A 132,885-nucleotide genomic window follows, 5' to 3' on the forward strand; every position below is an offset into this window, starting at 1 on the left:
AAGAGCGTGTTAAGCATTAAATTACTTATTGCTAGCGCGGATAAATACAAATCCCTCAGTGGCATTTACTATAAAGGAAAGAGAGGGAAATGTACTGTTAAACGACTACATCCATACATCAGCACATAGAAAGGTTGAAAAGAACCACGCTCAACTTTTACATATATATACAAGATCATTACCTTGCCAATTCTTCCATTAAGGACAGTAGAGCGAGAGAGAGAAAGAGAGAGAGAGAGAGAAAGAGAGAGAGAGAGAGAGAGAGAGAGAGAGAGAGAGAGAGAGAGAGAGAGAGAGAGAGAGAGAGAGAGAGAGAGAGAGAGAGAGAGAGAGAGAGAGAGAGAGAGAGAGAGAGAGAGAGAGAGAGAGAGAGAGAGAGAGAGACTTCATAAGAGCCTAATGGGAAAACAGCACTGTTTCCTAACAATATCCATTTAGCTTACTGGAAAAGCAGTTTATTTTTTTTGAATATCTAGCATGCAATTATTTGTTGTTTTTTCATGATGGAGATAAAGATATGCATAAAGCGTGCATAGATTTATATTTATGTATATATATTTGAAGATCTTCTATGCTGACCCAAGCGTTGCTGTATTTGTGTTCTAAATACAAACTGTCAACATTATACCCTAAAACCTGCACAGGTTAAATATCCAGGTTGTAAAAAAGGGCACTGAGCCTCGTCTTAACAAAAGTCTGCTGTCTAGAGGAGGCAACTCTTGATGACTGAGATGTTTTTCATCGTGCCGTCCTTTCGTTTTCAGTGGCAACTTTCAAACCCAACAGTAAGAGATTTTCAATTGACCGAAAAAGTCAGAAATTGTCTGAACATTCCGAATGAATGATGCCTTTTAAAAAGCTTTTATAAAGAGCCTCTACATTTCATAAGAAATGAATGAAGCACTTGTTTTACAATCAATAAACTAATAAAGCAGGAAGGAGACTGATGGCCAGCCTGCTGTACTGAATTTTATACTGGTTTAATGCTACAGTACTGTATTTAGTAGTGTGTTGTTCTAACTAACAAGAGTAAAAGTCACAAGTGAAGAGATTCTGTCTTGATTTTTACCACGTTTGGATGTATTACTCTATGCGTGCAGCTTTGATTTGTCCGGATCTCTCAAGTCACGGACAATAAATGGAACCTTCTATCCCACGATGCATAGAGTCGAGGCAGGTCACAGATTCTGATAGGGATCTGTGTAATGTCCTTTTTTTTTTTTGATTAAGGGCTCAGATGAAAATTCAGTGTGATATTTTTTCCAACATGTCCACCGGGCAACACGCTGTAACTCTTGAAGGATAACTGCTGGTCGAAAGAAAGAACAAAACCATGCTGTCAGTTTGAGAAAATGAGCTCAAATGATCTCTGAGGAGAAGATAGACAACTGTAATGATGTAATGGTCCCGCTACTTTTCAGGGCCATTTTTCAAAGCGAGGGAGACGAGACTGATATAGAAAGGGAGGGATGGAGGGAGGGAGGTTAGAGAGAGGGAAAATAAAAAAAAATCAGTATTGTTCAGTCTCATCGCTCGATTCGAGTCCAGATTAAAAGTGTTGCAGGCTGGTTTAGGCTGGATCAAACTGGATCAGGCCGAACTGGCTGGCTCATATGGCCTGGGTGGGGTTGGTATGGATTGGTGGTTCAGGGGTGTAGTCATGTCATTTGTGAAACAGGATTGGTTTAGACAGGCCGGCGAGGATCTTTGGCACCTGGACCGAGATTATTTCTGCAATCATTTCGGGAAAGCTGACCTTTGTGGGCAGGGACCGGGCTTGAACAAAGAGGTCAAAGGTGAACTGGTGCAACTTCTGAACAATCTGAGTGAGAGAGAGATACAGAGAGAGAGAGAGCAAAAGAGAGACAAAAATAAGCAAAATTACAACATATCTCATATATTTATTGTTTGTTAATGTTGCGTGTTAGTTGCTTACTTTTCTATCTTTGGTGTCTGTACAAGCTGTACAAGCTCAAATAACCAAACAGCACTGACCACATTTAAAACATTGGCAATTTTCAATGTGCTTTGTAAATAAAAGAACTTTATATTTTTGTGGGAATCGTTCACTTGAAATAGAATTGTTTTGTAACAATGTAGTCTTTACTGACACTTTTGATCGATTTAATGCTATTAATTAATATTACTGACCCCAAACATTTGAACGGTACTGCATCATTGGGCCAGTAATGTCTCTGTATGTGTGTGTGTGTTTGTTTTTATGTATACAGTGTATGTGATTGCGCGTTTGAGTGTTACTAACTGGTTGCAGCGAGTCCATCAGTCGGGTCAGCTGTTGGAAGCGCATGGCACAGTTGGTCTTCCTGCCATAGTTGATTAAACGATCAAGTTCGTTTATATATGTCAGACGCAGCTCATCAAAATACTTCTGACTCTTCAGCCCCTCCACTGGAACTGCAGAAATAGAAATTAATACGTTCACCAACTTGTTTTCATTGAAATGCACCAGTTTTGTGTGTTTGCTTATTGCATCTTGCATTTCACCGTGTAATATAAATAAGAAATACACTACAAATAGGGTATAAAATGCAGACTAGACAGACTAAACTCTAGTCACTTTTTAACACTTTTTTAACAAATGATCAGTGAAAGGAGGTACCTAACCTTCAGGAGGTCAAACTAAAAATTAAATGAGTGGTTTCATTTTCTATGAGTTTTTTTGTCACCCGATTACCAAAATGTAGGGCAAAAAATACAGTCTAAAAGACTGATTTCTCTGGTTAATATTTTCAAGAATAAACATTAATTAATATCCACATTAAATACAAAATTTACAGTAAAAAAATATTAAAACAGAGCTATCACTTCATTCAAGCGCCTCATTAAGAGCTGCAGATGACACTGTTATTTTAACGACAGTAGCAGAAACAGGGTGAGCAGAAACAGAGATAATTTTGCTAAAACACTGCAGAAAACAAGAATGCAGCAAATACAATATTATCTACTATTTAACTAAACCAGTTTTGTGACAAGGCAACATGTGGTGCATTAAGAGCATTTCACAATAAAGAATGTTATAATTTGAAAAATAAGTTAGAGATGGCATAGGAAGACAAAAAACGAGTTAACTTTGTTTTTATGATGAGAGTTCTGATTATTAGATTATGTACTTTATTTGTTTGTATAAAATAAGTCTCTGATGTCCCCAGAGTGTGTGTGAAGTTTTAGCTCAAAATACCCCACAGATCATTTTCATAGCATGTTAAAATGGTCACTTTTTGAGGGTGAGCCAAAATGCACCGTTTTTTTGTGTGTGTGTCCCTTTAAATGCAAATGAGCGGCTGCTTTCCTTTCCGGAAGAGAGCAGAGCTTCAAGAGCTCGAGTTATCAGCTTGATTACCTCACGCAGACACGCACTGAAAATGTCAGAAACAATCGGACAATGATGGAGAGGCTCACTAAGAAGTGACAACATGAATGAGGCATTTATATAGCGCTTTCATATGAACTGCTGTGCACCCAAAGCGCTTTACGCTCAGGGGTCTCTCCTCAACCACCACCAGTGTGCAGCATCCACTTGGATGATGCGACTGCAGCCACAGAACAATGGCGCCAGTGCGCTCACCACACACCAGCGATAGGTAGAGAGGAGAGAGGGTGATAGAGCCAATTCAGTGGATGGGGATTATTAGGAGGCTATGATTGGTAAGGGCCAATGGAGGGAATTTGGCCAGGACAACGGGTTTCACCCCTACTCTTTACAAGAAGTGCCATGGGATTTTTAATGACCACATCGAGTCAGACTCTCATCCGAAGGACGGTGCTTGTTACAGTACACACCCCATCACTATACTGCAGTGTTATGACCCACACAGAACACAGGGTTAGCACCCCCGGCTGGCCTCACTAACACCTCTTCCAGCAGCTACCTGGTTTTCCCAGTTGGTCTCCCATCCAGGTACTGACCAGGCTCAACACTGCTTAGCTTCAGTGGGAAACCAGTCTTGGGCTACAGGGTGATATGGCTGCTGGTAGAATATATATTCCCAACATATATTCGACTTGTATTCCCAAACTGTAGAATGCGACAGGACGTTTCTGAATGGTCAGTTGATGAATTTATGTAGCTAATGTGGAGTTAACCATCTTCAAGTCATTGATTTGCATATTCTGTCATGGTAATCTATAAATCGCTTGTGTGGGAACTGTTGTAAAATGCCAGAAAATATATGCTGCATAAAGATCGAACAGGTATAGTTTAGTTTAATTACGCTTATAACTTATGTCATCTTGCTTTATGACATGCTATTGCATTTGTGTTACATACTGTATTGCAATAAAGGTGAAAAGAAGCTTGTTGTAGTTCCTACCAGCCATTTGTTGTAGTCTTTAAAAAGCGATTTCTGTAAAAGAAAATATCTCCCTTTGCTTTGAACTTTAAGTGTTGTAACTTTACAGATGTTGTTTATACCCAAACAGCAACATTACACACTAACTAAAGTAAAATTATTGGAATCATAATCAAGGACCCCTTTAAGAGGTAAACCCTGTGTAACGGTCTGGTCTGCAGCACACACGGCGAGACGAAATAGTAACTCAGAATAGATTTTATTTAAACTTCATAATACTCAGGAACACAAAGGGAAACATAGGAGGAATAGCAAACAAATAAACACAAATGAGAACCGACAAAGGAACTGAGCAAAACAGGAAGTTTAAATATTAAGACAAAGGCATGACGCAAGTGTTTTTTGCTAGTTCCATCCTGACGCAGTTATCATTTTCACATTCTGCGCCACGTTGTTTAAATAGCAAATGCATTTACACCCATCTGTTTGCACATGAGCGTGCTGGTCTGAAATGAGGTGTGTTCAGGCGCATTGTCGGCGTGTTGCTATTTTGAGGCAACTGAAAATGGCTGCGTCATTGACAATAGCGCAGTATTTTTTGTGTTATTTAAATAGCGCGCTAGTAATATGCGCCTATAGGCAGGTGCACAACACACTTACAGACACAGCAGCGCAGCAGCACACAAACATGCCAAATTTTAAAAATAAAAGGATTACAATGTAAAAGATTATTGTCTACATAAAGATAAAAATGCTTACATGTCATAATGAATAGTCATTGCATCTATAAGAATTTGCAGTAATGATGAATGAAATTGGCTACTTATTTAACCAAGCGTGGCAATACACACATGTATTTAAACTGACTCGTCAGGTTGAGAGTGTCTATATACCGCCATGTAAATAGCGAATCCGCCATGGTGCAAGCGCAACTGGCTTTTAAAGGGAATGGGAGATGAGACTCTGATTGGTTTATTGCACGTTATGCCCAAAACACACCTATGACTCATTAAGAGAAAAGGGGCAACCCTTTTAGACCATGCGGTGGGCGCGCCGACCATTTTTCCCGTCGTTAAACTAGCAAAAGTGGATTCAGACATGTCCTTAGTGCACTTGCGCCGTGCACTTTAGACCATGTGCTTATATCATTAAAATAGGGCCCAATGACTGACAGGTGATATTTATACATAACCATAGAAACAAACAAGGAGATAATCAGCAACCAAGAAAACAAGAATTGAACTGAGCAGAGACTAAACAAAACGTGACATCCTGCACCCCCACTATATTTTGTTAGTCCCAAGGCTTCTACATGCCATACATTTAGGTGTCTAAAGGTGAAAAAACTAAAATAAAAAAGAAGCAGAAAAAAGCCTGATAAAACATCTGATCTAACCTTTTTATATTCATATCCAGTTGGGAGAAATATTTACTTTTTTAGGAAATATTGGTAAAAAAATTTTAAACATCACTGCTTTGGCTCTCGGGGCACAAGATTGTCAACTTTGATGACTATTTTGAGTTTTTAGTGTTTTCTTTTACAAAACACTAACTGTTCAAAAAAAGCATTGTCCAGACAAGGAAATATAGACTGGACCTCTTGGAACTTTAATTTAATACCCCTGGCCTAGAAGCTCTCTGAGGTGGGTCAGGCCAGGGGCACTATTTAAAGCCGGTGATGAAAGACATTTTATGGGTTTACAACTGGCTACTTGTCAGGCTTGGCTCATTTAATCAAAAGTTTACCTAGGTGTTATTAGGTGTTAATATCCACGAGTACTCTGGCAGAAAAATCTGCGTGTGAACATACAGACACAGAAGTAGACTTACTGATGCTGAAGAGGAGGAGGGCCTTCATGCAGAGGAATTCTTCCTCTGTGACCTGCAGCAGCACAAACTCCTGCGAGAGGTGCTTCATCTGAACACAGTGCTCGTACATGCTGGAGATATGCATCCTACGACTGACAGACAGGGGCAGATTAATAGACAGACACAGAGAGAGAAAGAGAGACAAACAAAGAAACATATGGCAATTTCAGATGGCTTGAAACAACTTTCCATCCGCTAATTACCATACAGTACTGACAACTGAAAAATGCGGTCAGTCATCTAATGACTCCCAAATCTCCTGCTAAATGAAATGTATTTCATGCCTAAAACACAATTTCCGTCAGCAGTTCTGGTATGGGATACGGCCAAGATGCATTTAGGAAGGAAGTATTATATTTCAGATATTGGTGAAAAAGGCCATTGAGAGCATGTGAGCCCCCCAAAAAATCCAATCTCTCCTGGGATTGTGTTTGTGACAAAGATCCTCCACACCATAATAAGCCAGCAGTAAATTATAAATGAATCTTGGAAGTCTCAACGACGAGACTGTTATTGTGTGCATGAAGTACAAGGTATGTACCTGCACGACAGAGAGAAAGAGAGGAAGATAGAGAGATGGAATAAGGCAGAGAGAGGGCCGCTGAGGAGAAATGAAATAAAAATGAGTTTGAGGAAAGATGGATTAGTACATTTACAAGACGAACAAATGGACAGAAGAAGAAAATGGAATGGGAGGGAGAGAGGAGGCAACAATGCAAAACACAGATGGGTGCCGGACACAAAAGAAAACAGGCAAATAAAAGCAGGGCGGATGTGAAAGAGAATAAGACTGACTCATTGAAGACCAGGTCTGGAGCGAAGTACAGCATCCGCGCATTGGCGTTCTTGTAGGATCTCCAACCCAGAGCAAAGACCATCACTCCCATCCAAGTGTGTTGTATGACTGTCATCTGATCATCCACATGCAGGTTACGGAAACCTGAGAGACGGGGAGAGATGGGGGAGATATTTGTGGTTTGTGTTTGCTGCCTATAGCTCACAGTTTGTCAGCTGCCTGGGCGCTATTTTGTTATTTTTTCATTTATGACTCTATTTGAATTCCACCAGCTCAAGCTATAAATCTGACTCCATCTGATGCTGTTATATGCATGCTTATCTGAACCGAGGATTTTTAGTACATTGAATTGAACCAAACAAAACTGAATCTGTAGAAGACCAGGCAGCATATGCACTGCTGTCAGGAAACAAAGGGGAAACACGTTGCACGTTCCTGGGCTAAAACTTTCCCACTTTCTTCTGAACAGATTCATCATTGGCTTCAGTGCAGATTAAAATGCCAGGCCTTACAGTTTTATTATTGCTATCAATAAAAGGACACTGGAGATCCACAACCAATCACATCAACCGGATTCCAACAACCAATCACACGCTGTCACACAATGAGGTTTAAAAAAGGATCCGTGTCAAGACACCCCTTTATCTCCTGCTATTTATCGCTCAGTATTTGATGGTTTGCCATTGGCGCATTTTACATAGGACTGAAGTCTGCCTTTGCTTTTCAAAATGCTCTTTATCAAAGCCATAGAGTGAAGTAGATTACACAACATGTACTCTCAAGCCTTTCAATTGGAAATACAAACCATAATTAAATCACTGTGGAAAAAAAACCTAACAATTTTCTACTGATGTCCCGACTTGAATCAACAGGCAGGATCTTCATCTCGTTCTTATATAATTCTATGTCAATAAAAAATTAACCAAGTAACTGATAATGAATGTGGAAATACTCTTTGAATTTATGTTGTTTTCATGTTTTTTTGTATGGGTGGGAGTATGGATTTGTGTACAAATCTTAATCAATATATATATATATATATATATATATATATATATATATATATATATATATATATATATATATATATATATATATATATATACCAATCAGGCATAACATTATGACCTCCTTCCTAATATTGCATGGCATGGGCTCCACTAGACCCCTGAAGGTGTGCTGTGGTATCTGGCACCAAGGTATTAGCATCAGATCCTTTAAGTTCAGTAAGTTGCGACGTGGGACCTTGTTCAACACATCCCAGAGATGCTCGATTGGATTGAGATCTGGGGAATTTGGAGGCCAAGTCAACACCTCAAACTCATTGATGTGCTCCTCAAACCATTCCTGAACCATTTTTGCTTTGTGGCAGGGCGCATGATCCTGCTGAAAGAGGCCACAGCCACCAGGGAATACTGTTTGAAAACCTGACCATGAAAGAGTGTCCAAGGTCTGCAACAATGCTTAGGTAGGTGTTACATCCACATGGATGGCAGGACCCAAGGTTTCTCAGCAGAACATTGTCCAAAGCATCACACTGCCTCCGTCAACTTGCCTTCTTCCCATAGTGCATCCTGGTGCCATGTGTTCCCCAGGTAAGCGACACACACGCACACCCGGGCAACCACGTGATGTAAAAGAAAACGTGATTCATCAGACCAGGCCACCTTCTTCCATTGCTCCGTTGTCCAGTTCTGATGCTCAAATGTTCACTGTTGCACTTTTGGCAGTGGACAGGGGTCAGCATGCAGCCCCATACAAACTGCGATGCACCAGCATTAACTTCTTGAGCAATTTGAGCTACAGTAGCTTGTCTGTTTGATTGGACCACACAGGCCAGCCTTCGCTCCCCACGTGCATCAATGAGCCTTGGCCACCCATGACCCTGTCGCCGGTTCACCACTGTTCCTTCCTTGGACCACTTATACTGACCACTGCAGACCGGGAACACCCCACAAGAGCTGCAGTTTTGGAGATGCTCTGACCAAGTTGCCTAGCCATTGACAATTTGGCCCTTGTCAAACTCGCTCAAATCCGTATGCTTGCCCATTTTTCCGGCTTCTAACACATCAACTTTGAGGACAAAATGTTCACTTGGTACCTAATATATCCCACCCACTAACAGGTGCTGTGATGAAGAGATAATTAGTGTTATTCACTTTACCTGTCATAATGTTATGCCTGATTGGTGTATTTTTAAATATATACACACATCTCTTTTATTTTATATGTAAAAGAAAACATGCCTAATAATTCTGCACACCTGAATATAAGGTGTTTTTCATTTCCAGCCTTCATGAACAATTATATATCACTTATAAATGATTAAATACAAAATGAATAGTATTTATTAAGATTAATGTTGTTTGGAATTGGTCAAATGTGCCTGGAAAAAAATTATGATCAGAAAATCAACGTGCCTAATAATTCTGCATTTACATTTACATTAGATGACATTTTAAGACTTTAACTAACCTTGTCTTATCATAAAAATCTCAAATGATCTGATGTTTTAAGAGACTGATTGACATGGACAAAAATGAGGGTCTGCAGGGGTCCTCTCTGTGATATAATTTCCTGTTTTATGTTTTTATTTCCTGCATAATTCTGCATGTTTTTGCACTACATTCAGGCCCAAACAGGCCATCGGAAGCACCAGGTGAAATATTTTAATTGTATATTATTCCCTTTAATATTATATATAATTGCTCCAGTGTACTAAAGTGAAAATTCTACATTCAGCAATAAATCATGAAATGGTTAGTCTTGACCTGATCTTGACTGGCAATGCTACGATTCGGCTAACATGCGTCCCCCAAACTGTTTAGAACAGAATAAACAGTGCAAGGGACTCTAGGAAGCAGCCAGGTGGAGCACTGAGGGAAAGCGGATTGTGGCAAAATTACTGACCTCTTCAGGGCTTCAAATGCAGGTCAGTCTCACCTGTAAATAGGCTACTGTGGTTGTCTTTTTAACGTAGCTAAGCATTAAACTGTTAGCAAATGTTAGCAGTAACACCCCATTACTATCGTCACTCTGTATGTTAAATGACATCATTATTATCTATTGTAAAGTTACAGTACTAATTTAGCAGACAGATATTCACATCGATTTATAGGTTTGGAGGGAGCTTGGGCAATAGAGTAATAATGCAATAACATTTTCACTGGACATTTTTTTTTGTAAAACAACGTTGAGACCTGCTGAAGAAGAAGTGACAAGTACAAGAAAAGTATCAAAAAACGTACACACACACACACAAAAGAGAGAGTTGAGACGGAGAGATATCAGGGGAAATGAAGAGGAAGAGAAAGAAAAGTGAAGTGAAGGTGCAGTTTAAGAGAGAACCTTTAATTATTTTGCACAGCCCTCGCCTAAGGATTTAAACCTTTTTTATGTGATGGCCATACAAAAAAATATGGTTCTCTGTGGTTCCAAAATTTGTTATGGGTGTATGGGATGGCCTGGATGGTTGTGAGATTTCCTGGCCTGGAATTTTGTCCCTGTCCGGCCCTGACCACATGATTTGGTAGAATAAATTTTTTTATTTTTACCATTTTGAAATAATGTTAGCACTTTATTTTACAGTCCTGTTCCCCATGTTCATACTATGTACTTATTATACAAATTACAATAACTGGGTAATGACTAGATACTAACCCTGAACCTACCCCTAAATCTAAACTTAACCCATGTACAGTACTTTCATAGGTAAGCACACGTAAGTGCACATACTGTAAAATAAAAGGCAACAGAAATAATAATTAGGCCCTGTTTACACCTGGCGTGTTGCTTGATCGGATCACGATCAAGTAGATGAGGGAGACACATACTCGTTTACACCTGGTGTTTTAATCCGTCTCTTTTGTCCACTTTCAAACATTTCTGTCCTGATTTCTTCAAGGGGAGGGTCGATGGGCGGGTAAATGTATGCCCCCCCCCCCCCTAATTTTATGGTCTTTCGATCTAATGGACAAAATAAGCTTGTACAATTTACATATGAACACGCCCAGAGACGACGGAAAACATCCGGAGAGCATCAGCTTTCGTTTCTGCTCTGAAAGCCACAAGTCTGCACAGAACGCTGTGAGTGCGTGTTAGAAATCCGGAATGGTGAGAGAACACTGTGCTTGGTACTTTTTTTGTCTTCAAAACCAAAGTTTAAATCCTATTTTGCCAGCACGTTTCTCATTATGTTTATGCTTTAAGTCAGTAGGTTGATAGATGGCGGTCTTTTGCGACAGTTTGAACACATTCAATCACATGAGTGTTTTATACTATGAAAGCAATCCGGTCGAATGTGTTTTTGACTACCTCTGGAAGAGGTAGAAAGTGGATAAGCTCAAAACGTTTTAGACCCCGTTTACACCTGTATTTAGCATCGTCCACTTGTGATCCGATCAAACAAAACTCATTATAATACCAGGTGTAAACAGGGCCAAAAACAAATGACTTCTGTTGATGAGGCTTACTAGAAGAGGTGTATTCAAATTGTATTAATTTGCTAATATATTTTTTTTAAATAAATGAATAGAAACAAAATTAGTTATGACAATTTGAAATGCTTAAATTACCTGGAAGTCCTTTGGCCCATTTCACTACCTTGACAAGTTGCCTCTCTCCCAACTCGTTAAGGCTGGTGAGGAGAGCGGCCGCTGAGTCAGGCTGAGCGTGATCGTGGCCAGCGTTCACCACCTCTGGCTCGATAGCCTCCAGGATGTTCAGGAAGATCAGCTGCGAGTGGAACGTCAGGCTGGGCTTGGGCGACATGCACTGGATTGTCTCTGACGGGCCCTGAATGGAGCCAACCTCCTCTGGACCTTTCATCTGTCCAATCTTCCTCAGCTTGCGGGCTGCGGCACAGAACAAAAACCATATACTGTAATAAACAGAGTGGGAGCATTGCTTTGTAAATTCAATCTGCACAAAAACATAATATCAATCTCGAACACATCTTTATTTTATCTACCACATTATTTAGAAGCCAATGAACCGGGTGGTCTGAATAATGAGGCTGGCATGATCCTATTTCTGCTCTTGAATATCTCTATTATACAACAGAGGATAAAACCTGCACTGCAACGGGTAGTCTCTACGCCACATTATCTTCTGCCAGTCAGCACAAAGAAAGATTACTCCCCGGAAAACACACCTGAGACTATGTGCTTTTCCCTCAACTGACACTACAACAAAGGACCTGACAGGATTAGCGTAACTGCATTGATGTATTTCAGTAACGTGGAGCAGAACTACAGACATTCAAGAGTGCAAAACCTGTGTCGTTCACCTAATACTTGCATGATTTCTTTCACCAGAAACGCCCATCTTCCTCTCTCTTTACCTAGGCACAACAAAGTAAAACCATCTGTATTCTGAGGCTGCTGGTAATAACGCAAATTAAATGAAGATGTAAATATGCGTGCGTGTGCGTGTGAGAGTGTACGTGTGCTTTAATTACTTGCTACAGTAGCAATAGTTTTGCTTCTGCTCCAGTGAGTGCCTGTGGTTTCGTTATGATGCTTAATACTCACGCTCTCCACTCTGAATTATAAATCAGAGATGCTCATTATTCAATGGGCAGCGTTAGGGTGAGGAATGAAAGACTATCGGTTGAGATGATTTACAACTCACAGACTTTAATGGTGCATTACAAACACAGATCCAAAATTGGGGGGGAGGGGAGCCTCTATTAAGAAAAAAAACCGATTCATTTGTGAGACCGCTGATTTAAATGCCTAAAAATCTCTTCGTTGCTGGCTAAGAGGACAAACTCGAGTGAAAATGACTCAGCCCTCTGAGATCCCCACAAAAAGGAGGCTCCAATTTTGCTGACGAGAGAAAGGAGCCTCTCTGCTTGTGGTCTAATATGAAGTGTGGTAAAGCAACATAAGGGGAGAAAGCAAGATTACAACTTTATCCCGAGGTGGTTTACCAAAAGCCTATGGGTTTGCTGTAAACTCATGGCAAGGTGCCAAAGATGCCACCACCGTGCTTCTCTCAAGCAAATACAAGCAAAAATATAACGTAGATGGCAAATACCACAAAAGTTGCTGCTGCAAAACACTGTCTTCTGTACCTAGATTTGCAGTTTTTCTGATGTGCTTTCAATATGGAGTAGAACTGAGATCTAAAGTTTATGTTTGAGTTTGAGTCAACTTCAAATAAGCTGTAGAAAGACCTCTAATTTGACATATTCTATCTAATAATGTTAACATTCAGACTACAAACTGTAGCAAATATACACCAATCGTGCAAATCAGCTTTGCACAGCGATGGCTTCAGATGCCAATTTAAACAAGCGTAAGTCCATATCCAGTACTCTTAAAAAGATAAAGTCCGCCCACGAGAGATGATGCAACATCACTTTATCTCTAAAGTGAAACTGACTCCTTTGGGTGAACTCAAAACTTTCAAAACACATGTGAATGTAACGGTTGGTGAAGCAGGAATATGCCGTATAATGACGCTAAGGCACAAACAGAACGACAGGGAAATACACTCCAACATAACATTGACTAAACAAAGACTGAGTGAACAAGAGGATATTAAATAGCAAACAGAACCAAGATAATTAACTAAACACAGCCGAACAGAACTAAACTAATGAGGGTAACCCAGGAAACAGACAAGTGGCGGGAAACTAAGACAAAAGAACATGTGACAATCAAAACACAACAGAAAGACCAAACACACAGGCAGACATGTGACAGTGAAGTCATCCAATGGTGTTTCTCTGAAGGTGCATGAATACTTGGGTAAATGGCGATGCTGACAAAATCCTCTCAGACTTGGAAGAGTAACTGGAGGAACGAGGTGAATGTGTTAAAACTTCACAGATGAGTGAGAAGCCAGCACTCAATGGCGAATGCCGTAGATAAGTGAACAGTTTACGGTTATTTGAGAGAAAATGTTTTTTTGAGAGTTTTTGGCATTCTGGGCTCCACTCAGAATCTGTAAAAAAAAGTTTTGACTGATGTGAACTTTAAGCCATAATGACAGATTTGTGCATAAAGACTCACTGGCAGAAAAACAGTTTTGGGACTTTTCGGCAATAAGTAACAGGATGCCACAAGTTTTCAGTCTTAAAAGTTTTTTAAACAGGCATGAACTCACAGAACAATTTGTGAGAATGAACAAACAAACAAATTAACTTCTAAACAAAGAACTTTTCTGCTTTGAAATAGTTGATTTTATTATGGAGGAAAAAACAAATCACTTAATGTGGTAATTATTTAATGTGCGCTATGTTTGAAATAAATCTCTTAATTCTGTCAAAAACTGTTCTCTTTTTAGAGGCCATTCTAGAAACAATAATTATATACTTAGCAGAGACTAAGTATATAAAATGAGCAGGTCACATATATAGTGAGCAACAAAAAAAAAGCGGCTAAAAGTTCAAGAGCAACCAGATAAAGCAAGAAAACCTTTATGAGAGAACTTCAAATAGAAAAAGACATGTTACGTTGTAGCTTAAAATCATGAAATAGTCGTACATCTGAGACCTGCAGGATGATGCAACACCTGATCACCCTGTCAGGGTTTATTTTATTTTCTGTGATGTTCATTTCTTTGGATGTGTGACTTCACTCTATGGTTATCACAACTTTGGAGTAGGTGTGATCATTTGCAAAATTATGTCATTGAAACAACTGATGGAGCTGATCACATTACACCAGGGACTCATTATTTCTAAGCTCTTAACCAATGAAGACAACAATAACAACATACATTAACACAAAGAAGAGAAAGGAGGAGAAAAAGAAGAGTGCTAGCGTGACAATGTGTGGAAGCGAGAAACAGATAGGATGCATTTAGTTGTAAACTGATCCACAGTGTCATTTGAGTCTGAAAGGTGAAACTATTCAAGCGCTATTACAGACAGAATTCAAACGTGTCAGGGAAGAGGGCTGGGCAATCCGTTTGTCCGCCGCCATCTGCTCTGTTCAGTAGCTCGGTTACCATAAACAAATGTATTTTGTGCGACGGTTTTACAACCACACTTGTGTGCTGTCTGCTATTTGTATTTGTCAACAGGAACGGGACGATCAGGGCTTTAGTTGCACAACTAAACATTTGAACAAAAACAAATTAATAAAATAATGCACAGTGTAGATGTAAATAGATACATTTTTTTTCACCTTTGTATGAATGCTTATTGAGGCTTACTTAAACTAGCAAATAAAGTTATAAAAAGGAATATGTCAGACATTTCTTAAAACATTGTTTTCTCATTTGCTATTTTGATTTTTGTACTCATATATCGTATTGTGTTTGCATTTTAAATGAATCAAAAGTGATGTAATATAATACTACTGAATTAAAGATATAGATGACATTTTTGAAAATTGTTTTAGATTTAATTATATTATTAATCAATGTCATCTGAAGTTTTGAAAAACAAAGTTCAATGTTTCAAAGGATCTGTGCACAAATCAGTTAAAAAAGCTTGTGTACATAGTAAAACAAAAACATTTAGAGATATAAAAACAAAGATGCTAAATAACAGCGTAATCATAGCAGTTTGTTCAATAATAGGTTATGAGAATAGCACTTTCAATGGGACAGTTAATAGCAACTAGATAACAAAAGTTCAAAATTGAAAGTTGCCGTTTTAAAAGACTTAAATGCTCATTTGGGAACTCCCGTCAGAGGCGTCACGTGCCCCCTCAGATTTTTGAGCTATTTGAATGTATGATCCAGAAGATAAAAAATAATATCACGTCATCAACTGCTAAATTCAAATCTGCGTTTGTGCTTTAGCTGGCGCTGAGCCAGAGACAGACGTGCTCAGCGCTCATCAGTGTTTTCAACCATATAATGTTTATTTTATGTTTCTGTCTGATATTTAAATACAGATAAATAGGCCACTAGCAAAAACATTCATAGTTGGTAAAGTATACACTCGTGCCTATGGAAGCGGCAATAATCCTTTGAAGTAGCCTATAATTGGAAAAACGTATTTTATTGATATCATATTCTAAACATTGCTATAAATAACTATAAAGTTAACGTTTATCTTAGAATATTGTAGGTACAAAATGAATATAGTGCCCCAAAGTTGTCAAATTTCTTTAGTAGGTAATTGAGGACGTTAGGTTTGGAGTACAATGTCGATAATGTGCAGTTTGCCTTGCGGTGTCAGTTATATGCTTTGAATTATTTTGTTTAGGCTACAAATTACGAGGAAGACTGAATTGATGCAGGACTTATAGTCCTAATATTCTTGATATTCTGGACAAAAATGTGTTAATAATGTATGTTCTCACTTCCATAATTAAAAAAAAAAATCGGATATGATGATATTGCAATAATTATAACTGTGAAAGCTAGAGTAAAGTTTTATTCTAATAATAGTTATTTTTTATTTGGGAGTTAGGTTTTTCTACATGAAACACAAACAGTTCTGTTGTCCCATATTGTAGACAATAGTGATAGCATGTACTTTCAACAATTGCTGAAAGAGAATTAATTTAACCAAAGCCAGTGGCCAAGTGCCAAACTAAAGGGAACACTAATCACAATATTGGTGACTTCAAACAGACTTCAACAACTTTTAAACATGTACTATATGAAAGAAAAGCTATGGTTTATAATAATTGAACATGGTGATGATGCTGACAGAGTTGTTTAAACATCCTCTGGTGAGATACATTGATTTCATTTGCAGTTGATTTAATCTAATTAGTTTGTGTGCTGTCTGCTAGTCTCTTCTCTTTTTTCTGTTCTTGTTATTCCTCAAATTTTCTTGTTAACCGCAGGTGCCATCACTAATGGTCAATCATCACTTGTAGAGTAAATCTACTGGTAACACTTTTATTTTAAGGTGACATAGTTCACTACATGTTACTACATGTACTTACTATAGCAATAACAGTAAGTAAAGTATAATTACAGGTTATAACTGAATCTAAACCAAACCCTAACACTAAGTAAGTACATGTAGTTAATTAATATTACTCGGTACTTACTTGAGTAAGTAAAATGTAAATACGTCACCTTAAAATAATGTTTAACCAATCTACTTTATTTTAACTAAATGCAACATTGCTTCAGTGTTCATTTTACTCTCTATAGATTGGGACCATATGAAAACTGAGCTGTGTACCAATAAACATGTAACCTGCAACATGTGTTTTTCTTTTCTGTTTTTCCTCTAAAATGAATTGGACAATTGTCTTGGTATGTAACACATACGCAAGTTTTCTTGTGGTCTTGCTGGGATCATATCAGCAGCACCCAAAAGACAACATATGCTGGTCCACCAGTACACCAGCATCCAAAGCTGATCCCAGCGTGCAAAACATACCTTATGCTGATTCACCAGCACACCTGCTTCCCATGCAGGAAAGCAGCAAACAGCATCCCATGCTGGGGACCAGCAACACTGGATTTTTTTTCAGCATGGTAAAACATTAAGAAAGACTAAGAAGCCTTATATAAACATCAGAAACATGTGGCCTGGTTTGGTCTTAGCTGTTGTGAGTCTTGGAAAGCGTTTTGCATCCATTTCCAAGCCTTTTGTAGTCCATCACTTCAGTCACAACCACACTGAAAGATCATCGACAATTCATCTACAAATGGAAAAGATTTCACATCACTGGCAATCTAACCATGCTCGATTCATCCCAAGAGCTGATTGAAAGATTCTGCAGGAAGTCTCCAGGAACCCGAAGATGACATCAAAGGATTTACAGTGCTGTCTTGGCTCAGTCAGAGTCAGAGTGCAAGAGTCAAGCATCCTAAAGAGACTGCATTATTTTGCACTGTATGTGACATACACAAGGAAGATCAATGTGAAGCCATCTGTTACTAAGCTGAGCCGGAGCTGTAAGTGGACCTGAAATATGATTTGTTCTGTTAGGAGGAGTGAGCAAAAATTTAATGAGAAAAGAGACTAGACTGACAAATTACGAAAAATACCAGTGGTTTTAGCCAAAGCTATAAAATCATTTAAAAGCACATTTTTCACTGTTACTACCCATCAATATTCTTAAAACGAAGATCAACTATTTTTTACTAGGACAGTCGAGTTAACGCATGTGATTATATATAAATATGTATAAAGTCATTAATATTCTTTAACAGTGCATGCATTTATCTAATCTGACTGTTTAGTGTCCAGACATACACACATTTACTAAAGTATGTACATGAAAACATATCATAGACTAACATTTTTTATACAAGCTGAATATAATGACTACAGAGATAGGCTACCCAGACCTACCCCTAAAAGAAAACTATTAGCACTTTTAGTATTTAAAAAAAAAACTGAATTAGTTTCCTAAATGAGCACATGCCCAAATGTCTACAAAGGCAGGTTCTGTCACATTTAGCAGATAACAAATTTGTCTCCAAAGTATAGCAAAGTAAAACAGCACAAAACACAAAATCCCCTAGCGGAGCTCCCATTTATTAGTCATTTATGGAGAAAGACCTTCTAAACAGAAAAGTCAAATCAAAAATCAAAAATAGATGGAATGTTTAACAAAAATAAAGTGATTTGCAACCTTTGTATGGTGGAATTTGATAATCATCAATGTATCTGTGTTGTTTGTGTGTGTATTAAAGAGCAAAAAGAGCAATAAATCTGCTTTGTCTGATGTCTTTATAAAGACACACACGTCACACACACACACACACGCGCGCACGCACACACACACACACACACACACACACACACACACACATTCTACTATTGAAAAGTTTGGGGTTGGTAAGATTTTTCAATGTTTTAGCAGTCTCTTATGTTCTCCAAGAATGCATTAATTTGATAAAAAAAATAGTAAAAGAGTAATATTGTGAAATATTATTACAATTTAAAATAACAGTTTTTTTATTTTAATATATTTTAAAATGTAATTTATTGCTGTGATGGTAAAACTGAATCTTCAGCATCAGTCAGTATTCAGTGTCACATGATCCTTCAGAAATCAGTCGGTAACACTTTACAATAAGGTTCATTAGTTAACATTAGTGAACTACATTAGTTAACATGAACTAATGAACTGCACGCATAAAGCATTTATTTATCTTTGTTAATGTTCATTTCAACATTTACTAATGCATTATTAAAATCTTGTTAACATTAGTTAATGCACTGTGAACTAACATGAACAAACCATGAACAGCTGTATTTTTATTAACTAACGTTAAAGATGAACTAATGCTGAACAGAGGTGTTGTTCATGGTTAGTTCATGTTAACTAATGCATTAACTAATGTTAACTAATAAAATCTTATTGTAAAGTGTTACCAATCAGTCTAATATGAAGAATTGATGCTCAAGAAACATTTATTATTATTATTATTATTATCAATGTCGAAAATAGTTGTGGGGGATAGTTTAAGAAAAGTATGGCTAAACTTTGCGATGAACTGACAGACAGGATGAAGGGCTTTTACATTATGTGATAAAACCATTAGTTAATAAAAAGAAAGTTTACAGCGCCCCTTCCACTGAAAATGATATGTGCATGTTCACAGTCAACCAACACTGTACATTATCACATTAAAAAAATCATTAGAACTTCAGGGGTCATCATTTACAATTAGCTGAAGATCCTGGGAACCAACAAGAGGAATGTGCTGTAAGTCCTCTAGTTACTGAAGTTCCTCTGAAGCCTGCTGGCATCTGCATTGCTATACTGCATTGCCACCATGAAGAATGAAGTGAATGTAATTCTGCGTGAGCGTGTGTCTAAACGCTTTCCTCTTTAGATCAGCGCAGCTTTACAGCTTGTTTTACTGAGGATTTGGCCTGTTCAGCGTGTGAAAAGATAAAAGATTTCCAATATTTCCACCAACAGGTTGCTACATTATCTTCCTTTAGTCCTTCAAAATCATCTGAGCTTAAGGTCATGTGTAGTTTTTATTAGAAGCTGCTGAAAGTTTTTTTTTAATTTGTCATCTCAGTGACAGGTTGTCTCTGTTTCCCTTTTTGTCTCTCTATTTTCTTCTCTTTTTTCCTCTCTCTGTTCAGCTTTCTACACACCTTATCTCTTAACCACCCCTTCTTAGGCAAAGAAAAGATTCAGTCAGATTAAGACTAAAGCACTAGATTTCATGGGCCTTAGAGAGAGAGATTACCTGTGCTTCGTTGCTGGGATCATATCAGCAGCACCCAAAAGACAACATATGCTGGTCCACCAGTACACCAGCATCCAAAGCTGATCCCAGCGTGCAAAACATACCTTATGCTGATTCACCAGCACACCTGCTTCCCATGCAGGAAAGCAGCAAACAGCATCCCATGCTGGGGACCAGCAACGCTGGATTTTTTTTCAGCATGGTAAAACCTTAAGAAAGACTAAGAAGCCTTATATAAACATCAGAAACATGTGGCCTGGTTTGGTCTTAGCTGTTGTGAGTCTTGGAAAGCGTTTTGCATCCATTTCCAAGCCTTTTGTAGTCCATCACTTCAGTCACAACCACACAAAGATCATCGACAATTCATCTACAAATGGAAAAGATTTCACATCACTGGCAATCTAACCATGCTCGATTCATCCCAAGAGCTGATTGAAAGATTCTGCAGGAAGTCTCCAGGAACCCGAAGATGACATCAAAGGATTTACAGTGCTGTCTTGGCTCAGTCAGAGTCAGAGTGCAAGAGTCAAGCATCCTAAAGAGACTGCATTATTTTGCACTGTATGTGACATACACAAGGAAGATCAATGTGAAGCCATCTGTTACTAAGCTGAGCCGGAGCTGTAAGTGGACCTGAAATATGATTTGTTCTGTTAGGAGGAGTGAGCAAAAATTTAATGAGAAAAGAGACTAGACTGACAAATTACGAAAAATACCAGTGGTTTTAGCCAAAGCTATAAAATCATTTAAAAGCACATTTTTCACTGTTACTACCCATCAATATTCTTAAAACGAAGATCAACTATTTTTTACTAGGACAGTCGAGTTAACGCATGTGATTATATATAAATATGTATAAAGTCATTAATATTCTTTAACAGTGCATGCATTTATCTAATCTGACTGTTTAGTGTCCAGACATACACACATTTACTAAAGTAAGTACATGAAAACATATCATAGACTAACATTTTTTATACAAGCTGAATATAATGACTACAGAGATAGGCTACCCAGACCTACCCCTAAAAGAAAACTATTAGCACTTTTAGTATTAAAAAAAAAAAAAAACTGAATTAGTTTCCTAAATGAGCACATGCCCAAATGTCTACAAAGGCAGGTTCTGTCACATTTAGCAGATAACAAATTTGTCTCCAAAGTATAGCAAAGTAAAACAGCACAAAACACAAAATCCCCTAGCGGAGCTCCCATTTATTAGTCATTTATGGAGAAAGACCTTCTAAACGGAAAAGTCCAATCAAAAATCAAAAATAGATGGAATGTTTAACAAAAATAAAGTGATTTGCAACCTTTGTATGGTGGAATTTGATAATCATCAATGTATCAGTGTTGTTTGTGTGTGTAAATTAAAGAGCAAAAAGAGCAATAAATCTGCTTTGTCTGATGTCTTTATAAGAAACACACACACACACACACACACACACACACACACACACACACACACACACACACACACACACACACACACACACACACACACACACACACACACACACACACACACACACACACACACACACACACACACACACACACACACACACACACACACACATGTAGTGTTTTCATCTTTTATGGGGACTTTCCATAGGCGTAATGGTTTTTATACCGTACATACCGTATATTCTATCCCCCTACACTGCCCCTGCCCCTAAACCTAACCCTCACAGGAGACATTCTGCAATTTCACATTTTCAAAAAACATCACTTAGTCTGATTTATAAGATGTTTTCCTCATGGGGACCTAAAAATGTCCCCACAAGGATGAGGATTTCGGATATTGCTATCTTTGTGGGGACATTTTGTCCCCATAACGTGATGATTACCAGTCCACACACACACACACACACACACACACACACACACACACACACACACACACACACACACACACACACACACACACACACACACACACACACACACACACACACACACACACACACACACACACACACACACACACACACACACACACACACACACACACACACACACACACACACACACACACACACACACACACACACACACACACACACATACACACACATTCTACTGTTGAAAAGTTTGGGGTTGGTAAGATTTTTCAATGTTTTAGCAGTCTCTTATGTTCTTCAAGAATGCATTTATTTGATTAAAAAAGGTAATATTGTGAAACATTATTACAATTTAAAATAACAGTTTTTTTATTTTTATTTTAATATATTTTAAAATTTTATTTATTGCTTTGATGGTAAAACTGAATCTTCAGCATCGGTCAGTCTTCACTAGCCGCGTTTCCATTACAGATTTGCGCAAAACTTTTGCGATATTTTCTAAAACTCGACAAAAAAATATTGCGAAATGACAGCGTTTCCATTAACTGATGTTATGCGACTAAAACATTTTTTTCCTCTCGTGATAAATCATTCCAAAAATCATGCTACGTATGTTGTTAGGTTTATGTATATCCCAGCCACCGCACGCCATTATTTTTAATGGAAAGAGACGTGCGTGTTATACCACTGATGGCAAGGAAAGCACCTTATACTTGAGCGGCACATATGAGGTGTTATGATAAATTGTGGCATTTTATATTCTATTGTTTTTTTATGCGTTTAATAAAGAACTCGTCTTCTGTCCAAACATACCATCATCTGTAAAGATTGATCGACTTTTACATACGCCAGGTTATTGTGACGCATTGCCACATAGGCTACAGAGACGAGCGAAAAGTTTGAATTTGCATGGTGGTAACTCAACGTTTTTTTTACCACTTCGTTATTTTGGCTCAGAATTTTGTTTTTTGGAAATATAAACTGAATTTAGAAATGCTTTTGAAATGAAAAACTTTGCGTTTAATAAACAAAATATATTTTTGAAATGAAGACAGCGTTTGGAGTGGAGTGCAAAATAATCTGTTCCCTGAGTCCACGGCCTTTGCTGTTATCGTGAGTGTACACAAATAAAAGTAGACAGTTTATAGTTTATAATTATGTCTTGCACTTATCTGTATGGCTAAAAATGACGGAGTATTTTAAGTTTCCGCTGGAATAAGGACAAAATTCATCAAAAGGCGACAACGACTTCGTCGGAAAGAGGGTTAAAGAAAACGTAGCCTATTTAGTTTCATATAGTTAGGCTATGTCTAAATATTATAATCTTTTAATTTCATATGTTGATTATGAAAAGTGAGCAGCATGAGTAAGGCTACATAATCAGATGCGCATATGTCTGGAGACATGGATTTTGAGCACAATTGAATTGTGTTTTCTAGAAAGTCTTTCTTTAAAATTAATTTCGTTTTGTATAAATTGTATTTTAATTTTGATCGATGTTTAATCAACTATTTGGCTGTAGGCTATATTTAATAAATAAGAAGCAAACCAAGATCGTCGGGAATGGATTGACCTAGTCTTTGAGCAAGGCTGAAACTATAGTGTCTTTCTGTTTTAATACATTTCTTGAATAGGCTATATGTCATAATTACAGTAGGCCTATAGATAGTTATGATATTTGTGGTTGCACCGGGGTCCGTCATTATAAAGTTACGCCACTTTCCTTATTAGGAGAAAATATATGTCGTTTTAACGACATAAGATCTCGTACATACTTGAGTGGAAAAAAAATGATATGTAGGCCCTATGTGAGAGCAATGCGTGACCGTACCAGGTGACCTGTAAATGCGGAAAAACTGTTTCCATTGCAGTTTTGCGAAAATTTCCTTTTTCGAATTGCCTGAAAAACCACCTCATGCGAGCGTAAAAACTTTTTTGCGATATATGGGAGTTTTTGCGAAATTGACGCATTTCCATTGGGCGTATTTTCAATTCGCAATTTCAATTTGCGCAATTTGAAGGGTAATGGAAACGCGGCTACTGTCACATGATCCTTCAGAAATCAGTCTAATATAATGATTTGATGCTCAAGAAACATTTATTATTATTATTATTATTATTATTATTATTATTATTATTATCAATGTTGAAAACAGTTGTGCTTTCCACTGTTATTTATTTTATTTGCTTTATTATCCATGAAAATAAAATAACAACATTTCAAAAAGCAAGTGTACCTTTCCCAAACAGTATACAGTACAGCACATTTGCATGTTATCCGCTATTTTACTGCTTCTTCCATTACAATTCATAATTTACACTGGTTAAGATGGTTATGAGATGATTTAATTATGGAGCTAAACAGCTGTCAAGTTTGTCAAGAGACTGGCACAAAACCCACCTACAATCATTCTATACATTTAAAGATACTTTCACATAATACAGGCACCCAGAGAAGGAGCTGTGCCTTCCTTCTAAACATACCTACACCTACAAACCAAGGCCTTGAGTTAAACTGTCTCCAAACTTGAGATTTTCAAGTCAGTTTCTGTCTGTAAACTCCCAGTGGCTCCTAAGTGAAGTTTATATAATTCTGAAGGGGGATAAGATTATGAGTCAAACATTAATACATCAAAAAGAGCAATGAATAGGCCACAGTCCAGAGCCGGAGGGGATCTGTGAACTGTCTCAGTTGCCTACTTAGAACCTGAAAGATTTCTGTTTTTTTCCCCACTCAAAACAAAAAAAAAAGTTCATGTGTCAGGGGAGGAAACAAGGAAGAAGTGTCATCTGACACCACAAATCACCAAGTCTCTCTCTCTCCCTCTCACACACACGCACACACAAAATGCGCACATTGGGCCATCGTTGCTAAAACTGTGACATGGCGCATCACTATAACGACACCCCGTCTGATAATTACAGCCCTGATACCCTGCCATCCCCTGAAGTCCCATAAAATGCTCCTGAAAAAATAAGAAGCCAGTTTTACGGTCATTATAGTTCTTTAAAATACAGCACCTAGATAAACCAGCACCTGCACCTGTCAGGGGCAACGTTTAAAAATTACACATAGAAGGCTTTTTTCTTTAGCTTCTCTAATAATAACTATTTTCAGAAATTACAGTCATTTGCCCATCCTACCCATTCTGCAAAAAAAATAACTGGCCAATTTTTTTTAACATATATGCTAAATATACACTCACCTAAAGGATTATTAGGAACACCATACTAATACTGTGTTTGACCCCCTTTCGCCTTCAGAACTGCCTTAATTCTACGTGGCATTGATTTAACAAGGTGCTGAAAGCATTCTTTAGAAATGTTGGCCCATATTGATAGGATAGCATCTTGCAGTTGATGGAGATTTGTGGGATGCACATCCAGGGTACGAAGCTCCCGTTCCACCACATCCTAAAGATGCTCTATTGGGTTGAGATCTGGTGACTGTGGGGGCCATTTTAGTACAGTGAACTCATTGTCATGTTCAAGAAACCAATTTGAAATGATTTGAGCTTTGTGACATGGTGCATTATCCTGCTGGAAGTAGCCATCAGAGGATGGGTACATGGTGGTCATAAAGGGATGGACATGGTCAGAAACAATGCTCAGGTAGGCCGTGGCATTTAAAGGGGTGGTAAAACACATTTTTTTTAAGGCTTGATTGTGTTTGTGGGGTGCACTGTAACATGTGTTCATGCTTCGTTTTAAAAAAAAAATCATTATTTTTCATATATTTGACCTTTATTCTACACTGCTCTGTCCCTCCTTGTAAAACGGTCTGATGCTTTCCGGGTTGTATGAAGCCAGTCCCTCAAAAATACGCAGTGGGCTCAGATTGGTTAGCTGGCCCAGTGTGTTGTGATTCGCTAACCGCAGTGCACGTTTGTCGGAAACGTCAAACGTGAATTTTCCTCCGTGAAATGTGCTGCGGGAGGGAGCCCCGCGCGCGTCGTGCATTTACACACTGGCCGCGTTTGTCTCACGCAGCTGACGTTGTGCAAATCCGGCATTTAACTCGCGAAGATGGTGGAAGTTTTCCTCCGTGAGATGTGCTGCGGGAGCCCCGCGCGCGCCTGTTCCCTTCTGTCTCATACACACGTGCATATAACATGCTGTGTGTTAAACGCTCTGCAACGCACCCCTGTCCCTATGAAGGCTGAACAAAGCAAGTACCCCAGACCTGCAATCCGGATGAAAATAACAGCGTTTCCTCGGCATCGCGGCAACAACACTCCAGCCTAACTATACCACAACAGCGCCGCGATACAAAATGCCCCCCCCCCCCCCGGTATTTAATATTCTCGGAGGAGGGGTTTATGTAAATATTAAGGCTGGTGATGTCACCAACCCTGGAGGAATGTGTGTAGTCGCCTGCTGGCCGTTTGCTGTAGTTCTTAGAAATTGATTTCTTTAAAAGCAAATATCTCCCTTTGCTTTAAACTTTGAACGTTGTAACTTTGCGGATGTTGTTTATTACACGCTATTACACGCAGCAACATTACACGCTAGCTAAAGTTAGAATAGTGAAATTGTGGTTTACCACCCCTTTAAACGATTCCCAATAGGCAGTAAGGGGCCTAAAGTGTGCCAAGAAAACATCCCCCACACCATTACACCACAACGACCAGCCTGCACAGTGGTAACAAGGCATGATGGATCCATGTTCTCATTCTGTTTACGCCAAATTCTGACTCTACCATCTGAATGTCTCAACAGAAATTGAGACTCATCAGACCAGGCAACATTTTTCCAGTCTTCAACTGTCCAATTTTGGTGAGCTCGTGCAAATTGTAGCCTCTTTTTCCTATTTGTAGTGGAGATGAGTGGTACCCGGTGGGGTCTTCTGCTGTTGTAGCCCATCCGCCTCAAGGTTGTGCTTGTTGTGGCTTCACAAATACTTTGCTGCATACCTCGGTTGTAACGAGTGGTTATTTGAAATACTCAGACTCAGAAATACTCTGGCACCAACAACCATGCCACACTCAAAATTGCTTAAATCACCTTTCTTTCCCATTTTGACATTCAGTTTGGAGTTCAGGAGATTGTCTTGACCAGGACCACACCCCTAAATGCATAGAGACAGAGCGTATTTAGGCCATGCCCACACCGGGGGGGGGGAAACAATCCAACGCTCTCCATTGACTTTGCATTGCGTGAGGCTGCATCCTTGTCATTTCGGACTTATAACAAAAGACAGAACAATGTCTAAAAGCTGATATGTGACAAGGTGTACAGCAAACAAGCTAAAAAACACAGAAATAAGTTTTTATAAGCTGTCGACCCAAAAAAACGAGCGTTTAAGAAGATTAAATTGGATACAGGCAAAACGAAGTGAAGCTTCAGCAGGAAGAATGGGTACATTTTGGGATCCTGACACTCAGTATGTCTCAATATGTCTATGTGTGTGGTAAACATGTTGTCACTGTTAAGTCAAATATCCAAATGTTCGTTTTATATATGATATTTCCTGTCGCTGATTACGTTCCCCTGTAGTGTGTGTAGTTCTCAGTGTAATATGACCCGCACGCTCTGTCTCAATGGCCTGATTCCACTTTTTTGTACTTAAACGCTCGTTTTTTGGGTCAACAGCTTATAAAAACGTCTGGGTTTTTGCTTCTGTTTAGGTTTTGTTTAGCTTGTTTGCTGTACACCTTGTCACATATCAGCTTTTATACATTGTTCAGTTTTTTGTTATAAGTCCGAAATGCCAAGGAGGCAGCCTCCCGCAATGCAAAGTCAATGGAGACGGTTTGATTGTTTCCCCCCCCGGTGGGCGTGGTCTTCAGATTATGACGCGTGTCGCTCTGTCTCTATTGAAGCAACTGCCATGTGATTGGTTAAATAGATAATTGCATTAATGAGAAATTGAACAGGTGTTCCTAATAATCCTTTAGGTGAGTGTATATTGTACACAGTGAAGCTCAGTGAAATATTTTTGAAATTGAAAACATATTTCAATTTCAGTCAAACATATATCATAATATATTTCAAAATGTAGAGATCCTTTTTGATTTTATTCAAATGTGTTATATGTTTATGTATTATAGACAACAAATAAAGTTTTTTTTTTCCAAATATGTGGGCAATGTTTATATATGCTGGGCATATCTGCAATATATATATATATATTTTATTATTTATTTGTCTTATTGCCTTGAACCTTGTTCCCTTTTTTGTTTCCTTTGCTTGAGTCAGTTGATCTGCGTCTGCTGTTTTGCTCCAGGTGCTTTCTAAAAATGCTATCATTCTTGATAGAGTTTATATTCTATAGGGATTCGCCTAAAATACACACATTATAACATGACTCGTGGGACCCAATGCAATAGAGTGCGGCACGGCATTGTAACACCTGACACACCTACACAATGAGCATGCATGAATTTGCAAGTGGTTTTTACATTAAAACCACAAGCATGCTGTATATGAATACCAATGCAATCAATTATTCTCTTAAAGTAAGTCTAATTGCTATAGACTGTGATTGTCTACAGAAAACACTCTGTTTGCTGTAAATAGTCTTTTTCTGGCTTAAACTATTGCATTATTGACTATTTGAGAACATCAGTTTTTATCAATGCAGTATTGAAGCCATTTTCACATTCTATGGTACAGCAAGGTGTAAGATCTTATTCTTATTTTTTTATCATTTTTAAAAATGGAACTATATAATAGTCTATTCTGAAAGAGCAATTTGTGGTACATCCTGTTTTTACATTTCACATTTAGTTTAAGAAAAGTATGGCTAAACTTTGCGATGAACTGACGGACAGGATGAAGGGCTTTTACATTATGTGATATAACCATTAGTTAATCAAAAGAGAGTTTACAGCGCCCCTTCCACTGAAAATGATATGTGCATGTTCACAGTCAACCAACACTGTACATTATCACATTAAAAAAATCATTAGAACTTCAGGGGTCATCATTTACAATTAGCTGAAGATCCTGGGAACCAACAAGAGGAATGTGCTGTAAGTCCTCTAGTTACTGAAGTTCCTCTGAAGCCTGCTGGCATCTGCATTGCTATACTGCATTGCCACCATGAAGAATGAAGTGAATGTAATTCTGCGTGAGCGTGTGTCTAAACGCTTTCCTCTTTAGATCAGCGCAGCTTTACAGCTTGTTTTACTGAGGATTTGGCCTGTTCAGCGTGTGAAAAGATAAAAGATTTCCAATATTTCCACCAACAGGTTGCTACATTATCTTCCTTTAGTCCTTCAAAATCATCTGAGCTTAAGGTCATGTGTAGTTTTTATTAGAAGCTGCTGAAAGTTTTTTTATTTTATTTGTCATCTCTGTGACAGGTTGTCTCTACCCTGTTTCTCTTTTTGTCTCTCTATTTTCTTCTCTTTTTTCCTCTCTCTGTTCAGCTTTCTACACACTTTATCTCTTAACCACCCCTTCTTAGGCAAAGAAAAGATTCAGTCAGATTAAGACTAAAGCAGTAGATTTCATGGGCCTTGGGGAGAGAGATTACCTGTGCTTCGTTGCTTGGCCTGTCTCTAGGACACCACGTCCTGTTAAAGACCAGCAACACTCTGATCATTTTGTGACTCACAGAACCTTACCAATACACATTGCTTTTCGTGTCACCACACACAAACAAACACACAATTTGTCTTGGTCAGAGAAATGGGACAGTGGGTCAATGTTCTAACAAATTTCCTTTTTTCTGACAAGAGGAGGCAGAACTCAAATGTATAAAATGGATGGTACCATCTCTGCTATCTTAGCCCTGTTCAAAGACACACCTGTGTCTGCACATCAACTGAATTCTATATTAATGCATCATGATGCAAGAGTAAACCGTCTACAGTTAGGATAAGAAACTATATTACTTGGTGTAAGTTGATTATTATAATTAGTAAACCATGGTGAAATCAGTCTTCTTGAGGCATATTGCTTTAACTCATTCAACGTTTACAAGGCTATACTGAGAACAGACGTCTGAATTTTCACCTGGAACGCCTCCTGAAATACTACAATGTCACCCACACAAAACTGTCAGATTAAAAGGCTGAATAAGAGCCAACCACATCAAATGTACAGTTTAATTGTGTAATTGTTTAATGAGTCTGAATAATTGGTGTGATGAAAGATGTATTAATCTGTGATGATGAGGCGTTCTGAGGTTTACAAAACAGAGCATACGAGTTTAGAAACTTCAATGAGAGAGACATTTATAGATCTGTTGTATTGAGGAGAGCAAACACTCGGTTTAGAAATTTCCAAAACAAAATCAACTTTGAATTTATCAGAAAGCATGAGACTTAGCGGTTTTAAGTTATTTTATTAATAGTGTTATCAAAAGTAACACATTAACACATGAAATTATTGAGTTTTTACATGAAATTCATTAATTTTGTTCTGTATGATAAAATAAAATAACAAACTCTATAGAGTGAAACCATATAGGGCAAGCACCTGGTGCATTACCTCTAATTTATTTTTAAAATGTGATTGATGTATATTTACTGTGTAATTCAATATTTTGTAGTTGGGGTCAGAATGACAATTTTATTTGATTTATTTATAATCAAACCCAAGATGTTTATCAAAAGTAAATACCTTACTTACATGTTGGAATTTAATCCTAATGCCAAAGAGATAGTTTACCCAAAATTGAAAAGTCATACAGTTTTCGAACAACATGAGGGTGCGTAAATGATGACAGAAATTTCATTTTTGGGTGAACCATCTCTTTAATTCAGGAACGCTGTTTGTGCAAACAAATGAGAACTGATTAAAGTGCGCTGCTTCAACAACTTGCCAGACATAATATTAATAGCATGAACCTGTTAATTATTAGAAAGCCTCGGCAATTCTGGCTGATATACAGACAATTAATTTAATTTAATGGACATAAACAAAAATAGCAATGATTGTAACAACATCATTTTTTGGCTGAATTATCCTTTTAAATCTATCTGCCATGAATTAATGCTATATATAATGATCTATTTTGCAAAATTATGCAATTGTTTCAGATTAAAATATTTTAATCGATTCATTTTTAACTCTTATCGATTAAATGTTTTCTTATTTCATTTATAAATTGTTATCTTATTAGAACACAGTTGAGGGGAAAATATCTGGCATTTTTCCTTTTCTCATTTTGATGTCCACTAAAAAAAACATGAGTAAGGTGGAATCTGCATATTTTAGTATTTTGGGATATGTGCCAAACCACAGTCACACTAAAATCACTGCTGCTTTCCATATTCAAAAGGAACAAGGATCTTAAAAATCAGCTTACTGATGAGAAAGACTTAGAGAGAGAGACCATGTAAAGCCCATGGATATAACAGCTGAATCCAGATACACACTAAAGCACTAAGTGATTTTATTACTGAATCTAAACAGCAGTTATAAAAAATAAATACAGCTGGTGAAGACTCATTAAAGCAAAACAGGCTAAATTATCTGTAACCACTTATACTAAAACTGATAGGTCTAAAGACCACAGCAACTGAGAGTAATGAGCAAAACAAATAAACAAACAAACTGTGAGTACTTGATGAGTACAAAATGAGTACTGTGTATTGTTTCTTGTGTTGTTGTCATGACAAATGTGATCATCACTATTGTAGCTCTTCTATTTCTCACCCCTGTCCAGACTCAAAGATAGAAGTGTGGTCACATTATGTTGTCCGGCAAATTTCCACAGGAGAAATACATTTAATAAATAGAAATCTGCATGATCTGAAATTTCAATTTCGCAGGTTTCACTACAGTTATGCAAATTTGTCTTGACCAACAGAAAGCTGCTTGGTTTGAAAGTAACTTCTTTGTGAGCTGTGCTCATGTGACCGCAATTTAAGAGGACATGCGTGACAGCATCAGCAATCGATAATAACTGTTGCTCCAGGCCATCAATCCACTCTGATTTATCCCGTGACTTATTTTATGAACGTCTCTTTTCATAGTTTCTATACTAATTTGTTTGCAACTTTGCATTCAAATAAATGACTGAATTTAGCCAGATGTACAAAAGTCCATGAAACAGTTTCAAGTATTTTAACATAAAATGCATGCATGGTTTGGCGTGGCAGAATGCCTAAAAATGCCTAATTCCTAAAAAGCTGACATCTCAGTTCATCGCGATCTCACAAAGCTCCGTTATGAAGCTGACTGCACAATGAATCTTTCATAATGTCTACACTTTCTTTGTTATAATCAGAGGGTCTGCCAGCATGCAGAATTCAGCACTGAACAAAAACTCACTTTGAGCGGAGAGTGGACTCTATCCTAAATGCATCTGATTGGCCATTTCGTTTTAGATATCAACACATATGTCCGTGATTGGCTACATTGCACAACGCAGCAAAAACATGTTATAAACAGAAACTCGTAAATTGTTTTTTTTTGTTTTAGTTGTTGCTTTTGTGCAATAGATAAATAACAATTTATTATATATATTTTTTTAGATATTTCTATTTTGCTGGAGTCCCCGCACACACATGAGTAGGCTACCTTACCGCCCGCACTCGGCCATCAAATCTAGTCCCATGCCGCACTCTATTGCATTGGGTCCCAGGAGTCATATTTCTGAAAAACCACTTTATCAACATGTCAACCTTTTGATATAACAATTTCATGCACTATGACTGACCAAAAGGGGCAGTACTATACTGTCTCCTTTTGTTGCTGTATATCAGATTGTTGTCCACTGTCACCAGAGTAGAATAATAAAAAATTTACATTTGAATTGAAATAGCATCTCACATTGGTCTAAGCCTTCTTATAGTGTAAATGAATAGCACCTTGAGCTTAAAGTCTCAATATCTTACATGAAATGCAGGATGCATGGGTAAACTTGATACAACACAGATTATTTGCACAATGGTAAGATGAAAGTGCTTTCTCTAAATTAAAGTCAATGAATTATCCAAAAATATGCTATTCCGAGACTGTTAGCAACTTTTTGTCAATAAAATATGCTATTCCGAGACTGTTAGCAACTTTTTGTCAATAATGTCATGTCACCAGTTTGCCACTTTTAATAAGGAAAGTTTAAAGGTAGGGTAGGTAATTTTCAGAGAGGCTAGCAATAGCAAGCTAGCTTTGAAAGCATAAGATCTAGGGTTGCCAACCGTTCCGTATAATACGGAATCGTCCTGTATTTAAGGCATCAATAAAGCGTTCCGTATGAAAGCCATACGGAATGCAGTTTTTCCCGTATATATTCAGGCATACGCTTGAATTTAGAACGCTTTAAATTAAGAATTAATAATTCCTTTGAGACAGATCATTGTTTGATTTGCGAACATAGCTGTTCGCGGAAGGCTTTAAGACCCAGTAGAATCCTATGCCAGTGCCGGCTGGTCGCTCCCGCTTCACAGCGAGTGGCTCGGCAAATCCCTTTCACTGTTCACATTTTGATTTCGGCAAATCAGTTTGGGCGGATGCAAACAATGTGAGTCCAGCATTCAGCCATGCAAGAAAACATGCAATCTCCCTGGGGGAAGACGTGATCAAAAAGGGAAGTCTTCTTTCACTATTGTAAGTTAAAGGGATAGTTCACCCAAAAACGAAAACTTTATGTTTTTCTGCTGACCCCTAAGGCATCCAAGATGTAGGTGTCTTCGTTTCTTCAGTAGAACACAAATGATTTTCAACTCCAACCGTTGCTGTGTGCCACTCATATAATGCTTGTCAATGGGTTCTAATTCTATTAGAGTAAAAAAAACATGGACAGACAACTTCAAATTAAACCCCATGGCTCGTGACGACACATTGATGTCTTAAGACACGAAACGATCGGTTTCTAAGATAAACCGAACGGTATTTATGCAAATATATCACCTCATATCAGACGAACGCTTTAGCTCTTCAGACTGCCATCACTTCCCGTAGGTGAGGTCAAAATAGCGGCCGGGTCATAGATATGTATACGTAGATACCTCATTCGAGCGATCCACACCATGATCCACGCAGGCACTAATGAGGTATCTATGTATATATCTATGACCCGGCCGCTATTTTGACCTCACTCACGGGAAGTGATGGCAGTCTGGAGAGCTGAAGATTCGTCTGATAAAAACTGAGAAGTACAAATATTTTGAGTGTCCCTTATTCTGTCCCTTATTTTCCTATTAAGAACCACGATTGTTCCTTATTTTCTTTTCCAGAAGGCAACCTTAATAAGATCCCGTCCTCCCTTCAGAGCGCTCTACAAAGCCACTTCTCCTCCAAAATCATGAACACATACAGCAAGGAGCAAACAAAAGCATCACGAGAGTAGGGCTGCCCCCAAATAGTCGACTAAACGTTAGTCGATATGAAGAGGGCTTGGTCGAATACATTTTCATTAGGTGGTTAGTCGCAAAAAAAATCATGTGAAAAAATTACGCAATCAGGGGCTGCGCAGTCAGTGTATGACATGACATCAAAGCAACGAGAGATCAACGAGACCTGATGAGGAGGAGCATGCAGAAGAGAAGGATGAACTAAAAATGTACTTGGCAGATACAACAAAGGTTGATTCGGGACCATTGGCATGGTGGCAAAAAAATTAACATCGATATCCAAAGCTCGCTAAAGCAGCTAAACGCCTCCACTGTATCCCTTCCACATCCACTCCATCAGAGCGCATCTTTTCAAAGGCCGGCTTCATTGTGAACAAGTCGAGAAGCTCCCTTCTTCCCAACAATGTGGACAAGCTGGTGTTCCTCTCACATAATATGAAAAAAATAAAATCGAATTGAAAGCTTATAGGTAAGAATGCTTAATTTCCTTTTTGTAGTGTTTCTGTTTGCTATCTGTTAGGCTATATATATAAAAAAAAACTGGTATTTTTATAATGGGTAGGCTATACAAATAAATAAATACATATTTTTATTTATTCGTTTTTATAAAATGCAGAAGTTGTTTTTTATTCTGTAAGAAAAATTAGTCTGATGTTTGCAATTTGTTGTTTCAGGTCAAGACTGTCTTAATGGCAGTTTGCGGCTTTGCTCTGATATTTTTGATTTGTATTAGTGTTCTTTAAATTATTTGTTCCACATTTTGTCTTAAATATAGTTGTTCTAAACAATTTAATCAAATACTTAGGCTGTTGTAATATACAACTGTCACTGCCAGTTGTATATTGTGTATATAACTGTGTATGTGACAAATAAAACTCTTGAATCTTGAATCTTGATCTTGTTGATTTGTTTACCGCCATCTTTTTTTATTTTATTAAGTTTTGCCGTTGTGCGATGTGCCATGTGTATTTATTAAATTGTTCGTTTTTGTTAATTTTCCTTTTGAACAATATAAAAATTATATTAATTTTCCACTGTATTTTTATACCAAACAGCGTTTTTGCTACAGTACTTGTTTTGTACTAGGCCTAAGTTACTAAAAAGTTTATTTAATTTATTTTAAAGAAAGAATTTTAGTTTATTTTATTCAAAACTGTTTTTTTTGTGTGTTTTTTTTTTACATGTAACTGTTACAGTTTGTATTTTTGATAATAAATTATTAAAATGCACAGGCAGTCTGATTGCTGTTTTTATGTTATAATTAGACTATTATGTTCCGGCCACGGATTTTTGTGTCCGTAAGCGCTGTATACTTTAAACGCTTTACTATTCTGTTTTAAGCGCTTCATTTTCATTTTGAACGCGCTAATATCATGCTTTAGCATTTTCTGTCATATGGAAGTGTTAAACTTCAACTTGGACTATACCTTTCCTTGTATATACGCAAGTTTTTATATTAATATCATAAATGAATGATTATTCGACTAATCGCTAAAATGCAGGAGTGTTAGTCGACTAGGAATATCTTTAGTCGGGGGCAGCCCTACACAAGAGACGACGTTAAAGGACAACTCCGGTGAAAAATGAACCTAAGGGTAATTAACACATGGTTACCGAGTAGATCGTTCTCTGAGATGTGTTTTCAAGAAAATCGAATGTAAAGAGTTTTATCTCTAAAAACAGATTAGCTTATAACGCTAGTAAATGGGGCACAGAATAAGTAAAATTAAATCGCTAGTTAATACCACTAACAAGGCTCAAAATAGCCTCACACTAACACAGTAGCATAATGAGGGTCCCTACATGCAAACCGAAGCATTGGGAACTTTGTACGTGTACAAACAGTTTAATAAGAAGATACTTTATAAAGACAGAACATTACGCGTATACAGACAGGAGCCATCTTGGAAAACAGTCTCGACAAGTCGAGCCACGAACGGTGTGCTAAACTGCGATAATTCCTATCGACCAGCTCACTTAGCACAGCGTTCGTGACTCGACTTGTCGAGACTGTTTTCCATCTTATTAAACGGTTCACTGTTAATTTTTCATCGGAGTTGTCCTTTAAAGACTACCTCATGTCTCAAAGCACATAACATTACAATAATACTGAACATAAACAACTTAAGGAGCATTGACCTGTACCACCTGACTGCTGCAGATTAATTTCGGCGATGATAGTGTTGCCTTTGAAATATATAAATTCGAGTCACAAACTGCTCCATGTATAATGTCATAGGTTTTCATCTCTTCCAAAATGCGGTAGTTATGGCGTGAACACAGCATAAGCGTGTTGTTTCGGTTCAGGAGGAACTGCAAAAGGTGGCTGCTGTTTCGGTTACGGTGCTCAGTGACTGGCGTCTGTCTAACTCTGCATAGCATGACACACGATGATGACGAGTGATGTCTGCGTGAGCAGGGTGTGCAGAGGTATGAAAATACATACACTGACAGGCAGGTAGGACATATATATATATATATATATACACATTTAGACCACTTTTTAGACCATACATTTATGTTTTTATTACCTTCATTACCATTTCTATATACATACACCGCGGGTCCCCTTATAGTGAAGTCACCATTTTGCACCGCTATGTTTCTAAAGTAGCCGTAAATGGACAAACTGCTCTACTGAGCGCAAGCTACTCTCTGCTGTCTCAGACAACGACATCTTTGTCCTGTGTCGGCCACCGTAGCTTCTCCTTGTGCTTCGAAAGGGAGGGGTGAGCGGTAGGCATTTGCAAGTTACAACCTCACCGTTAGATGCAGCTAAAATTTACACAGTGCACCTTTAAGGAGACGTTTCCACTACACTGTTTTCAACTAAAACCTGAAAACTTTGTATGTGTTCATTTATCAGTGTAAAGGGGGGTTGTTTTGATAACGTTGACATCTGTACAACAAAACTTTTCCGTTTTTAATACATCGTTGTTGTGTAAACATAATCAAAGAGAATACTGGGCATGAAACCAGAATTTCGAAGTCTCCCTTTGTGATGCTGTGGATTCTCTAAAAAAAATTATATTCTAATATTTTGGGCACTTACAGGTTACCATAAAAAGTTAATGTAAAGCAACAAAACAGAGAAGGAGATAAGATCACTTTGCCAAATTTGGAACAGGAAGCATGTTTAAAACCAACTCTTCACAGAATCTCAAAGGTCATCATTCATGGAAATGACTGAGGAATTAATTGTAACACCTTAAAAACAAAGAAATTATTACATAACTATATTACCAAGGTCATATAAAATAGCTAATCATTTTACTTAAGTACAAGTAAAGAAGTTGACTCAAGTAAAAGTCATGAATGCTCATGAATAAAATAACTCTAGTAAAAATGTATTAAACCTTTCATTATGAAAAGTACAAGTGACTGATAGCAGAGCTGATTACAGCCATGACAACACAGTTGAGCAGCCGTGAATAATGACAGGGTGCTGGAATCTGGTAGGATATGTAGAAGTCTCAAGCCACAACTCAAGCCACAATAGAATTAACAGAAAAAGTTGAAAAGCTGCATTTAAAATCACTCATCCTAGAAGTGCTCTGGACAATGCATAACTGCTTGGGTTCCCACCAGAATTGAATGAACTCTTTGGCATGTCTCTGCCTCAATAATAATACATCAAGTTGAAGCGATGTCCAGGGTGATGCATGTTTTCCCAGCATGCATTTAAGCTGCTGGTTTTATAATTACTGGTATAGCTCAAATCAAGTTTCTTGTTTGACTTATGCATTCCGACTTTTTTTCCCGCCTGGCAGACAATAAAACAAATAAAAGCCCACTTATTTAACAGTTCATTGAAGGAGACACCCGTGCTATATGTAGGGACCAGTCAGAACATCATAGACATTAGGGTGAGCTCTTTTGATTCTGACCAACTCAAACAAAACATCCATGCAACCACTTAGCAAATCATCCAGAAAGCCCTAGCAACTGCATACATACACTGAACAATTTATAAACGCAACACTTGTGTTTTTGCCACAATAAAAGGCCACTCTAAAATGTGCTTAGATCTTTGAGTTCAGCTCATGAAAAATGGGGGCAAAAACAAAAGTGTTGCTTTTATAATTTTGTTCAGTGTGTGAATATATATATATCTTTGACCATTCTTCTAAAAGTGTATTTGTCAGGTCAGGCACTGATGTTGCACGAGAAGGTCTGACTCTCAGTCTCTGCTCTAATTTATCCCAAAGGTGTTCTATCGGGTTGAGGGCAGGACTCTGTGAAGGCCAGTCAAGTTCCTCCACATGTCTCTATGGACCTTGCTTTGTTCACTGGTACGCAGTCATGTTGAAACAGGAAGGGGCCATCCACAAACTGTTCCCACAAAGTTGGGAGCATGAAATTGTCCAAAATGTCAGAAGCATTAAGAGTTCCTTTCACTGGAACTAAGGGGCAAAGCCCAAGCCCTGAAAAAAACAAACAAACCATGAACCTCCATCCATCAAACTTTACACTTGGCACAATGCAGTCAGGCAAGTATCATTCTCCTGGCAACCGCCAAACCCTGACTCGTCCATCGGATTACCAGACAGAGAAGTGTGATTCTTCACTCGAGAGATCACGTCTCCACTTTACACCACTTCATCTCATGGTTTGCATTGCACTTGGTGATGTAAGGCTTGGATGCAGCTGCTCGGCCATGGAAACCCATTCCATGAAGCTCTCTACGCACTGTTCTTGAGCTAATCTGAAGGCCACACGAAGTTTGGAGGTTTGGAAGTTTGGTGAGTTTGGTGGTCCAATCAAACAGACGAGCTCCTGTAGCCCAAATTTTTCAAGATGTTAATGCTGGTTCTGTCAGAATATACAGTGCATTGCAGTTTGTTGCGTATGGGGCTGCATAGCTGCAGATTTTGTAGTTCTGTAATTCTGTGTATATGTGTAATAAGCTCACGCTTCGGAGCTGTCAGATCGGAGAAAAAGTAAGATCTTTTTGTTTACATCAGCATGAGTTTGAAAATCACATTTCATTTGTTCAGACTCATGCCATGGATAATTCAATTTGAATATTCATAAAGTTGGAATGCAAACGATACCAAACTGAGTGCTGAGTGCGAGTGGAAGTGCCAGTGGTTGAGAAACAAGCAGAGGAGAAAAACTGCATTTTTAATGGAAAGGTACTCCTCTCAGAAAACTTACAAATAAAGATATTTTTAGATGTTAAACTGGTATTTGGAGCATTGGGATCGCTAGAGGAGGGCTTAATAAACACATTTTTGTGAAAAACTCTAACTTCTTGTTTTGGCTGTAGCTCATAATTAGCCCATGTGCATTTCGACAAATTTTGCCAGAACATGTCACACACACACACAGACACACACACACAGACACACACACACACACACACACACACACACACACACACACACACACACACACACACACACACACACACACACACACACACACACACACACACACACACACACACACACACACACACACACACACACACACACACACACACACACACACACACACACATACATATATATACACGTTATTATTTAGTTGCAAATAAACAAATAATGTTAACATAAAAATAGGTGCCAATCAGTTTCAGTGGTAAAGCCATCTCTCATGATTCGAGCTTTCAGAGTGTTCTGTGCAGCTCTTTGCTTCCTCTACTGTCATATACACAACAATAATGGCCGCATTGGGAGTTGTCCAGAAATGCACACCCGCATTTTTCCCTGCACACAAACAACAGTGTACAACTAGTTATGTTTTGACAGATGGAGCATGCAGCCAATTAATAGTGGATTACAGCAATATGTGGTTTATGTATATTCTTCAAACGGTCACAAGTTTTTCACCTGTTATAGAAAATGCTAAGCTTGTAATATAATGCTAAAGGCTACACCTACAATAAATTATTTATTTAATGCCAAAGTCTATAAGGATTCACATTAGATCAAAAATGTTTTATGCACTCTATTACTTTTTAAAATGTACACATTTCAGGAACTGTTGGAACACATCCTTTGATTGTTGAATTGTTTAAAAAAAACAAGTAATTTTAGTAAATATCAGATTATATAATTCGTGCAACACCACTTTTGTCAGACATGTTGAATTTATGGTATAATTGATTTTATTGATGTTAAATTTGATGTAAACAGAAAATAAACGTATAAGTATAATAAAAAAGTATAAGTAGCCACTAGCCACCCATGATGGTTTAGATGTAACAAACTCTGAATGGATAAAATGGCTTTTATGAATTGGATGTCATGTATGACATTTTTAATTCATTTTAAAAGTTGAATCTTATTATATTGCATGGTTATTATTATAAAGTTTGCTTATTTGCAATTCATGCATATTTAATGTTTGCATCCACTCAAATCACCTTTAAATGATTTACTAGACCAAAAGTCATGATAACTCAATAAATGTCAGATTGAACTATAACCTCTATCTGTGTCCCTGTTAGATCCCCTTCTCATTTAATAGGTAATTTGAGCAGAAGGATGTCAAATTAATCAAAAAAAGAAAAAAGCAGTAGAAAGATTTGAGTGCACAACTATTCTCTGTGATGTGGTCCAGACAGTATTATTTATTTTATCAGGTTAACAGTATTTATGGCAATTCATAAATGTATGCAACAAAATGCACATACACAATATACACAATAAAATCCACAAACATACAGGTTGTGTCTGTAATTTAACGCATTAATAAATGCAAAGCTGTGTGCATGAGTGTTAAAAAATATACCTGACTGCTCTTTCACATTTGTAACTTTAACATTTGAGACATACCGGATGTTAATTGGGCTATATGTGTTAACACTCACAGTAGGGATTGATGGCATTTGGGAGCCAGAAACTAAGGCAAATTAGCATGAGAGCGCAATTCCCAAAAAGCGGCGAACAATGCAAATTTCTGAGATATCAGTAATTAACGTAGAGACTGAAGATCTGTCAGGGAAGACATGCAGCACTTTTCTGTAAGCCATTTTTCAAAACCAAATGGCCTTTTTTCAACATTTGATAAATGTTCAAATTATTTTAAATACATTTTATAAAACTATATATTTTTAATCTTAGAATATTTGCACACTATAAAAAATGCTGTGTTCTTTCAACCCATGTTTGGATCACATATAGACAAACCCAATCATTGGTTTAATTTATTTTTATTTTTAAACCAAGGGATGGGTTTGTCCATATTTGACCTAAACATGGGTTGAAACAACTCAGCATTTTTAGAGTGCAAGCATTATTTTATATATATCGACATGTAGTACATGAACATATTTACAAATATTATGTGTATTCTCTCAATTAATATGAGCTCATAAAGTCTATGCATAAAAATAATAAAATACTTCAAGATAGAGTACACTGCAGACTCAGAGTGTATTTCATGTCAACTAAATATGTCACCCAGTGCTTACAAATGGCTAAACAAGGGCTTCATCAAAGAATAAAGCACATGGTCTAATAAACAGATAAGTGACTATCGCACTCAACTGTCACATCCAGAGGAGTTCACTAATCTGCTTTTAAAACTCAATAATACAATAATGTAGTCAAAAAAATCCCTAAATTAACCTATTCAATTAACAGTTATCTGTGGTATAATTATCCCATCATCATGTATATTCTTTGAAAAATATATTTTATGCAATACTTAACAGGGCGCGTTATCACTGTTACCTAATCCAGCATGTAAATTATGTAAATGTAAATGACATAAAGTACAATTTAAGTAGATTTATTCATTACAACAGAAATGTAATGAGTGTGACAGCAATGTTCATACACAACACTCCAAGTTAACATAAGGTCCTTGACATCCACTTTGATGACCGTCAGGCCCTTTCCTCTAGATCTCTGTTCTCCCTATAACCGCAATGTGAACTCCTACACTGTAAAACATTATCTGTTGCTTATTGCTATATGATTTAATGATTAACGTCAAACCTTGTTTTGAGAAACTGAGAAGACAAATATTCACTAACTGTTCAAATTATTATAAAATATTATTACAATTTAAATTAACTGTTTTCTAATTTAAATGAAAATATAGTTTATTCCTGATGGCAAAGCTTAATTTTCAGCAGCCATTACTCCAGTCTTCAGTGTCACATGTCATGTTTTAGGTTTTGTTTCATATTCATGTTTTCATGACATTTAATTTGAAATTGTTATGTTCCTAGTTCAAGTCATGTATTTCCCTTTTGTTCATGTTTTCATTGGTTTACTGTCTGATACCTTGTTATCATTTATTTTTGATTACCTATTGTCTTTTATTATTAGGGCCCAAGCCTTAATAATAATAATAATAATAATAATAATAATAATAATAATAATAATAATAATAATGGAGCAATTCCAATAGGGTCCTCACACCATCGGTGCTCGGGCCCTAATATTACAAGATGTTATGTTGTTAAAACAAAATTTTTCTTGTTAAAACTATATATTTTCTCATAATTTTGCAATCAAGCACATTCTACCATGGCGGGCAGAAATTCTTTTTTTTCTTTTAGCTCTGTTTCGCCCAAATTCTCAAAGAAAGTGTGGTTTCCGCAGAGGAGCCAGGTAAGAGTTATACCACCCTCCCTGTCTGTACTTTGGGATGCTATGTCTCCCAGGTTGGGCCCCAGCGCTCCACCTCACTGCCCCTACGCGGGTATGTCTGTAGTCCCACTGGTGCCAAAGGAAAACTCATGATCACTGTGCGCTTTCAATAACTCTGCCCGCTTTGCTTCTGACGGCTGGACATTCTTGTGTTTTTTTCACCTTATTTCCTGGCTTGCACTTTTCTCATTCTGATTTTACAAGTTGCACGTTACAAAACACGGACAGAGCTGACTGACTCTGATCACGGCCAGGTGTCCGACACACAACATTAAACTGACCCGGGACTCGAAGTAATAGATTGGGACCTGACCCGGAACCAGCTGACCATTTAAAATATAGACCCAAAACTGTACAGGTCTGGGGTCGGGTCTTGGGTCCTCTGTGTAGACCTCTAGTGTGAACACAGGTACCTGGTGCTCAAGGTCAACTGGGAAAAGAGCAAGCTCTCCCCTGTGCAGACCTTTCATGAACGAGCGTGCCCAGTCGGTGCTGAACTGCCTGAATTGGTTCAGGGGGAAAACAGCGGTACCACTGAAAATATTTCAGAGGCTCTGGGGCATATGGCATCCACAGCCATGGGCACACCACTCAGATTAATGCATATGAGACTGCTATAGCACTGGCTAGTAGGGATGTCACTATACAAAAAATCTAGTACACTCAAAAACCAACTGGGCAGAGGATCTGTAGTTCCCAGCATGCTTTGCAAGGGACTGCATTAGGAGAGTAAATTTGTGGATTAAAGTGTTATTTTATGTGTTTTTAAGTAAAGGGAAAGATGTTGTTAGTTTATGTTAGTGTTTAATGTTCAGTTATGTTGGACATTTAGAGTTTCTGTAATTTTGTGGTTACCATTATGCAGAAGAGAGGTGCCTATGTTTTGGCTGTGGGCACTCATATACATCCATTTATTGGATGGAATTCCTGCCCTCATTTAAATGAAGTTTGTCCAATTAGTTATTTTTGCATATTGTTTCTAACAATATGCTTGTTAATTATTAGTTCCCTTTCAGTCGGTCACGTTCGACGTACGTCGGAACTGACCCGGCGAATTGGGATCTGTTTTCAGAGACCGACCTACTTCGAGTAATTAAAAACGAGCCAATAAACATTGGCATGCGATCACGCATTCCACGCACCGCCCCGCGTTGCGGGTATAAATAAGGAAGTGGAAGTGCCGCATACCGCTTTCAACTTCGGAGCCGAGCATTTCAGCATTTCCTGGTGTTCCTACGAAGAGTTTTCTGAACGAGCGAGAAGAAAAGGTCTTACCTGTTCCGGTTCCAGTGTCGGTGTGACGGTGCCTTGCAGCGGTGGTCGCGAGCTCCGGAGAAGACAAACAGCTGTTTCCACAGCTCGCTGGGCATTTTTTCCTTGAGTGCTCACAGCAGGCTTGCACCTTTGAACTGCTGTGAGCCGCGGCCATTTCCCCTGTGTGCCTCGGCACTGACGGAGCGGTATTCTTTCGCTTCTCTAACTAAAAGAGCAACACGGTTTGACCCTGCGTCTTTTTCAAGATGTCATTCAAACCGTGTGTTTCTGGATGCCGTCGGTTTCTGTCCCCAGTTGACGGACACGATCGCTGTCTCTCGTGTTTGGGCGTTCAGCACGCAGAGGTGGCTTTCGTGGATGAGTCATGTTCGCACTGCGCGAACATGACCATCACAGTGCTACGGTCTAGGCTCCAATACCTCAAAAGGGGTGGAGTCCCATTGCGCATCCCCCGATCTAGTGGTCCTCCCGCTGCAAAGCAGAGGGCTGCTACTTTGGCTGATGCCTTTGATGGAGATCTGAGGGTGACGGTCAGGGCACCCCCGCCCAGTCAACAGGCTGCTCGGGCCCCTCCCCCCTCCGCTGCGCCGGCGCAGTTCCCGGAAGATCGCGGTGGTCCTCCGGGTATGTGGACATGTATGTGCCCAGTATGCGTTCCCCCCAGTGAGCCTTCTCGCACAGACACTGTGCAAGGTCAGGGAGGACGAGGAGCAGGTCTTGTTAGTTGCGCCCTACTGGCCCAACCGGACCTGGTTCCCAGAACTCACACTCCTTGCGACAGCCCCTCCCTGGCCGATCCCCCTGAGGAAGGACCTGCTTTCTCAGGGGTGGGGCACTCTATGGCACCCGCGTCCAGACCTCTGGAATCTCCATGTCTGGTCCCTGGACGGGACGCGGAGGTTCTAGGTGGCCTACCACAAGCAGTGGTAGACACCATCGCTTCAGCTAGAGCCCCCTCTACGAGGCGCCTCTACTCTCTGAAGTGGAACCTGTTTGTCGAGTGGTGCTCTTCCCGCCGGGAAGACCCCTGAAGGTGTTCGATTAATGTTGTGCTTTCCTTCCTGCAGGATGGGTTGGAGCGAAGGCTGTCTCCCTCCACCCTCAAAGTGTACGTCGCAGCAATAGCTGCGATTTAATAGACGGTAAATCCTTAGGTAAGCACGACTTAATCGAATCGTTGTCCTGAGACCCCGGCCTGGATATGTGCCCAAGGTTCCCACCACTCCCTTTCGGGACCAGGTGGTGAACCTGCAAGCACTGCCTTCGGAGGAGGCAGACCCAGCCCTGGCTTTGTTATGTCCCGTCCGCACTCTTCGTGCTTACGTTGACCGGACTCAAAGCTTTAGATCCTGACAGCAGCTCTTCGTCTGTTACGAAGGCCAGCAGAAGGGAAAGGCTGTCTCCAAGCAGAGGTTAGCCCACTGGATAGTGGATGCTATTGTCTTGGCTTACCAGTCCCAAGACGTGCCTTGCCCGTGCGGGTTGTGAGTGCACTCCACAAAGAGTGTAGCTTCCTCCTGGGCGCAGGCTCAAGGCGCCTCGCTGACAGATATATGTAGGGCTGCGGGCTGGGCGACAACTAACACGTTTGCTAGATTTTATAGCCTCCGTGTAGAGCCGGTATCTTCCCGCATCCTCACCCCCAGTGGCCAGTAGCGCTAAGTACCCGTTCTAGTGTCGGCTTGCAACGCCACTCCCGCCCTCTGGATCTTCTGCTCCAGTTGAGTTCCTCGGAAAAGGCTAACCCTGTGAGTTCCTCCGTCACCCCTTCGGTGTCAGACGTTGCGGCCGTCTGACGCCAGGCCTGCACCCGTATGCTTGTGGAACGTTTGTGTAGGCTGGGTTCCATATGTTGCGGCCCCCTAACGGCTACCCCATATGTGTATTTTCCACGGTACCAGCTACCCTACTCGGCTAGCCCCGTGTCTTTCCCTTGACAGAGCTCGATCTGTCGTCTCTGGGTGTGTTCTTTCCCCCCTGGGACCAGGTTGGATCCACCCCAGAGACTGCCATAGGTAGCACTACCCTGATAGGTTAGTCCTTATGTGTATTTCCACCTCTCCTTCCAATGAAGGATGTGGCTCCGCAGTGTACCATCTCCCCGAGACGGGCACACTTTCCCAGCGTTATCCAATAGTCATACTGAGTGGGTCTTGCAGGAACAGCAGTGACTGACCTTCCCTGCCGGGAGCCCTGACTCCCACTCTAACATAGGAGTGGTCCAGCAAGCTCAGACAGGGCACTGGAAGGGCATCCCTGGCGTGTTGGTAGGGATCCCAATTCGTCGGTCAGTTCCGACGTACATCGAATGTGACCGACTGAAAGGGAACGTCTTGGTTACGCATGGTGCTGTGCTTCAGCTGAAGGCCCAAGCCACTTATCTCGGCTCCTCAGTTAAAAACGATATGCGGTACTTCCACTTCTGTATTTATACCCGCAACGCGGGCGGTCCGTGGAATGCATGAACCGCATGCCAATGTTTATTGCCTCATTTTTAAACACTCAAAGTAGATTGGTCTCTGAAAATAGATCCCAATTCGTCGGTCAGTTCCGACATACGTCTCCGTTCCCTCCTTCAGGGAACGAGGGTTACATATGTAACCGAGACGTTTTCTGACCACTTAATTTTTTAACTGCATCCTGGTGTCTGAGCACCATATACAAATTCAGTTTGTGTGATACACCTGAAATCCATGCAAACATTGCCATTTAGAGTCATTAGAGAAATAAGCCATACACTTGGCTTGAAATTAGTCTGATGCCAGCAACAATTTGATAAAATAATGAGACAATAATGTTCAATAAGTGGTTTTAAAATTGTATTATTAAAAGGGTGGTAAACCACGATTTCACTTTTCTAACTTTAGCTAGTGTGTAATGTTGCTGTTTGAGCATAAACAACATCTGCAAAGTTACAACGTTCAAAGTTTAAAGCAAAGGGAGATATTTGCTTTTAAAGAAATCAATTTCTAAGGACTACAGCAAACGGCCGGTAGGCGACTACAGACATTCCTCCAGGGTTGCTGACATCACCAGCCCCAATATTTACATAAACCCCTCCTCTGAGAATATTAAATAAGGGGGGGCGAGGCCATTTTGTTTCGCCGCGGGGAAGCTTTGTTGTGGTATAGTTAGGCTGGAGTGTTGTTGCCGCAATGCTGACGAAACACTGTTATTTTCATCCGGATTGCAGGTCCACTTTGTTCAGCCTTCCTAGGGACGGGGGTGCGTTGCACTGCGTTTAACATACAACATGTTATATGCATGTGTGTATGAGACAGTGGGGAAAAGGTCGCATTTGCAGTAGGGATGGGCATTTCAAGCAAAAATTATATTCGACGATCGCTGGGAATTATTCGATTTTTATTCGAAAATCGCAACTCCTCCCCCGCATGCACGCATGTAAAGGCTACACGCGTATAAACAGAGAGAGAGGGAGAGAGACCATTCACGCTCTCAATCTGTAGGATAACAAACTGTTTAATTCATTAGGGAATATGCTTTATCAACTCAAGCCATATATTTATTGTAACATGCTGAAACATATGACTGTAATGTGACATCGCCCCAAGTTACCTGATAAATGCCACAAGTCAACAGCGTGCGCGTGAGACGATGTGTTATTCTTCTGTTGTCTCAGGGCGTTTTAACTCTGGCATTTTAGTTCGGAATGGGGCACGGTTAGCATGAAAAATTGCTAATGTGAAAGCTTACCTACAGAACTTGGTGTGCACTGAGGTACCGAACCCGAGAACACACAACCGGAGTTCGGTTGCTCTCGGAGCTGTGCCACGATTCACGTGAATGTGCGAACAGCACTCGGGTAGTAACCAGCACATGCGTTTTAGCCGATTACAATGTCATTAGTTCAATAACATACACGTAAGAGATGATAGTGTTGATGATTTAGCTGAGATACGATCGCGAGAGCGAGCCTGCAGTGTATTAGCGCATAGAGTGCAATCAGGGCAGCAAATTAATGGCAATTCACCGTCTCCTCAAAAGAGTCTGTTTGCAAGCAGCAAAGCCGCCTTCAAGCGACACACATACGGTAAACCCAAGTGTCGTTTACTCAGCTGCACATAATAGCACCAAATTAATTGAAAAAAGCCCATATTGACCCGCGTTCTGTTTTCTATCACGCCCGTGCACGTTTGTGATGACGTAAGATGAACGCAAACGCACCAGGGTTCAAGTTGAGTGTGAAACCAGATCAACGCTGCGGAGGCGGAGGGAAGAATCAGACTCGGACCGCAGCAAACGTGTCCAGTATAAAACACCCTGAGAGCTTACTGGCAGCTTTTAGGTGCGTTATTGGCAGCGCCTCTGGTTACATGAACGCGTCAGCACCACATCAGCACCGACAACATGGGGATTTTTTTTGGACGATAATTGCACATACTATTCGGTATTCTATAATTAAATAACTAATCGAATATTCGAAAATCGCGACCCATCCCTAATTTGCAGCAGATATAGGTATGCTGCCCATCATAAATCAAAGCACGAGACAGACAGGGGTCGGAGGAGAAGACCGGAAAATGTGACATAATGGACAATATTCGTCTGTATTTGCAATACACGAGCCGCGGTTCAGCTGCGCGAGACAAACGCTGTCAGTGTGTATGCACAACGGGCGTGCGCGGCTCCCGCTGCACATTTCACGGAGGAAAGCTTCCATAATCTTCGCGAGTTCAATGCAGGATTCACACGACGGCTTGTTCTGAAAGATGGATTTAAAAACAGAACCTGTTTACTGGCCACAACCTGTAAGAATGATTTATTTTTCGTCTATGTGTTTTCCTGTAATAGTTTGTATTGTTAATTGTACGTTGTAGCAAGGAAGTAAACAAATGACAACGCTGTTTGGCTCTGCAAACCAGTCTGTTAAATGCTCATTCATACGTAACGTTATCTGACAAACACCTAATGTTACAAACTTTTTTTAAAATCTCAACAGCGAACTTGGCATTAGTGTAAATTATTCTTTGATTAGAGCTTTTATGTATTGTTTATCTACAGGCTTGCTAAACATGGTTCTGTGTTTGATTTGGCTACTAGTAAAGCCAATGTTTAGTGTTCGTTTTGGGTTAATAGTTCTTGCGACAGATATTTGGCTATAATCGTTCTAAAAATACAAAACTAACAGTGCCATTCAGTAGCAATCACTATAGATCCGCAGTCTTTACTCTTGAGGACTGAACAGGTTGAACAGGTTCTGCTCGATTTTCTTCACTAAAATTTTCTGGGTCTGATTCGGGCTCATATTGGTATGGTTTTATTGACGCCATTGTTTCTAATACTACCCAAAGCACAGTCTACCGGTAAAGGTAAGGGGCGTGACGTTTCCGACAAACGTGCACTAAGCGGTTAGCGAATCACAACACACTGGGCCAGCGAACCAATCTGAGCCCACTGCGTATTTTTTAGGGACTGGCTTCATACAACCCGGAAACCATCAGAACGTTTTTACAAGGAGGGACAGAACAGTGTAGAATAAAGGTAAAATATATGAAAAATAAAGCAATTTTTTAAAAACGAAGCATGAACACATGTTACAGTGCACCCCACAAACACAATCAAGCCTTCGAAAGAATGTGTTTTACCACCCCTTTAATTAGTATTTAACAGTATAAAAACAATCAAATAAATTAAATTATTATTCAATTCAATTCAATTCAATTCCCCAATGGGGAAATTTGTCTTTGACTCTGGTGCCCACATACACATACATTGATCTAAGACATAATACACACAAACCATACACCAAAAATAATAATACAAATAAATAAAAATACATACTACTTATTTAAAAGTCTAATCAATGTTAGTACAAAATATTTCTTAGAACGATTGTATTTGCACATAGGCATCCTGTATCGTCTGCCAGAAGGCAGCAACTCGTATTCTGAATTTAAATTAAGTGAAGAATCAGATACAATCTTGGTAGCTACCCTGATTACCAACTGCTCATATGAATACTCCAATGATTGGTATTCCCTTTTTCCCATAATTCTCAAGCTATCTTTACCAGACGAGCAAATTTAGCTTTGGACTGAACTGTAATGTTACCAAACCACACGGTATATCCATAGTGTATTACACTTTCAATTACAGCCAGGTAAAAGAGATACATTATTTTCTGTTCTACCCCATACAATCTTAATCTACGTAAAAAATATAACCTCTTTTGTGCACGACAGCATCCACTATCCACATGAAAACCCCAGTTAAGTAAGTTATCCATATAAACACCCAGATATTTGTAAGAACAGACTTGTCTAATGGGTATGTTATGAATAGATATTGGTGTGTGGTTCCCTATTGACCTCGGATCAAAAATAATTTCCAGTTTTTTTTATAATTTATGACAAGATGATTCGTGTCACACCACTTCACAATTTTTTTTACCCTGAATGATACACAGAAAGATCCGTATTATCATACAAGAGGCTAAGCAAGGCTGTATCATCGGAATATTTAATTATGAGGTTACTAGGATCAGAATTTATACATTCATTTGTATACTTTCATTCATTTGTATACTTCATTACTAACAACTTGTGGCACTGAAAACCCTCTTTTGGCGTTAAAAAAACTACTATCAGGATTTACTAACGACACACAGAAATACAAAATAGCTCTGAAAAGGTGTGGACACAATTATTTCTGCAGTTGACCTTATTGCATATGCATTTGTAGGAGTTTCCCTTTCAGACGCAACATTTATGGGAGGAGAGATTTAAATTAATCATGCAAGATGATTTAATATGGTTTGTGCTACTCTATTTACTGGTATTTGCGCCATTACTTAAACCAGACGCTAATTTGAGCTGTTCTTAGTAGATTGTGTTGGTCATTACGGAAATGATCCGGCTGCGTCTGTGTTCTTTCATTTGCTCGTCGTCAGTAGACCACGCACAGATATTTTCACTCCCATCTGTGCTTTTTTGGAATTGCGTTTCCACGCTAATTTGCCCTGTTTAGTAAATCTGGCCCTTGGTCCTGCAGCACTAACATTTTATATTCCTCTCATATCGTAAAGTCTTTTAAAGCTCCTGTGCTCTTACTCGCTTTCCTCTCTCAAAAAACGAATGAGTTCTAAAATGGTAATTGATCCTCATCTCATTTCACCTTTTCTTCTCATAAATCCAGCAATTATTCATCCATATGCAAACAAGTCAATTAAACCTGCCATGATGTGCAATCACATTTACAGTTGCCTGATATTTATAATTCACATTTAATGAAGAATGAGGAGAATAGGAGGGGAGGAAAGATTAAGTAAATATTACAGAAATGTTGACTTGACTTCATCAGAATTACACACGCTCACTGAGCCACTTTGTGTGTACGATTGTGTGTTTTTGTGTCTTTTATCGGTAGTCTGATCTTTGCACAACACACTGTAGACAGGTCAGGTTAAAATGACCTGCTCATACTCGCCTGCTCCACCCACAGAAAATGAATGCCACCACAAAAACACCAATCTCCCAGCCTTGAGCTCATTCCGTGTACACACACACACACACACACACACACAATAATTATAACCAAAGTACACTCCCATCAAATATCTAATATCAAACTCCATTAAACGCATAACAAAATAAAACGGAGTCACACACACACACAGACTGGTTGTGTTGGCATTAATTTGCAGTGGGTGAAGCAACTGTGGCATGATTCAGAAAATTCATTACTTCCTACAACAGCTGATGTCAGGCTGACTTCATTGAAATGTCCACTGATTACTTTTCTGAGAGCTTTCATAGTTCTCACACACACACACACACACACACACATACACACACACACACACACACACACACACACACACACACACACGTTGGGTTTTTGTGATTTATGAGGACTCTTCAAAGACAATGATTTTTATAGGGTACATACTTTACGTTCTATCCTTAAACCCTAACCCTACTCCTAAACCTTACATTACTGAAAACATTTATAAAAAATTTACATTTACATAAAAATAAAAAAAATCAAATACGATTTATAAAGCAGTTTTACTCATGGGGATGGAAATTTCAGGTTTTACTATCCTTGTAGGGACACAGACACACACACACACACACACACACACACACACACAGGCTGTGCTGTTTCTCTGAAGCCCACTGGCCATTGCACAAGCTCCGTCCTGAGCCAATGTGAAATGTTTTACATAGTTGTGAAGCTTCTGAATAGGCTTTGGCATAAATGGGATCACTCTAATTGCACTTTGGTTGAAGTGAAAGTGCTGAGAGGTCACCAAAATACCCATAAGAACAGTTCTAAAACAAAGCATGACGTCTAAGACAATGCAACGTTTGCTGTACTTGCGGTATAGCATTTTTATTTGGAACTGTGTAGAGAAATCCAATGCAAGGAAACACTCTTGAAAGAATAGGAAATAAACATCACAGCAGGATACACCCTCCGCCCTTACAGAAGCAAAAAAGCATGTCTTAAATAATAGAGCATTAAGCAATTACTACCACTACCTTAGGATACATTAATATACATGGATTGGGCCTAATGGTTAAGGATGTGGGCTACTAACTCTAAGGCTGCTGACTCAATACTAAGTAGGATTCACCCAAGAGAGTTACTAAGATCACAGTTGGACTCCACAGGTCCTGTGTCTTTGAAGAAGGCACTTACGCTAGAATGAATAACAATTAAGATATTACTGAAAACTATTTATAAAATGACCCATCTGAGAGAATGCATAATCATTACAGGAAGCTTTCTTAGTAAGGACGACTTAAAATCAGTCATTACAGATGCACAGGTGTGCATAGAAACGAATGCTAATTTTGCGATGTTTATGTATTAGGTTTCCCTTGAAAACTGAAATGTGAAAGTGCCTGACTTTGTTGACAAGTTACATTTATTTGGCTTTGCTCTGAATGTCATAAATGATAAAGGCATCATAAAAATGTTTGAACTCAAACAGCATTTTCTCATAATGAATTTGCCTAAAACAATTGTACATCATTATGTAAAATGTAAATTATGGCTATGAAAAATAACCAAAATAAGATAAAAGTATTTGTCCACTAGCTTTTGTAAAAAAGAAATAAACAATGCATGGGTTTGGTGATTATTAAAATGGTTATTTTCATTTTACTATCGCTTTATAAAGATGTATGCATTTCAGTGTATTTACAGTAAATGCAATTTAATTCAATAAAATATATATTTTTAAAGTTCACTGTTTAGGGCTCTAAAATAAACTCTAAAAAATGGAAAAATAAATAAATAATCAAACTAACTGCTGTCAGGTATTTCTGCAATTTAGTCCACCTCCTGCACATAATCCAGAGCATATAAACCTCCAGTCCACATCCAGAGTCCAGCAACGTCTCCTGTCCACATCTGGAGTCCAGAGAGGGCTCCAGCCCATGACCAGAGTCCAAGGAGGGCTCCAGCCCGTGACCAGAGTCCAGAGATGGCTCCAGCCCGTGACCAGCGTCCAAGATCCGCTCCAGGCCATGACCCCATAGCTCCGGGGGGGCGGGATACCTGGCCAAGGCCACGCACCTCTCTGGTCCCCTGAACTTGCTGCACCGCCATGGTCCCCTGAACTTCCTGCATCACCATGGCTTCCTGAACTTCCTGCACCGCCATGGTCCTTTGAACTTCCTGCACCGCCATGGTCCCCTGAGCTTCTGGCACCGCCATGGTCCCCTGAGCTTCTGGCACCGCCATGGTCCCCTGAGCTTCTGGCGCCTCCATGGTCCCCTGAGCTTCCGGCGCCTCCATGTCCCATGAGCTTCCGGCGCCTCCATGTCCCATGAGCTTCCGGCGCCTCCATGTCCCATGAGCTTCCGGCGCCTCCATGGTCCCCTGAACTTCCGGCACCACCCTGGAGGCTTCCCAACCAGCCAGCATCACCCCGCTCACCTGCCTGTGACCTCCAGGACTCTTTTTCCCGCCTTCCGGGGGGGCTGCTTGTTTGGTCTTCCTGTTGTGTTTTGATTCCGTCACAAGTTCCTTTTCCTTAGTTTCCCGCCACTTGTCTGTTACCCTTGTTAATTTAGTTCTGTTCAGTTGTGTTTAGTTAATTATTTAGTTTCTGTCTGCTATTTAAGTTCCTCTTGTTCACTCAGTCTTTGCTGAGTTAGTCTTTCACTGTTGTGTTTTCTTGCCTGTCTGCATGTTCCTGTGAAGTTGAGATTAAAGTTTATGTTTGATTGTGATCTTCTGAGTCTTCAGCCTGTTCCTGGGTCAGCAACCGTGACAACTACAGATTTACACTGAATTTAGGAATTTTATTTTGTGCTACAATTTGTTGTGATTGTGAGGCTCTTTTCGTATCTTTGAAGATCGCTTCATTTGACATGGCCCCAATACCCCATTGTATTTTTTTTTCTTTTTTAATAACACCTGAATAATGAAATAGAACAGTTTTGTTGTATAGATCCATGTAATTTTAGCAAATATTATTGTGCTGCATTCAAGTCCAATTATTCAACCTTTTAATCCAAGTTATTGTAAGAGAAAATGATAAAAATGTATTTGCATTTAATTTATGCAAAATAAAAGTGCAATAAAGACGTGTATGGATATATATCTAGTGGGGCAAAAAAGTATTTTGTCAGCCACCAATTGTGCAAGTTCTCCCACTTAAAAAGATGAGAGAGGCCTGTAATTTTCATCATAGGTACACTTCAACTATGAGAGACAGAATGAGAAAAAAAAATTCCAGAAAAACACATTATCTGATTTTTAAAGAATTTATTTGCAAATGATGGTGGAAAATAAGTATTTGGTCAATAACAAAAGTTCATCTCAATACTTTGTTATATACCCTCTGTTGGCAATGGCAGAGGTCAAACGTTTTCTGTAAGTCTCCACAAGGTTTTTACGCACTGTTGCTGGTAGTTTGGCCCATTCCTTCATGCAGATCTCCTCTAGAGCAGTGATGTTTTGGGGCTGTCGCTGGGCAACAAGGATTTTCAACTCCCTCCAAAAATTTTCTATGGGGTTGAGATCTGGAGACTGGCTAGGCCACTCCAGGACCTTGAAATGCTTCTTACGAAGCCACTCCTTCGTTGTGTTTGGGATCAAGGAGGTTTTTACTCAAAATCTCACAATACATGGCCCCATTCATTCTTTCCTTTACACGGATCAGTTGTCCTGGTCCCTCTGCAGAAAAACAGCCCCAAAGCATGATGTTTCCACCCCCATGCTTCACAGTTGGTATGGTGTTCTTTGGATGCAACTCAGCATTCTTTCTCCTCCAAACACTTTTACCAAAAAGTTCTATTTTGGTTTCATCTGACCATATGACATTCTCCCAATACTCTTCTGGATCATCCAAATGCTCTCTAGCAAACTTCAGACGGGCCCGGACATGTACTGGCTTAAGCAGGGGGACACGTCTAGCACTGCAGGATTTGAGTCCCAGGCGGCGTAGTGTGTTACTGATGGTAGCCTTTGTTACCTTGGTCCCATTTCACTAGTATACCCCTTTTCCACCAAGTCAGTGCTGGTGCTAGTTCGGAGCCAGAGCCTAGTTTCAAATCGGTTCTTTGTGTTTCCACACCCAAAGCACCAGCTCCGAGCCAAGAAAAAGTGGTTCTTAAGTAGCACCAAAACATTGCTGGGCTAGAAGTAAGAACCGACTACATCAGGCGCTGGGGGCGGGGCTACCATGACCAACAAGACCAACACAAACTTGTGACCGCCATTTTTTAAATAGCAGCTAATGGAGCTAACACCTGCTCGTTTGTAATCTCCGTCTATACAAATTACGGCGAGCTGCACGAATGCGTTGGATTCGCTGTGTTTTGATGCCGATGTAGGATTGTAAAGCCATGTGAATCAATAGTAACGCAACGTTTGCATTGTTGATGGAAGGCTTGTTCGCAGCGGTGCTGTGCAGACCGATCGCCGTATGACAACGAGTCCAACGAGAGCATTTAACTCCTTGTGCTTTTGATTCACTCATGCAGTGTTTTGATATTATACGCGGATCGGTTTGCGCAGCGCCGATGCATCTCAAACAAACCTGGTGTGTTTGTGTTTCCCGCTGCCTCGCTAGCGTTGCTGAGAAAGATGAGACGTATACAGTGACGTAAGACCTGGCTCTGTTGTGGCTCTCAGCATGTGGAAAAGCAAATGGTTCTTAGAAGGCTCCTCCGTTGAACCAACTATGAACTGGGACTAGCACTGGCTCTGAACTAGCACCCGGTTCATTCTGGTGGAAAAGGGGTATAGGTCCCCCCGTGTGGTTATGGGATTTTTGCTCACCGTTCTTGTGATCATTTTGACCCCACGGGGTGAGATCTTGCGATCGAGGGAGATTATCAGTGGTCTTGTATGTCTTCCATTATCTAATAATTGCTCCCACAGTTGATTTCTTCACACCAAGCTGCTTACCTATTGCAGATTCAGTCTTTCCAGCCTGGTGCAGGTCTACAATTTTGTTTCTGGTGTCCTTTGTCAGCTCTTTGGTCTTGGCCATAGTGGAGTTTGGAGTCTGACTATTTGAGGTTGTGGACAGGTGTCTTTTATACTGATAACGAGTTCAAACAGGTGCCATTAATACAAGTAATGAATGGAGGACAGAGGAGCCTCTTAAAGAAGAAGTTACAGGTTTTTTGTAGGTGACCAAATACTTATTTTCCACCATAATTTGCAAATAAATTCTTTAAAAATCACACAATGTTATTTTCTGGATTTTTTTTTTCTCATTCTGTCTCTCATAGTTGAAGTGTACCTATGATGAAAATTACAGGCCTCTGTCATCTTTTTAAGCGGGAGAACTTGCACAATTGGTGGATGACTAAATACTTTTTTGCCCCACTGTATATATATATATATATATATATATATATATATATATATATATATATATATATATATATATATATATATATATATATATATATATATAGCATATATAGGAGCCAACAATATTCGTAGTATACAATGCCAAGTTTGATAACAGATTAGGATGCAAGCTAGAGAATAGGAGAAATGCAGCGGAGTTTGCGCAGAAATTGAATAGAAAATTAACAGCTCTTAATATTTGATTTGACTTTCTGAGCTTAACAGTCAACATTTTACTAGGCACCTCTTCCTCTTTTCATTGACCATTTGTTGCAAAAGAAAACAAATAACATTTGTAATTTTAACTTGCAACTAATCTGTGAGCAAATAGCTCTGACCTCCATTGGTGCAAGGTAGCTTAAATAGTAACATAATTGTACATTGACTTCCAACTTCAAGCTGTGCGACTGACTTCTTGGTAAGAAAGCTTAGATGCGATTTCAAATGTTAATTTTTTATTGATTCAACTCTCAGGTGACATAGGATATCCAATAAGAAACTGGCTGCTCACACTAATCCTAGACACAGAAGGAAAGGTGATATAGTGACAGGCATTGCCTGTGTGGTTGGTGATATGGGATATTTATGCAAATCCAGGCTGCTCAAATCAATCACAATCTCAAAGACGGGCCAAGAGGCAACGTATGACACATCGGTTGACAATTGACCATTTTTTTCCACCAACAACACCATATTTTTACCGCCACCTAGGGGTGTGCAATATATATCGTCTGCGATAATACTATCGTAATTGTTGTTTTAACGATGTGCGATCTGACATTATCGAGTAAATCCCTCACTCTCTCACACAGAAAGAGAGAGTGCATGCATACACTACGTAATGTAGTCGTGTAGATTAGACTAGTGTGGTCGTGCACACTTTCACTGCGTGATTTAGTCTATATCATTTAATACAGATAATAAATATCACACAAAGATCTTATACAAGTTTAATAAACGAGAGGTTAATATTACGTGACTTACATTTTAGACACCATATTGGCTGTATCCGCTCTATTTCACCAATGAAAACAGTTCAAAACACAGCCACAGCACTGTAATTGATCCTCTGAGCAACACATGCAGTGTTTCTTTACTGAATGAATCAGCATTTTGAACGAATGCGTTGAATCAATGATTCGATGACTAAAATAGATTAAGCATAGACTGTAAAAAAATAGGGATTAAGGCTGCGTCCGAAACCTGGAAAATGCTGCCTTCGAAGGACAAATTTCAAGGTAGGAAGGCATCAAGGCATGTCCGAATCTAATGTTAGCTTCACTTCCTATCTCCTGAGATACCTTAATCTGATTAAGTTTTGAAGGCAGCATATATATATCCTTCGCTGCCTTTGATATCCCACAATCATATGCGTTCCATTCTGTGACAGTTGAGCTGGGAAAAAAGATGGCGTCTGAAAGTTGCGTTTGCTGGTCAGTTTATGTGTAAATGTACGTTTTTTACCAACATTTTACACTTCTGATGTAATTTCTAGCAAGAAATTACTACTGTAGTAATTAAATATTTGTTTAGTTCTCACCAAAGCTCTCTCTATTTTGCTGTAGATCATTAAACTGTTACGCTGCCTCAGTAGTCTGTCCGAAAGTAGTTTTGTGAGGCGCCTTCATGCACAAACGCTGCCTTACAAGTCATTGTCTGATAAGGCAGCGAGGCAACGAGTCAGCTGCCTAGGTTTTTGGACACAGCCTAAAATAGTCAAATGATTAGTTCCTGAATGAATCAGCCATTTGAATGAGTTGGTTGAATCTCAATGACTCACTCATTAACGGGGACTTGCTGCCACCTACTGGCGGTTTTTAATTCACATCTAAAGTATCTTTTCATGTTTTAAATCATTTAAAATATCAATATTTAACGTTTTATGTTTAAAACATCAAAATATTATGTATGCATTTGTAACTGCAGGTTATTCATTTGTCACCTATGAGCTGCATTAAACGATTAGTGTAAATGATCTAAATGCCACTTAAGATGCAGCTTATGTTTCCTCTCCATTGCAAAAAGGAATTTTGTTGATAGTTAAATTTGATTGGTAACAGCTCTATTGTGTCTTATTATTATAATTAAATTTGATTACATTTATGAAACTGACACAAAAGATGATGCATGCATGCATATAATTAGGTTAAAAACATTAATTTATAAAGGTAAAAATGCCCATGAAAGGTAAAAATCAAAAAAAAATTTTTTGAAAAGATGATTTCTGTCACTGCTGTGAACTGACCACCACACAGAATATGAAGAAACTTGCCAGGGTACCAACACAATAACACACTCAGCAAAATATAGTCTAATTATCGTTATCGATAAAATCCCAGAAAATATTGATATAATGTTTTGTCAATACCGCACACCCCTACCGCCACCACACCACCATATTGAGGACTAAGTGACATGAGGAGTTAGTGTCATTTTAAAACAACACTGAACAGCAGCAGCACTTTTCTTCACCGACTACAAGATCCTCCTAGAATGTCTTTCAAAGAAGTATGTAAAACACGCTTAACTGTTTTCCCGCCAGCATTTAAAAAAAAAAAAGTTGCCAGCCAGCTTTTTGATCATTTTCACAAAAAATTAACAGCCCATAGAATATTTTGTTGTATGAATATCTGAGTATGCAATATATCAAGAGAAAGAGCAGACCATCTGCTTAAAAAAAAATTAAAAAAAAAAAAAGTTTTATTCCAGCTTCATGCATTGCTTTTTTATCAACACTTAAATGTGGGTAAGTTTCATAAAAAAGCAGTATTTTGAACAAAAAGCTGAGAAAATCAAAGACTACATCCAGATCAGATTCAGAACGATGATCAAAACACAGATGGAGTAGATTGAGTCCATCAACACCCCTAATACTTGCACAGTCCTATAGCTTGCCCTGGGTCGACATTTCATTCTTTAACATTAGATAGTTTTGATGTATATTGTTACATCTCAAGAACAATGGCATCTACGTTAATATTAGTCAGTCTGTCTCATCCTTATCCCGAGGTTCCCGTAGTCAGCCGGATCCGGTCCATATCCAGATCAGATGGTGGACCTGCCTCTAGACATAACCACAACACAGCCCTGAATGTCAGCAGAGACCGTGTCTACTAACTAGACAATCCCCTGTGAAGGCTACCGATCCAAATCTGAATTCTGACTTGTGATGCAGCCTGAATCATAAGGACACCGTGTTCGTTCGTTGGCCAGAGGAGAACTGGCCCCACGACTGCGCCTGGTTTCTCCCAAGGTTTTTCTCTCCATTCCGTCAAATAATTTTTTGCAAAACTGCTTTATAGATGAAATTAAACAAATTTAATAATTGATGTTTTTTTTTTTACAACAGAATTGAATCAACACTAAACTGACTTCAGCTGATCAACAGCAGAAATGTACAATATATATTGTATAACGCGCAATATAAATAAAGGTGACTTGACTTAGTTTACTTTTAAATAAACTTTTGCTGATAATTTACTCACCTCCATGTCATCCAAGATGTCCATGTCTTTCTTTCTGCAGTCGAAAAGAAATTAATGTTTTTGATGAAAACATTCCAGGATTTTCTCCATATAATGGACTTCAATGGGCTCCAAACGGTTCAAGGTCCAAATGACAGTTTCAGTACAGCTTCAAAGGGCTTTAAACGAGACCAAATGATACCAGACTATGAATAAGGGTCTTATCTAGTGAAACGATCAGTTTCTGCTAGAAACCGAGCAGTATTTATGCTATTATTTTACCTCTTATCAGACGAACGTGATCATCTCTCAGCTCCGCCATAACTTCCGCTAAGTGAGGTCAAAATACGAGCATGGTCATAGATGTACACGTAGATGCCTCATTTGTGCCTGCACGGGTCAGTAGAATGAGGCATCTACGATCGATATATCTATGACCACGCTCGTATTTTGACCTCACTTAGCGGAAGTTATGGCGGAGCTCAGAGATGGACACGTTCGTCTGATAAGAGGTAAAATAATAGCATAAATACTGCTCGGTTTCTAGCAGAAACTGATCGTTTCACTAGATAAGACCCTTATTCATCGTCTGCTATCGTTTGGTATCGTTTAAAGCCCTTTGAAGCTGTACTGAAACTGTCATTTGGACCTTGAACTGTTTGGAGCCCATTGAAGTCCATTATATGGAAAAAAATCCTGGAATGTTTTCATTAAAAACCTTAATTTCTTTTCGACTGCAGAAAGAAAGACATGGACATCTTGGATGACATGGGGGTGAGTAAATTATCAGCAAAAGTTTATTTAAAAGTGAACTAATTCTTTAAGGATAGGACATCTTGTTCCAGGTGTGACATTGAACATGGCCCTTATTACGTTCAATAAAACGTTCATGCTAAATGTTCAAAAAATTCAACATGACGTATTTTGTACATGTTAAATTGCTGCATTCAGGCTAGAAGTCTAAAATTGAATAGTATCTTTATATGTTTTTGTATACCAGGTTTTTTTTTAAAAAGGATTGACTGTGAGCATGTAAAGAGTCTTTGCATTATTTCATCTCTTTTTTCCTTGTTTCTATGCCATCTGCCACTCTCTTTTGTTGTATCTTTCTCTTATGGTGTCTCGCCCTCTTTTTCCCCCTCCTTCTTTTCTCTCATATGCGCAATCACTTTCATCATGTATTCAATTTTCACCCAGACCCCTGAAGATCTTACAGAGGAGCAGGAGACCATGTGACAGTGTGTGTGCACGTGTGTGTGTCAATGAGACGGTAGTGTGAAAGGTGTTGAGATGTTGTTAATATGGCCTCCAGCTGCCAGAGAGGGTCTAGAGGGGCAAAAGTGCCATAATTCTATAATGTGCTGATAACACTCTTTCTCCTCTCTTTTCTCTACTCAGAGAGACAGCTCTCCTAATTCTCCCCATCCTGTCATTTTTTTTTCTTTTAGTTCCTTTGGAAATACCACACATCTCTTACATTTTCTGCCAAACTTTATAGTCTGTCTCACACTCTTTTTCGGTTCCATCTCTTACTCCTGTAATTTAGACGCAGATGGAAGTTGTTACTGATTTGACTGATTATAGAATAATGCTCTCTCTTCGTCTCCCATTCTGCATGTGCCCTATAATAACTTAAGATAGGTGCTTTAGAGTTGGTGTCCAATTGAAACTGGATCTCTCCTCCTCATTTATATCCCTCACTGTGCCGCCACCTCCTTGGAAATCAAAGAAAACAACCTCAGCGCCTGTAATGCTGCCCTATATCAGCAGCCTGAGAACATTTCAATACGATAATTGCAGGTCATTGTCACTAAGTCAAGAAGTCTGCCTGTTCAGGAACTTACTGCTTGATTAACTGAGAGCCATGCATTACTTCACGATACAGCACACCTGAAGAATAATTTGGAGAGGTTCCTTTAAGATGATACTTCCAATTTCTATGTAATTTGATCTAGTATGAACAAGCCTCTATTGAAAACCTCTGGCTTCACAGCAGTGGGTGTTCTAGATAAATAATAGCAATTATGTGCAATTTATCAAGGCCAAAGTGCTTCTGTCTATATTTGCATGCACATAAAAATGGCAAAGTTCTGCCACGAAAACCCTCAACAGAACATCTATACTTTTCTGACTACATCGAAATTCTTTATTAATAAATAATTTGTCTGCTATATAAGCTAAATCTGTGCACTTATAAAGGAACCTATCTTTGTGCTGTAGAAATATACTGCAACAAAGCTCTGACTGACAAAGAATATTTAATATTTATTATAAATATTAAATAAATATTTTAAAAAAAATTAAGTATTATATATATATTTTTTTTTACAACACAGACTGATCAAAAGTGACAGCAAAGACATTTATGTTCAAAATATTTCTATTTCAAATGAATGCCGTTCTTTGAATTTTCTATTAATAAAATAATCCTGAAAAAAAAAAAAAAAAAATACAACAGCAGCACAACAATTTTCAACTGTGATAATAATAATAATACGTTTCTTAAGGACCAAATCGGAATATTAGAATGATTTCTGAAGGATCCTGTGACACTGACTGAAGACTGGAGTAATGATGCTGAAAATTCAGCTTTGCCATCACAGGAATAAATCTTGGATATTCTGCGTCATGCCTCTGATTAAGACTACCATCTATGCACCTAACTTAGTAATGACAGGCCCCAGTGAAGGCCATTACGACGGGCCCCCTGGGCTGCACAGTTATGAAGCACACACTCTGCACTCGTGTCTAGAAGGGAACCCTATATAAGCGAATTTGTGTAACCCTAACCTACTTAATTTAGACCAACTAAAATCAGTATCTTATCAGTTTCTAAAATCAAACTGAACAGTTCTCTTTGCGTGCGCTCTCTCCAACACACACGCTGCTAAGCTCTTGTTCGTACTTTTCTTTGGGGTAAAAATAATCGGAGTGTCTATTCACACCAAGTGCAAATAGCGTGCCTTGTTGGCAAGTGCTATTCGCACTAGCTCCGCCTAACAATGCCTGGTTGGGCCAAACAAGATTAAAAAAAACGTGCATGTTTCAACGTCTTCAGTGGCGCAATCAGTAAAGCGTAAGGCTTAAGGATCTTGGTTAATAAAGTGCCTAACCAAATGTTTAATAATAATAAAAGCATTTATTGGGTAGGGGTAGGTGTAGGGAGGGCTTTTATTGTCTGATTAAGGTGGCATCCATTTAATAATTGTAATAAATATAATCATTTACACTCTGTGTTATTATTGCATCCTGTTAATGTAAAACAATACTGGGGTGCAAATAGTATGTATCTCTCAAAATAAAGTATAAATTGCATGTAATTACTATTTGCACATATTTCAAAGAACTGCTACTTTTACATGGTGTAAATAGAATATATCACTATTTTCACTTAGTATGCTATTTCATTTATTAAGTAGCATCTACAGCTATTTGCACTTAGTGTAAATATCATCTATTGCTAAGAAAATATGTTATTTTCACAGAGTAAATAGAATCTAGTTGCTATTTACAATTGGGGTAAATAGCATCTATCGCTATTTGCACTTAGTGTAAATAGCAATTATCGCTAAGAAAATATGCTATTTTCACTTACTGCAAATAGCCGCTGCCAAAAATAATTTAGAAATACCATTGCAGCGTTATAATGTTAATGAACATCTTGAGGCCATCCACACTGCTGAGAGCGCCGTTTAGATGAATATGTCAATAATAACAAAAACACACAACAAATATGACAGTGGAGAAAAAAATTGTAAGAAAGCGTCTGATCTGATCATATCGATTTGGATATGTTTGCACCAGCTCTGCGATTCAGCACTCCAGTCACGTCACTTTTATTTCTACCACTTTATACAATATAACATAGCTTATTGCTTTAAAGCCACAAATACCATAACTATCTATAGGCCTACTGTAATTAAGACATGAATTCAATAATTTTTGTTAAAACGGAAAGACATATCGTTTCAGCCTTCTTCAAAGACCACAGATACATGGTAGGCTAGTGGGTTCGTTTGTTACGCACTTCAGTCCATTCCACACCCGGTTTGCTTCTTATTTATTAAATCCAGGCAATTGGTTGATGAAACATTGATTAAAATTAAGATACAATTTATACAAAACGAAATTCACTCTAAAGAAAAAAACTGAACAAAGTGGTCGAAATCATGCCTGACCCACTCCATGTCTCCCGACATATTGCGCATCTTATGATGCAGCCTATCTTACTTATGCTGTTTACTTTTTCATAATCAACATAGATTAAATAAACAAAATTATATTATAGGCTAATATTTATGTTAATATTTAAACATAAACATGAAACTAAATCGGCTACGTTTTCTTTAGCCCTCTGGTCGACGAACGCCCTGGTATTCTGATGGATTTTTCCTCATGACAGTGGAAACAACTTAAAATACTCTAGCCATACAGATAAGTGCAAGACATCATTATAAACTATAAAGGTCTACTTTTATTTGTGTACCATCTGTTCAAAAAGTTTTGCCTTCTTGAGCATCAATGAAAGAAAATTATTTGAGATTTTCAAGTTGCAATTTGTACTCAAGCAGTACTAACAAAATACTTTTTAAATTACAGTTTAATTAGTCTATTAATTCTGAGTTTGAGTGAGACAGGGACAGATTCAGATCCAGAGTTAATTTCATCCATTCATAGAATGAGATGGAAAGATTCAGTGATCACAATCAAGCTGATTGGATATCATCATTACCCAGTGACCTACTGAATACAGACTCAAACAACTGGAAAAAAGTTAAAACACTCTTTTAAAAAGTGCTTATGAATTGAAATGTCCCTTTTCTCTGGAATAATTTACCTGTTTGTCAAAAATGTAAAATCTTTACATAGAGGATAAGTACGCAGTAAATAACTATATAAATAAAATCAGCATGCTTTTCTTCGATTACTTCTGATCAATTATCTATTGCTGACTGCAAGTCGCATGACAATTTATTAAATTAGTAAAAGCCCACAGGGAGAGAGAGGAAGACTTTAAGAGAGGGAGACCTCTTAATGCAGATCAGAGAGATAAACCCCCCATTATTCATTAATAATTCAACACAGAGAGCCCTAGAAGGAGAGAGAGAGAGAGAGAGAGAGAGAGAGAGAGAGAGAGAGATCAAGGAGAGATGCAAAGCTGACTGCACTACTTCAGTCAAGTTCCCAACAGATGATTTAAAGACACATGCATTCTTTCTTTTTCACTCAAAGATGTCTTTAAAATGTATCAGCTGCAAAAGAACTGCATTACCATTACAAATCAATATATCTTAAAATTCAGATCCACACACACACACACACACACAAATTGGCTTTGGCGAGTAAATAAAACTGGTGAGTTACTTTTTCAGTTAGCTGGTGAGAGATTTAAATACAAGAAAATCCAAACCATCTCTGAATTAATCTTTTGAAATTGAGTGGAAAATCTTCCTTCTAAAGTTTGTCAAGAATTATATATTTTTTTCTCCAGGTCAGGATACATAGGATTTTCCTCGCATTAAGGCATCAAAATGGAAATATATCTCACAAAGTAACCTGCACTCTCTTTCGATACTGCGCAAGTGGAAAACAGATAAATAATTCTTGTCATAGGGACAAAAATTTATAATTTTAATAAAATTAGTGCAAATGCCGTTTCATGGCCTTCAGAAATATTTATAGCTATTTTCATTAATTGACTCACCAATGGCATTTGTAGCAAAAAGGTAATTTTGGACCCTGTATGCCCACATACACAGGTCCTTTATACGGAAACATGTGAAAACTGCCAAAAGCCTTAATTATCTTCTGTGCTGTATGTCTTAATAGTCTTTTGTGTAATTTAAGACATCTGTCATTTTTTTATCACATTAAATAAAATAAAATTTTACATATCACCACACGACCAATGCCAATGGAATTTACACGACTTAAAGGGACAACCTAGGGTAAGATGGCTTACACCTTGCAGTGATCGAGCCAGCAAACTTCTCATTACTATGCCTGGGCTGTAAAGGAATAGTTCACCCAACAATGTAATTATTGAAATGTAAATCATTCTTCTCTGCTAAGGTCATTTCAGGTCATTTTGTGAACAAATTGTTCTTTTGAGTCAGTTCTTTTTCATGATTGATCTAAGTGACTGTGAGTTTCACAAATCAAACTGAATGATTCGCTCACGAATTGGACTGATTTGGTTCACAACTGGATGATTCACAGCAGTTCTCTGCCCACTGGAGGGGAAGAAAAGTGACTTAAATGTTGGCCTGTTCCTCACATTAAATATAGTAAGGCTTCAAAAGACTTGGAAAATAGTCGAAATGACTACTTTTGCAGTGCTTTTTCAGTGTGTTTTTTTAAAGTTGTTGTCACAATGAACAATACAATTTTACAATAAAATGTAAAATATATATATGTATATTTAAAAAAATTCTCACAATTTGAACAAAATATAATTTGAAACAACATTAGGGTAAGTAAAGAGTTAATTTTGGGGTGAACTATCCCTATAAGTAGAGCACATATGACAATTTGTTACAGGAATTTACCTCCCAGGGTCATCCCAGCCTCAAAACACCTCTTCAGACGGCAGGATGGGCAGTTCTTCCTCCTCAGTTTATCTATGGTGCAGTCATTCCTGCTAGCGCAGAGATACTTCTGCTTCCCTAAGAGAAGAAACAGACGTTCTTCAGAAGTTTTAACTTAGTTTGAGTCAGTTGGCAGCCAAAGTAAAGCTCCAGACAGAGCTGGGAGCATTACATTTACACCAAGATAAAACGTAGATCAGAATAAAAATAGAGAACACACACACATACACACACAGAATGCTCCAATTAGAGGGAGCTGTTAACGTGACAAGCCAGTTTGATAGGTCACAGCCCTCACTCTGGGCACCCGAGGACAGCCAAATGAAAAGTGCAGAGTGGGATTTGAAAAGAGGTTCTGCAGTGTGTGTGTGTGTGTGTGTGTGTGTGTGTGTGTGTGTGTGTGTGTGTGTGTGTGTGTGTGTGTGTGTGTGTGTGTGTGTGTGTGTGTGTGTGTGTGTGTGTGTGTCTTAATCAGGAATACAGAGTCACAGCTGAAGTAACCTACACAACTGCAGTCAGGTCTGACATAAAATTACAATGAGATGTGATAGAGAGTCACTGCCAGACATACAATTAAAACAAGATCTGGACAAAAAACAGAAGTAAAATCTAATCAACAATAAATCATACACAAAATCAATGCAGTTCACTTTACCACAAAATATAATTTTATAATGCAATAAATAATGAGCTGGATCTTAATCTTATGAAAAATCTATACAGATCTATCTATTATTTTTCATAAATGACAATAAGGAGGCCAGAATTAGACTCCTCCTCTCTGTATATTGTCCCACATCTCTCTCTGTCTCCACTGACAACTGCTGAAACAGTATAATAGTGTGATATTTCTGTATTTGATTAAACTGAAGTACATTGTTGGCTGTGGGGCAAGACCTTTTAACTCTTCTTAACTTTGATAAATTGTTTGGTTCCACAATCTCTGTGGGTGTTCAAAGCCAAAAGGTCATCAGTTTATCAGAAGTAGTGTGTATTTAACTTAAAGTAGATGTATTTCCACGATGAACATGGATCTACATAGCCTAAACATCATTAAACTTTGTTAAATAGCTGTTCTCTATTTTAATATATTTTGTAATGTAATTCATTCCTGCTCAATAAACATTTCTTACTTTATTATCAATGCTAAAAACATTTCACTTAATATTTTTGTGAAAACTTTTAGACAGGAAATGTTTTACAAGATTCTTTTATGAATAGAAAGTTTAAAAGAACAGCATTTTTTTCACATTGTACAAGTCTTTACTATTAGTTTTGATCAATTTAATGCATCCTTGTTCATTAAAATTGTAATTTCTTTCAAAAACAACAAAAAAAACCTCATGACCCCAAACTTGAACTGTGGTAGTGTGCTTTCTTCCCTGGAACATAAAACCTTTTCATGAAGATATCTTGCAGAATGTCCAAGTGTCTTTTTTCACAAATTGGAAGCGAATGGTGACCTGTCCATGACCTTGTCCCCATCCACTTTCAATGAAGGGAAAAGAACATTTTGCTTAATAAATTCTTTTGTGTTCCATGCAAGAAAGAATGTCATTCAGGTTTGGAACAGGGGTGAGGAAATGAATAAGAGATAATGCTCAAGTCAATGGTTAAGTCTCTTTGAGCTAAGTGTTTGGGTCTCACTGATTCCTGATATTTTTATGGCAAGTCTTTGCACACATCACAGCCAAATCTGTACTTTCTAAGTTGTACATATTCGATTTTTACTGCAATGCTTTCTTTTGGGTTGCATAACAGGGAAAGAATGTGTCCCTAATTTATCTATAGTTAAGACATAAAGTGTCGCCCTACTTGCTCTCTCTCTCTTTCTTTCTATCTTTAACTTTCTTTTGGGTTGCATAACAGGGAAAGAATGTGTCCCTAATTTATCTATAGTTAAGACATAAAGTGTCGCCCTACTTGCTCTCTCTCTCTTTCTTTCTATCTTTAACTGAATTTCTGAATGCCTGTGTATTATGTGCCAATTGTTGCTATTTTAAGTGACATTATTCAAAATAAAAGCTATCCTGAACACATGGTCAAAAGTATATTAATTTGTGAAAATGCTATAGCGGCATTTAATGCGACTTTAATGATATTTAATGTTTATAGCTGTAATTAAATGTTCTAATTAAAGTGAATACAGTCCTCACATACAGTGAATATATTTAGCTGTTAACACAATCCAAAGCCAGACTTTTGTTATAATGGGTGTGTTTATGTTACCCTCAGCAGCTCTCTTAAAGAACACTTTGCAGCTTCCGCAAGTGAGGGCTCCATAGTGACATCCAGATGCTTCATCAGAGCAGATTAGGCATGTCCTTTGAGGAGGAAGGAAAAACTCCATTGGGAAAATGTCACTCCTCCCTCCATCAAACCTAAAAATAAAAAACACAGCATAAACTAATGGCATGACAAAACACTGACATAAATGTTCTGTTCTCTGTTATATCAGCAGAGGAAAACAAATATACTGCAAACATGGAACTTGTTCTTCCACTGTCATGTCAATTGTGAAGAAAAAATATGAAATCCATTATCAGTAATTTGAACAGGACACGCATACCAGCTCTCATCCAAACAAGCACAAAAATATACGAGTAAGGGGTGCGTATTTGTGCGCACATGTACATGTACGTTCACATAATTGAAAATAGTGTAAACCGCAGCTGAATTTCTCTGAAGTTTTACATCAATTGTCCAGTGTGCGGCTGCTAAATTAGAAATGTCATTTGCGGATCCAGCACTCAGAGATAACATTCCCTGTGAAAATGCACAATTGAAAGATGGTGCGTGTGCCTGTGTGAGTCAGTGGCCAAATGAGGGTGGTAAGTAGAGGTGACTTTATCCTAATGCAAGTGCCAGGTCTCTAAAGAAGGGTAATAACTGCTATATTGCTTAAGGGATGATGGAAAGATTCTGAGTTAAAGAGAGTCATTCAGCATCATTATTCTGTTCTGATGATGGCAGCCAATTCTGTCACCACACACATAGTGAGAAAGGAAAAGTGAACAAAATCATTGAGATTAGGAGAAGGGCATATTTCTGATATTTTCTTGGCTGTCTAGAACAAGTAGTCAAACTTTGTACATTTACAACTTTGTGTAAAGGAGAGGGTAAACTAAAACATTAAAAAACTTGCAGCTGAGATCTGAGACAATGCATTATGTCAGCCCAAACCTATATAAAAAAAACAAAACCTCATTGAAATCTCGCTGTCAACTTTGTTTTTTCTCTTTTCTCTCTCTGTTTTTACCTCTTTTTTTCTTACACACAGTTTGGTGCTGATGGTTCATGCAATTTCCGAGAGTCTAACATCAAAAGATAGATCAACCGGTGGAAGAATGGATGGATGGAAGGATGCACATCTCAATTATATTATGGCAGAAAATATAATATGGGAAAATGACTATGTTCACTTCTCAAATCTATTGCAAACAAAGGACAAACTAATCTTTGAGTGAATGTTTTCAAGTTGAAATGTATAAAAACATCTATAGTTTAAAACTTTGTTTTGCCCTAATGTACAATGTTTTACTAACTGTACACAAGATGAATGATATTTAATAATGTTTTATTTATTTAGATTCATTTAAAAGTATAGAGTAATACCGGTAAACCATATTAACCAACTAATGTTTTGACTGAAACCTTTTAAAAAGCGTAACATACCACATAAAGACTATGTGAGTAACGATGTAAAGAAATTGTTTCTTTCGATTCAGTGTGACAAAATATGTAAAAATAGTTTTTCATGCCATTTACACAGAACATAATTTTGTGTTCATTCATGAGGCCCACTGTGATTATACTGTAAATAGCTGACCCTGTAAATACCACTTGTTTTCCTACGTATGAACATACAGTATTTGAACCTACACATTTTTTCCACATTATCTGTACTGATTGAATAGGAAACATCTGTGGAATTCTGCCAAAAACATTTCATAAATTGTAAAATGTAAAGAAGCGGAGTCATACAATATTATTGGTAAATGAACACATTCAAATGAGACAAAATATTATACAAATGAACGCGTGTAGGAACTTTTGTAAATCACAGCATTCCAATTTTACAGAAATCAGCTGTTTTCTGTGGAATCCTGCAGATTCCAGGGGAGGCCCGCATATGGGTAAAATCTCTCTCACGTTATATAAAGGAGTTCTGACATTCTTTGGAGGCGTTTTGGTTGTTTCACTGACTACACTACACACAGTACTGTCCTGCTAGTTGTGGCACTTTCCAAACAAGTTATATCAATCACAGGGTCTTTGTGTCTCTCACTATCAGCATTATGGCCGCTATTGCTTTGACCTCATGCAATGCCGTGTTTAAGAAGGTCAATCTGGCTAAAAATACAGTCATACTGAGGTTCCGAGCCAGAGCAGTCACACCATACACGCTCAAGTGGTGTTGGTTTTCTCTCACTTTCTATTTCCACTGACACTTTCTTTAGTCTCCCTCATTAATGTAGATTAGACATAACTTGATAGCTTAACAACACTCAAATGACATTTTTCCAATACTAAACGGGAAGCATGTGTTTACCTTCACCTTTGCTTAGTACATTTATTACCGTGCCTCGTGCTTCTGGAAGATTTGCATTAATTTCCCATGCTGCCTTCTGGTGTGAGGCTTGCATTTGTCATTCCTCTGTCTCCAGCACAGTAATTTTAAATGTTATTTGTTAGGTTTACATTAGCGGCCGTCAACATAATACAGACAAACAATACATATTGTTCCCATTAAAGGAATAGTTCTCCCAAAAATGAACTGTTGTTCCACACCTGTATGACTTTTATTTTGTACAGTATGAAAAAGGTTTCAGTGTTTTTTGTCAATGCAATGAAAGTCAATGGGGTCCAATTTTGTGTTAGACCCCACTGACTTTCACTGCATGGACAAAAGCAGCAGTCAATTTCTTCAAAATATATTTTGTGTTCCACAGAAGACAGTAAGTCATGCATGGTTTGGAACGAAATAAGGGTGAGTAAATGATGACATAATTTTCATCATATCAACGTCAGTGTTGTGATACTGATGAGATGTTTAGGGTATTGTTGTTCTTGGCATTATCAGGTCTTGTGAACTGAGCTCATATTGGACCGGTGTGTAAGGACACCTAAAAATAAGAGAGAGTCTCTGTGTGTGTGTGTGTGTGTGAGTGACAGGGCTTGAATTTCGCCGTGGGATTGCGGGTATTGTGCATCATTTTAATCAATCCTGCAGGTCTTGCGCTTTAATGCGGGAAATTCCCGCAAACTTGTATGAGTAAACTACTCCACACATATTATAAGATCAAATCAGTCATTTTAAAACTTTTTCTGCGGGATGTAATTTCTCAAACAGCGTGAGTGATTCAGAAGTGCTGCGTCCTCTCTCTCTCTCTCTCTCTCTCTCTCTCTCGCTCTCTCAAAATCCGCTAAACATCACACAATGTGCACTGCAGGTGCATTAGACTCCCCCTGAAATTGCCTCATCGACACGGCATCCTCAATAAACCCATCTCCGGCGTGATGACTCCGTTCTTTCGAATATTCATATTTAATAATTGTTTAATCGACACATCATCCTCAATAAACCTGTCTCCGGCGTGATGACGCCAATCTTTCGAATATTCCGATCTTATCTAATATGACCTCTGACCTGTAAAGTTGCCAGAATAATAATCACACACTGTTTGTTAATTGGCCAGAGGAGAACTGGCACCCCAACTGAGCCTGGTTCTCCCAAGGTTTATTTTTCTCCATTATGCCACCTGATGGAGTTTTGGTTCCTTGCCACTGTCGCCTTTGGCTTGGCTTGCTCAGTTGTGGACACTGAATTTTCAACTAAATATCCAAATAAATTTAATTACTAAACTAAATTAAATACATCAACTAAATTACTGATCTGCCCACATTGTCACTGTATGATAACTGAAATGAGCTAACTGACATCACGGTTTTCTCCAGAGCGGCTGTACAGCCGAATCAAATTATGTTGCATTATTTTCCTGTTTAACACTGTGAAGCTGCTTTGAAACAATCTGCATTGTAAAAAGCGCTATTTAAATAAAGTTGACTTGACTTGAAAGGTTGGCGACACCAGACTCTCGCGCTTCGGGGGTCGGGACAGTTGACGCTTGCCACTTGCACAATCGGCCAGTGTTGCATCGTCACTAAAGTGTATCATTTTCATGTCTTTTTAAGTCTTTCAATTTAAACATTTAAGGCGATTTTATACTATTCAGTAGAGCCCGACCGATAAAGGATTTTTCAGGCTGATACCGATACAAATATTTAGTGATTTAAAAATCCAATATTCCGATATATCGGCCGATGTATATATATATATATATATATCGGCCGATATATCGGAATATTGGATTTTTAAATCACCAATATATATATATATATATATATATATATATATATATATATATATATATATATAAACAGAAACGCGTAAAAACACTTTCCCTTACATTAGTTATTTGTAGTTATTCATGAATCTCTAAAATAAAATGATAATGCATTTTAAAAATAAACTTGTTTGTTTTATTGTCACAACAGAACAGAGGAACATAAAAATATATTACAATTCTGATAAATAAAATTTATTAAAAATACAAACTTAAGATGTGAAACTTGAAGTCCTTTGGATGAAAACACAATAACAAAAACAAAACAAAAATATAGCTGCAAGCAGCAATACCGGGGCCAAGCGCAAAGAAGAAGACAAGACATGCCAAAAATGCTGGCAATGTCAGATCAACGGCAGCAATGAGCAATTAAAGACCTATTAAGGTGATTTTAGGCAAAATAGCTGTAAAATGATAAATACAGTCAATAATAATGATTTAATGATTTATCACTTTCAACCAATAAGTGGCACAGTTACGAAATTGATGTGGTGTGGTCAGAATAAGGGAACAATGACACATGCAAAGATTGGTGTCAATATATCAAAGCAGAGTGTCAATATAGTGTCAATATGTCATTGCAGAGATATAGCCTCAAGAGGCCTTTTCATTATAAGTATGGACCACATGGCGGTGCTGTTTTGAAACCGTTTAAGTAGCTTAAAGGCATGGTGCTGATGGCAAATATCAAGTTTCGTAATGATACACCAATTCATTTGTGAAGCATAGCATTTTATATCATAAAACTGCATTGTAGTCAATGGGAATTTCATGTTTTGTTCTATTATAGCGCCACCAAGTGGCACAATCCTATCATTTTTTTTATGTGTCCTTGGAGTGAGCCCATACATGTCTGTGTCAATTTTGGTGAAAATATCTTGTTTAGTTTTGGAGTTATATACATTTATATGAAAAAAACACATGAAAAATTACTGACACCTGACTTTGATTGGATTTTACACCCCCTTACTATCAATATTTTGACATTTGGGCATTGTTGTGTTGCTATCGACCTATGTTTCCGAACTTCTGATGCTGGTTTCGTCTCGATCGGACTAGCGGTTTCGAAAATATCAGCTAATGTTTTTAAAGTGCTAAATTACTACGCTGCACAAATAATAAGCCGAAACCTGGCAAGTGTGGTATCGTTGGACTCGGCGAGGATTCAGGAGACAAAAAAAGTTACTCTCATGAAAATAAGTCAATCTCACCTAAAGTTATAAGCATTTGAAAAAAAAATTCTCCACTAGGTGGCGCTGTTTCGAAACTTCTTGGGCTCATTCAGGGCTCCGTGTTGATGACCCAAACCGAGTTTCGTAACAATCCGTTCATGTGTTCATAAAATACAGCATTTTAGCACATAATTCAAAATGGCCGACAGCCAAAATGCCATTTTTCGTATCTCCGGACCAGTAGGTGGCGCTGAGCCGAAACACTGTATGTTGCCTCAAGTCATGCTTGTGATGACATGTACCAAGTTTGGTTTAAATACGATAAAGCGTTGCGGAGATATTGCCTTAAGTGTGTTTTTGCAACCGCTACGTAAAATTTGTTTGCGCGTTTATCGCAAATGATTTGACGAATCAACTTGATTTGCAAGTTTTTTTGTCAGCATGGTCTGAAGATGATCTGGTTCAATTTTCGTGCAAATCGGATGAACCGTCTAGGACGAGTTCGTAAAAGTAGGTTTTTCGGAAAATTAAAAATGGCGGGAAAATTTTTATGACGGAAAATGACGACATGGGGGGCAATCGAATCGTCTTGAGCCAAGGAATCAGAGGAAAAAAGAATTTTGTTTCTAGCCCTTATGGTTCAAAAGTTATTAGCATAAACATGAGTCAAATTTTGGACTGATGGTGGCGCTAGAGGGATTGAGTTAGAGACTCCAAGTTTGCTATGGTGACTTTTCAGACTGTCCTCTATGAGTGTGCCAAATTTCACAACTTTTTACCATACGGTTCTATGGGCTGCCATAGACTTCGTGGCGGAAGAAGAAGAAGAAGAAGAAGATGAAATATAGCTGCAAGCAGCAATACCGGGGCCAAGCGCAAAGAAGAAGACAAGACATGCCAAAATGGCTGGCAGTGTCAGATCAACTGGAGCAATGAGCAATTAATCACGTTTTAAGATGATTTTAAGCAAAAGGCTGAAAATGCATTGTAGTCTGAGAGTGTTAGACCAACTGCAGCAATGAACAATTATACAGTTTAAGAAGATTAGGCAAAATGGCTGAAATATCATATATTGAGTCACTGATAATGTAAGTTAATGGTTTATCACTTTTGACCAATAGGTGGCACAGATACGAAATTGATGTGGTGTGGTCAGAATAAGGGAACAATGACACATGCAAAGTTTGATGCCAATATGTCAAAGCATTGCAGAGATACAGCCTCAAGAGTAATTTTGGCATAATGGCTCAACTTCGTCGCTGCGGTTTACAAAAACGGTTTCATCTATTGATGCAAAATCCCTAACTTTTTGTTGACACAGTCTGAAGATGATACGATTCGATTTTGGTGGAAATTGGACAAACGGTCTAGGATGAGTTTGAAAAAGTAGGTTTTGATCAAATAAGAACATTGAGGACAGGATGTTTGACCAAATATGGAAAAATTAGTATCTCTGTTCTCGGCATGAGCCAATGATTGTATTATGACCAGTTTCATTAAACTAGGCTAATTTAATCAAAAGTTATTAGCATGTTTGTAAATTTTGTTATAACCTCTGACCACAAGGTGGCACTGCCCCAAAACGTTTTGAGTACCTTCAAAGCATGGTGCGGAAGACATGATTTTTGGACAAACAGTTCAAAAGTTATAAGCAAAAATAGCCATTTTTTGTATCTCCGGACCAGTAGGTGGCGCTGCGCCGAAACGCTGCATGTTGCTTCAGGTCATGCTTGTGATGACATATACCAAGATTGGTTTGAATACGATAAAGCGTTGTGGAGATATAGGCTTATGAGTGTTTTTGCAACCGCTACGCAAAATTTGTGTGCGCGTTTATCGAAAACGATTTGACAAATCAACTTGATTTGCAAGATTTTTTGTCAGCATGGTCTGAAGATGATCTGGTTCAATTTTCGTGCAAATCGGACAAACCGTCTAGGACGAGTTCGTAAAAGTAGGTTTTTTGGAAAAATAAAAATGGCGGGGAAATTATCATGACCGAAAATGACATCATAGGTTGCAATTGAATCGGCATGAGCCAATGACTCTATTATGACCAGTTTCAATATACTAGGCTAATTTAATCAAAAGTTATTAGCATTTTTGTCAAGTTTGTTATATCTTTTGACCACAAGGTGGCACTGCCCTAAAACTTTTTGAGTACCTTCAGGGCATAGCAAGGAAGTCACATACCGAGTTTAGTAACAATATACTAATGCATTTGTAAAATATAGCATTTTTTGACAAAATTCAAAATGGCCGACAGCCAAAATGGCCGATATGGTAAAATTGAATATCAGACGACTCGGCATGCCGTCCTGAATGTAACGAGACCACTTTTATGATTTTTGGACAAACAGTTCAGAAGTTATAAGCAAAAATAGCAATTTTTCGTATCTCCGGACCAGTAGGTGGCGCTGCGCCGAAACGCTGTATGTTGCCTCAAGTCATGCTTGTGATGACATATACCAAGTTTGGTTTGAATACGATAAAGCGTTGCGGAGATATTGCCTTAAGAGTGTTTTTGCAACCGCTACGTAAAATTTGTTTGCGCGTTTATCGCAAAAGATTTGACGAATCAACTTGATTTGCAAGATTTTTTGTCAGCATGGTCTGAAGATGATCTGGTTCAATTTTCGTGCAAATCGGATGAACCGTCTAGGACGAGTTCGTAAAAGTAGGTTTTTCGGAAAATTCAAAATGGCGGGAAAATGACGGAAAATGACGTCATAGGGTGCAATCGAATCGTCTTGAGCCAAGGAATCAGAGGAAAAAAGAATTTTGTTTCTAGCCCTTATGGTTCAAAAGTTATTAGCATAAACATGAGTCAAATTTTGAACTGATGGTGGCGCTAGAGGGATTGAGTTTGAGACTCCAAATTTGCTACGGTGACATTTCAGACTGTTCTCTATTAGTGTGCCAAATTTCACAACTTTTTACCATACGGTTCTATGGGCTGCCATAGACTTCGTGGCGGAAGAAGAAGAAGAAGATGAATAATAATAATAAGAACGGGAACGGTTTCAATAGGTGCCTTCGCACCTTCGGTGCTTGGCCCCTAATAATAATAATAAGAACGGGAATGGTTTCAATAGGTGCCTTCGCACCTTCGGTGCTTGGCCCCTAAAAATCAAAGATACCAGATGGGTTTATTGAGATACCAGTACCAGTAGAGATGGTTAGTAAGCTTCATAAATATAACTTTGAGAAAGACTGGAAGTTCAGTTAAGTTCTGATAAATAACAACAGCAAAATATATAGTATATAAGCTGCCTGCCTTCTAAAATGCAGTAAATCCATTAATCTCGTTAATGCTCGTTAATGCTGCAACGCACTTGGTCACTCGTGTGCCTAATTTACAATGTAGGGACTGGAACTACAAATATACTAGTTATATAAATACAGTAATCATTACTTTATTTAGGCAGAATAAGTTCGTTGTGATTCCCAAGCGCATTAATGTTTAGCGGTCTTCCAATGATAGCATTAGCTAGCTTTGTGGTTAGCTGAAGTCTATGATAAGACATAATTTAGAAATGGACAACGTCATACTGCAAAATATTGTAAAACATACCTTTTCAAAATAACGGGCAGGGGAGAGATGATACGTCTCATGCTGTGAAACTGTCACGCTATAACTTACTAGCTAATTCTGTTTCACTCTTGGCTTACATGTAACAGCAAAACTGGACTTGGCAGTCACAAATTTTGTCATGCTTATTTGAGTTAAGAGAACTGATGGGGATGTTCTTTTCAATGTTATTCAAGCAATGTACATGTCTCGTGCCAGCTTACCATGCACTTCACGGATGATCTCCGTTGTGTTGTGAATATTCGCGACGCGCAGCATGACTCAGCTGGTGTTTCCAGCCAGCACGTTGTAGAGTGCCCTCTGGTGGACAAACTATGAAACGCCAACACTCATAATGTGGTTGAGCGGTGTTTCGTCCGGTTTTTTAAATTTTATTTTTAATATTCATTTATCGGCCATCATAAATGCCGATACCGATAGTTTGGAAAACGCCTAATATCAGCCGATAATATCGTCCCGCCGATATATGGCTCTACTATTCAGTACTCGCTCGCTCTCTGAGAGATGGTTTTCTCTGTGCACATACATAAGCCACCTCACAAACAGATCGTGAGTAACAAAACTGAGTTATTTTTGGCAGATTATTATAGCGCTTTAATAGCCTACGGAGCTTCTAAAAGGGACGTTTGCGTTCCCCCAAGAAACTTTGCGTTCTCTCGCAAAGATATTTGCATTCCCTTGTAAACTTTTAGATATTTGCGAGGGAACGCAAATAATGTCCCACTGGCAGTGTTTCAAAGAGCTCAGTAGGCTACGTTCACAATGGAGCAGTTCATAGAGTTTTACTTTGAACTTGGGCTTAAGTATAAAGAAATACAGTCAGTGCTTAGTTCAAGGAGTTCAGTTAAGTTGGCAATATATTCACAGATTTGAACTTCCCGGATCAATAATTCATGAGCTAAACGTTGTTAAAACACAAATTACATATCTTTAACGTAGACAATGAGCTACAACCTAATTTTCTATACTATAAGGGACAAGTCCGAAAGGACTGTCTGCAAAGTGCAAAACCCGAAAAACGTTAGGCTACTACAGAAATAGGCAATGACAAAGTTACACATTGTATTGTCTCCAAATTCAGTTTACACATCAATGCTCTCCTACTGGTCATACTACAACACTTAAGGGATAGATCTGCTGAACACAAAAGAAGATATTTTGAAGAATGTTTGTAACCAAGCAGATAGAGCAACCATTGATTACCATAGCATTTTTTTCCCTACTATGGTAGTCAATTGTTGCTTGGATCTGCTTGGTTACAAACATTCTTCAAAATATCTTCTTTTGTGTTCAGCAGAACAAAGAAACTCAGGTTTGGAACAACTTCAGGGTTCTCTTTATTTATCTTTTTTTCTACTATGTTTATTTGTGCTTTTTTTATTTTTTTTATTCAAAGATTGAAATCAAGCTTCCTTGTGTTGTGTAAACTACTGAGCAACACAATTACCCCATTGTAAAAACACAAATACGAGTGAGCAAACATTTAGGTGTTCTAAAACACCTAAAGTGAGGTGTTGGTGAGTGAGTGAGTGAGTGAGTGAGGTCCTGGTATTCCCTACGTTATGGGGACCAAATGTCCGCACAACTACAGTAATACGAGTAAATTTTGACCTTGTGGGAAAAATTTTTTGATCCCCAAGAGTAAACAAGCTCATAAATAATACAGAATGATCTTTTTGGAAAATCTAAGGGTGTGTTCACACTAGTGAAAACTAGTTTGGTTCGCTTGGTTTGTTTGGTCCGGACCAAACATGCCAAGTGTGAACACACCCTAAAATAGCAGAATGTTTTCTGTGATGGGTAGGTGTAGGGGGACAGTTTGTACAGTATAAAACAATTACATCTATGGAATGTCCCCATAAAACATGAAAGCCTAACATGCGTGTGTGTGTGTGTGTGTGTGTGTGTGCTATTATTACTAATAAAAGTAGAAACGGGGAAATGAAGTTAAGATCATGCAGTTTATTTGTTTGTGTGTGAGACGGGGACTGCACCACAACCAAGAAGTTGACTGGACACAGAGTACAGACATAACTATACTCAGTGACATGAGATGTCAAGGGTACACACAAGGACAAACACATATCACTAAACCAAGTGCACACAAACACTCACATGCAGGCCCACTCTTTCACTTTTTCCCTCCCTCCCTTTCATTCTCTCTCTTTGTCTCTTTTCACACGCCTACCGTCAGAACAGTCTGGCATTGACTGAAGAAATAATGAAATCATACACTAACACATGAATGGAAATGTATGAATTAACTATAAATTACTTCATAGTAATATGGTACACAAAGACAAGCATCTTTCTTTCTTTCTGACCTTTCTGATCTCGCTCTCTCTCCTTAGTTCACCCAAATGTTAACCCTCAATCATTCTGTAATTTCTGTCAAAATCATTTGCTCAGCCTCATATCTTTAGAAAACCATATGACTTTGTTTCTTCTGTGGAACATAAATTCAGTTATTTATAGCAGGATGTTCAAAAAGTTATTTTCCATACGGCAGGGAACGTTGACAAGCTAGATTTAAGACAATTTTTTCTTTCAATCTTTATTCCACACAAAAAAGTTATTGTATGAATTCAGAAAAATTGAAGTATAGAACACAAGTTTTAACTAGTTTTATGACGCTTTTGTTATGCTTTTATGACCTTTTTGAAACTTGACAAACCCTGTTCTCCATCCACTTTAACTGTACAAGACAAATCAGCTTGGTATAAATTGAAACCATACATTTTTTGGTTTAATTCAAGTAATATATAAATAAATGTATAAATTAATAATATAATATGACAGAACCAGTCTGATTTCATCCGTAATTTCATTCATTCAGTATTTTTTTTATAGGTTTTTAGGTACACTCCAAAAAAATGTCAGGCTTTTTTTAAGGTTTACACAATTAATAGTAAAATTCCATTAAATTGAATTGAATGATCCTTACGCAATTTAATTGAATAATTTATTAAGGATTGTATGAAAGCGAGTTTCTGCTAAACTTCAAGGACTGAACGAGCACCGCTGTGCACATGCCCACCAAACAGACAGAACACAATAAAATAGGATGTGCCATAATTCTGACTAAAATATACATGAGTGAATGTGTGTTCCTCTTATCAGTTTGTTTTTATTTATTTTCATTTTTAATTAAGTGATTTTACTTTGTTTTGTTTTAGATTTTAATGTTGTTACAATGCTAGAATATAATGCGATTTTAACCCTTTTTTGCACATGATATAGCATTGCTTAAATGGTTACATTCACTATATTTGTTTTCATAGCCTTCAATATGAACATTGTAGGACAACATTGTGCAAGATGTGAAATAACACAGATAAATAACCGAAGAAAAAAAAATACAAATAGAAAAAAATTTAGAAAATACCAATATATATATACACCGTATACCGCCATTCAGCCATAAAAATACAGACATATGATTTTTTTGGCCATATTGTCCAGCCCTAACCTCTGTCCAATTCAGTTTCTGAATTTGCACTGAGATATCAAACAGGAATCAGAATGCAGAATTGCAATAAAAATTGCATACAACGAAGTAGAAATAAAATTCAAAGTTTGTCAGGAAAAAGGCTTGTTTGAAAGTAACATAGAAAGAGAAATTTGTCCTAAAGAAACTTAAATTCACTTTATACATTTCAACATTAACTTTCAACTAAAATAACTGTTACTTCATTTCCCAGTATGCATTGCATGAAATTCAATAAATTTTTTGACATTTTTTGACTACATATTACCATCATTCCCTTACAGGTGAAGTGAAAAAACCTTGGTTACGTTTTAGGGTCCTTCATTAGGTTGTAAACACGTTCTGAGTAAATGTGTAAGGCGACAGTGATGTGCAAAGTCTTACAGGTTTTTAGGTGAGCTGACAGTGTGTTTGCGAGTGTGTTCTGTGATGTTTCCAGAAGGTGATTAGGTGTACATGTTATTTAGTGGTCTCAGGTTAAGCCAACAACTCAAATTCATCACTTACTCAACACTCACTGAAAAACAGGTACAAAACTTCCCAAAGAGTCAAATCTTAGAGAAACACACAAACTGTACACTAGGACTGGGTAAAAAATATTGATTTCTCGATTTTAATTGATTGTCATTTTTACGAACCGATATAGATTCTTAAATCCCAAGAATCGATTAGTCATCCTGTTTTCAGTTGATGAATGAACGGAACATTGTAGTGCGCCTCTCACCCAATAAATCACAATAATCTTGGTGCTTTGTTACTTTTGATATGAAACAAAGTCTCAGATATAAAATTACGGCCATTTTATAAAAAAAAATTTTTTTTAAATACAGTTTTGGCACTGTTTAATGTGCCGTGACAGATCGCTGAAGAGAAGATCAGCTCAAGAGAAGCAGCAGCGCGGAGCCCACCTGAACTGATCATTTCCTCCACGACACGAAAAATAAATATTAATGAATGTCTGAAGGTATGTTAAAAGATAAGAGTACAATTTACTGAAAACTGATAGCCCAATCAGTGTTTCAACCGTGGAAAGACATCAATAAAACAGCGTGTAAACAATGTGTCACATAACATCACATTTACCTCAGAAAAAAACAAGGAGCATTTTGATAAATATATGCACCACATTACATTTTCATCATATTTTTTAATGTTCTTCAATATTTAATGCATGTTTGAATAAATCAGTAAAGTTTTTATGGCAGCCATCATTTAAATGTTTATATATAAAAAAAAACGAATTGGAGTAGAATGTCACATGTGCTCCCTGTCTGTCCTTGGACTTTTAAGTTGAAGTGTTTCCTGTGCTTTATTTTGTAGTTTTCATGTTGATTTGAGTTTCAGTTCAGGTGTGTCTTATTAGTCTTGTCAGCTGTGTCTTGTTTCCATGATCTGTTTGCCTGTGTATTTAAACCCTGTGTTCAGTCTTGTTCTTGGTCAGTTCGTATCTTTGCGTTATGTTGGTCGTTCTGTTCCAGTACCTTGTTTTTGTCCCCTATGATTTTGTACTTGAGTTTATTTAATAAATGTAGAACTGCACTTGGATCCTGCTTTCTCATCTGCTGCAACCCAGCGTTACAGAAGAACTGACCAAGAACAAGACTGAACACAGGGTTTAAATACACAGGCAAACAGATTATGGAAACGAGACACAGCTGACAAGACTAATAAGACACACCTGATCTGAAACTCAAATCAACATGAAAACTACAAAATAAAGCACAGGAAACACTTCAACTTAAAAATCCAAGGACAGACAGGGAGCACATGTGACAGAAAAGATAAGAACTGACCAAGAACAAGACTGAACACAGGGTTTAAATACACAGGCAAACAGATTATGGAAACGAGACACAGCTGACAAGACTAATAAGACACACCTGAACTGAAACTCAAATCAACATGAAAACTACAAAATAAAGCACAGGAAACACTTCAACTTAAAAGTCCAAGGACAGACAGGGAGCACATGTGACATAGAAATATGATAAGGGAATTGTAAAGTTAGTATTATAACTTTATTATTGTTAAAAAAACATCCTTGAGTGTAATTTAAGTGTTTGTATTCAAATCAGTTAATTATAACCTAGTATATCATAGTAATATAGTACCAACTGACTCCCTGTAGAGATTAAAGCATTAGTCGAAAATTTGCCATGTACTGTACCCGATATATATCCAAAATAATCCATATCGAATCAAATTGAAATCGAATCGAAAGCTTGTGAATAGAAAAAATTGAATCGTGAAATTTGTGTCAATACCCAGCCCTACTGTAGTGTACACTTGGATCCAATTAATTAAATCAGAATCTCAGAAAGAGAATCAGAAAGAGCTTTATTGCCAAGTGTGAATTGGTATAATTGGTATAATAAAAATGTAGCCCTTATTTAAAAACATCCGCCCAGTATTTTGTGTGTGTGTGTGTGTGCTGCTTGTCAGGTATGTTTAAAAAAACAAAGCATGGCCCAAGGGAAAGGACTTGTGGATAAACAATAGGTCAATGGGGAAGCGGGGACAGAGAGAACACCTTTACCCTGATTAAATCCTTCTAGCAAAGACCTCTGATGAAACACCACTGGGAGGGCCAAAACTGCTTCAGAAGCGGGGCTATGGACAAAACATGCATAGATCTATGTAATGTTACTAAGACACATTCACGCATAAGACATTAGTTACATCAGACTTACAATAAGACAGTGGTACAGTACAGCGGGGACAGTGATTTTTGATAAGCTAAGAAAAGTGTGACATTGCAGGGCGATGTAAAGTTTGGGAGCAAGCTGTTTTCAGACGTAATAAAAATAGCATGTAAAACAGTTATAATTGAGGAAAAATTTCTGTTTTAGCTCAAAAGAAATCTTGTGCAACTCAGTCACATAACAAACAGTCCGGGGCTCATGCAAGTAGTGCGATTACTCACATAAAATTTCTATTTGAAAATGATACCAGCTGTAAATTAAAGACTAGGAGTTCCCTATCAGAAAGTCATGTTCAACGTTATGTCAGCTGACTGACGCGATGGAATCTCGACTGAGAGCCCAATCACATTCGAGTGGTAACAAAACTAGCCAATGCACATTGGCGAGTGAGATTTGCATGGCAAGCGACTTCCCGAACATACGGGTATATAAGGCAGCGTGCAACACTCACTGAATTAAGCTTTTGCTTCGGAGCAAAGCAGTTGATATACTCAGTGCTCTGACAATCATCTATCATGTGAGCTGACATTGTGAGCTGAACGGGAAGCAGATCTGAGTTGGAGTGACGGCGCATTCATCGGTGGTTGCATTCAAAGAGCAAATTGCACAGCTAGGTGCAGCAATTTCACCCCTGGACCCCTAAAAGAGCAAGCGGGTGGCGCCCGTCTTTTTAAAGACACCTCTCCGTCCATGCATTTCAGGATGTGGTAATTTCCTGTCCTCATTTGACGACCACACTCGCTGTCTCACATGCCTGGGCATAAGCATGCTGAGACGACGTTTGTAGATGGTTCATGTTCTCATTATGAGAACATGACCATGTCAGCACGCTGGCCGCGACTCACCTTTCTTGTAAAGGCTAGAGTTCCCTCTGCTGTTACCCAGCCCGCTGCTTGTGCGTAAACCACAGCCGCAAGTCACTACTGGGTAAATCCCCACAGACCTCCCGCTCCTCTAGCGCGTTGTGTGCCATCGAGCTGCTGGATGACAGCGCAGGTTCCTATCACAGCCATCCAGTGCGTCATTCGGCACTCTGGGTGAGGATCAGATGTCAATAACTGCATTGGAAAGAGGGCTATTGTCCTCTGGAAGATGAGGATGAGCTTCCTACTTCGGTGGGGTTTGCTCATGTTGAATCGGATTTAAAGTTTACATCCATGCTTGCCCAGGCCACTGCACGTATCGGACCCGTTCCGAGCAATCACGGCTGGATGATTGGTTTCTGGGCTCGGAGTGCAATGCGAAGAGCGCCTTGCCCCGCCCCCTGTGCCTTTATTCCCGGAAGTGCATGAAGAGCTTTGGTTGAAAGGAGGCAAACCAGTGCTAAATTACATCTGGAGGAGTCATCTGCAACTCCCATCTGTGAGACGACGGTGGTCAGGCCACCTCCGCCTTGCATGCGATGGCCGTCTTGCAAGTCCACCAGGCCAAAGCACTCATAATGCACAAGAATAGTTCTGACCCGGGTTGATGCAGGAACTGCGCACGTCAACTGACCTGATGAAAATCATGGCGCAGGCCCTGGGCCAGACAATGTCCACCTTTGTGGTCCAGGAGTGACATCTCTGGCTAAACCTTGCAGAGATGCAAGATGTCAACAGAGTGCACTTTCTCAACGCTCCCATCTCGCAAGGTGGCCTCTCCTGTGACGGCGTGTTGAGGACTTTGCCTAACAGTTCTCGGCATTACAGAAGCAGGCTGAGGCAACCAAGAGCCTGCCCCGACATGACCTCTGCTACCAGGCCTCCGCAAGCTGCCCCTCAGTCTGCTTATGGCCAAGGGCATCCCCCTGCAGCCTGTACACCAAAAAGCTTATGACGTCGAGCCCCCCACAGGAAGACGACAATACCCGTCCCCCAAGCCACCAATAAACCTTCCAAACAGTCAGTGAAATGGCCCTGAGGCAGGAAAACGGTGTATGGAGGTGACCACGGTGTATGGAGGTGACCGCGCTTCCCCGGGAGGTGGTGAATGCACCGCTCTTTCCCCCAGAGGAGGGCTGGGCGGAGTATTACCAGCGATACCAAAATACTCTAAGAGAGAGTTGTTTCCTTACTCTCCAGGTCATAGGGGGTGTGGTTTGACAGTGAGCGACGCTTTGCTTCCTCACTCTCATCCCCTTCTTCTTTCGGTTTGAGGACACGGCGCATCCTCTCGCTTGAACCATGGAGCCAAGTAAGTGTTACACCACACTCAATCCATTAGTGCCGCTTGCACGGTGTCTGGGGCTACCGTCCCCAGTCTCGCTTGTTCATTCGGACGATCAGACTTGGCTATGCGATTCAGTTTGCCCGGCATTCTCCCAGATTCAGCAGAGGCAGGTTTACTTCAGTGGCAGAAAAGGCTGTTCCTGTCCTGCGTGTGGAAATTGCGGCCCTGCTGGTGAAGGACGCAATAGAGCCGGTCACTCCAGTCAGAAATGAGGTCAGGGTTTTACAGCCTGTACTTCATCGTACCCAAGAAAGGCAGTGGTTTACGGCCAATTTTGTATTTGTGCGTCTTGAATCGGGCCCTTCACAAGCTTCCGTTCAAAATGCTAACGCAGAAACGCATCCTCACCTGCGTTCGCCTCCAAGATTGGTTCGCTGCGATCGACATAAAGGATGTGCACTTTTATGTCTCAATCCTACCTCGACACCATTTCTTCGCTTTGTGTTTGAGGGGCACAAACAGGTAGACGCCTCTCTGGAGTCTTCCTAATGCCAATATGGATTTCCCCCAGTGAGCCTGCTCAGACACTGTGCAAGGTCAGGGAGGGCAAGGAGCAGGTCTTGATGGGTGTGCCTTACTGTTACACAGAGACCTGGTTCTCAGACCTGATGCTACTCACGACAGCCCCTCCCTGAGCAGGAAGGACCTGCTTTCTCAGGGATGGGGTACCCTATGGCAACGTCCAGACCTCTGGAACCTCCATGTGTGGTCTCTGGGCAGGACGCGGAGGACTTAATTGACCTACCACTGGTAGTCACTTAATCACTTAATCTAGAGCCCCCTCTACTAGGTGTGCTTATGCTTTGAAGTGGAGTCTGTTCGTTGACTGGTGTTCTCCCCATCGGGAAGACCCACGTAAATGCCCGATCACCACTGATAGGGTTAGATTGAATCTAAGACTGAATCCTCCTCAACCAGGCCTCATCCCCTCCTGGGACCTCTCTGTGGTTTTAACATCCCTACAGAGAGTGCCCTTTGAGCCATTGTAGTTAGTTGAGATTAAGACAGCCCTTCTGACTGCGCTCACACTCATCAAGAGGGTGCCTGTAAGGACCTGCATTTTCGGTCAGTCAAACGTGCCTAGAATTTGGACCGGCTGATCGGGCAGCAGTTGTGGCACTTTCCATAGGGATCCCATTGCATCAGTCAATTCTGACGTAACGTTGAACGTCCCGCCACCACAAGCCTGATATCAGCACTGTACGGTCGGGACCCATCTCAGCGCAAAACTTAACTGCAGTGTTTCCCACACATAGACTAATTCGTGGCGGTGCGCCACAGAATTAACACCAGCCGCCACATATTGCGCGTCATTATTCATTAACTTATTAGCGTTATTTAAAACCCGTTGGTTCATTTCCTTTCCCCGCTCTCCTTACATCTCTCTGTCACTCATGCGTCTCTCTCTCTCAAACCTGCTTTTGATATGAAAGTCTAAGCTTTTAAAACTGAATACGAAATTCAGACAATAAATCGCGTTTTGGCGCTAATGTGTAACAGTTAAAGCCAGAGGCGTTGAAAAACAAAGTTGCGACATGCTCTCATCTCCCGGCGGCATGCGCAGTCATGTGGTTCACGGAGCTTTCAATAGTTATAAACAAACCAGCGCTGTGTCAATGCATTTGAATGGCTTAAGCCGTGGATACACAACAGCTTTACTATACAGGTATTTGCAGCAATTTTTGGTAAACAGTACAGCATAGTTTGCATTGATTATTACGTCTAACACATTTACAGGATCATTTTATTATGGAGAGTGATGGACATGCAACATTGTTAACATTAATGTTAATGTTTTTCTTGTATTTAGCCCTCATTGCTTATTAATTGTTCACATAATACTCATTGGTGGTCAAATGTGACCATACACCTCAACTATTTTTCAATTAAATAGCCTATATGTTCTATATTTTAGTTTAATAATATTTATTGAATATTTTGAGGATATCTTTTGGTTCTAAATACTATTTGTGCAATAATTGTGGTCCATTAATGACCACTTAAAATATTTTTTATTATTTATATTACAATTAGTGTAGTAATTAAGGTTAAAATAGAGAATTCCAATGCAAAGAGGCAAATTACAGTCATTTTGTGGCTGGAAAAATAATAATTTTCATTTGTAATGCCATTACCCACTAGGTGCATGTATGGCTCTTTAATAAGTATACAGTACTAATAAATAATATTTATCTAGTCTAGTTGCTCAAAGTATTGCAGATCATATCTTCTTACTTATTTTTAGGTTTTGCATTTTAATAAATATTTAGACATGATCAAACACAAGATTTCTTTAAATGTAACATTTTAAAAGTTAATAACTTACATCCTAATATTTTTAATGATACTTATATAAGCACACAAAAGTGAATATTATTTGAATGTGAGAAAATATAATTTAACCCAAGAAAAGTTTAAAATAGTGCTACAACGTATTTTTCCTTATAGGTACAGTAGGCTATATACATATGAATTGATACTGAATCAAGATCGAAATCGATATTTGTGGCAATCACCGAACTCATCAATAAAAACATTAAACAGCCATGCGGTTAAGCCAATTAAAGCATGTATGAAGCACTGAGTGAACCACAGACCAGGACTGCTACAAAGTTTCACGTACAGTATAAAAAAAAGTAATTGTCACCATTTTTGAAATATGCAAATAAGCACCAGTGGCAACAAGATGACAACACGGAAAGGTTAGATCCCAAAATTGTTCTTGTGCATTTCAGTGTGCGCACGTTTAACTCTATGGGAGTGTGTGTGGGTATTCCTGTGTATAAGCATCTAAAAGTGCTGACCAAGTTTAAACTTCAGTCCTTTCAGCCTCTCTGAAAGACATCTTAATAAAATAATTAACATTGGGGATAAAAGACATTAAAATGTAAAGAATGTCTCTTTCTCTTTTCCTCTTCCTCTTTCCTTTCATTTAGCATGCATTGTACAAGAGCACATAATGCACACAAAGGCTATTATGACATCATGCCCTCAGAAAGAGCCGTTTATTTGCATGTTTTTTTTTTTAGAATGTGATTCACTAAATAAATTATGCAAATCAGGTAGCGACACAAAATGCCCACAAAAGCTGTGCTAAACAGTGCTATTTCAATCTTACTGGTTTGTTCTGAGTACTAAGTTGTTGAGGAAGCAACCAGGGTTGTGCGAAATTCAAAGAATCACAGGAAGTTGAATCTGAATTGGAATGACAGGAAGAGAAATTTCCTAAATTGTAATTCAAAGCTGCAGTTCAGCACAGGTGAATTCTGGGAAATAAAGTGTTCTTCCACCTTAGTCCACAATTGTTAAATATTAAATATGATTTCATCATATTAAATACATTAAATATGATGAAATTTATACATAAATACAAATAGGTTTAATTTCAAACATCCATTTATAAATATTTATATCCATTCATAAGTTTGGGGTCAGTAAGAAGTCTCTAAAGCTCACCAAATCTGTAATTATTTGATTAAAATACAGAAAAAGCAGTAATACTGTGAAATAATATTACAATTTAAAATAACCTTTGTATTTTAATATATTTAAAGTTGTATTTATTCATGTGTTATTATTTATTCATTATTCAATTTAAAGTTCAAACGAACAGCATTTATTTGAAAGGAATCATTTTCTGTAACAACGTAAAATACTTTTTTATGTGTCCTTGGTGAATAAAATTATTAATTTCTTTAAAAAATATATATAATATAAAAATAATATATAGTGCTGTCAACCGATTAAAAAATGAAATAATTAATCGCACATTTTCCTGAAATTAATCATGATTAATTACACCTGACATTAAAATTTTGATATATTTTATACTGTAATAATTTCACATTTAATCTCCAAATGAGCTCTTTCACCGCCAAACACAGAATTTTCCAGGTTTCCGTGCTTTCACTGTTATACGTTAGGGGGGCTCAATGACACATCTTCTGAAAGAGTACTGAATCTCCTTATCAAAGCACACGCAAAGAAGTTGCAGAAATAAGCAATATCATATGTAATCATATGAATATGTAAAATAACGCGATGATCCACATTAAACTGCACATAAATCAAACCTGCCTAACGCCTAATGAAATGTCGACCCAGGACGAGCTATAGAACTGTGCAAGCATTAGGGGTGTTGATGAACTTGATTTACTCCATCTGTGTTTTGATCATTGTTCTGAATCCTATCCAGATTTTTGTGATTTTCTCAGCTTTTTGCTCAAAATGTTGCTTTTTTTATGAAACTTACCCATATTCAAGTGTTGATTAAAAAAAATGCATGAAGGTAGAATAAACGGGTCTGTTCTTTGTTTTGATATATTGCATGTTCAGAAATTCATACAACAAAATATTCTGGGGGCCATGAAATTGTGAAAATGATCAAAAACGCTAGCGGTGGCTGGCAACTTTTTTTCAAACGCTGGCGGGGAAAGGATTAATGTTGCACATTAATGTAAAGCTCATGAGCACTGAACGGAGAAGTTTTCCATAACGTTGTTCTTGAACAGTGCACAATTGCTTTAATGTTCAAACTGGCAAGCCTTTAAACGCATTTAATTGACAAACTTCATGAGGACGCAAGTGAAAGTGATCTGGCTTTGGGGCTTGCGCCCGCCGTCTGGAGGTCCCGCGGCGCGGAAGGCGCTTTTTGAGCGAATTGAGCGTCTTGCGTGATAAACTGCGGCGACGCTGGCGAGTGCAATCTGTAGTTAGGGGGCCCCCTAGTGGCGGCGGATCTTTTCATAGGATCTTTTGTACTTTAGTAAAAAAGAGAAAAAGGTCAATTTATAATGTTTTGTTTAATAAAGCAACTGATTTTCAGTTATTTGTTATTTCTACTTATTTCCAGGCACAGAACACTTTTTTTTTGAGAGTTGTTTAAATGAGAGAAGATCCCGTTGTAATGTTTAATAATTTATTTTAGAATAAAAAAAAATTTGCTTTGAAGAAAAAGTGGATTTTTGTTTGTATATGCTGTCAATTATAGTTCTTAGAAATAAAATCGGAATCGGCAAAAATCGGTATCGGCCGATCTTATTAACAAAAAATCGAAAATCGGAATCGGCCAAGAAAATTGCAATCGGTGCATCTCTAATATACACTCTAAAAAAAGGCTCGTAATCATAGGGGAACCTTTTTTAGTGCTATATAGCACCAATTTTGGTGCTTCAGTGGTTCTTCAGAGGTGCTATATAGCACCTTAGTCAAAGAACCGGTGAAGAACCGCTGAAGAACCTCTGAAGAACCGCTGAAGAACCATTGAAGCACCAAAATTGGTGCTATATAGCACTAAAAAAGGTTCCCCTGTGATTACGAGCCAAGAACCATTTTTGGTGCCATATAGAACCTTTTTTTTTTTTTTTAGTTTATATATATATATATATATATATATATATATATATATATATATATATATATATATATATATATATATATATTGTTACATTTTAACTAATGGACCTATTTCTACCTGATTTAACCTTGCGTTAATAATGTAGTTAGCTTGGTCGTATTTTTGAGAAGAAAAAAAGTTAATTAGACGTTACCACATGAAACACATTTTTGTTATCTGACAGGTTTTACAGTGTAAAGCTGTAAAACCACATCAGTTCAGACAACTTGAATCAGAAAGTGTGCCCAACTAACCACTCTATGCCATGAGCAATTATAACACCCATTTCCATAATTTGATCATCCTTTGATGAATAAATAATGTAATGCACATACAAGCAACTATATCAAATGAAAGTCACTTTACCATCTGCTTTCCACAAATAGCACTGACTTTTGTGAGAAAGATGCAGCCTAAAGAGGTGTGTTTCTTCTGAAAGAATGACAGTGCATTTATGCACATGCATCACGGGAGGTTAATGAATAAAAAAAAAGTTTTGGTGTTGAAAAAGAGCTAAAAAACTGTTTAGTGAATTTGCCCCAATGTGTTTTGTGTGAAGTGTATCATTGGATAGACCAACCGTTATATATGCACTATCATACACACACAGTATTAAGTCTTATCACAGAGAGCCTCCGACAGATGTCTGTCTCTGGCATCACATACTGTAGAGTTTTGCGCAACATGGAACAAATAAACAGCACAGCGAGAAAGGGTGAAGTACTATTACCTCCATACTAAAAGCTGTTTGATCTGATGATTTATTCTGCATTAATGTATAACAGTTTTATCATATTAAATCATTTTCAAAAAAGCAATATACTTTTCAACAAGCATTAATTCTATGTTTGGATTTATGTTTTCTTCTTCTATAGAATTACTGTATTATCATAATTCTATATAACCCAGCATCTTCTAACCTGCATGAGAGTTTTGCAGGATTCTGGGGAAAAAAAAGTATTAACTTCATGTAAAAATTCAAATACGTTTTACTTGTGCTGAGGTTTTTTAAAAGCACATTAACAAGCACATTAACCTTGAGTGAAAGCAAGTCAGAGTTACATTTGATAATTTTTGCTAAAATCTGACCATTAATGGAACACAACAGATTTATAACTGAGCTCATAAATGTCAGGTTTTTCTACCAGTGACATTTGGATGTTCTTATTGATTTGAATGTATTCCCCTCGCAAAACCATTTAAATCTGCCAGAACAAAACCTGAGAACACAAAACATTGCAATCCAAAAGGTAACTAATTAATATTTTTAAACTACTTTTTCTTTTTTTTTAGAAATCCATCTTTTGGAGCTCTTCCACTCACTTTTTCTTTTTATGAGTAACTTCATACTTTTAGGAACATTTATTAAAAAATGGCTTAAGGAAAGATACAACAATAAAAAAATAAGACTTCCACAGCTAATAAAAGGTGCTTAACACACCTTACAATGCTTGAGCCAGTAATGACGAATGATCTTTTAGGATTGTTCCTCTGTAAACATGACGATAATGAAAAGCCGATGATGGGAACAAGAGAATGAGAGATACCCCAATACCTTACATTAGCTGTAACAAACCACTCCTGTTTGCAGTTATACACAAAAAAAAAAGACAAAAACTACCACCAAAATAATGCATAATATATATATACAATAATATATACAATATATAAAATATACAATTTGCATATACAATTTGTATATTTCCATATACAATTTGAATAAAAGTTTTGTTTATCATGCTGCTCAGTACTTTTCTGGATTTATAACTATTTAAAGGCCCATTAAAATGCCTTGAAATGCACAGTAATTTCCACTGAAACAGGAAGACGGGGTGGGACTTATCGATCAGTTCATCCCCGCTTATATCACAGCATGGCCAGAGCCATTGAGCTCAGTAAAGCCGCAGTCTCTAAACTAGCCCCCTCAAAAAACACAATATAATAACATCTTTAGCCTGCTGCATTAAATTTAGATCTGCTCATGTTGCATCATACTTTTTACTCGTTTTACAGCACTATAACTAATCACACACAACTGTTGAGTTTATGAATGCTAATGGTCAATCAGAGGCGTTAAGATTAGTAATCGCTGAAACATCGGAGTGTATGCACTCTCGCGAATACTCTCACCATAAACTGATAAACATAAACAGATTTGGTGATTGTGCTCTTGAGAGTGTCGAAACTAATATAAATAGGTTTTTCTATTTACAACGTATTTTTGCAGCATTGTAGCCAATCACAAACATATCCAATGATTTCTTGAACGCAATGGCCAATCAGACGTGTTTAAATTTGAATCCCCTCACCACTCAAAAATGAGTTTTTGTCCAGTGCCGAGATCTGCACACTCAAATCCTCTCATTAGAATTTAACTTGAAACACAAAAGTGTAGACAAATAGGCTAAATAAGATATGTATTGTACAGTCAGCTTAACTGATTAGCAGAACTTTGTGAGACCGCAATGAATTAAGATGAGTGACAGCTTAATAATTATAAAAGGGAGCGTGTCTTTGCACGCTTTCTAGGCGATAATCCATTCAGAATTTGAAGAAAACACATATGTTTTGCTGCATTTAGGTAAGGCAATGGTTAGGCTATTTATTATTCACGCTGGCTGCCATGGCAAATCACGCATATGCTTGCCTATTCAAATTATAGTGGTTTGTGAACATAACCACTTTAATAACAAGAGCGTTTGGGTTGTTGGGTTGGGTTGTAACAAGATGTGTAGGTTGTTGATAGGCAACACTTAACTATTTCATTACATTGTTTTTAAATGTGTTTTTATCACATCTAGCCTTACAATAATGTGCTTGCCTTTGACAGAAATAAACTCAAAATAATGATTCTATTTCCAAAAACTGAACACGTACATGTCTCTCTACATGCTGAGTCTATTTTCGTCTCGCAGGTGCTTACCAGTCAAAGTTTTAGGTAGATGACGTCGCGTGTGCGACTACCTAAGACTTACTTTGAAAAAAGCTATTTTTCTCTTTTTTACAAATCTAGGTGATAAAACAGTCCATTCTGTCAGCAACGATGTAATGCAGCTGTGACGTATAGTGACCTGGGCTTGGAACTATACTCTAATTACTATTTTGGAAATTATAACGCGTTAAATTACTCTGTTACTAAAAAAGAAATCAAATTACAGTAGAGCGTTACTAAGTAATGTGTTACTGACCAACACTGTTAACAAGTGACCGATTTCAGCCGCAGCTTCAGCGTCTGTTTATAGTCCAGGGGGTGGGACGCTTTAGATTCTAGAGAGCATTTGATTGGACATAAAATCTGATGAGAAGCTGTGGGCATTAAAATCATTGATCCATATGTGCAGAAGTGAGAGACTGCAAGCTTTGAATGTGTATATCTTCTAAATATGAATTTTGTCATTGTTCTGGAGCGCACTAGCTTACTGATAACAGTCATTAAGGCTAACATATTCATACTAAAAGCCTAAAAACGTAAATTTTGATTTCCAAGTAAGGTTGTCACAGTACCAATACCACTAAAATTTCATGGATCTCTGTACCAATTTCAGTACCATAACAAAAACTGTCTGAATTATTTTACTATAAAATAACTATTTGAGTTAGTTTATGGTTTTATTTACGGAACTATTTGAAAATAAAAGTAATGAGGTCCCATTTCATGGGAACTTTAAATGCGCAACTGAATCCAACTGAACTGCTATAATACTGATATAAACATAGCAGCAGAAGGAAAAAACTATGTAATCTTGTGTGTCAAAATAGATGTACATTAAGTCTTAGAGTGTAAATGCAAACTAATAAACCTGCCACTTGTTCTATGTAATGTGTATGGGTTTCTTTGTCCTTCATTTTATTACTATTTTTTCAAATGATCCTTTTACAAACAATGTTTTCTTGTAAACATTTGAAGGCGACATGTTGTTATTATTTTCTTATAATTATTATCATCATAATTAAGCACCTCATTTAATACTTTTATTTTCAAATAGATCTGTAAATAAAACTATAAACTAACTCAAATAGTTATTATAGTAAAATATTTCAGACAGTTTTTGCTATGGTACCGAATTTGGTACAGATATCCGTGAAATTTTACTGGTATTGGTACTGACCACTGGAATTTTGGTACTGTGACAACCCTACTTGGAAGCTTTTATGGACTTAATTCATGTAAGCACATTTGCCTACAGAGCATACATAGCCTCATAAAACAGCCAATCCTGAAACAATAATTCCATTCAATGGCTGATAATCAAGGGAGGTCTTAAAGGGGTGGTTGATTATGATTTCACTTTTTTTTTAATACTTTAGTTAGTGTGTAATGTTGCTGTTTGAGCATAAACAACATCATGCAAAGTTACGACGCTCAAAGTTCAAAGAAAAGGGAGATATTTTCTTTTAAAGAAATTGCTTTTTAACACTAGAACCGCCACGGGGTAAAATTAGCAAAAATTTGCATAACAGATTTTCAATAAAATATAAAAGTCATACAATCCCCTGTTGTTAAACATAGTTTAGATAAAACCAGCTTTAAAAACGGGGCATTTATACCTATAAGCACCAGCGGGTCAAACTTACCCCTATATAATTCCTTTATTGTCGCGCTGTGTTTGAGCAACATGTAGGCTTACTGTAAACAACGCACGTTCAAATGAAGATGTTTTAGCCTATTTATAAATGTTAAAACTTTGGATTAATTATACATTTTTGTTTTGCAATTTTTATCGTGCATGGTTTTCTACAGTGTTGCTAATGAATAAAACAATTTTCATGATTACTGGTGTTGATTTATTGGAGTTGTTCTCTTATTCAAATTATAAATGATATAACTATACAAAATAATAATTAATTAGGTAAAACTGTGCGTTTGAATTTGTAGTTGCACATATACAGTATGTTATCCTTATCGTATGTTGTCATACATCCTATGCAGTGCGGTGGATTATTATTGCGCTTTATTGTCTATTTAGGGTATTTTAGTAATTTAAATAGAATGGGATCATCTCAATATGTGATTAATGACATTTTATTATAATATTACACCGCCAAATATGTATTTATTTCCTTCTAATTCCCATTGTCATTGCAGGCTGATTTAGCCTATATTCACCAAAAAGTGATTATTGTAACCTGCTTAAAACAGCATAAAACAACAGGACAAAAACATAGTTGATGACTAAAAATTATAATTTCATGACTCTATACATTACTTTGTGAAGATAGTGACATATAACGTTTTTAAATGTTTACCTGCTGGCGGTTTTAGGTATACAGCAACCCCCGGCGGTTCTAGTGTTAAGGACTACAACAAACGGACAGTAGGGACTACAAGAAGCTTCTCATGGGTTAGTAACATCACTAACCATAGAATTTACATAAATCCCGCCCCCAGGAACACGCAACAAAGGCCATGTTGAGAAGAGCAAGAGTTATGTAGTAGTACTGTTGCAATGAAGTCGGAACGCTGTCATTTTCACCCCGATTGCAGGTCCTGGACGCTGGACAATGAACAATGGTATTTATTTTTAAATCAGTTCCTGAACATTAAAATCCAAATATAGTTCTCTGTGCACATTTTACAGGGGACAGCTTCCTCAATTAGCGCACGTTCAATGCTGCAAAAAAGCTTGTCCTCAAAGATGGAGCAGTTTCCACTTTAAAAGCAGAAGCTGTTGTTTATGGGCCCCAACCTGTAAGTATGTTTTATTCTTTGTTGATGTGCTTTCCATGAATAGTTTCGATCGTTATTTTTATGCTGTAGCAAGGACGTAAACAAATGAAAACGCTGTTTGGTTCCGCTAGCCAGTTACCTAATTGCTCATTCAAATTGATCCGACAAACACCTACAAACTTTTTTTAGATCCCACCAGAGAACTTCGAATGTTGGCGTTAGCTTATCACAACTCACTGGGCCAGCTAACCAATCTGAGACGATTGTGTATTTCTAAGGGAGGGGCTTCATAGAACCAGGAACTCATCAGACCGTTTTTACGAGAAGGGACACTGTGGTGTAGAATAAAGATAAAATATGGGAAAAATTATGTTTTTCTTAAACAAACACCCCATAAACAAAATCAAGCCTTCGAAAAAAGCTGATCAACAACCACCCCTTTAATCATATGGGTAAGTCACTACCCACAATCTAAAAAGGATGGTTCTGAATCTGATCAAGCTATCCCTACAAACTCTAACACAAATAAGCAACAGAAAGACAGTGGTTATGTACAGATCAAGACATCCGATGTTAGATGCTAGAACAATGCTAACATTTGCACTCAGCTAAAGGTGTATACACCATTTATTTATATGTCAGAATCATCTGAACAACTAGGATAAAAGCAAATTGCAGCCTTTGATATGTATCATCTCCCCAATGAAAGGGATTGCTGCCAAGTGTTTGTTTCATAATTTAATCCATTATTTGCCCATAATAAGAGAGGAATGAGTAAATGTTTTGTTGTAACACTCGGGAGCAAATGTCGTCCACAATTGTCAAAATGCCCAAAAATACTGTGCCGTTTGAATAACCTCAGTCCCTCCAGAAAAACGCGATTATGCGATCGCGTGATTTAACGCATAATCAGCCAAAGTCCGCATATTCATGCGGGGGCCGCATTTTTTCAAATACGCCGCACTTTCGCCGCATAAATTGCCTATTTCCGCGTGCAAAATATGCGGGCTATCATGATTTCATTATCCCCGCATTTTCGTTGCAAAAAAAGTCATATATATTAGCAGAAAGTTGAAAAATTTTCGTTTACTTCTCACAAGAGCCGCCATTTCCGCCTATTGCCATGGGAACGTTTTGAAGTGACGTGATTACCCGACGCGAACGTCATCGAAAAGCTTCAAACCCCGTGGAGAAACCACAGATACCGGTGAAACCATGATGAAGCACAAACTCCCATTGGCCAACAAAAATAACAGCAAAAGAGCAAAGCAGTTTCCCTGTGCTGACTGATTTCAAAACACAGCATCATGAAGCTTTGAAGCGTTATGAATCAATGAGTCGATTCAGCGGTTTGAAGCGTTATGAATCAATGAGTCGATTCAGCGGTTTGAAGCATTATGAATCAATGAGTCGATTCAGCGGGTTGGATCGCCAAAGTCACGTATTTCAGCAGTTTGACACGCGATCCGAATCATGAATCGACTCGATGATTCAAAGCATCATGATGCTGTGTTTTGAAATCAGTCATCACTATTAGGGATGGGCATTTTTGTCAATTTCTCATTTCGATCATCGATAGGTCTCAAAAACGAGTACTCGAGTACTCGGGGGCGGGGCTTGTGCAGGGGGCGGGGCATGTCCGTCATTGAGATAATGAAAACTGTTATGAAAATGGTTGTTGACAAATACAACGTGACATGAAAACAGGTACATGAAAACATGAACATATAAAACAAAAAATAACTGCTAGATTATGATGCATAAATGTCTTTGAAAAAGAAACATCTTTATAAAATGACCGTCTCAAATAACCAAGTCGGTAATATCGAGCATTGCCTTTGAGCTGAAACTGTGAAATAACACCACCCTGCAGAGCTTGCTAGCGGGTTAATAAACTCAACCAAACGCACCCTATATCAATATTAATATGAAGATTATTATGAACCTATTACGACATAAATCAACACAAAAGGACGTGAATGCGCACGTGAACTTCAGCGTGCTAGATTTTACAGGCGAAGGGTTTGAAACGGAACATTTTGAATGCGCTCTTCCCAACAACGCTGATACACGGACAACGAAAGCACACAGAAACAACATTTTATTAAAATAGTGTTCTCATTATAATGCTTTGACAGATTGACTCTGCACATCATGCACTTAATTTTATTATTCATGATTGAAGCGTTTACAGACATCACTGCGCGTTTTCAAACTCATAACGAAAAACAACTTTAAATAAACTAGGTCTACTGTTAAAAAATATGAGAACAGTATAGCACTGCTGCATTACTAATGTCAATGATTCTGAGAAAGAAATAGCCTATCTAAAAAGAATATCTGTCTCTAAACCATGTCGAGCTCGAGCATTCATGCATTTGAGCTGAAACTGAAGAGAATGAACAACAGCCGGTATAACGGCAGCGCTTTGCTAGCTTATTAAGCTCAACCAAACGCGTTTTATATTAGATTAATCAGATATAGACAACATAAAAGTAATCTTACAACGTGCATCTGCAGAAAAGGACGCGAATGAGCACGTGAACTTCACGCGCTAGTCTGAGTGTTCTCGCTAGTCTGAGTGTTCTCGCTAGTTTCTCTGTGGATCAGCTGATACACGGGGAACTAAACACAGATCATTTACAGCATTTTCCACGGTGTTCTCATTATAATGCTATGTAGGCTATGACAGATTGGCGCTGCACATCTTGCACTAACCATTTAATGATCACAGTGATTCCAGACATCACTGCAGTGCACGCCTCAGTTTCACTTTACTTCGCCGCGGTCAGGAGGCGTGCTGTATAACGCTAACCAATCAGACCTCCGGTACCGCGCAAAACGACGCAATAACCAATAAAAAAAGAGACAAATATTTTTTTTTTCAGGGCGATCATCGTTCTCATGATCGATGATCGCTGTCACGTTCGAGTACTCGATTACTCGACCACTGTTGCCCATCCCTAATCACTATATAAGTCGTTATTTAGTTTTTTTTGCACACAATAACTATTATCGTCGCTTCATAAAGTTATTGTAGAACCACTGTAGTGAGATGGAGTTTGTAACGACGTCTTTAGTAGGCTACATTTTATGGGTCTTGAGAGTGTACATTGTGCCAATGGAGGCCTTTCTGAGCCATCGGAATTCAACTAAAATATCTTAATTTGTGTCCAACAACATAAAGGGAAGTCATTAATGACAGAATTTTCATTTTTAGGTGAACTAACCCTTTAAGAGATTGCACTTTGTGCATTGGAAGCACTCAAATGTCTGTTTTGTATAGCGACATCTGTAAAACAGGAAGTTATTTATTAATTTTTTCAGAAGTTGTAGCATATTCCTTTTGTAAAGCTACAGAACTTGATTGACTAAATGTTTTGTAAATTTGAGCCATTATTAAGGTCTTCAATAAAACAAGATGAGAACTTAAATATTCCAGCACTTTCTGTGATGTAGTGCTTTTTTTCTCTTTCTCATCAAACCGCAGTTTTTGCAAGTTCCCGCAATTTTATCGCATAAAATTGCATAAATATCCCGCATTTTTCATCGCATTTTTTAAGAAAACGTGCCGCATAATCAAGGATTTTTGCCCGCAACAATCACAAAAAAAAGCCGCATTTTTCTGGAAGGACTGATAAATTAGAAACAGTGTCCAGGGACTGCTGCGTAGAAATCATTTTTTCTCTTTTTCAATGTATCTGTGTGTTTATTCAATTGTGCTTGACTAAGTTAAAATGATAGTTCCAAAACTGGAAACATTCCAAAGACAATTATCTTTAAGACAATTTTGTTTCTTAGATTACATCTTATACAAATTATACTTGAATAATGTGTGTTTAATTTGAAAAGTCAAACATTTTGTCGGGTAATAAATAAAAATGTTCTACACATAGCAGTAGCTCTATAAAAGCTAATACTATAGCTTCACATTGAAGTGATCATGTTACAATGCAATTGCTTAAAGTCAACAGGAATTGGCATTCATAACCCATTTTACTCCAATATTGCGACTGGAAAAGAAGGAAAAGTGAAAAGTGGTTTCTATGTGATTTTTCAGCTATTACATTGTGATGAAAGATTACAAAGACGTTTTACATTAAGACCCAGAACATGTTAATGTGAATAAACAGGGTCAGTTCTCATTTCATATGGTGACTAAATTCAATTCAATTCACATTTATTTGTATAGCGCTTTTCACAATAAATCATGAAAAGTCTGGTTTTATTTGCTGTTTCAAAATAAAAATGTTTGTTGCACCATACTATATTATAGACTTCCAGAACCCAAAACTCCCTGTCTCTAGTCTGCTGAGCCTATTTATTGATGCTGAGCTGGGGAAACGGCTTGTTCGGATATCGCCAGGGTTGTGACGCAATGTCTATGAGCACTTAATATAAGTACGCACGTTTACACATTATCGCTTATTCAGTATTCAGCAACTTTGTGCGCAACTTTTCACCTCTGCATAGCCTTCCAAATGATCTCAATGTAGGGGCTGTGACAGCAAATCAATAATATTGAGAGGAATTGCTCTTAAAAAACGAGCATCATCACCGACTGAGTGATACATATGGCAAGAAGAACCTTCATCATTGATGTCACTTTACAGTATAGAAAAAAAAGAAAAGTGGCAAGGGCAAGTTCAAGCAGACAAAAGCATGTAACACCTTTTGATCAAAGCATGGGCGCAGCAGCACTTTATATTAAACACTTCAAAGAAGGTCATAAGCATATGGTTTCATGTGGCAAGGTTGCCGTGTCATGTGCTTCCAGAGAGCTTGTGCTATTGAAGGCAGTGGCGGCTGGCGGCCCACTAAACAGTGAAACTACTTTGCTCAGAATTGCATTATGGCAATATTCCAGAGACAAGTTTATAAACCTACACGTTACAACAGAATGCAACTCACTGCTTCTCTATACATCTCCAATTGCACAGTGCAGAGTGCACCATGCGTTCCTGTATTTATAATATCATTGCTGTCAGTCATGTACTGTACATCACTGTTTAAATAACTTGGTGCTTGAGGGACAAATCATATAAAGAAACTGGATTTCCAGATCGGACAAAAAAACCGGATTGAAAGCTTAATGTCCAGTGAACAAACAGATGATTTGTACGCAACAAATAGCACACATTATGCTCTCACTGATTCCCACTGAAGCACAGCATACAGGTGGCAACCAAAACAAAATTCTGAAAATTCTGTCATGATTTATTCATCCTTTTGTCATTACATGGCCATTCATTGTGTCAAATGTACCATTTTTTAAATCTGAATGCACATGTAAATTAGATTTCAGGCTTCAGCCGAGAGGAAGATCTGATTTTCTTTCTATAATAATAATAATAATAATAATAATACAAATAAAAACAATAATTTGTTACATGTATATAGCTCTTTTCTCTGTACTCGACGTGCTTTACATATGGAAAGGGGGAATCTCCTCAACCATCACCAGTGTGCTGCATCCACATGGATGATGCGACGGCAGCCACATTAAGCCATAACGCCCATCACACACCAGTTATTTCTTACACAAAGCTTTTATCTATCATTGCATAGGAAAGAGCTTTATAAAGATTTTCTTTTAAAATTCTCTTTTTGTTTTCCACAGAAATAAACAACATAGGGTTTTGAAACACCATGAGGGTGAATATGTATGACTTCCTTTATTCTGTGGAACAGAAAAAGAATGTTTAAGTCTAGACAACACTGGACCCCACTGATTTTCATTGTACGGACAAGTAAAACACATTTTAAAATTTTGTAATCCCACAAAAGAAAAAAGTCATAGAGGTTTAAAACGACATGAAGTTTGTAAATTATGAAAGAATTTACATTGTTGGGTGAACTATCATTTGTACTGAGCACATAGGACTGTAGTTCAGCACATAAGTCACACTTTAAATATAACTACACCAAAAATAGTCATCTTCGATGCAAATAAGCAACGTGATCTTACAAAAATGCTTATGTATTTTTACATAAAGTGTAGTTTTACCACACATATATTTACTTGTGTTTGCACAGAGACTGAAAGAGACACAATATTGATGTATTGGCAGCATCCAAAATGTAAATTATTTACATTTGAACAGACTGTCTAGAAATCCATATTTATGAATAGTGAAAAAATGGCTTTATTAATTTGATTCTATTGTACTCAAATGTCATGTCAATGACATTGTGTTTTTAATCACATTTATTTAACCGTTTACTCAATAACTTGTTAATTTGCTAATCTGCTGCCAACTCATTTTGAAGGATTACAGTACATAACGTTAAACAAGACTACACTTTAAAACCTAATTTCTGTAATATTTTAACTATAACTTATCATGTAATATTTTGTTTGCCATGGGATACAAAAAGCATTTTCTCAGTAGGCCTGTATATGCTGTGATTGACAATAGAATCATAAAATACACCAAAACGCAATTTAATATTAAATTAATTTTATTTGTGCGCTGTAATCCAAATCTTCAGAATCTATATAATTTATGAGGAACAGACCCAAATTTCAGCCTTTATTCAGAGATCTTCATCTCCAGTAGCGACCGTAAACATCAAGTTCTGCACTCATTATAAATGTAAAAATTGTCACCTTAAGAAACTTTACGAAGATTTTACAGCAGAGATATTAAAACTTGTTTGCTCCCGCCTGCTTTGTCACAGATTGTGACATGCCATGAAATCTTGCCAATACCTCCCTTAATGTATGTACAGTAAACCATTTTTTTTTAAATAAAAAACTTACTGTAATTCACCTAAAGTGTTTTTTCATCTTCCAAATCATCTTAAAAAAAATATGAATAAAAATATTTAAAATCTACTTGGGCATAATCGTATTGATCTTTTCAATGATACCTACAAATATAGTGATAATTACGCTTATTTAAATTTCTGGATAACAGACATCAATTACCATTTTGGACCACAATGCATTTTGGTATGTCATGTCAGAAAACCCTGAAGGAGCCCCAAAACATGTGCAAAGGTCAGTAAGCGTCTCTTAAAGGGGTCATGAATTGAGAAATCAACTTTCCCTTGAGCTTTTGATATATAAAAGGTCATGGTAATATAAGAATATCCTGTAAGTTTCAGAGCGGAAAACTTCCTTGCTAGTCAAAGAAAAGATCGATCTCAGAATGTGCCACACCTTGACGTCATTGTGTGGTGAAACACCGCCTCAACAGAAAAAGAACAACGCCTGATTCTGTAGCCCCGTCCACTGACTCTTGCCTAAGATGATATAGGCCTACATAGAGCTAAACCGGATCGAACTTCTAATCAATAAACATACCGCATAAGCTTCATTCGGATTCCAATATTATGAATGCATGGATGAACTTTATTTTTAAAGAATATCCAGCTCACGTGGGGAAGACAGTGCGCGTCTGTTCCTTCATTCACCACGGATTCGTTTGTAAACAAGAGACTGGATTTGCAGACAGGATGAAATTACATGAATGAATGAAGCAACACTAATGTGAGTAAAAAATGTTTTTTTTTTGCTTAGCCTACATCTGCACTTTAATAAAGCACCCTCAGTGATTTGATTATGAGACCTGTAGGCATAATAGGCCAAAGATAAGATAAGATGGCATAAGATGGCCAAATGAAAATATTTTTATTTTACTTTATTTTTTTTGTGCTTTGTTTGTCTGCTGGAATGAAAAAAAAATTCAGTTACATAAATATTTTTAAATTGTAGTTTTGTAAAAACAAAATAGTAAAAAGCAAATTTTTACAATTTAATTCATGCATTGGAGAAAAAATTGGCAAAATAAATGGAAAAAATTGGAAAAAACGTGTTTGGTATTCGGCTTCGGCCAGGGCTCGCAAAGTCCGGAACGGGGCTATGTGTTTTTCAGACAGGCTACCAAAACGTAAGCCCGGCCTGACGGGTTATATTAAATAGTGAAATAACATTCCATTCATAAAGACATTTTGCGAGCCCTGTGAGCGATTCATTCCGGTTGAGGTTTCCCCACACGCTTTCAAAACACCTCCCACATGTACTGACATGGGAGCTGAAGCTTATTAAATATGAAAATCCTATCCAATCCTAGCCATGGGCGTTTACTTCCAAGTCTTCAGTGTGGCACGCCCATAAAAACTGAGCATTCAAAACCAGGGTAGAAAATAGCCTATTACTTATTCATTATGATGTTTTTGAATGTAAAAACCACGTGAACATCATAAGTAGACCTCAGACAACAATATACAATTTTTTTTAAAAGCCAGTTCATGACCCCTTTAAAATGTTGATATTTTGACCTTTTCTGTCACTGGTGCACTTTGTAGCAATATCATGTGTCTTTTTGGATAACACTAACAAAACATTTATAATGTATTTATATTTAAATCTAAAAGATTACCTTAAAGTGAGGATAGCTAAGTTGTAGTTTTCTACAGGTGGTTAAGGTAGTGCCTGGTTATAAAGACATTTTTTTGTTTTGTTTTGTCATTCCTGGATAACGAAAAAAACTCTGTTGGCCAGGACATGTCATCCGTTATCAAAAATGACACATGTATAACTATCTAGTTTTTAATTAATATTTTGTAAACTTTTAGGCATAATTATTATTAGGGATGTGCGAGACTAGCCGACTAGTCGATTAAATGATAGTGCTGCTGCTAGTCGACTTTGGTCGTTTACAATTTATTGCACATTTAATGTTTTGCTTTATATTTTTACAAAGGCTATGTTTTTAATTACCGCCATGTTAGTTACATCTATAAATTAATATGTTATTTTGAAAAGTGTATATATATGAGGATGGTTTTTATGGTAATCCTGAAAAATATTGCAGAATTGTCCTTCCGTCTAACAGCATGTCATTCCGCCTAACAATAACACAGGCAATTCATTTAACCCATATTTGTGTGTTAAATAACACAATTCTGTTTTTCTTGAGTTAAGGATATTATTTACTTTATTGGACTTTTTTTTTTTTTTTACATTTTCCCGCATTTTTTTCCGATTTGGTTCAGAATTTTGAGTAATCAGCAGCCAAAAATGAGCCCATACCTATATGAAATCCCAAATTGATTATATTGTGATTAAAATTTAGCTTTCTGAGTACTAATTGTTTGTTGAGCTACAATTATGGATATCAGTACATTTGTATATGCCAACAATGGTAGAAATGTAATTCATTTCAAAATTCATTACCGTTACCCAGGCCAGGAATTACATTTTCATGGGGAAAAAAGACCTGATGCACCAAAAAATTGTTAATTACATTCTTAAAATGAGTGCATGTCATTGCATTAAACAACACATAGATTTTTTTTTCCAAAAAATAATCATATACTATACAAGTGAGATATTGAAGTTCATATACAGTAAGTCAGTCTTCCCACTAGGCATTTACTATAACTTTGTAAATATTGTTCATTTAAATGAATGATTGGGTGTTTATATTTTTGGACTGTGAGTGGAATTTGCAGACGGCCCCTTAAGCAGCTTAGGCAAATATGCAGTGAATATCAAACCCAAAACTAACTTTACTGCACTCTTGTGTAGATATTTAAAGATGGCCATCTTTAAGCATGACTGTTTGGATTTATATGAAATGGTAACTCTTTACAATAAAATTCCATTTCTAACATTAACTAGAAGTATTGTTCCCTGTTATATTGTTCATTTTAACATTTACTAATACAATTCAAATTTTCAAGATCTATTAACTTTAATGCACAATGAACTAACAAGAATGATCAAGGTATAATTCATATGTAATATTTATATTGATATATTTCAGTACATTTTCATGGTTTAGTACTGTTTTTTCCTGCTTTTTTTGTAATAAAGTTCAGCACTCTTTTACTTGGAATGTTATGTTTGTTTTCTTTCAGTATCCATTTTAAAAACTATCGTTTATCAGCAGTGTTCCAACCTAGTTAACGCTATTGGTAAAAACCACTAACGGTCGGTACCGCTTTTGACATTTTTGTAATAATTAAAATATTGTGATTAAACTTGTCTCTCTGTTGTTTTTCTTTATACTGTGTACATATGAATGAACATGGGTAGGTTTAGAGTGGGATAAGCTGCTCAAAATATATTTTTCAATATTCTATATTGTTACCCAAATTTAAAATAACATAAAATATATAAATAAAATGTATCTATAAAATGGTAAAAGTGCAACTATATAAATATAAAGACTCATAAATATTTTACATTGTCAATACGTCCATATTGTACATTTCAACATCTATCCAAACACACAAATGCACATTTTGTACCTGTAAAAGTTACATACTATTAAACAATAAGAACAGGCTGAAATAAGAACACTCTGACAAGAGAGGGTTCTCAGAACTCTAGTGCAGTGGGGCTACAGTGAACTCTTTTGGGTTCTTAAGCCCCATGTGATGTTCTGCTCGAACGCTTTGTGAGGAACCTTTGCCTTATTTGTAATGCTGTTTAACCAGAACTGAATTTGATCCAGGTGTACTTCAGATTATTACATAACAGAGACACGCGTACACAAAAACTCTTTCACAACAACCCCCTCTCTCTCCCTCTTTGTCCCCGTTTCTTCCGCTCATAGACACACAAATAAATACAAACAATTATGCACCACTAAATCAGCTATCTTCAGTGGTCATCCAACCTATAAGAGTTTGCCTTGTTTTGCACCATCCAATCATCAAACTCACTGCTTATTAAAACGATCAATGTTTAGAAAATAAAAATATCACCTTAAAATAGAGTTAGTGGTCAAGCAGACCACCACAACCATCACAAACTATTAATACTGTACATATAAGTACGAACAATTCCTACTCAAATAAATACAGTGTACGGTGTCAAACTTTATTGTGGTATTCACAGACCACTTTTTCCGCCTAAATGTGGCTTCATATTCTAAGATTCATGTTCAGAAGATTTATTATGTGTGATATCGTGTCAAGACCAGTGTAAAGTTTCTCACACTTTGTCTCATTATTTGGGTCTGAGAGTGCCAGTTCCATGTTCTGGCTGGTGTCTTCTTTTTTTTTCCACAAACATCAAGTGGCGTTGCCTCCAATTCAAACCCCAAAGATTCAAAGGTTAAATACACAACTAAGCTCAAATTCCTTTCAGGAAAAAACACAGACAAAATGCCTCAGATTGAAGCATTCGGATTCTTTAGACCAATGCAGAGACTGTTTCTAATTTTCTCAGTACTCTGAGTTTAAGGTAGTTTCATGTTAGCCTCCTGCATATTTTCTTATCAATGTCCTGATTTTGTTCCAGCCAGCACTGCAGGTCTGACTTAAACCATAGTTTTTTTTTCTTTTTTAGAACAGTTAAACTGTCAGCTGTCAGCTTTCAGTCAATTCAAATTAGATGTATTTATACTTATAGAGCATGTTGTAAAACCAACGAGTGCCGTATCCATGTATAGTTCCATTAAATGTGTGAATGACTCAGAAATAGAATGAGACTACAGCGAAGTTCAATGGTAAGAGATTTGAAGCTCTTGGCATGGTGTCTTTGCATTTGGACACAACCGTGTAGGGTTGCCTTGATGGCAGTATCCCTGGAACCCAACCCTGAGGGAGGAGGCTGGCCTCTGTGTTAAAGACTCTGAGTCTGTATTAATGTGTACAGCTGTCTCTGTGTACTGGTTTACTTGGCTGCAAACATAAAGAGAGGAACTTCAAGCAAATTAACGCTTCCTTCAGGAATTATACATGTAATTACGAGCTAATAAAATGGTCCTGGGGCTAACTGATCCTGATCCATTAATAGCAATCTTATAAAAAACATTCCTATACAGAACTGACATGCTACCATAAACCAGGGGTCCGTGTGACTGTACTACATGGGGTGGAGAAGATATTTAAAACAAAGCCTTTTCCCTAAAGTATTTCACAAGATAATCTTACTATTTGAATGAACATATTTAAACTGAAAATCTAAAGAGCATAATTATATCATATTTTATAAATATTTTAATGGAAATTATCATATAATGTTATCAAGAAAATCTAGAATCTGGATGGGGTCCCTGGATCTGTACAAGTTGAAAACTTAATTACGCACTTTCCAAAATGTCCATTCATCACGTGCATTATTTGTTGATCATTTCGGTTATGTATTCATTGATCAGCTTAAAATAAATATATAAATAAACATTTCTACAAGTCACACAAACTCCTAATTATCTTTTTAATTGTCCTCCGTACGGTCGCATAGAGGGGTACAAAAAGACACGCGTTTTTTTTTTTTTTATCTATTTGTCAAACGCCATTCAATGCAATTTTGCAATTTATAAAGTTAATTGGTTGTAGCAAAAGGAACAAAAATATATATATATATATATATATATATATATATATATTGTGTATATTGTATTACTCTTACCTGCCATCCGTGAACGATGTTACATCCAGCCATTCGCCCACCTCGTTTTTTACGCAGGGCATGTTAGGGTACGGGGGACGGGTCAGCATCCCGCCCGGGTACCACTGTTCGGGCGGAGGTCGCTCCCGCGGAAACAGAGACCCGCTTCGGCCGTACTCGTAGGGGTTAGAAATAAACGGCGTGTCGTGGGCAGTAGCGTAAGTGGTCCTCTGTTTTGGAGGCCCGTACTGGCCGTTACAGTCCTCAGCGTACCTATGCGGGTACGCCCAGGTGTCATTCAGTTCACGGGGCATCATCTCTGCCTTGATTTTGACGTTATAGTGATTCACGTAATCCTCCGCGGGCATCGCGAACTCCCCGGACATCGCCGCGGGCTTCGCGAAGCTCTGGCTCGGTCCGCTTTCGAACTCCGGGTGAACGAAATGGGTCATGCTCGCGGGCAACAGTTGTTCGAACTGGCACGAAGCCGCTTGCGTTCCGTCCATATCCGATGCTGTCGTCCCTTCTGAACTCAGGTTGGCAATGTCCCCGGACAGGCTGGCGAACTCATGCACCTCCTGCACATCCGCGGTTAAGTGTGATCGAGACGCGTTGCTGCACTGCAAAGTCGTCACCTCACCTGCTAGATGCACCAGGTCGCCACTTTTAAACATTCCGAGCACTTTGTCCCTGCCTCGCAGCTCTAAGCCCCTGTCTCGTCCCGCCGCGAGAGCGTACTCTCTGTCTTTCGCTCCTGCCTCCAGCTCGCTCACTGAGCAGTCGAGCAAAGGCATTCCTAACAAATACATTTCATCACTACTACTTTCAGTGGTTAGGGGTGGTGGTGGCGGCGGGGCATGGTGTGGTCCCACCTCGCCTAGTTCGCTGGACTCCATAGCTAAGCCCAAAGACACAGACACGGCTTTGCACAACTCTCGCGCTGTCTCCGAAATGGTGCTGGTGCTGCTGCTGCTGCATGAGCGACTACTACTCGCCACACTTGCGTCACGGCCCGAGCCCAACTCGCGCTTGTGAACTTCAGCTGCACCGTAACCATTCCGTCCGATCTCGGCGCCCCGAAGGAAACCTGCGCGACTGCCGCGGCTTTCGGTGACTTCTACGCGGCCCGAGCCGCTAGATGACAGAGACGAGTCGTTTTTGCTTCCTGTTGAACTCTTGAGAAAATGAATACGGCTCGCCGCCGCCTGTATCACTGAACTCGTACTCTCGTACTCTCTCTCGGGGCAGCATATTATTCCTCTGCTCGGGGACAGCTTGCTTAAACGCATTTCCCTCGACGCGGTCTCCTGCAGGCAGCCGCACTTCTTGGAGCTAGAAATGTCCAAACTCTCGGGGTTACTGGGTCTCGCAACGCGCACGTTTTGAAAGACGCTCTGGTAAGGTCCGTGAAAAACTGTGTCTGGGGACTCGCAAGCCTCCATCAGCCCGACCGGAACCTCAATAGTCTAGTAACAGAGCACAACACAAGCCGTGAGGGTTTAAAGGGGACTCACCGCAACAAGTTCATCGACGAAATACTTGGAAAAAGTTCGCGTCAGACAGACACGAAGGAGCTGCGCAGAGCGAGAGTGTGTAAGCGAAAATAATCAAACGGACGCTCGTGTAATCGCAACCGGAGATAGGCGGCTCTTAATAAACGTCAACGAGAAAAGTTTTCCGAGAATGCACGCGAGCAACCTTTTGGGGCATCCGAAGTCAGATATGTAGTCTACGCGTCTTGTTCATAAATAACGGATGAAAGTGAGCCAAACCAGGGGTGGGAATTTTTCTCCGCTGATCGAGTTGTTTTCCCGGCTACCTTGAGAACACACGATAAGATTTTGCTTTGTCTGTTTTGAATGATCAATCCGAGCCGAAGCGGCGGTTGCTATAGTGCCCTGGGCGCATCATAACAGCCTACACTTTCCTTTTTTAAGTACAATTACAGCCCTTTTCTCTCGTGTCAGGTACTCTCCTGGGCACATTCGCAGGTAATGCGGGAAGAGCTTGCTGTGTCACGGTGTTTTGTCGGGGTAAGCAGTAATTTCACGGAGAGTTCGTTCGGGAAAGTCCTTGAGCGCTTTAGCTGTCAGGACTAAATAATACAGCCACAGGAACCGCGCCAGTTATACGGGTAAATAAGAGCTCACTGCAAATAAGACCATGGGATCACAACTCACTTTAACGAAGTATTAGCCTAAAATAAAACACTGATGATGCATAGCCTATAAATATCGTAGGTTTAAAAAAAGGTGAAAAATACAATAAAATCAACGAGCTCCACTGCTCTATGAGAAACTGCACATGTGCGCACTTTATAGGGGGTCTGGGCCTATTCTGTGGAAATGTTTCTCATGGCTTTTATTACAGCGCACACACTACATTCACAATGGGACTGTTAAGTCCTCAAAATAAGCCACTCGAAGAGCTAAACAGGTTGTTGGCTTTTTCTTTTCTTTTTTTAAAGGGAGATGGCAATATTTAACCTCGCTGAAATAAATGTTCCTGTCTGGACATTTAATGTCACATTAATTCAATATGAAACGATTTTATGTGTGTAATTTAATAAACAATTGTATTAAATTAGGCTACAGAATTTAAATAAATGTAGGCTATGTTTTGTAAAAATTTCAAACATCATCAGATAGAATGGGAATTTTTCAGTTGAGATGGGAATTTGAAAAATGGGAAATGTGACTGACTCAACAATAAAAGAAAATGAGAAAGAGCCAGAATCTGTTGGATAAATAAACTCTACATAAATCCATGAAATCGTTTCACTGGGCGCCACACGAAATTGCCATCTTTTTGGCTTGGACTGTTGTTGCTTTGATAAAGGCTAGGCATCACTCTAACGTTTTCATTTAAGATGAGAAAACATCAAGAAAATAATTATATCTTATTAAAAAAGGTAATGAAACAGGCCACCTGAGGTGGTTTCTCATTCACATCCCGCCATGAGGACCGGTTTGATCAAAAGGCCATTATTATGAGTAGGCCTACTAGGCCTACTACAAATATTATTATTATTATTATTATTATTATACAAGAGCTTATTTGACTGCAAAGACAAGGACATCTCTTAATATCCCTTTTATTCACCGTAACTTACTGTGGCCTATTATTTTCTTTTCCGGAAGGCTCAGGCATTAGGCTAATCGTCCTCAGTGTAACATAATTCCTGTTGTCAGCCATCTCAAAACTAATCACATTGTAACATAGGTCTCAGCCCTTTCAAATGTAACACATATAATGATTTCCTTGCATCAACTATGCCCTATTAATAAGCAAGAGTTTAGAGAAGCACTTCACATAAGCAGAGAGCGTGCCACGTATGCAGTGCAGGAAAAGGATATTGCATTTGCAGCACTGAATTGTCATGAACACTGTTTGATTTGGATGAGGAATGCTGCAGTGAAGTGTTTGAGGTTATTGAGAATGAGTGGCTTATTCAGAATGAACTGGTTAGCGTATGTGGGAGGAGCTGAGACTGGATGGAAATCGAGAGGGCTGTTCGGTTTTGTTTTGGCCGGGGATTGCTGAGATGAAGGGAAAGTGCTCAGTTGTGTTGTTTATCAGTTGGGGCTGAGCTGGATTTGTTTATCTGAGCTGGTATTTGCTTATATTTGTTTATCTCATCATCGCATTTTTATTTATCATTAGCAATTGCCGTCCTACCAATCCTTTTCTATTCTTTTTGCTCTATCACATCCGCTTGAGCGTGTGTGCGCATGTGTGTGTAGAACCTGTTGCTTAGTAACTAAAATACCACATATACTCAGCATTACGGCAAAGTACATCCCACTTACTTTGATTAAACGTTTTTTTTTTTTTTTATTCTTCTATTTATCTGAAATAGTTTTTAAGGTTATGGAGACCTGCTAATGTTATGTTAAAAGAATATTCCAGATTCGGTAGCCAACAAGTCATACAAAAATCGACAGCACATGTGGCAGAGGTTGATTAGCCTACCACAAAAAAAAAATATATATATATATTTTCAACTGGTCCCTCCTGTTTTTGTTTTTTCAAAATTCTGTATTACAGTGAGGCACCAGAAGTGAAAGGGACCATCAATAAAAGGTAATAAAAACACATAAAGAATATGCTTGATTTTAGTTTGGAAAAAAATGGCAAATTACAACTTTGTTGCAATAACAACATAGGCTAACACCTAAAACCCTAAAACGATCATACATTTTTTTTACAGATCAAATAAACAAGTTAACAAGGAGTTAAACAAGGAGTTAATAAACAAGGAGTTAACAGGAGAATTAATTTAAGTGATTTTAAAAGTCTGTGCCTATTTTGTCTTCTGTGATTTTAGCCCCGATTTTGACTCGCAGACAGGTTTTGCGAAATCGCCGACAAATGCCCGAAATCATAGGCAAATCGGTGCTCGTGCACGTGAGTGACAATCATGCAGTGTGGATGATCAAAGACGCGATCAGAGAGAATAACCGATGAGTCGCCGACGCCTGTGAGATATTTGGCATGCTAAATATCTGGACCTGTCGGAGATTCAAACTCCCGCTGTGTGAAATGTGTTTTGACTGAAAATTACATCTGCGATGACCGACAGCCAATGCGGGAGGTTCGTGGAGTTATGGACCAGAATATCAGTATTTTAATAGATATATTTACAATTATATCAAACAGAAACAAAACACAAACTAAAAATGCTTGACCAGCCGCAACAGGAGCACGGTGCAAATTAATTTATTTACCTCAAACTCTCTTTGCTGAACACAACCCTTGCTCCCTGTGTCTCCCGAACCATTTCCTCCGCCATAATCTTTTTCTCCTTTTTGCTGCAAATCAGCGCACAGACAATTTGGATCGCAAGTTTATGCACTGCAGTCTATATTTTTAATAACAATTCCAGTCTCGCGCGAGAATTCCAGTCTGACGCACGTGTGATCTCGCGTTGTTTCATTCTCATTTCTCGCGTGTGTTTGGTTGTGAAACGTAGATTGCGGACGGGACAGAGCTGTCGGCGATTCTTCCTCTTGTACAGTCATGCAGTGTGAAACAACCTGTCGCCAATCTATCGTGCAGTGTGAACACAGCAGCAACTGAATGCTGGCCCAGATGGTCATGCAGTGTGAAAAGAGCAGTGATCCGACGAGTTTGAAAATCGTGCAGTCTGAACCCGGAGTCGCCAGCTCAAGACCGCTACATACTCCGCTAGAACAGAGAAAATTGTTCTCGCTCCCAGGGCTGCGAGAACAAAATTACGTAATTTTGATCTCGGAGCCCTGGTTTGGGAGTTCTCGCAGCTCGTTCTCGACCAAGCAGCAACCTGCCGCAGTTTCTCTTGAAGTCAATACGGAAGTGACATATACTGCAATTCATTGACTGGCCGCTAGGGACAGGCTCCAGTAGGGAGCACAATCTCATTGAGCCCCATGTTAAAATGCCCAACTTTACAGCAGAATAAAACATGTTTACAGCCTGGTACAAATTGTGGTTTTGGTCTATACAGCTAATTTTGCCCTCCATGACGACTGTGAGGGGGGTGAATTTTTTTATAACTCATTCGTTTACATTATATAAAGCAATTAATTATAAAGTTCTGCATAATTAAGGGCGTGGCCACTTCGAGTGACAGGTGGATAGCCATTTATCTGCTGTCTGCTAGTCATCGCGTCACTTCAACTTCGCCCACGTCTCGCCTTTTTGCCCATTTTCTGTTATCCGGGAGTGACGCGCGATGACACGCTGCCAAGATGGCAACGGCCATCTCGTCTCTACTTTACGGTTCAAAACTGCTCATCAGAATCCTATGGGTGACGTCACGGACACTACGTCCATATATTTTTACAGCATTTGGAATGCCCTGCAACGTCATCAAAGAAAGGCAACGACAGGGTCGCGCAGATTATGATATAACACAAACAAATATCATAATTTACTTTACTTTCAAATTTAAAATCACATACACACACATATACATAAACATACACTACCAGTCAAAAGTTTGGAATCATTAAGATTTTTTAATGTTTTTAAAGAAGTCTCTTCTGCTCACCAAGATTGCATTTATGTTATTAAAAATACAAAACAATTATATTGCTAAAATATTGCTATAAAATATTAATAAAGCTGTAATGTTGTGAAATATTATTAAAATGTAAAATAACTTTTCTATTTTAATATATTTGAAAATGTAATTTATTCCTGTGATGCAAAGCTGAATTTTGAGCATCATTACTCCAGTCTTCAGCGTCACATGATCATTCAGAAATCATTCTAATATGATGATTTACTGCTCAAGAAATATTTATGATTATTATCAATGTTGAAAGCAGTTGTGTAAAAAGTTTATTTTAGGATTCTTTGATGAATTGAAAGTTCAAAAGAACAGTATTTATCTGAAATAGAAAGCTTTTGTAACATTGTACTACCGTTCAAAAGTTTTGGGTCAGTAAGAAAGAACTTAAAGAAATTAATACATTTATTCAGCAATGATGCATTAAATTGATCTAGTGACAGTATATACATTTATGATGTTGCAAAAGCTTTATATTTCAGATAAATGATTAAATTACCATTAAATAATCCTGAAAAACAATTTTACACAACTGTTTTTACTGTATTTTTGATCAAATAAATGCAGCCTTGGTGAGCAGAACAGACTTCTTTCATAATCAAAACCTTGTATTATTTACGTGTATTTACTATTATTAGTTTATTGCATAGACTACTGTATATTTAGTTGACTATTAACAGATTTGAAGTTGTAGCCTACTGTAACTGTCATTCAATATGAAAATACATTGTGATTTGGTTAACTGTATAAATGTGTTCTTAAAAATGGTTCTTCTGGTGCGGGTTCCGCAGCGGACTTCTTCCCGACAGTCAAAGCAGCGTTACATCAGTAAGTGCGGACTCGTAGGAAGACCGCAAGGATTTAGGCTGCCATTTGGGACAGGGCCAGCCAGACTCACCGTAGATACCTTCCTATTGATCCAGACTCACCCGAAAACCTGCCTGTATGACTCACCTGAGTACCTACCAGTTTATCCAGATCTATCTTCTGTCTGCCGTCTTCTGATCCCCATCGTCATCACTCTGGAATCCCCGTGCACCAGCCTGCTTCACAAGTTGCCATCTGCAAGAGAAACCACAGTGTCACAACCAGATAAGCCTTCAGTGACATTTCATCTGCATATATCTCTTACCTGTTGAATCCCCGCTCTGCTTCCTTTCCATCTGAAATAAAGACTTGTGATTACTTTGTCTGTCCTCTTCTGTGTATGTGACACTTATAGGTCAGAATAAATTTTGCATTACAAACTATAGCGGACAGACAGTAAAGAGCGACTTATGAGTGTGTATGAGTATGAGTGCCTGTAAAGCAGTTTTTGAGGTTGCTGGTGTTCCTTCATCCCCAAGGACCAACACTTATCTGTAAATATTCTGATAAATGAGAGAGACAGTCTCTCTCTTTCTACATTTCACCAGACACCTATACTAAGTAAATAGGCCAGATGATTCTAGAAATACTTAGCATACAATATTCAGCATAATCAATTATCCCTTTAGGACATTTTAGAAAATATTCTTAAAATGAAGTTTCTGCTCTAAAAATGTACGTTTTGCCAAAATGGCAAAGAGGTGAAGTACTCATGCCATGTGTGGGTATTTGATGGGTCATGGCAAAAGTGGTGCTGCAAGAACAATTTCACAGCTAGTGGTCAACAAAACATAAAACTTTAAAATGATTGCGAGCAGCTATTTGCGTTATTCATCCTCCTAAAAAAGAACCAGACTGCACACACACACTCTTAAAAATAAATCTTTATTGGGATCTATGGTTCCATGAAGAACCTTGAACAGCCATGCTGCCCTACAAAGGCAAAAGGCACTAACTTCATTTTTGGTCGAAAATTAGTTATTGAAATTTTTGGGACATTCAAGACCTCCTTTATCACGTGGATAAGTATCTTGAGTCAATTCCATTGTTTTATCGAAAAAATAATGGGTTGTCTAAATAGTAACTTCCAAAAGCCCAGTAGAAACCAAGGCAGAACACCGTAACACCAGTTACTGTTCTTTGCCTTTGTTTTAGAACGCTCAAATTGAGTTAGGATACTCTGCTATTGTAAAGATTAAAAATCTTTAAAGTCATTTTCCTCAGTTCCACACTCTAGCGAGTTAAGGTTTTTTGCCTTTGTACGGGCAGCATAGAACCTTTCCATTGCACAAAATGACTTTATAAAACAAAACAAAACAAAAAACAATACAATGGTTCTTTTAAGAGCTGTTGACTGAAAAATGGTTCTTCTATGGCACCAATGCGAAAACCACTGTTTTGGAATCTTTATTTTTAAGAGTGCATTTACATATGCACATTTACAACTGAGGATAACTTTTCACGAGTTCACACTTACATATAATCAGATAGAGCAAAGAGTATGCGTATTTGGCGTGCTGTCCGAGTGGAGGGCTCAAAGCTCGGAATTTGACCCAAACCCAGAGTACACCCCTCCCTCCCATCCCTGGCTGGGATGGTAACCAGCTGAAAGTGAGAAGTCGGGGTGGTGGAGGGATGCAGAAAAACTAGAGGAGCATAATGTAGATGAGTCGGCTATGTATATATACAGTAGGCCTCCTCTCGTGCTGATTGGAAAGATCATTTGAATGTGTTCCTCCCGAACTTTGTTAATAAAATGAGTGTGCGAGAGAAAAAATTAAGTAACGTTTCTCAAGGCTAAAAGGTGTAGTCGAATTCTCCATTTTCTAATTTAAGGTTACAAAAAGACAGAACAAAGGGGAGGGTTTGATATTTTTCCCATCTATGGCTCTGTTTTAAAGAACTGCATGTTTAAGACTTTTTAACAGAGAAAGGAGTAAAGAACAAAAGACACATGATACACAACCACCTTTAGGTCTATAACCTCTTTCCCTTCATCTGTCCATATGTCAAGCTTTCATTTACAAGCAAACACTTACACATTCCAATCCAATCCAGTCACAGAGAGGAAGAGAGAGAGAGAGAGAGAGAGAGAAAGAGAATTAAGCAGGCAGAGAGACAAATGGAGACCCTAAAAAGCTGCATAAAGTACATTATTCTCTGTGGTGTCAATGCCATGCCAACAACTGAGGATTAACATCTGTCAGTGAGATGTGGTCTGCACTAATCAAAGAGGCTGGGTGTTTCATAACATGCATCCCGTGTGAGAGCATGCATGTACATGGCTTAAAAATATGAATTGCCTTCTGCTTGTCTTTCAATTCAATATTACTGATAGGGAAGGTCTTAATTTCATTTGAATATATCATATCACTCATCCCTCTCTAAAGTCAGCAGACATTCTCTACATTTCTCCCGTGTGCCAGAGTACAATCACTACAGCCTCTCAGGTTTTGATTCATGTGCGTTAGGGAGAGCTGTCAGAGCGGGTGAGGTAAGTGATCGTTTATATTCTGGCTGCTCTGTGGTCAGTGGAAGTTATTGGCATAAGCTCCGCCCACACTTTCATGTCATGCCATTTGTCGTTGCTTAGTTGGAATACAACAACTCCTCGGAGTAAGTTTCCTCACAAAGCAGCGATACACCCACAAGTGCACTTGTTTGTGTACGTCTTTTCGGCTTGCACAAACTGTTTTGAATCCTTAAACCTTTGCAGCAAACGCAAAATTTCCACACTCGGGTCACGTCATGGCTGTATTCACTTTTTATCGTGGATCTTTATGGTCATCAGTTTTTTTTCTTTCTGTTGATCTCATCCTATTAAAATGTATGATGTGTTGGCCACAAGTGTCTCGTTTTGACAAGTCAAACTTTTCAGTTAATAAAACATCCAGTCAGACTGAAGCTTCAGTAATGTAACACTGGTTAAAAGACAAAAGCACATGTGCAGAATGCTACTGACCATCTGATATATATGACCAACTGGCTATAAATGTTTTTACTGACTCATATTTATGTATTTCTCAAATAACCTGATTTTGATACGGAAAATTTGGCATGTTTTTACTTTCTCTGCTTCCCAAAAAAACAGCAGATTGAAGTTCATAAGTTAATTTGTTTCTGGGACAGACACTGAGCAAGACTGAGGGTTTATATGTCCATTTGGGCTTTTATTCAATGTTTATATGACAGAATCCAAGGTTTTATATAATTGGATGAGCTTTTTTCGTTGTTGAAAAAAGGTGTTTTTTTACGTTTATACCTTAATATCATGTAAATTGATAGGTTCAAGTAAGCCACACTTGAGTAGAAATGGCCTACACATGAAATCTCTTCTAAGTGTGCGATGGAAATGGTGTCTATAATGATAAGCGACTAATTACTGTCATTATGTGAGTCAAGACGGCACATTTAGTAGTGGAAATTCACACTCTATTCTTGCTCACCCTCATGTTGTTCCAAACTTGTATAATTTCTTTCCTCTGTGGAATATAAAATAAGATATTTTAAAGCATGTTTTAACTGTTTTTGTAAAGGCAACGTCAAAATAACACCAGACCCTATTGACTTTCATTGTGTTGAAGGAAAAAAAATATGTTCCACAGAAGAAAGAAAGTCAGTGATGGAAGTCAGTTATTGAGCAGCATAGTAAAATGCTTAGTAAAAATAAAAGTATGTTTTCTTTAAGGCCCTCTTTTGTTCAATGCTGTTTTGCTCATTATGTCTATGCTGCTGGTCTGAGGCAAATCCCTCGAGGCAGACTCTAGTTCTGTGAGTAACGCTGATGTTTTTCGGGGTTCTTATGCCACTTTTCATAGTTTTTCCTCTGTCAACAGCAGGTGCACAGAGACGTCCCTGTGGCCATATCAACTACTGTCATCAAGGATAAATTAGCTTTCATATTCATGTCACTTATATTTTAATATACCCTTGTAAATGTACTAATAGTTAAGATTCATAACTAGGTCTTCAGATGTCTTTCTCTCTCCAGGTGGTTGAAGTTCTGAACTATTCCTGATTCTGGCTCTGCTCTATGACCTTCATATTTAAAACTCCCACTAACACACATGTATTACATTACATTACATCTAATCATTTAGCAGACGAGGAGAGCATTGAAGACAGTACAATATAGAAGTAATCAAACCAACAAAAGGGCAACAATATGCAAGTGTTGGCGGGAGCAGTGTATGGGAGGGACCTCAATGTCGCGGCTCCACTTTGCGCTCACTACTGAGCAGACTCGGGCTCCAAGTTGTTACTGCGCAGAATCGAGACTCAAGATGTCAGAACCATATTTGGACACTGGCGGCTTCACTTACTACAATGGAAGAGAGTGAAGGTGCGTCGTCCATCTTCAGTACATGTAGCAAGTTTTTTTTTTATAGGATAGAATAGAATACTAAGTGTTAGTATTAACTCTTTCCCTGCCATTGACGGAATTTTCCGGCTTTTCGTGTTTTCACTGTTATACAGTAGGTGGCGCTATGACACGTCTTCTAAAAGAGTACTGAATCTCCTTACCAAAGAACAGGCGAAGAAGATGTAGAAACAAGCGATATAATATGTAATCATAAACATATGTAATTTGTTTAAAAATGTTAAAAAAACATTTAAAAATGCAAAACTATAATAACCTTGTTCTGATTCAGATCTGAATGTGGTCTTTGACAAAAACATGATTTTCAAAATGTAGCTTTTTTTGTAAAACTTACCCACATGCAAGTGTTGATAAAAAAAAAAGAATGCATTAAGCTAGAATAATTTTTTTTTTGTTGTTGTGGGTCTGTTCATTCTTTTGATATATATTGCATGTACAGATATATTGCAAGTAGCAAAATATTCTGGGGAGTGGGGGGCATGAAACTTGAAAAAAAAAAGGGCTGGAGGTGTCAGGCTACTTAAAAAAAAAATAAAAACGCTGATGGGGAAAGAGTTCATTAATTATAGGGTCAAGTCATTCCACTAGCTTGGAAGAGTCAAGGACAAGGTAATGTCTGTGAAAGTGATTTGGAACATAAGTCTGAAGTATTGAGTTTAAGTAGGCTATAGTGATGCAGAGCCAGTAGGCAAACATCAGTGCCTTGAATTTGATGCAAGCAGCAATTGGTGAAGAAGATTTTGTTATTTCAAAATAAGTTATTTAAGTATAATACGGCCGCGTGTGAACACTATTATCTATCTAACTGTGTGCTGAGGCCTCCAGGAGAATGAAATGTGAGACTAAGAGGCCTGCAAGTGAATAGAATGTGGTTACAGTGTGTCCACTTCTTAAAATGTCTTTAGCATGTGTTACCACTTTAGGAAGGATGTATGGATTTTGAAGGTTTATTTCTTTGAAGAATAAAGTCTATCTCTGGCATTAAAACCCAAAGACTTTGAGAAGCGATTTCTCACAGAGGCAGAAGCCACAACAAATTGACACCCCAGATGGGACTGAAAAGGAGCTGAAAGGTGAAAGACCACAGTAGGCTGGCTGGATGAGCAAAACAAACCAAGTGGCCACTTTAAAGGTAAGCAGTTTTTGCTTAAATAGTTTGTGTTGTTCACCAGAGTTTGCCCGTAGTGGTAAGACACTTAAAAAACCTCCAAAATTAAAACTAACAAAAAGAACAAAAGGGGTTTTGATACCAGAAGAAATAATTGCATGCTTTCTATTTACTGATGGCCTTGATGGATATCAGTGATTTTAGTAGACAGTGTATGATGTGATTACTGTCAAGAGGGACTCGATGGCAGTAATGAATAAACGCAGATTAATTAAGCGTGCATGAAGTTTAAGAAAGTTCTGCTTTGTTTAATGAAGGTCTGCTTGGGTAGGGAAAGTTTAAGAAAGTCCTATGGATATCGCTCTGTTGTTTTGAGAGAGTAAATTGCAGGGGTCTGTTTGGATGGATAGGCAAAAATTTGAAGTATATTGCTTTTTACCGTGTTGAGGAAGTGCAGCAGTGAATTAAAATAAATAAATAAATAAATAAATACAAATTGAGTAGAACTGGTAGTTCTAACTACACAACTTCTGTGTCCAGTGTATTTATATCTGTGACAGTATCTGTGTAACTGTCACTTGAGTGACACAACAGAAGAGCACAGCTATTGCTCCACTTGACGAGAGTGGATGAGAAAATGAACACTAAGTAATAAAGGGACTTGTATAAATGTTGTTAAAAAAGTAAGGGAAATTAGAAAATTGTTTCAAGATATTGGCTTCTCAGATTATTGTAGGAAATAAATAAAAATAATAAGATATACATTTATTTTTAAAAAATGAATGACTTATCTTGATAGATAAATAAATAATAAGATTGCACATGCTTAAAATATTATATATTATACCAAAGACGTCTAAAATGTGTTATCCCCGGTGGAAAGTATGAAAAATTATTCCATTGCAGAAACTTAGGTTGTTGTTAACTAAAGATAACTTGTGCATTGTGTGGAATGAGAGCGAGATTAGGTGACCAAGTTGAAAGAAAATTTGTTTCAACAGTCAAATGTTTGTTTCAACAAAAATAGCTTGCTTTTTTCTTGCAACGAAGAACTTGCTTTACCAGTGAGATTTTTGATATAAAGGAACCACTAAAAAAGATGCATGGTTAAAAAGTGGAATTTAGATAAAGAGCTGATTGCTCAGACACAATTGGAATTGGAATTTATTACGGTTCAAATTGAGTGTTCAAATTTTAGATAGCTTCTGGAACAGTGCCTTGATGAATGGAAGTAACAAGTGGGAAGAAGGCAAAGACATGACTGCAGAGAGAAGAAGAGAGAGTGGCTTGATGGGCTTTCAGCGTTGACACTTCTGAGGGGTCAGCATGGAGAAAGACTGATTTTATGAAGGAAAAGGTGAAACTTTCACTTGAGATTTTTCCTGAGGGCAAAGAGAATATCCTGAGAGATGCAAAACTGTGGCAGGATAAATCAAAAGCCAAAACTAAGAAGAGGGAAAGAAACACCTTTGAGTGCCATCACAGGCTGATGACAACTGCACCATGCCTAGGCCTATTATTCTTAACTATTTTTAATCTATTAGATTTTGTACAAATAAAAATGGTTTATAACAGCGGTGTTAAACTAAACCTCATGATGACTGAGAGATGTCGTAGAGGGAATGCTACATGCAGTGCATGTTCAGTAATGTTTGATCCTGTTCAGACCTTGTGTTATTTCCACAGCTAAAATGATATGTTCCACAAGATCACAACCTGCTGAAGCAGACACAAAAAGATATGATGGCCGAAGGAAGGTGTGAATGAATGTGAATGAAGGTGTGGTATGGAGTGAGAGATAGTATTTCAAAAGAGACTGAAGCAAATCAATTATGTTGCCAAAACATCTGTAAAGGCCAATTCACACCGCACAGACAACGGCAACAAACAAGTTGGCCGTCGGCTTTAGAATTGTATGAAAAATAAATGTCATGTTCACACTGCCCCAAAAGACACCAACAAACGCTGATTGAACATGTTCAGTCGAGTGAAAACAAACCCTGCCCAACGCCAACAGAAGCCGACTGCAACAAAACCCAACAAACGTGTTTGTGTATGCGGTTGTGAATTGGCCCTAACCTAACTTTCTTTTCAGCATATCATGATGGAACTGATTATTTGTCAAAAGTATAAAATATTGCGTTGTAACTGTTAACTTGAGCGTGGGTTGAGTGTTTTTCAGATGCCTAAGAAAATAAAGTGGTGATTGTGGGACTTGAAACAATGAGATAACTTAGTTGAATTAGCTGATTATGAAGAATAAATTTGAAATGTATTGTGAGAAACTGTAAAAATGCAAATTATATGATAAAAAGGCAAATTGTGTGAGAAAAAAATGGGATTGATATGGGCTCAATCCCTGCTGGTAATGAAAGCAGAGATCCTCAAACGGGGCCAGGACAGCGCTCAGCCCACAAACTTTTCACAGATCACACCAAGAAGGACAAAGGGCCAGATAAGCAGATGTTTTAATGCATGGTGTCACTAACAAAAATAGTTAAGTCTCATTCACAGGTGACAGCAGCTCAATTCCAGAAAGGTTTTGCTCCAACAATAAGAACTAGTGAGTGTGTGTTCTGATCTCAGAGGATTGTGCATTGATCGGCAAAATGGTTGCAGAGTGACACGCCCCTCACTTTAAAATACACCAACCAGCTTCGACACTCCCTTGCCAATGAGGGACAGACCATGCCAAGACTCGCAAAGACAAATGGGAAAGAGAAAATGAAAAGAGACTTGAAGCAGGATGAAGCGAGGAGGAAAGACCAGAGACACAGGACGAAAGGGTGCAGAATGTTGAAAGCTCAGAAAGAGTTGTACAGGAGTGAAAAGAATGAGTCCAATAATATGTCCGATGATCATCACATGCTTACTGCATCTGACACTAAGCTCAAGCTACAAGCATTACCATCCAGACTTACTTACAATGGACTTTTAATCCCTCGGATAGACCTATAGTGATAACTCAATGATAACCCAAACAGAACAAGAATTGACTGAAGAGCAAACAATATTAAATCAACGTAGAAATGTTGATAATGAGAAAATTAGCAAAGAAACATTTGATGGGAAACAGCGCAAAATAATGTATGGTCACAAGAAAATGACCATAGCACAGTGGGACAATTCATAAAGGAAGATAAAAATAGAACTAAGAGATCTTATAAAACAGACCCTAATGTGTACTTAGACTCCAGGGGAATAACTAATGAATTTAAAAATGTGGTTGATTATGATTTCTTAATGATTTCTAACTTTAGTTAGTGTGTAATGTTGCTGTTTGAGCATTAACAACATCTGCAAAGTTACGACACTCAAGTTTCAAAGCAAAGGGAGAAACGCTTTTTAAAGGGGTCATAGAATGACATTTTTGTACAAGTTAATATGATTCTTTAGTGTCTGAATGAAAAGTTTGTAATATACTTTAATTAAAAATTCTCATTAGTATTGTAAGAAAACACTCATTTTACCTGGTCAAAACCAGCTCAGTTTTCAGCAAGTCATTTCAGTGTATGTGACTTTAAATGATAATGAGCTTTGCTCACCCCGCCCCTCTGCTCTGTGGGGCGTTCGGTTCGGCCCGACACAACACCACAACACACGTGGAGTGTTGCCTTGACAACATTTGAGGGTATACTTTCGAGAAATAATGGCAACGGGAGTCTCTGAGGACACATCTGAGCAACCTTATCATTTTGAACCGGAGTCGGACCAGGAACAGATGACGAACCCATCGAAGTTCGAACAGGACGTTTCTGAATGGTTGGTTAACGTCATGTCACTTTGATCTATCTTTGTACTGGCAGAGTAGTGTAGTTGCTATGTGTTTACTGATGTGTTAGTTCATTGACAGACTGATGTTATGTTATAAGATTTTTTTTTTTACATTACTTCTTAATCAGTAACAGACACCGTTATAAACCATGTACAAAAGTAAGCTTAGTGTAGTGTTACCACGTTAACTTTATCACCCGAGTACACAGTTTGTAATAACAAACATAACGCGTTGTTCATTATAAACGTGGGATTATGAATTATATTGAGAACGTCATACACAGAAAGCATGCCGTAATGTAACTTACCCTGTAAACTTTAGCCTCATTCATCGTGAAGCATGCAAGCGATTTGCAAAGATTAATATAAAGGTTAATAAAACGTTACACTCACATCTTCCTAAGGTGCTGCAGGAACACGATCCTTTTTTCAAGAGCAGCTTATTAGCAAAACCTGCTTTATACTGACGCTCGTTTATAAAGCAGTCTGCTGAGAAATGATTCGAGCAAACATTGACGTTGATCGGGGGGAATATTCCCTTCTAAAACAAAACTCAGCAGCCACTGGGTCTTCAGCGGTTCGGATTTAGGAACATCAAAATTACTTATGTGTTCGTTATTACACCCAACAACACCACAATCGCTTAGACGCCTTGATGACAGCTTGCTCAGGGCGGGTCTGTGTTGAAACGCTGCTGTCAATCAACAATCTTAGGAGGGGCGTACACCGTGTAATGTCACATGATCAGACGGCTCGATTTGAGACAGGGGAAAATATTTAAGGAGATTAAAAAAAAACACTGGATGTATTTTTATCATTATAGGATGGTTGTGTACAGGCACTGCCAACACACATTTCCGTATAATCAACTTGTAAAAGTGCATGTACCATTCTATGACCCCTTTAAGGACTACAACAAACAGCTGGTATGGACTACAACAAGCTTATTCACAGGTTAGTGACTAGGGCTGGGCGATATATCGCGTGACATTGTTAGGCGCATCTCGTCAGTAAAGCCGGTTCCTTGATTAGTAGTAAATCGCCATCACCTGCTTTCAGATAGAGCGGCATTTACTACACAGAGCCGTAGTTCACTGACAAGCTGAGCCATATCGCATTAATTATCACGGACGTATCGCCTGCGATAATTAATGCGATATGGCTCAGCTTGTCAGTGAACAAACCCTAAAATGTACATAAACCCCACCCCCAGGAACACGCAACAAAGGCCATGTTGAGAAGAGGAAGAGTACATTTGGGAGTCTGCTCAAGCTGTCAACATAAGTTATAACCATAATTAAACTAAACTATACCTGTTCTATCTTCATGCTGCATGTATTCTCTGGCATCTTACAACAGTTCCCACATGAGCGATTTATAGATTACCACGACAGAATATGCTAATCAATGACTTAAAGATAGTTAACTCCACATCAACTACATAAATTCATCAACTAACCATTCAGAGATGTCCTGCCGCATTTTACATGTTGTCACTTCTTAGTGAGTCTCTCCATCATTGTCCGGCTCCGGTTTACATTTACATTTACATTTATGCATTTGGCAGACGCTTTTATCCAAAGCGACTTACATTGCATTCAAGGTACACATTTTACATTTTGTCAATTCTTGCTTTCCCTGGGAATCGAACCCATGACCTTGGCGTTGCTAGCGCCACGCTCTACTGTTTGAGCTACAGGAAAGTATATAAAATAATAATAATAATAATAATAACCATTTGTTACATTTAGGGGAGCGCGGGGCACAACCTAACGTGGGGTTAGTTGTAACACGCATGGTTTAACACTTTCCACACATGCCAGAATAACGAAACTTAGTGTATTTACTAGTTGCCATATCAACATTATTTAGAGAAAAAATTGCGCCAAAATTAATAAATCTCTGGAAGATATCACTGAACATTTATTTAACCATAGCAAAAGTAAATTTCTTACTTAAGTTTAGTTTTCATCTCTGTTTTTTGTGTTTATTTAAAATTAGACAAATTCGATATTATTTTAATCATATATCTGTTATTTAACAGTTGAGATTGTTCTTTAATGCTGATCTAACCAGCAGAAGACACGAGACGTGATTTAAATCCCAGTTGTGCAGATGGGGTGCGTTGTAACACTGCATTACAATGAGCCGCTGTTAGAAATATGCCATTTTATTCTATACTTTTATGAATTCTTTTTAGAAACCATGAGAAAAGGGTGAATAATGACAGAGTTAATGTTCAGAAATTATTAATTATTATTATGTTTTGAACTATGCTGTATAGCTGTATTTAGTGATGTGTTTGTTGTCAAACTCAAAAATGAGTATATTTTTAATGATTAAAAAATGCCATTATTTTATTTTAAAAAGTTAATAATTGTATTTTGTTGACAAAATATTTTAGTTTGTCTTGGATATTTTTTTGATTATATCAGGTAACATTTTAAGCTGTCATTTGGTCATGTTACATTGTGCCCCACCATATGTTACAATGTACCCCACCTATGGGGCATGTTGTCACATTTCACTTCCATTCTTTCAGGGTAAATCAAGAAAAAAGTATACATTGTATTAATGAAACAAAACCACATAATTGTACTAGACATGTGTGCAATTAACGTGGGAGAAAATAAATACTCTGAACCCCAAGTGGATTTACACAAACTGAGAAAGTCAAAAGCGTTAGGTTGTGCCACGCTCTCCCCTATATAGCGCTTTTCTAGGCACTCAAAGAACTTTACATAGAAGGGGGGAATCTCCTAATCCGCCACTAATTATGTTGCTTCTCCAATTAGTGTTAATAAAAGGCTGAACAGTTTCGGCCATTTCCAGTGCCTGACTGCGCGAGATATTTGGAGCTGCTAACAAGAGCTCTTGAAGTTCTGCTCTCTTCCTGAAAGGGGAGCAGCAGCACATTTACATTTAAAGGGACACACACAAAAACGTTTTTTCTCATCAATGTCAATTTTAGCATGCTATAAAAAATTATCTGTGGGGTAAAACTTCACACACACACTCTGGGTACATCAGAGACTTATTTTACATCTTGTAAAAAGGGGCATTATAGGACCCCTTTAAGCTAGAGTTGAAGTTAAAGCAAGGTGTGAATTAGGACTGGGTATTGACACAAATTTCACGATTTGATTTCAATTTCGATTCATAAGCTTGCAATTTGATTCAATACAATAAAGATTATTTGAATATATCAGGTACATAACATGGAAAATCAAATCTCTCAACTAATGCTGTATACTATTCAGGGAGTCAGCTGGTACATTACTATGATATTGAAGGTTAAAATGAACTGATTTGTATATAAACACTTAAAGGGTTAGTTCACCCAGAACGCCGGATCTGCGTCATATTCTCGTGCATGCGTCGTGGAGGCATACATGGAAGTCGAGAACAAGTTGGATAAAGGTGTTATTTTGATTTTTTTTTGCACACAAAAACTATTGTCGTCGCATCGTAAGATTATTGTAGAGCCACTGTGGTGAGATAGACTTTGTAACGACGTTTTAAGTGCCTTTCATGGATCTTGGAAGTGTCAATGTACTGAATGCCAATGGAGGCCTATCTGAAGCCTTTCTCAGCCATCAGCTTTCAACTAAAATATCTTCATTTGTGTTCCGAATATGAACGTATATGACTTATGGGTGTCCAACGACATGAGGGTGAGTAATTAATGACAGAATTTTCTTTTTTGGGTGAACTAACCCTTTAAATTACACACAAGGATTTTTTTATAAAAGTAAAGTTATAATGCTAACTTTATAATTATGTTTCTACTCCAATTAGTGTTTTGAAACATTTAAATGGCTGTAATAAAAACGTAGGCCTAATGGATTTATTCAAACAACAACAACAAAAAAAACTAATATAACTATGAAAAACTATATATATATGAAAATGTTCCTCTCTAGAGTAATTTTTTCTAGCTGACTAATGAGTTAATTGTCATTGAATGGCTTTTCTGAGGTAAATGTTACATTGCTGCTCTCAAGCTTTCTCAGTCTTCCGCGTTTGAAACACCATTTCAGTAAGTTGTGCTGTATCTTTTAACATTCCTTCAGATGTTCAGCCATGTTTATTTGGTAACTGGTAGTAAAAAAGAAGAGATTATCTCTTTAGACTCTTTAGAGATTAAACATCTCCCCATCTCTTTTTATTTTAAATTGATAATTTTCACAAATAATTCATGGCCCCCAGAATATTTTGTAGTAAGAATATCTGAACATGCAATACCAAAAGAAAGAACAGACCCTCTGCTTATAAACAAAAAAAAAAGTTTTATTCTAGCTTCATGCACTTTTCCCCCAACATTTGAATGTGGTTAAGTTTCATTAAAAAAGACATCTGGGGCCCGTACCATGATGGTAGTTGAACAAACTAAGATTCACTTCTCACGAGGAAAGCAGCGAGATTAATTTCTCTCTTCTGCAGAATATTTTGAGATAAAATATATAAAGAATTTGCTGTCTATGAAAGAGGATAAATAAAATAAAAAAATCTTGCTATATCAGTGCAAGAAAATGTTGTGAAGTTAGTTTATATAGGTATAGAAAGAATTGAACATTTAAGCTCACATGTAGTAATTTTTATAGCTTTATCTATTGATTCTAAAGGCCTGTACACACCGGGACGAATATCGCGCGCGCTTATCGCCAGCGTTTTTCGTGACGTTTTTCGGCGCGTCTTGAGTGTTCACACCCAAGCGATTTTCACTGGTGATGCGCCGAGTGAACGTGCACATTCAGTAGATAGCGCTCCCGATACACAAGGTGGTGCTGCGGCACTTTACGCTTCTGACACTCGCTTGTCACACAGAAGAAGAAGAGAGACAGTATTTACGTGCTTGCCAAAACCATAGATATATTATGTCTATGGCCAAAACCATGATTCATACACTTTTTGCTAACTGGCAAACAGCATTACACTTCTTCTTTGTCTACTTACTACTTCTTCGTCGTATCAATGTGTGCTCGGCAAGAACGTTTTGTGCTTGAGCGCCACAAAGCCGTGTTTTACTGTCAGTTCAGCAGCTCCAGGCACATGAACAAAAGCGCTGATCTCATTGGTCGGCCAGTTTTTAACACGCCGCGTCAAAATAAAAAAACGGTGTTTTCTTTAAAATTACGCTTTTACGCCTGGCGTTTTGCGCGTCGGTGTGCACACTCACATTGAAGCCCTTTGTTTAGTCACGAGGTGTTAAACGTCGGCAATAAACGCGCAAATATTAATGTATATTTATTTAAACTAAGTGCTTATTAATAATTAATAAACTAAAATTGTACATGTCTAATGGATTGATAGTATAATTCATACACAATTATTGCTTTAAATACGCATTGCTAAAAGCCAGACTGTTTTGTCTTTAGAAAATAATTTGCTATATGTACTGACCTTTAATTTGGAGTAGAAACAGGGGGAGTGACTTTATTTTGTCAGAGATGTGTCAGTTTGCTCACAGCTGATTGGTTTGAGATCTCTTACCTGGAACATAACCTGCCCCTGAGCAGGTTAGCCGTTGTGTGTAAGTTACTATGACGATGAACACTGCTAAATGCCAAACCACTTTCATGGTGCTTAAAACCTAGGGTTGGCACAAACTAAACTGAACATTTCATTCAGTAGCATTAGACAGTTTTGATTTACATGCAGTTTAATGTTGATGATCACGTTATTTAACATATGCAGAAGATTACATATGACATTGCTTATAATCGCTGCGTCCGAAATCGAATTGCAGGCTGTCCTTGACCATACATCAAGAAAGGACATAGTCTTCATTCAGGGAGACTGGAATGATACTAGCAAACACACTCGGCCATGACAAAGTATCCAGATGATGGACATGGCAAAGCCCTAGCAGAGAACACCACAACCAGATTATTTACATCCTGGTCAAAAACTCTTTCGATTCAGCATCAACATTGGCAAGATACGCAGCTTTCCAAAAGCTGATATTGGAAGCGACCATGATCTTCTGATGATGTTGTTTCGCTTACGCCAGAAAAATTAATGAAGTTCAATCTGGACAAATTGCGTGATACAATGGTGGCAAAAGTCTTCAGAGCAACAATTAGAGAAATTTGCACCACTGCTAGTGCTCACCATGGATGCAGAAGAGGTGAATGTAGACACCATGACCACCGCCTTCAGTTCAGCAGTGACAAAAACAGCCACTGAGATTCTTGGCAAACAACATCCAAAGAAGAAACCATGGGTCACTACGGAGCTTCTGGACATGTCCGATAAACATAGAGAACTGAAGAAAAACAAGAATACATCTGAGGGAGCTGATGATTACAGAGCGATCAATAAGGAAATCAGAAAAGCCATGAATACAGCTAAACAGACCTGGACAGAAGACCAGTCACAGGAAATAGAAAACAGCCTGAACCATAACAACAGTAAGAAGGCATATCAGACCGTGAAGGAACTAACAAATGTGAAAAAACCCAAAGTGTCCACAATGGATAGGAAGGCATGTAACTGCCTCACGGAAGAGCAAGAAATCCACAACAGGTGGACGAAATACTGCTCTGAACTTTACAATTACACGCCCAATGGAGATACGGCAATACTGACATGTCCCCAGACAAATAAAGAAGATGGCAGCCTTCCTATTCTCTGCGAAGAAGTTGAAGCAGCAATACGATCTTTGAAGAAAGCAGTCAGTGGGAGTGGACAACATTCCAGCTGAATTGCTACAAGCAATGATCAATGCCCTTGTCATCATTTGCAACAAGATCTGGCAAAATGGAGAGTGGCCTACAACTT

At 38.1% G+C, this 132,885-nt stretch overlaps 1 protein-coding gene across 2 annotated transcripts; it reads right to left on the reverse strand.

Moving 5' to 3' along the window:
* Nucleotides 1-466: 466 nt before the first annotated feature.
* On the reverse strand, nucleotides 467-112,041 carry ar (androgen receptor). Of its 2 annotated transcripts, none has more exons than XM_079814888.1 (8): nucleotides 109,942-112,041; nucleotides 69,164-69,315; nucleotides 66,896-67,012; nucleotides 11,550-11,828; nucleotides 6,975-7,119; nucleotides 6,141-6,271; nucleotides 2,264-2,415; nucleotides 467-1,822 (listed from the first exon to the last, which is right to left on the reverse strand). In XM_079814888.1, exons 1-8 carry the CDS (start codon nucleotides 111,360-111,362, stop codon nucleotides 1,664-1,666), a joined length of 2,556 nt encoding a protein of 851 aa, XP_079671014.1. In that variant the 5' UTR covers nucleotides 111,363-112,041; the 3' UTR covers nucleotides 467-1,663. The 2 variants fall into 2 exon arrangements, with proteins under 2 accessions (XP_079671014.1, XP_079671015.1); XM_079814889.1 differs by having other exon boundaries at nucleotides 473-1,813; nucleotides 109,942-111,800.
* Nucleotides 112,042-132,885: the final 20,844 nt, after the last annotated feature.

This window comes from Gobio gobio (assembly GCF_949357685.1).
Source record: "Gobio gobio genome assembly, chromosome: 4".
In the NCBI taxonomy this organism is placed as follows: domain Eukaryota; kingdom Metazoa; phylum Chordata; class Actinopteri; order Cypriniformes; family Gobionidae; genus Gobio; species Gobio gobio.

Excerpts from the sequence above, each read along its gene's own strand:
- ar (XM_079814888.1), bottom strand. The coding sequence starts at position 111,362 with ATGGAGGCTTGCGAGTCCCCAGACACAGTTTTTCACGGACCTTACCAG. Across the intron at positions 7,120-11,549 it reads ATGGGCCAAAGGACTTCCAG|GTTTCCGTAACCTGCATGTG; the intron begins GTAATTTAAGCA and ends CCCGTCTCTCAG. Across the intron at positions 2,416-6,140 it reads CCTCCTCCTCTTCAGCATCA|TTCCAGTGGAGGGGCTGAAG; the intron begins GTAAGTCTACTT and ends CTATTTCTGCAG.